Source organism: Lepisma saccharinum, chromosome 29 (assembly GCF_977018435.1).
Source record: "Lepisma saccharinum chromosome 29, izLepSacc3.1, whole genome shotgun sequence".
Lineage (NCBI taxonomy): Eukaryota > Metazoa > Arthropoda > Insecta > Zygentoma > Lepismatidae > Lepisma > Lepisma saccharinum.
In genome coordinates, this window is record NC_139257.1 from 43,837,220 (window position 1) to 43,953,256 (window position 116,037).

General features: G+C 39.3%; 1 protein-coding gene across 2 annotated transcripts; it reads right to left on the reverse strand.

Moving 5' to 3' along the window:
• Positions 1-4,170: 4,170 nt before the first annotated feature.
• LOC145981645 (uncharacterized) lies at positions 4,171-63,982 on the reverse strand. Of its 2 annotated transcripts, none has more exons than XM_083115040.1 (10): positions 63,953-63,982; positions 52,810-52,904; positions 48,928-49,062; positions 42,078-42,269; positions 40,289-40,439; positions 32,331-32,487; positions 20,822-20,967; positions 17,377-17,510; positions 13,219-13,335; positions 4,171-5,621 (listed from the first exon to the last, which is right to left on the reverse strand). In XM_083115040.1, the coding sequence occupies exons 4-10, from the start codon at positions 42,249-42,251 to the stop codon at positions 4,911-4,913; spliced, it is 1,590 nt and encodes a 529-aa protein (XP_082971166.1). In that variant the 5' UTR covers positions 42,252-42,269; positions 48,928-49,062; positions 52,810-52,904; positions 63,953-63,982; the 3' UTR covers positions 4,171-4,910. The 2 variants fall into 2 exon arrangements, with proteins under 2 accessions (XP_082971166.1, XP_082971165.1); XM_083115039.1 differs by lacking the exon at positions 63,953-63,982 and adding an exon at positions 54,696-55,230.
• Positions 63,983-116,037: the final 52,055 nt, after the last annotated feature.

The following is a 116,037-nucleotide window of genomic DNA, read 5'->3' on the forward strand; positions in this document are numbered from 1 at the left end:
CATTACTTGTTTCCTGGAAAAAAAAGTAGTAGCTAGTAATTTGATAAAGTAACTAGTTAACATACCCATCATAAATTATTCAGGCCTTGAGTTAATTTAAACTAATGACTAGGGCTCGGAAGTTGAAGACCTATAATTGATTGATTGATTTAGTTTATTTTACTTCGCGTTTTGTGCCTCTTGGCTAATTTGCGAAGATGGGGATGAGTGATGAAATTGATGAATGGACATTCACAAACAACCAAGCCCGACCAGGATTCGAACCCGGGACCCTTGGCATCGCAGCGCGATGTGCTAACCACTTGGCCACAGGGTCGGGCTTGAAGATCTATAAATTGCCAAAATAAGACCAATAAAAAAACCTAAAAATATATAAAAAAGGACCTAAAAACGAAAAAAAAGGACATATAAATGTGATCCAAATTAATTAATAACTTCAGTTTTAACCTCCCCACCCCCTCTCTCTGCGCGGCACCTTGAGATCTTTGCAGGCGTGTGCTGTCTGGTCGTATACACCGTGCTGAAAGCTTCAAAACAAGAGAAAGTTGCCACTTACACCTTCCAGATAAGTTATGGTTAAAGGACCTTGTACCGTATCTGCTTCGGTCGTCCAAAAATGTTTTTCTCTCATTTCAGGGATCGGTTCAAATATATTTCTTTCTCCCTTTTTTTATTTCTTTACTACAGAAAGGATGTTTAAGAGGTGATGAACTGATGATGATTCGAATTGAGAATGGGCAGTAAATACGTAGTCGAAAGAAGGTGAAGTTGCAAAAAAAGCCGTTAAGACCTAAAAAAAAAGGCTAAAAAAGTACCAATAAGCCAAAAACCACCGAAAAAGGCAAAAAAGGACAAATAAAACCCACCTTTTCTGGCCTACAATGACCCAATATTATGTTGGGCCGTGTCTTCGGACACTAGGGGAAAAAATGATTTTTCCTCAACTTCCGAGTCCTACTAATGACCTTCAAAGCTAGAATCAAAAGCTAATTATTTCAGGCCTCAATAGTATTTACTTAAAATTAAATCTAGTTAAAGTTACCATTAGTAGAGAAAAGTAAGCATTACTTCCAAATACTGATTTTCAATGGGATGCTTAAATGAATGAAGTTAGTATGTAACTTACTTCAAGCTTAGTTTTATTGTAACTTGTAGTAATCTATGACATAGCACCATTGTTTAAGTAGCTTTGTGATACCTGTTAGATAAGAAAATGTCACAGAAGTATGACTAATATATTATAGATGCTTATGTTTGTAGGTACATAGTAGAGCTCCTAATTTACACTCAAAGGTTTTGCATTTTCCTGCACAAGTGTGTACAATGAGCCTTCCTGATTCTGTAGCCAGAAGTCCCTCAAGAAACTAATCGAGATTCCACTGTGTGTGTGTGTGTATATGTACACCCGCCGCGAAATGACTTCGGACCTCATAACAAAAGCGCTCAAAATTACATCTTTAGTACAGGCCGGAGGCTAAGTCCCGAATCATTCAAGATATTTTCAGCCGAGTAGCCAATCGATATCTGCGCTCGGACGGCTGCCATCTGGAAAATAATCCGCCATATTTGGTATTTTTTGATTTGATATATTTCTGGAACGGTGTCTCCTATCATCATTCGGTTTTCTCACAAATGTTCCAAATAGTGTAAACTTTCATAATAAATCAATAAATCTATTTTTGAAAAATAAGAAATAGAAGTTTTTCAGAAAGTCTTAATTAATAATTCTCAAACCAAACAATGGCATTTTCTATTTTGTAAGATTACTTAGTGTTTGTTAGAAGTCTTTAGATGAGCTGAACCCCTATTTTCTCTAGATTTATAAATTTACCTCAAATAACATTTTAAGAGAAATACAATTTACAAACAAGTCAACATAATTGTTAAGACTTTCAACTCACAAAATGTTTTGTAGTTTTTCTGAAAAACTTCTATTTTTCACAAATACATTTATTGATTTATTATGAAAGTTTACACTATTTGGAACATTTCTGAGAAAACCGGATGTTGATAGGAGACACCGTTCCCAAAATATATCAAATCAAAAAATATCAAATATGGCGGATTATTTTCAAGATGGTGGCCTTCTGAGCGCAGATATCGATTGGCTACTCGACTGAAAATATCTTTAATGATAGAACAATTAATCCTACCAAGTCTCTTGCTTTTATCAACAAGTCAATGATTCGTTACCTAGCCTCCGGCCTGTGATAAAGATGTAACTTTTTGTGCTTTTGTTATGAGGTCCAAAGTGATTTTGCGGTGGATGTAATTTTAATAAATTATTCAATTGAAGAACCTGTCTTGCTGTATATCAGAACAAAAAAAAAAAAAATAGCATCTCACCGCCAGTATATTAACTATGGTACACTCCTCTTCACATAACAGGGTGTCTACCAAAATACCAAAATAACAAATCCAAAATTGTTGACCTTTTTCTTACCGTTTATTTAATCGCCCCCTACTTGTAGTTGGAAATTAAAAAAAAATGGATATTTTTATTCAATGAAAAACCTCTACCACCTGGTTAAGATGAAAACTGAAGCTGTTCTTTAACAAGATATTTAGACTTGCTTTAATTATTAATTTACTGGTAAGGTGCGGATTACTCACAATTAAATATAAACTTTAAGCTAAAAGATTAAAAAATCGGCAACTTACGTGTGTGAGTATGAGATATTTTTCGTACTACGTTTCGGAGGTTACACTACCTCCTTCTTCAGGTTGAAACGTTGTTATTCAGACACCTGACATGGTGCCTCGTCGTGAAAGTGAAGGTTAAGGATTTAGGTTAAAAAGTTGCTTGAAGGACACTTTCTAAAAAAGAGTATAAATTACACATCTAAAACCGCGCAATACTATAAAAACAAAGGAACATCCAAGGCTAAAGTCCGCGAACTGCCGACCAAAGCACAGGGTAGGCGAATGCACAGTGTCAGCCCGTACCTGGGGAAAAAGAACTTCCCCTCCTCAAACCTTCCAAACTGGGGCTCGGGAGTCACCAATCCAAGGAGAAGTCGACCTCCACCTCGGCGGCTTTCCTAACCTCAGGAGTAACATGGAAGCCCATTTCGTCCCTAAACACTGCGGCTTTATCCCATTTTTTAAAGAAATTAACCCAGCCGTCTTCTAAATTCCCATCGTCCCTATTAAGCTTATTCCAATTTTCCGCGCATATATAAGCAGCTTCATATACGTTCCTGTCCAATTTATTGTTAACCTCCCTAATAATTTCCCTTTTAGCAATCTTATGTCGGTTAACCAATATATGTTCAGACAATCCGGTTTTGGGTATGCCTTCCTTTACGTCCTTATCATGCTCTCCCCACCTGACTTGCATACTTCTCCCCGTTTGTCCCACATATTCCTTTCCGCATTCACACACTATCCTGTACACCCCTTTCCGCTCCTCAGGGTTATTGCGTCTATCCCCCCTCCCTTTCTTATATGATGTAAAGTGCTTTTCAATACTCCGGGGCGCTCTTACCCCACATTTTATTCCGTAACTCCTCACGGACTTTTCAATTTTCTCTGAGACCCCCTTAAAATACGGGATCCCCACGAAACATGTGCCTTTTTCACCGTTTTCTATCCCAGTTTTTTTACCATCTATGTCATATTGCGATGTTTCTTGCCTAACAATCCTTTTGGCTCTCCTAGCTACTTTTTCCAGGTCGCGGATAGTGTACCCATTCTTTACCCCCACTCTCCTTATCCATTCCCCTTCTTTCCGTTTCTCTTTCTCGTCATTGCACAATCTTTCGGCGCGAATGTAAAAGTTAAGAAAAACATTTAATTTAGTCCTATTCGAATGTTGGGATCTCTTATGGAGGTACAGCTCTCCAGCTAACGGTTTATGAAAGACCCCCGTAACGATCCGTTGTCCGGTTTTAGTAAGGCATAAGTCAAGAAAGTGGATCTTTCCGTTGACCATATCTTCCCTAGTAAACCCAATCCTGGGGTCCTGCTTCCCCAATTGGTCGAAAATGCTGTCAAGTTTGATTTCATCCCCTATGATGAGGATGTCATCTACATATCTCCCATAAGGGTCACATACATGCATGTAAGAAGGAGGTAGTGTAACCTCCGAAACGTAGTACGAAAAATATCTCATACTCACACACGTAAGTTGCCGATTTTTTAATCTTTTAGCTTAAAGTTTATATTTAATTATTAATGCATGTAAAAATTAATGCTTCAGACTTCATCCTGGACGGGAAATGGACACATTACTTTAATATTTAAAAAAACGAAAAACTTAATGTACAGAAGAACGTGAAGAAACAAAGTGAAAAAATCATAGTCATAGTTCAATACAGTTTTAGATTTTCAAATATTTAACTTTATCAAATCCCGGTACAGGTATACAACAATGTAAATTCACTATACTGTGAAAAATACCAAAAATTCTTGACCACAAAACATAATTTCTTGACTTTCTTGAACTACCTGTTGATTGCTTAGTTTTTTTGTTACATTCTTGTCTGGTAGACACCCTGCACAAGAGGTACATTTTACAAGGTTTGACAGTTGAAATATGTGCTACTTCATCTGAACAGAAGTGTACATTCACTCAGCATATCACCACTCATACAGTCTGACCATGTAGAAATCAAAAATCATAAACACAATACATTAAAAATGCTACAAAATGTGCAAAAAAAAAAAAAAAAAAATATTCATATACACATACAGCTAATAGAAAACAGCCTTACAGAAAGTGAACTTACATATTAAAGCTCATATGTATGTTGCAAAAGAACATACAAGTCTACAAGTTTTTACACGTTCATGGTGTTGGGTCACATACATGCATGTTTAAAGCGAGTCGGTTGGCGAAGATTTCACAAAATCTGATCTGGGATGAAAATGGAAGAAACCAACAGGATCCATTATTGTTCTATGCCTTACTAATTAGAAGAATAATCTAACAATCCGTTTGAAGAGTGGGAAAGAATTACCGAATTGTCCAAGCGTTTACTCAAACTTACTATTTCTCCTTCAATTCCCGAGTACGATAACTGTGGCTTGTCATTTGTTTTCATGTGATATTCTTCCAAAGAAGTTCTGGTAGGATGCATGCTATCACTGGAATTGCCATGCAAACAATTTTCCGAATCAAAATTATTTCTTGCACTGTCACTACCGGTTACGGAGGTGCCTGCACCTGGATCCAGATACGGTGACGAATCTGAATACTCGTTCACCTGAGGTACGTTAGAATCTAAACACAAACTACTGCGACCAGAATCATGGAATGACGCCACGCTCAAAGAGTCCATCATTTCACAGGCGTTCGAACTGTAAGTGATGACATTGTTGGAGCTTATCAATCCACTCTCGCCTATAGTATTGATTATATGTTCAAACTCGTTCATTGCCGGAAGTCCGTCCTCACTAGAAGCACAGGATATGACACTGCTCTGAACACTAGAGCTGTTCGCAGTAGGAGCTTTGTCTAGATCTCCTGAAGTGTCTGCAGTCAAGAGGAAACCCTGTCGAACTGAAAGATGAGAAGCATCTGGAGGAAGTAGAGAAATGGAATTTGCATCTTCTTCATTCCTGGAAGTAGTTTCTTTCATCTTCACTTCTTCTTGAGCAGCCAACTGAGTAAAATATTTCTGCAAAAGAATAATAATAAATAATAGTACGAAAACATTACATCTGAGCTGATATATTACAGGCACCTACCGACAACAATGCTTAACACTAACAATTTAAAGTTGTGTTCAAAATAATTAGAAATATTAAAGAATATTACATGATTGCTTTGTTAAATTTAGGAATATACAGGGTGAGTCACCTAAAATTACCACCGGGAATATTTCGTGAACAACAACAAATATTGAAAAACTGCTTTCACAGATATAGAGGTATGAGAGGGGCTCATGAAATTAGTGGACACAATACGTTAAACTACCTAGGGATATAAGATTTTTAACACACACTTAACTAGGAAACCCCATTTTATTTTTATTTCATTTGAAAGTACGGAAAAATTGAGCGGAAATTTCAATTTTGGAAATATGGTTCTTAGAAGTCTGCTGGGGGCTAGATCTGGAGAATAGGGGGTTAGAGAAGCACAGGAATTTGTCCAGAATTCATTGATTTGGAAAGCACGATGAGCAGGTGCGTTATCGTGGTGCAGGATTCAGTTCTTGTCTCACCAGAGTGCTAGTCATTTCTTCCACACTTTTTCACGTAACTGCTAAAGAACACTTGTGTCTTTATTGTGTCTACCGCTGGTGCACAATATCAGTACTATTGAAAAAAATAAAAAGCATAACATTGTCTTTGCATGCAACCGATCATCTTAGACTGATTGTCAGCCATATTTAAATTTACTATACCAGTTAAAAACAGCCTCCCTACATACAAACGTATACCAAAAAGTTATTTCCAACAGCTCATAAGTCTCCAAGACCAGTTTAAAATCAAAATTTTATGCACATGCATTTTTCCATTTTTTCATCCATTGTTCTGCACACACACAATAATCCGCCAACACCACTTCACACACCCACAATCAACGGCTGCAGCTCGCAACTAAACAAAGATAGAATCATGGCCGTTTCAGGATCCTTCAAGGACAAAAGCTTTTTCTTCCCTCACACACAACCCCCGCAAAACCTAACCAGTTAAGAGTGGCAGCTCCAGTCTAAGAACTTTCAATCACAACTCAATCACACCTCGTATGTGGGACGAACTAAACATCTTATACAAGTAAGGATTTTGGAACATTTTAGATATATACAGTTGAACCTGAGTTATACAGGGTCCGTTCTGAAAGTATCTGAACTGTCTGCAGCGCGGCGCGAGAATCGGTTGAGGGTTCGGGTAAGCTGCGTCAGGTGGCAGTGGGGACCTTAACCTTCAAAACAAGGCCTCGCTCAGTTGCCTGCGAGCAGTGGTTGAGGTGCAATTGCTCGTGTTGTGTACATGGAAAAAATGTCGCGTCGAGAATTTGCAGTTGGTGGATTTGGTGAAAATGGAGTGCACTTTGGAACAGCGCCACGCTGGAACGTGTGGACGGTGACGAAACGTTTCTGGACCGAGAGATAACCGGGGATGAAACCTGGCTATTCGAGTATGACCCCGAAAGCAAGAGACAAAGTTCAGAATGGCACACCCCCGCATCCCCTCGTCAAAAGAAGGCCCGGATGTTAAAATCAAAGGTGAAGACAATGCTCCTTGTCTTTTTCGACGCGAAGGGGGTTGTGCACAAAGAGTTTGTACCTGCTGGGACCACCGTGAATACAGCTTACTACAAAACAGTGCTTCAGCATCTCCGACAGAGGGTCCAGCATGTCCGGTCTGACATCGCCGACAGGTGGGTGCTTCACCACGATAACGCGCCGGCTCACACAGCACTGTTGGTAGGTGAGTTTTTGGCCAACGTACACGTGGCAACGCTGCCTCATACCCCTTACCACCCGGACTTGGCACTGGTGGACTTCTTTTTGTTTCCCAAGGTCAAAAGGGTGCTCAAGGGGAAGCGTTTTGCATCAATTGAAGAGGTTCACGCTGCCACGACCGCAGCATTAAAGAGGGTGTCAGTCAAGGACTTCCAGGACTGCTGTGAACAGTGGAAAAGTCGCTATACTCGCTGTATTGAGGCTGAAGGTACCCACATTGAAGAATATTGACAGCAGTTGTAATTGTCATCAATAAATTGTTTGCAAATAAATAAGTTTGGATACTTTCAGAACGGACCCTGTACGTATGTCAAGGTGAAGAGAAAATAAAACGTACAACTAAGAATTACTTACAAATGAGATTTAGATACCATGCCATATCATTATGAAAATACCGTAATTGTATCTATTTTGAGGAACAAGATACAGTATAATACAGGTTATTTCTGTCAAAGTGGTACACTAAAGAATCTAAAGTTTGGATCTTTAATACATTACATTTGCTGCTTTATTAGTTCTTTGTGGATTAGTATTCACTTCCGGTATAAATTTTACTGTCTGCTCAAGCGTGTAACTTTTCCCCTTTCTGTTCTCCATGGCCGACCAGTAGCACCTGAGAATGTTCACTCAAGGAACCGCTGTTCTGTTTTCATTATGGAACATGGCAAATGTCGGCTATCCGCATCTTTCTAACGTGTGTACTTTTGTATCACGATTACATACAAAAGAAAATGTGTCTCATCTGAACAACTGCTGTAAATCTTTCGATTTAATGCCGTCTCTTCCTGCCTTCTCTGTGGCACCGCCACGCCGTACTCATCATTCTTACAACTCGAGACCAACCGCTGCCATGCTATCCTATCTTATTTCATATTTTAAAATTGCCAATCACCTTCTGTTTTTGTAACCACAAGAAATTTATACTTTTGTAACTTGGTTACATCAACTGCATTTTATGAAAATTAGTATGTATAACACCAAATTACATATTAATGAATTATGTATAAATAAGGTTTAATTGACAAGTTTTTAAATTATATTTTGCAGGGACCTAGAGTAATTTACGTAAAAAAAAAAAAAATACGCAGAACTAAGTTAGATGAAAGCAAAGTAATATTCAGGTTACGCACGACATGTAATAGAAACCTACATCCCTGGAAGTGATAGAAATACAAAAACAAGGGAGTTTAAATTACAATAAAATAGTGCAAAACATCTCGTGATAAATGATGAAATTTTGACAGAAAAACATAAGAGCTGGCGAGAGTGACATTATGCATTTCATCAGCAGTAATCAATCGACTTGGAGCAAACTACGTACGTAATGCACAACACATATGTTTTTCTTTCAATTCCATTCAATCTGATGATGCAAATGAGAAGTTTGTGAAACTCATATACGAGGGTCATCCAGAAAATAAAGACCGTTTGGTTATACAAAATGAAAAACAATATTCATTGGAAAAAAAACAATTCTGTTACATACCTGAAGCTTCCTTCACTTCTCTACATTTAGACATTTGTTTTATCTGGGCACGAGCTTCAGAATTCCCATGTTATACTCTTCTGCCGCCAGTTCATTAAGCCAGGTGGTCACTGCATTCTCCAACTGTTCATCACTTCCAAAACGTTTACTGCCCAGAAACTCTTTCAGCTTAGGGAAAAGGTGGAAATCACTAGGATCAAGGTCCGGACTATAGGGTGTATGATCGAATTTTCCATCCGAATTGATCCAGCAATTCTTGAGTTGGATGAGCAGTGTGAGGATGGGCATTGTCGTGCAGAAGCACAATTCCTCCAGAAAGCATTCCACACCTCCTGTTTTGGATGGCTCACTGTAGTTTTCTTAGAGTCTCACAATAACGATTTGCATTGATCGTAGTGCCTTTTGGCGGAAATGCGCGAGCGGTCTTTTGTTTGAATGCAGTGACCACCTGGCTTAATGAACTGGCGGCAGAAAAGTATAACATGGAATTCTGAAGCTAGTGCCCAGATACGACAAATGTTTAAATGTAGGAGGTTATTATGTAGAGAAGTGAAGGAAGCATCAGGTATGTAACAGAATTATTTTTTTTCCAATAAATATTGTGTTTTCATTTTGTATAACCAAACGGTCTTTATTTTCTGGATGACCCTCGTATATTATATGAAATGGAAAAAGAAAAGATCCTAAGGTAATCCACAAAGTATTTACATTCATACAGCTGGGAAGAAATCTGGTAAAAAAGCTCGTGGAATGTCTATAGGAAGGTACGAGTCTTCCAACTCAAAGATGTTGAGACAGGAGTTTCTCAGGTAAATGTTCGGTCACTGCCGGGATGAACGCAATGCAATTGCGAAATACGAGAGGACAAAAAGGGCCAGCAGTGATCGGAAAAGGGATCAGATCACTTTGAGAGAGAGGAGAGCTGGAGGTTTTTAAAGAGAGGGGTTCAAAACTCTGCATGCCCGACCAGGGTAAGTTCTATCTTCCCTTGTGTGTCTGCCATTCTCGTACCTAGGTATATGGGTTCACAAGCATATTTCATTTCGTTTATTTAATCTGGTGAAGTGTGTACCTCTACGCAATCCTTTTGGGGGACATGTGCTAAGCGAGTGGCATACCTGAGGGCTACATTACGTGGTGGAGATGCACAGATGCACAGAGGTGAACTTGGGCTTGAAATTACCCTATCTTCAGGAGAAGATGCAGACTGACATCAGAAAGTACACACAAATTGCCTTGGCCATTGTTTGTAATAGTGTTCCCTCTACAAACACACCTATAGAAGTTGATCCTTATGAAAATATTGCATAATGACACTGCCCAAGAGAGGAAAACTGGCAGATCACCTATTCCTACATAAAAGTGCCAACGGTAACATCAGAAATGGTCACCTACTCCAGGAAATTAATTCTCGAGTGTGAACTATCTGAAGTACTCAAATTTTTGCTTAACAGAAGCCTAGATTCTGCCTCATCCAGCATTTCCTGTTCCATATACTACGAAGTCAATACAATAATCTGCCAAACAAAATAGACCCTTTTGACAATCTGGTACGTTTCAGAAGGCTGCTGTGTAAAAAATAAAAATAAATGGATAAGTCACTTTACTGCATGCAATTTTAATTTATGTATTTTCCTTGTTAGTACATTCCTTTATAAAATGGCTCAAGCTGTATTTAGAATATTTTGTTCAATGGAAAGTACAGGGGAAGACAGTTGATCTTCCAATAGCAGATCAACTCCACTCAGAAAATTAAATATAAATGGGTTAATTATCCCATTTGAAGAAAGATTAGATTCCTTAACAGGGTGGCCACTCTAAGAGCATGATACAATTCAAGTATAATTCCTGGTTTTCAAGTGGAACTTTGAAAAAATTCAGACACAAACAGATATTTTTTTCTATTTCAACTTAATGTACGAGGGCTATCCAGAAAGTAACTTACGTTTTGGAATAAATAAAACCCAAGTGAAGGGAAACTTTTTTTATTATATACATTTAAAAGTCAAACTCTTACACTATAACATCAACATAGTCTCCGTACAAATTGAGACACTTATCATAACGATGCACCTCACGCCTGCCTGCAGTTCCACGTTGTCGTTGAAGCACTGTGTTGAGAGCCAGATCTTCATGTGTGGATACAAGTGATATTCACTTGGTGCAAGATCCAAACTGTATGGTGGATGATCAAACACCTCCCATCCGAAACCATCCAAGAGTTCTCGAGTGCGATTGGCCGTGTGCGGGTGGGCGTTGTCATGAGAAAACAAAACCTTGGAACTCAACTTTCCCCGATGCTTGTTTCGAATCGCTCTTCCTAACTTTTTTAATGTTTCACAATCTCTCTCGAGAGGTTATTGATGAACCACATTTGAGGAAATCCACCAGAAGCACACCCTCCTTGTAACAAAAAATTAATTTTCGCCACCTGTTCATCAGTCACAATGCTCTGTCAGCCACTTCGCTCTACATCGTGAACATTAGTGCGGCCATTTTTAAACACATTGCACCACTGCCGCCTTCACTCATTACGTCGTTTCCGTACACCTCACAAAGTTGCCAATGAATTTCAATTGGTTAGCAAATCAATGACCGCACGTCACAACTTGTGGGATTTTCGATTGCAGCACACATTTTAAACATTCACACCGAACACAGCAGAAGCAACATGAACTGCATGCTACCACAGCTGGATGCGTACTGAGTGACTGGATGCTCCGACACAAAGATGGCGGCGTTAGCCTCGCCCCACTTCACCTAACGTAAGTTACTTTCTGGATAGCCCTCGTATTACCACCTCACCACCCACACTGTATATCCGATATAAAAGGGTCTGTGCGATTCCAATGTATCCAAAATTTTTAATTCAATTCAATTATACGGTATATTGATTGATTGATTGATTGATTTGTTGTTTTAAGTCCACTTTATGCACAGTAAGGCTAATCGGGACTGGACCTGCAGTTTAAAGTGGGATCCGAACAACTATATGCCTCCACCAGGGATCGAACCCGGGACACCTTGATTACAAGGCGACGATGCTACCACTGCGCCATCGGGGAGGCACTAATTATACAGTATACGAATTTAATATATTTAATTTAAGGTATGGAGTTTGCATTTTCCATTTCACATACTCAGACTCATAATACATCTACCAACAGAAGTCACAAATGTTAAGGAGTACATTAAAAAGGTAAAGTGCTCCCCTGTGCACAGCACCACTCCATGAAGGCGTATAGGGGGTGTGGGGGTAATACCCCACACTTTCTTGATCCGGTCATGAGTGGGGGTGATGTATGAAAAATGTTAATTGCGCAATAACTTCAAACTCAAATTTATAGAGAGAGAGAGAGAGAGAGAAGGCTCCCATTCCTTCTCCTCTCACTCTCTCTCTATTTCTATGTAGAGGGAAAGAAAGGGAGGTAGCAGAGAGAGAGAGAGAGAGAGAGAGAGAGAGAGAGGGGGGGAGGGGAAGAGAGAGGGAGAGGGAGAGAGAGAAAGAGAAGAGGGAGATAGAAGAGAGGGAGAGAGAGAGACATTAGAGAGATTGAGAGAGAGAAGAGAGAATGAGAGAGAGAGAGAGAGAGATAAAGAGAGAGTGAGAGAGAAGAGAGGAGGATGCAAAGAGTCTCATCCCTACCTCTTTCATTTCAGGAGAGGAAAGGGAAGGGGGAAGAAACGAGTAATCACCCTCTTCTTTTTCCTTCTCTCCTTCTCACTTTCTTTCCTTCTCTCTCCTTCTTTCTCCCTTATCTCTCTCTCTCTCTTTCATTGATTCCTCTTTCCCCACCCTCTCTGCCCCGCCTCTCTCTCTCTCTCTCTCTTAATTCTCTCTTCCCTCTCTCTTCCTTCTTTCCATTTCTTCTTCTTTTCCCTTTTCTCTAAAAAGAAGAGGAAGAAGAGAGAGAGGGGGGTACCCCCCTCTCTCTTTTCTCTCTTTCGAGAAAGAAAAGGGAAAAGAGAAGAGGAGAGAAGCGAAAAAGCAGAGGTGAAATCACTTTAAAGATATCTTATTTTGCAATAATCTTCAGTCTGTCAGATAGATTGTTCTGCAAAGGACACAAACAAAGTAAACAAAGTGAGAGAATTGTTTCATTTTCCATGCAGCTTTCTTTTCCTTCCTCGATAAAAATAAAATCCAAACTGTGAAACACTTGCCTCAGGACATTTATAAATATGTATAAATTCCGAAGCCAATAATTCATGTATAGTTCTCAGAATTCAATGAATTTCCAGTGAGTTGCCACCCTGTTTATGCTATTATAAATCACTGATGGACAATTATGAGAAATTCTTATGTATTGTGCTTACCAGCTGGACCTTCAATTGCTCCATGCATGATGGGACGTCGGCCATTGTAGAAGGAGGAGTGATGCTCAGGGAGGAAAACTGCGACAGAAGATCCGGGGTGAGAGCCAACAGCTTCTTCTGCAAAGCAAGAGACCAAACATCAGTACATTACACTACTTCCTACCTCAGATATACAGGGTGTGGCTGCATTCATAGCATAATTTAGTCAGTTATATATGGGAAAAAATATTTTTATGGGATGCCCTTAGTATTGGGTTGGTGCGAATGAAATGTCCGCTTTGACGTCTGGTGGGAAGCTCACCTCAACAGCACAGCACAGGGATTGACTGAGGTCACAGGTCTAATGTCAAAAACTCTGTATATGTCCAGCAAACAGACAGTCAGGAGGCAGTGTGTTGCCGAACAGGGTCGTCTGAAAGTGCACCATGGAGAACACCCAATTGCGAGTGATTTGTCTTTACGAATTCAAACTGGGACATTCTGCTCAGCAAGCCGCCAAAAACACTAACAATGCATTTGGGCCAGGAATGGTAAATGAACGCACCATTCGCCGCTGGTTTGTCAAATTTCGTTCCGGTGACACAGCATTGCAAAATGAACCCAGTGGCCATCGACCAACATCATGTTCGGATGAGCTCCTCGGGAACCCCGTGGAAGCGGACCCTCGGAAAAGTGTTCGTGCCATTGCAGACGAGTTAGGCATACAGCATACCACTGTCGTTCAGTGGCTCCGTGCGATCAGTAAAGTGAAAAACTTGGACTCATGGGTACCACATGATTTGACACCGGTCAACAAGACTCGCCGTCTGGAGGTGTGCAGTTCTCTGAGCGTAAGGAACAACCGGGATGGTTTCCTGCATCGGATTGTCACTTCAGATGAAAAATAGATCTGCTATGACAATCATAAACGATCACGACAATGGTTGGATCGTGATTAACGTCCAGGGCGGTTTCCGAAACCACCTCTCCACCCACGGAAGGTGTTGTTGCTGGTATGGTGGTCTATGGTGGGTGTGATCCATCATGTCTTTCTCAGGTGAGGTAAAACCATCAATGCAAATTGTTACAGTGCTGAACTCCATGAAATGCACCACAAACTTCTCCACGAGCATCCAGCAATGGTCCACAGACATGGTGTCCTCGTGTTGCACGACAATGCTCGCCCACATGTCGCACAAAGGACGGTGCAGGCTCTCCATGAGTTGCAATATGAAAGCCTTCCTCATCCAGCATATTCTCCCGACCTCTCTTCCATTGACTACCATCACTTCCGGCATCTCGATCACTTCCCGACAGGAAAGACCTTCGCTAATGATCGGGCGGTGCAACATGCCGTTGAGGAGATCTTTGCGTCACAGACTCCAGACTTCTTTCGCCATGGAATCCAATTGTTGGCTGGGCGATGACAAAAGTGTGTGGCTGCAGACGGCGACTATTTTGATTAACCAGGCATTGTAGTTTTGATTTTTTTGGCCTTTGGCACTGACGCACCTGGGCCGGACATTTCATTCGCACCAACCCAATATGTAATTGTGCAAAGCCAGTACAAAAGCCAGTACAAAAACCAAGTCCATTTCGGGTTCAAAAGTGGTAAATAAAATAAAATTTCGCTGTTATAGCAGTGAAAAAGAAGTATATAAAATGACATATTGGTTTTAAAATTGTGAATATAATCCCCAATTCGATTTAAAAACTGCACTTACTACACAAAATAAACAAATCCCTTCTAACAACACATTTATGTAATTACCAGAATATTAAGTTTATTCCTGTATAAAGATGCTCCATTTTTGCTTCTCAAATATTTAGAGCAATTTTCCATGAATTGCATAAATCACAGGATAATTCTGACTTGAGAAAGTGTCGAGTCGGTAAATAAACTATAAATTTCGTGGTTTAAGAGTCTATTTCGCATTTTGCAGTTCATTTTGCATTATTTCGTGACAAGACAGGGTAGGAAAATGCATATCACACCTTTCAGAAACATGAAAAATTAACATTACAATGTGTCATTTCACATTTCGTGTTTTCGTCAGAAACGAAACATGCATGCCTCTACTTATATCAGAAATGCAGCATTACAAATTCCTAGATAGAAAATTGTAACTGATTTTTTATAGCCTTTTAGGCTGACGTTGCATATATGGTACACTAATAAATATATTATAATAACTCCGATAAATCAAACCAGGGTTGAATTAACACATGGTTTCAAATAGGACAGTTTTGGCCAGGAAAAAAAATTTGGAGAACATGACGTGCTCAGAAAAAAATACTACTTTTTGTAGTGTAATAATCCCAGAACATATTATCCTATGTGTGAAGCATCGAAGCTACATGTTTCCGTACATATAATCATGTGTAATGTGTATCGGTGAGTGAGTAGCTCCTTGAGTCTACATATCTTTAACTAAAAATTTGGCCATTACATTCAAATGAATTACAAAAAATAAAAGTTTCGTGATGCTCTACATTCCATAAAAACCAATGCTATTTGAAGCGGCAACGAAGGTTTTTCACGTACAAAATGGTGGTCGCGAGGACTCGTATATGACATCAAGTTATGCCATCAAGGGACTCTACGGCTGAACCAATACCACTGCCAATACTCTCAGCACTTCCCACCAATGCCAGTACATACTTGAAAATCATAACAATTCAAAGTATAAATTATAATACATAAATATTCAATTGGAATTATATCCAAGTTTTGCTTTAAACTATTCATAATTGCTAGAGGCGAGCATATTTCATTTTTGACGAAAACACAAAATGTGAAATAACATTCTGTAATGTTCATTTTTCACATTTCTGTAAGGTGTGAGGTGTATTTTCCTACCCTGTTTTGTCACAAAATGATGCAAAATGAACTGCAAAATGTGAAATAGATTCAAACACGAAATTTAGAGTATATTCACTGGTGCAATCATTTCTGAAAATTAAATTATCCTTTCAGTTATGGAATTCAGGAGAAATTGATTAATTCCGCTGTAAATATTTGATTGTTGATTGATTGATTTGCTTTATTTTACTTCATTTTTGTGTCACTTTTGGCTAATTTACGAAGATGGAGATGAGTGATGATATGATGAAATTGATGAATGGACACTCCATTCCCAAGCCGGGATTTGAACCTGAGACCCCTGGTGTCGTAGCACGATGTGCTAACCAGTCTGCCACGAGGGCCCAGTTGTAAATATTTGAGAAGCAAAAACGGACTCATTTGAACAGGTATAAACTTAATTCTCTTGGTAAGTACATAAATGTGCTATTATAATCAAAATGTAATTTTATGTTCTGCTTTTTTTACTGCTATAACATCGAAATTTTATTTTATTTATTGCTTTTGAACGAGAAATTGACTGTTTTTCTCCTGATGGGTACAAATATGTTGTGGTTATACAGGCATCATCCTCCTTTTGTTGCCTGACACACGACCTATTCCTTGCAGAGGGTGTCAGCGTACTGCTGTGTTGAAGACAGGTCCAGTTGTCCGAGAACGGAAATGTGTTGCAATCGTGGACAAAGGATGTTGTTAGCGAGTTGCAGTACGTCATGTGATGGACAAATAAATGAAATTATAAGGAAAATTTTGATTTTTCTCAACATTGAACCAAAGTCTCTTCATCCGTAAACAGGAGACACAGTATTAAGAACAGGGTTTCTTGAAAATTATGAAGCACTATGACAAGTGCCTGAATGTCGCTGGTAACTGTATGGGAAAATAGTGTAATGCTGCATCTCTCTGCTCACGTCATGTTCTTTCTCCAGAACAATACTCTCTGCAGATGGCAGACTAGGAAAACTTTACTTCCGACTATCCCTCATAATACCACTGTTATAAATTTGCTTTATTTTACTTCACTTTTGTGCCAATTTTTGGATAATTTGGGAAGATGTGATGATATGATGAAATTGACACTCACAAATATCCATGCTCAGGCCAGGATTCGAACCCTGGACCCCTGGCATCGTATCACGATGTGCTAACCACTCTGCCATGGGGGTTGGCTAAAAGTAGTTGAATTCTAAGTAGGAAAGTATGGAAGTTTTACAGTAAGGAGGCAACACAATTTTAAGCTACCACATGTTCAAGTCTGACAACATTGACAATAGTTTTGTATCTTGTCAAACACTGAAAGGTCCTTCTCTCCTTACCTTCAAGCTCTGCCTCGCACACTTCTTATTCTTCTTGCTTGATCTTCTTCCTCTTCCTACAAATAGCAAATCCTCTTCCTCGCACTTTTTGCTGCATAACACCTGCCATCCTTCTTCTGGTTCTACTGGGGTGACTGTCAGAAAACACATGGAAAACAAATTGTGATTATATATTCCTTTGTCATATTCAATTTTATAATTTAAAACACTTCATAACATTCATAATATCCTTAATATTCTGAACTAATATATCCATTGAATAGGAATTCAAATTTAGAAAAAAGTTCTCAAAGACTTGAAGTTGCACCACTTGGTTGGTTTTTTAAAATTTAAATTGATTTATTTTTGTAAAAAAAACACTTAAAATTGCTTGTATGGTTTTTGGTACCATACATATGTGATTTTTATAGAAAGGCTTTTTCTGTTAAATGGCCCTCTTCCACTTAACCATTAATTACAGTGGTCATTGTTTTTCTTTACAATTAATTATATACAATTAAATGAAAAGAGATAAATCAACAAGCTTGTGTCATGCTATAATAAGTGCTTGAATGGGTCTGGCAACTATGTGGAAGAGTAGTGCAAGGTACGTAGTTTCTGTACTAAAATTTTTTTGTGCATATTATTTGTCGTTTGTTTTATACCAAAACATTCCTTTTTTTCTGGATGACCCTCAAAATACGAGGGCGGATCATTAAGTATCGCACAACAATTTTTTCCCACATGTTATTGTGGCTGGGATGTTGAAATTTTAGACGTATAGTTTGAAGTTCGTGCTAGAGACGTCATTTGTTCGATCAGGTATATCTTTTGTGGCAGAAGCGTGAACTACTTAGCAAAGATGGCGCGTATGTTATTGTCGTCAACATGTGAAGAGCAAAGAGCTGTAGTTCGTTTTTTGTGAGCGAAAGGACAAAAATCTAGTGTACGTCTCAGGGAAATGTTGGGCATGTATAGGGAAGACTGTTTGGACAGTAGCAACATCCCCAGGTGGTGCACATTCTTTGAAGGAGGTCGTGTCAACCTTGTTGACTCATCACGTTCCAGGCAACCAGTAACAGCTGCAACGGAACGGAATGTTACAGCCATTGAGCAGGCAATTTTCAACGACCAGCGGTTCCATCTGAGAACCTTGTCAGAGCGGTTCAACATTTCTTACGGTAATGCGATATTCCTAGGTGGCCAACGTTTCAATTCCGATGAAGATGTGCAATCCATTGTGTGCAGATGGCTGTATTCCCAAATGACGGAGTTCTATGAACAGGGTATACTGAAACTAGTGCCAAGATGGGAAAAATGTGTTGAAAGACTTGGTTCCTATTTTTACACCATTAAGCCTTGAAAAACTAAATATGCTGACCAAGGCAGTAATTTATTTTATTAAAAACATAAACTAAACGTAACGTTATTTTAGTTTGCAGCTGTTACTGGTTGCCTGGAACGTGATGAGCCTTGTCTCCATGAAATGAAAAACTCAATATGCTGACCAAGGCAGAAATTTATTTGATTTTAAAACAAACTAAACGTTACATTTCAACCTTCTAGCAAGGTCTTCTTCAGACTCTGTACCAAGTACAAATTTGTCTGAAGAAGACCTTGCTAGAAGGTTGAAACATTAGGTTTAGTTTATGTTTTAAAATTAAATAAATTTCTCCCTTTGCCAGCACATTGAGTTTTTGGCTCCTACGTCGAAAAGTAGCTAAAAGATGTGGTTTCATTGTGTATAATTTATGTTGTCTGACCTATTAAACTTCTTTTTTTAAAAAATGGTTGTAAAAAAGGTAAAGTGCTCCCCTGTGCTTAGCACCACGCCATGAAGGCGTATAGGGCATGTGGGGGTAACGCCCCACACTTACTTGATCCGGTCATGAGTGTGGGTGATGTGATCAGCATCACGCCCCTGACTGCCTTTATCCCCCCAGGGTTTCCCCCAGGTACCCATGTCATTCGACGCTGGGTGGGCACCGGGGCCGCTTCCAACGTTAGAAAAGTTCCCGGATTTGAACCGGCCGGGGATCGAACCTGGGACCTTTAGCATGGTAGTCATACTGCACGTGCAATACTTAATGATCCACTCTCGTATATACAAATCTGATTAAATAAGGCAACATACATAAGACAGAATACTTTTGTGGGCATATCTCACTCTTTCCTTTTGGAAATTTTAAGATAGAAGTAATGAATGACAGGAGACATATTACATGTCAAGTGTCATTTCACTACTGCTCACATCCGAGTACACACTATCCCCTCAAGCCTGCAAAATTGTAATGTGTAATGTACCCACTCTGAATTAAAAAATAAATATTTCTGTTAATCTTCATGTGAGGATGATTGATTGATTGAATTCACAATTTTAGGTCCGTCAGCACTTAGGCTATTTTGCACCTGTAACATGGTACAAGGTCCAGCTCCTTACCTTATATAAAATATAACTAGGGAGCGGAAGTTGATGAAATGTCATCTTTTTTTCTGACATTTCTAACACGATGCCCATTAAATATACACAATATTGCACTTCATCTAGAACCCAAAAAAGGTAATTTTAAAGGGCATTTTTTGCCAATTTTCAGGTTTTAGGTAATTTTCCCCTATTTTCTGCATTTTCCCGTCATTTTTCGCTATATTCGGTGTATTGTTTCGTCATATTTTGTCACTTCTTTCATTTTGGTAATATTCTTGAGTATTTTCACCAAGTTGAACATAGGCCTATATAGATCTCGCAAGATTGCAATTTACAAGCACAGATGCAGGAGATTAATGCATTTTACACCAATTCATTCAGTGTATACGACTTTTTCATTAAATTGTTTAAAAATTATTTGTTTGTTTCCATTGGACACCCTCGTTGTATATTTTGATTGAATGTGCTATCATTTGGTGCCTTTTTTTAAAAAAAAAAAACGAGATTGCATTTTGTTTAATTTCCTTTTCATTTCAATTTTTAACCTGAAACTCACAAATTTAATGGTCATTTTTTGCATTTTTTACGTCATTTTCCCCATTTTTTAGGACATTCTATAGGTCATATACCTATATTTTTTAGGTCATCAACTTCCGCGTCCTACTAATAACAATACTGTAATGTCGGAGACTAAAATATTCTGACTTCAGTTAAAAGCTGAGGCTGTAAAGGGACACTCAGCACAAACAAGGACAAAACACACTCAGTTCTACGAAGCTTTTCTGGCCGTAGGTCCAGTCGCCAGAGCCTCGTTAGTCTGCAAAATTCAGTCCAGGGTATACTACGTGGAAGTGAGGTTGACAATTGTGTGTACTATGTGAAAGGTTCACCTCTTACAGCCCAATGTGAGGATGAATGGTATGTTAAAATTGACAAAGAACGCCCATGCCGAGATTTGAACCTGGGACGCCTGGTGGGCATGTATGTTATAACCATTCTGTCACAGAGGCTGGCATGCAAGATTCAAATTTCTCCACTCACCTGGAGAACTTAGGCTTGAGCTTCCAGAAACAACGGAATTAGGAGTTGTAGGAGTCAACGCATCATACTTCTGCAAGTAGGAGATTAGAGCTGTGCACAAATTCTTTTCTTCCTGGTAGGGTTCAACACTCGCACGAATTTCCTCCCTGCAAAAATATTTAAAATCTGTTACTCATTATAACCATGGTAGAATAATTCAGGTATCATCTGACCAATAAAATTACATTTATTTTTCTTTTGCACAATTACAATCAAAATACAGCATAATTATGATAATAAACTGAGGTATTCCTGGTAAAAATCATGATTTTTTTTTATTTCTTATTTTGTAAATTTCACATCTGGTTCACATACTATGTGCCAATAATTATGTATGGAGCAGAGACTTGCACAATGACAGAGTGAGACAAAAGAAAGATGCAGGTAGTGGAGATAAAATTTTTAAGGAGTATATTGGGGAAGACTAGAAGGGATAGAATAAGGAATGAGGAGATCCGACACACGGTAGGTATGGTGAAGCTTCAGGACAGGATAGATGAGATGGTTCGGACACATGCAGAGGATGGATGCAGAAAGACTACCAGTAAAAGCTTACCATTCACAAGGAGTGGGAATAAGGTCAAGATGTCGGTGAAAAGAGCAGATAGGAGATTGTTAGGAGAAGAGGACAAAATTGGAACACCGTGGAAAGAGAGGAGTGGTGGAAGACCAGGTAAAAATGCCAACCCAGCCAGAGATAGGAAACAGTAAGGATGATGATGATGACATCTGGTTTTGCTGAAACTTCTGAATTGTTTGTAATTTTGTAATTTTTGGAAGACAAGTAAATATTTACTTTGACAGCTTCTACTTGGTTACCAATATGATGCTCAGCATTTAATTTTTGTGTTTGTAAAGGGTTTATATTGTATATTTATGCGATTTACACCTCGCACCTTCAAAACACACTCCTATACATTTTATTACTTTGTCCCCAGATTCGACAAAATTATAGTATCTGAAGTTCTGTGCAAATATAGCAGTAACTATTGGCAATACACAGGTACTTATTCAAATCATTATAACGCCAATTTCCATTTTCATATTGTAGAGATATGGAGACCATTAAACCGAGAAAACCTCGTCATGTTAATATTCACACTTGTTTATTTCCTGAACTTGTCCGACCAGCGAGTGATCCCAAGAATGCGCTAACTAGTAACTTCCGTAAAAACCAGGAACTGGAAAGGCAAACGCGTGGATCTAAACAGGATCTACCGCGTTTGAAAGGTTTAACAACCTTTCGACGCCTAGAATGATAAAAGCAAGCTCCTACTCGGAGCTAGCTCTCTTTTGATTCTGACACTCATCGACGCTACAGGGATAACTAGTCCAATTACTTTACAACACGTTACACTGCTAACTATGACGATGGAACACGGAGTTACCGCTGCCTAGCATGCTACAAGGTGCAAGGGATCGCTTGGCTTGGTGAACTGAGGGTCGCTGGATAGAACCTTGGAACTGTCACGATTCGGTCTGCGAGAAGCATTAGGACAAGACAACACACACATCTACCAGGTATGAACAAGCGTGAATAACCTTTTAAACCAACTTTCCATATCTCTACCCTCCTACGGAGCAGGTTCAGCCATCAAACATTATTAAGCTCTACCTAAATGTTTAAATGAAACTTCCCTGTGACCTCAGAGCCCAGGTAAAACGGGCTTACAACATGGTGGAGTTGCTTCAGGCCCTTTTTTGCAATTAAGTACCCTCCTGTACGAATTGCTTTACATTAAATTATTCTCTCCCCCCCTCCCTCCCACTTTGGGAGCATTTTTAAAGTAAATTTTTAGTAATTCCAATTCATACTCCCACAGTACGCTTAAGATGCGTCAGACCCAGTGACAATTTTGTGTATTACCCTATGGAAAACAACCCCTCTTTTTCTTTTATGCCGAGCCCCCCCTTTTTTCAACAAAAATCTAGTTCTTCTGCATAACATGTATTCAAGCATCATTCACACAGGAATGAGACCAGCGATATATTAATGACATAAATAACTGTATAACCATACTTTCATTTGTTCTTTGGTCAGCACGACGAACCTTCGTTTATGAATACGTCACAGATAGCGTTGCACGAACACCTAGATTCCTCCCTCGACCAAATCATAGAGTTAGCAACTGCAATCACGGCAAATCCAATAAAGTCACGACCTTTAACCCCAATTCCCTCCCCTCCACTAACACGGTTAAGGTCTGCTAATAGAAATTACCCTCAATTTGTCCTTGGACTACAAACACCCGACAAAAACCGACCCCAACCCTTAGCGAGTACCCCAGCTCCCGTTTCAACTTCCTCTAACACTGTTAATAGTTCTGGTAACGTAGCTGTACAAATTTCCACCACTAACATGGCCACCCCAATCCCAACTGCGTTGTACCCGGCACCATTTAGCGGAAATGACCCTAAGCACATTGTCTCATTTTTCCTCAGGTTTCAAAATGTAGCACACGCCGCAGGATGGTCGGAAGCTAAGCGTAAAGAGATGTTACCTTTATTTTTGACGGACACCGCTTTAACTTATTTTCATGACATACAGAAACGATCCAATTTTGTAGACTTGACATACACCCATATCAAAGACGAGCTAAGTACGCTATTTAAGGGATCATACCTGTCAGCAGATCCTGTACAGATAATACTCCAAAGAAAACAAGTGGTAACCGAACCCATTCACACCTACGTTATTGCTAAAAAGGCATTAGTCCAGCAATACTTCCCGAACGCCACTGAAGAACAAACTCTCTCTTATATCATCACGGGACTGCGAGCCAAATACATTGGCTGTTTAACCAACAAGCATTTTGCTAGAACAGAAGAATTAATTGCCCACCTACAGAATTTCGAACGCCAGCAGTCATTAATTAATTCCCGTATGTTGGAAGAGAAATTGGAAATTGATCAGGCAATCGCTCAGGCGAGCTTGCCCCAGACATTCATCCCGACACCACTTCACAGCTGTTCGCATGCACAGGTCTATTCCCCCCTCCCCAGTAATTTTCACAACCCGACTCAGCAGTTTGTGTCATACAACCAGTGTCCATCTCCTTTTCTCCCACCATCGACACATCAAGTCCAAAGTCTACAGTCCAATACCGCACCTGTAAATAATTCCCACACAGTGTATCAAGGAATGTATCATGTACCGAGTTCTGATAGTGCCCGCTCCGGGGCGCCACCATCCGTAGCCGCTGTGGAACACGCTCAAAGTGCTACCTCTGGTGATGAAATAAACAAACTCTCGTCACAAATGTCGAGCATGTCTCTCTTTTCGAACGAAGAGATGAACGCGAGTTCTCTTTTCAATCTTTGCTCAAATGTACTGGAATTTGCGAAAACGGCTAATCAAAACGCACATAACAGAGATTTCAACAAGGGGAATAATAAATCCTCTTCCTACAGAAATAATAATAATTCTAGAGCTAATCACAGAGGTAACTTTAGATCGAACTCTCGAGGCCAATTCAGAGGTCATAGTAACAAGAGGTTTCAACGTCGAGATCAGGCTAATCGCGACGATGCAAATACCTCAGCCTGTAAGTTCTGTGGTCGTTATAATCACGAGAGCGACAACTGTTTTTACAAGCCACAACGAGGCAGTGGTTTAAACTAAAATCGTCTTCGACTTGCAGGAACGAAATCGAAGATAATACCAGATTAGATAAAGTTCCTATAATTGAGAGAAATGGCCTATACTTTATTAATAGTAGCATACAAGGAAAACAGGTAGATTTACTTATTGACGTGGGTTCCCAAATCTCAATTTATCCTTCCCACCTTCTCCCTACTGAAAGAAAAACATACAAGGTACAATCCACAATCCAAGGTGTGTCCGGATCGAAACTGAGTGTGTCTGAAATTGTAGTTCTTCCTATCATAATTGGAAAGCGTAAATATTCGCACCCATTTAGAATAGTAGATTCAACTAACGTCCCTCCCCTTTTAGGAAATGACTTTTTACGAACGCAGAGGTGCGAAATGTCGTTGAAAGACAACACAATAACTCTTTGTCATTTAGGACGTACTCCAAATTATAGTATTTTAAGATCAAAGTACAAGACTCACCAGCTGTCGCATGACATATTTACCCAAATTGAGAATGTAAATGTGTATGAGGGAAAAGCTACCCTTTCAAACACAGTTCAGTTAAGTCCACGATCCAAGACTTATATCAATTTGAACATTACCACTACGACACCTAATACCCATAAGCCTGTACTTTTTACACCATCTGCTTCCCTTATGAGCCAGCATCCAGTAGTCCTTCCCAATGCTGCAGTAAACCCGCAGTCACCTGTCATTCACATACACAACCCTACGGAAACCACAATCACTTTGGAAAGTGACACAATAGTAGGCGAGATATCGACATGTGAAATTTTAACTGACGTTACTTCCGTTTCGGAACATAAAATTGAAGATGTTGCATTTTCATACTCTTGTAATGAAAATACTACAGTAAAGCAACAACTTAGTGAAAGTCAAAGGAAATTTGACCCCTCCCTCCTCACAGTTAACCCTGATATTCCCCGAGAAGAAAAAGAAAAAATCCTAAAGCTTGCATACACGTATGCAGATATTTTTCTCTGGCCAGGGGATAAATTGACTAAAACTAATGTTTTGGAATATGATATCAAACTGACAGATGACACCCCAGTGTATGCCAAAACCTACCCTATTCCTTTTCATTACCGAGAACCCATGAAACAGGAAGTTCAGAAATTACTAGACCAAGGTGTTATAGAGCGCTGTGAAGGGAGTCCCTATCGACACCCAGTCCTATTAGTTAAGAAACCCAATGGGACTTACCGTTTTATTTCTGATTTGAGAGCGCTTAATGACATAATAGCTCCGATTTCCTTGCAATCCCCAGACATAAAAACCATCATGACAGAGATGGCTGGAAAGAAATATTACTCAATTTTAGATATGTCCAGTGCATTTTTTCAGGTTGGATTAACAGAACGTTCTAAAGACATCACCGCCTTTTCTATTAACAATCTTGGTAGTTTTAGGTATGCTAGGTTATGCCAGGGATTGAAAACATCCCCCGGTGTAATGAATCGCGTAAGCGAACTTGCCCTTAGCGGAATAGACAGTTCAGAACTTTCTGTTTACACTGATGATATTATTATTTACAGTTCAAATCTCCCACACATGCTTAACATACTGGACAGAGTGTTTCAAAAGTTACGAACAGCATCCCTTAAATTATCACCCTCTAAGTGTAGGCTAGCTTTTACCGAAGTAAAAGTCCTTGGTAACTTGGTATCTCAAAAGGGAGTTAAGATTTCAGAACACATTCTTAAAGCTATTTTGGAATATCCCACCCCTACCACCAAACGCAATCTTCGTAGTTTTCTAGGACTTGTAAATTTCATTCGACGATTTGTGCAAGGTTTTGCAGGACCAACAGAATGTTTATTTAAGCTTCTTAAAAAGAATGTTAAGTTTCAATGGACTGATGAACACCAGAAAAGCTTCGAAACACTGAAAGAAATGATCACGTCCGCCCCTATCCTCCGCCCTTATGACCCTAAACGCCCCTCATATGTATACATTGATGCGAGCGGAATTGGGATTGGAGGAGCCTTGTTACAGCCTGATGAAGAAGGAAATTTACATCCATGTGCCTATTGTTCACGAGCCTTAACAGACACAGAGAAAAGAGCTGACACATTTTCACTCGAAATTGCAGGTGCATATTATGTATTGAAAACTTTCAAATTTTTTCTTATGAATCAACATTTTGTGGTTCTCACAGACAACAAAGCCTTATCCTATCTTCGTTCAACTAAACACCATAGTTCTATTTTAGGAAGAAGAGCCCTTTATTTTCAGAATTTTGATTTCGAAATAAGGCATGTCAGCGCTAGTAAAAATGAACTTGCGGATGCACTCTCCCGTGCAAGTTTACCGCTTGACAAGACTAATCATGACAAGAAAGATGATGATGATGATGATGACCTATTCTTTCATCAAGTATTTCATGCACAAGCAGCAGATTTTGATATTAGTTCAGAACAACGTAAAGACCCCTATTTCAGAGACATTATTGACGTATTAGAAAACAAAGATAAAGCTAGTGACCCTAAACTAGAAAAGCTTTCGTATTCTTATGTACTAAAAAATGGAGTCTTATACAGGACTAATAAAATCAAAACTGGTAATAGGGATAGACTTTGTATTCCTCATGCATTAAGAAATCAAGTTTTCGATCTTATTCATGCACACAAAATGAATGGAAGTCATCAAGGTGCACAAAAGACATATAATTTAATGCTTATGCGCTACTTTCTCCCCAATATGAAGAAATTTGTGTACGATAAGGTTAGACATTGCATCCCTTGTCAGATTTCAAAGAAACCATAAGGTTCTAAACCACATACCCTGCAAACATTTCAACCAGCCCAAATTCCTTTCCAACGAATTCATATTGACGTATGTGGTCCTTTAGTTTCTTCAAAAACGCACAAATACAAATATTTCCTATCAGTAGTCGATAGTTGTACAAGGTATGTAATTACAGCTCCTTTGGCTAATCACGATGCACAAAACATAGCAACAGCCCTAGTTGAGAAAGTCTTTTTAGTCCATGGCATCCCAGAGACGATCTATTTAGATCGTTCAACACCCAATTCAAGTTTACTCTTACGAGAGTTGGCTAATATTACAGGTGTACAACTAAAATATGTAGATACTTGTGCCCATTTCACGAATGGATTAGTTGAGAGTTCATTTAGTTACTTAAAGAAGGTTATGAGAGTCTTTGTGTTAGAAAAGAAAGCTTCGTGGTGTGACTATTTAGCTAGCGCAGCGTTCAGCCACAACGTTACAATCCATTCTGGATCCCTCCAGAGCCCGTATTTTACTTTATTTGGCTACAACCCAAGGATCTTAGCTGACGCAGTCCTTCCTTCGAACCCCGACAATGTTTCCCAGACGAACGCACAGACTTGAACTCCTGACCTCCATACGCAAGACAGCACACGACAACTTGAATAAGCGTTACGAACAGCAGAAAAGGTACATAGACAGCACTTCTAGGAAAATACAATACTCACCAGGACAACATGTATGGATTCTAGATGCCACTCCAACTCCAGGCGTGTCAAAAGCTTTTGCGTCCTCTTATAAGTACAAAGGAACTATTCTTCGCAAAGTTAATGAGAATTCCTACGAAGTAACTTACATCGACGGCAGAAATAAACAAAAGACTGACACTATTACTATTTCTAGACTCAAAGCCCGCTACGACTAGTGCCATGATAACCCCACTAACATTCATTAACACACCACTCCGTTGTCACTCGCTTTAGCCTCCTCGCTCCTTGTTGCGTACATTGCACATGCTAGCATACCATGATCCAGCATTTTCTCACGCTCATCGACCCCCCCCCCTCTTTCCACTTCCCGTCCTCGCACTTCATTTCTGCGTTAGAACGAACTCATTTTTATTTTTAATACAACATGGTCATTTTTATTTTTAACAAGATCAGGATTACAGAATGCTATCTCAATCGTCGGAACATTTATAATACATTTCTTGCCTAATAATTTTTTTTTTTTTACAGATATTTTAATGTTATTTTATAATTTGCGTTTAAACGCATAGTAATAGTCAGAACATATCACTTAGCTGATTTGACTAATAAGTACTTAGTGTGTTTATGATTCTAACTAGCAAATATTTTTTTTTCCCCCATTTGCTGGTACATATACGCTCAAATGAAGAAAAAGTACAAAGAAATAAAGAACGAATGAACTAAGATAGAACAAGATCAATGATCTAAAGAACAAATGAACTGCGTAGAACTTGCTTGAACATGTGGCTTATTGGCCATAGCAATTTTTTTTATTTACGCTCAGGTGTACCGCGAACTGCTTCTTTGAAAGCTGCAATGCACTAAATATGTTAATACAGCATATAATAAAAATAGGCAAATGTTCCCAATCTCTTCTTTAATTTTATAGTTCAAATATTGATAGCATACAACATGGTATAGCTCATATCCCATGAAATTAAAACCTACTCTATTTTTCAATGAACTTTTACACAAATATATTACTTACTCTTTTTCAATTCTTTTTCAATTTTTTTTTATTAGCAGCGAATCGAAGGCGCTTAAACCTTTGTCCACAATACACGTAAAATTCTTGCAATTGCTTTTATAAACGACATTTCACATATTACAGAAGGAAATGTCTCGTAATCACTTAGTTTGTTCTATTATCGCTGAATTCTCCTTTCTTTTCTCATTTCGTTCCCGGCTAAGCCGACTATTCTAACTCCCCCCCCCCCCCGGTTGCCCCCCGGCGAACTTTCCTTACAACATGGAATTATTCCACCTACTCCCCCCCCCCCCCGTTGCCCCGGCGAACTTTTCTTCAGGTAAACCTGTTAATCAAAAACAGGTCCCCTTAAAAACTCTACACCATACAAGTAATAACGCCCCTTCGCCGTCCCTACGATTAGATATTACCTCCCCTCCCCCCCCAAAAATAATTCACCAGTTTTAACTGAAAGTCCCTTTTCAATCGATTTTATAACCCGTCATCACTTATTGTAAATCTGCTCCACTACCTTTTGCTTTTTCCTAATTTTTCCCTTTTACCCTTGTTTCATTCTCATCGCCACGGATGCTCCTGGACCCATGACGACCACCGGCTTGTACCATCGAGCGACAGACCTAGGCTCATCGCAGAGACCAACGACGATCTTGTGGAGTTCCAGCACCAACAAGGACCCGTTCCCGTCTGGATCCCATGGCTGATTTTTCCATCTCCCGCGCCGCGACCCAGATGTGGAGCGCTTTACCCAGGACGTTTCTTGCCCCGAAGCGCCATCGCAAATTTGACTTCCAGACTCAACTTCGCTGACGTCACGGCGATCTACATCGACAGGCCCCGCCCACTCCGTGCGTAATGCCCGTGTTTACTGACGACACATGATACTTATTGTTATTTTTCATCGGCTAAAAGTGTTCCGGTGCGCAGCTACTTCAAGTACCATAAGGCACACGCAATTAATACAAACATATGTCATTTACAGTGCCAAAGTTAGTGCCCATGGGTACTACCCATATTGGATTAGAGATACGTCTCTTTCTTTTGTGTTTTTTTTTTATCATCGTCAGCTGCACAGCACGTCCAGCCTATGGCGGCATGCAGCTTACAGAGTTGCCATAGGTAACATACCTCAAGGCTCCGCCCAGCATCGTGTATGTTCCGCCGAGTGTACTTTGAACTCAGCAAACAGTGAATACAACCGCTTGCGGTTCCCGGCGTTTCTTCACACTGTGCTGACATGTGTTTTTTTTTTTATTATTATTATTGTGCTGTCATCACTCAATCAAAACTAGTTCAGTGTCACACTTATGTAATTATTTTTATCCATGCCTCAAGACTTAGTTATTGTGCTCGTACTTTTTTTTGAGTTTATAAGAGGCTATAACCTACAGTTTTCATTTTTTTTCTCTACGTGTTTTTATATTTTTTTTTCTCAATGGTGTTTGGTGCCACGATATGATATGACTCTTCTGGTGATTTTGATTTTTTTTTTATGGTGAAGCGATTCTTCTAGTGATTTACTGTATTGGTTTCTCCGAGTTTTGATATGTTAATAAATCATAATTTTTAAATATAACCTACTCCGGACGAGGTAGTCAACCATCACAGAGTGGTTCGATTATTTCAACAAGGGGAATGTAGAGATATGGAGACCATTAAACCGAGAAAACCTCGTCATGTTAATATTCACACTTGTTTATTTCCTGAACTTGTCCGACCAGCGAGTGATCCCAAGAATGCGCTAACTAGTAACTTCCGTAAAAACCAGGAACTGGAAAGGCAAACGCGTGGATCTAAACAGGATCTACCGCGTTTGAAAGGTTTAACAACCTTTCGACGCCTAGAATGATAAAAGCAAGCTCCTACTCGGAGCTAGCTCTCTTTTGATTCTGACACTCATCGACGCTACAGGGATAACTAGTCCAATTACTTTACAACACGTTACACTGCTAACTACGACGATGGAACACGGAGTTACCGCTGCCTAGCATGCTACAAGGCGCAAGGGATCGCTTGGCTTGGTGAACTGAGGGTCGCTGGATAGAACCTTGGAACTGTCACGATTCGGTCTGCGAGAAGCATTAGGACAAGACAACACACACATCTACCAGGTATGAACAAGCGTGAATAACCTTTTAAACCAACTTTCCATATCTCTACCCTCCTACGGAGCAGGTTCAGCCATCAAACATTATTAAGCTCTACCTAAATGTTTAAATGAAACTTCCCTGTGACCTCAGAGCCCAGGTAAAACGGGCTTACAACAATATACTGAGGTTTATTTGTTTATTTACCTAAAAAGTTAACACATGGCCGTTATTCTAAAAATTCCCCATAACTTGTACCCTGCACCCCGTCCCAAAGAGAGTGTGTAGACTCGTGTAGCCACAGACTTTAATGAGTAAAAAAAAACAACCCTTCAGTACCAAAAAAGGTGGCCGAAGGTATGTGTGCCTGTGTACCCGGTTTCCAACATAAAATGAACTATTGAAATACAGTAAAGCCTCGTTAATCTGGACTAATGGGCGGGATAAGTTGACCGGTTTAAAGAAAGTCCGGATTAACTGAAATAACCTAAAAGAACAGTAGAAAGTGCATTAAAACTCTGTTTATAGCAACAAACACGTTTATTACGGTGTATTTAAAGGGCATAGGCCTAAATACACTATACAATACAGTACAAAGTCTGTGGGAAACAGAATTTCATCAGTGGTTGACTGCCTTTTCTTTGGGAAGTTCTCTTGTTGATTTCTAGCCACATTTAAAACCTTGCATTCTGCTTTTTTTTTCCTTTTTTTTCTTGCATGTCCAGATTAAGCGAAGTCTGGCTTATCGGGATCCGGATTAACAAGGTTTTACTGTAATGTGATGACAGCAAGTGTGTGTATTACAAAGAAAGAAAGTAAGTTAGAGTCTCCGTCAGTTCATAGTAACAAAAAAGCTCTCCCATCCGTCCCTTAGAGAAAGACACCTCTTCACGTCGCCGTAATATGCCAAACATCTGAGCCCCACTCCTTCCTTCCTTTCCAATTTATAGGTCCCTAATGACCTAACCCGCTACTGGAAACGTCTCCTGGTTGGCTGTCCATAATACACCTGCCTATCCCAACGGCCACGAAATAATACATGTTTTAAATTACAACAGTTATTCAAAACGTTTTCATTACTGCCATTCACTGTGTCTGGAGTAAGCACTTACGATATTTTATACAATGCAACAGGGAAAGAATACTGCATGAAGTTTATGTTTGATGCATGCACTGGTATCAACAAATTTACCAATAAACAGAAATGCTTCTTTTTTTCCCAATGAAGCTTAAAATATGGGAAAATTATAACATTTTGGTGCAATCTGATCAATTCCTAATTTGTATTGTGGTGATACACTTACATTTCCTTCAGTCGTGCCACTTGTACAGCCTGTTTCACCTCCTCTTTTTTCTTCATCATTTCTTGTCTTCTCTCCTCCTTCAACTGAAGGAACAGCGACTGGGCTTTCTTGAAATCTCCAATGACCTGCCGCTTCTTCTCATACAGCTCATCTATCTCTGCGAACAAAATACAAAAGTGTATGTTACAAATAGATAATTCAGCTGGACACCTCTGAAGTAATTACCTGGTTTACACAAGATATAATGGATATTTGTTTCAGAGAAATTTGTAAGTTTTAAGGTGGAGAAACATTTTTGTTAGATTTTTGCAGTCAGAAAATGTGTTATCTCAATCCACCTTCTTGTTCCATGCCCACTACGAAAGAGTGAATAAAAAAGTGGTAAATAGCTGGAGAACGATAAAACTGCCGGAGGATGTACAATGTACCTTCATCCTTTGTGAGTATTGCACTTTCGCCCCGATGTAGTTGGCACATGCACATTAGTGTTACCAAACATGGCGGCAAGTAGTGTGTCTGTGGCTGTGGAGCAGTAGTGTATGATCAAATTCCTTGTGAAGGGGAACCTGAAGCCAACTGATATTTTGAGAAGATAGTAAGCACAGTGTGGGGAACAAACGATGTCACGGGCAAAGAACGTTAGTTGCTGATGAATGAACCACATGGACACATTTGTCTGACTGGGACATGCAAGGTGACCTTTATGTGAATTTTTTGGGAAAGGGTCATGATTAATGCCCAGTATTCCTACACATTGATGAAGGGTGGTGTAGGCAATGCAATTCACAACAAAATACTAGGGATCTTGTCTACAAATGCCGTTCTTTACCCTAGATATAGAATGTAATATTGAAAAAAAAAATCTAATTGTACAAAGAATTTTCACAGTTTGCATAATTTGGGTATTTTAGTCCATCCTCTTGTGAAAATATATTTTTAACGCTCTTCATTTCTAGCACTACTGACATTGATAAGATCAAATGAGAAAATATTACAGATCTTGCTGCTGCGTAAAACCTGGACAATTAAGCATCCGAAAGATGTCTTATTCAAGAGACCCCTCGGCCTCTAGGTAAAAATGGAATGCCCGATTCCAATACTCCAAATCACTGATATGCAAATTGGTAAACATCAAGTGAGTCTATAGCAATGCTGACATATCAGGTTGGATTTTATTTACCAATACTGGCCAGCATTTTGGTCTTTCCTGGGGCCTACAAAAAAAAAGTTATACAATACTGTCACAGAGTCAAAATATCCTGGAAAGTATGCAAAATTTGCATCAATAGTGTGTGGGAAAGCTGGATTTATGAAAGTGGTTATAATTGTAACGCAATACTTCTACACAAACATTAATCAATATTTTCAATAACATTTAATTATTACAATTCTCAAGTATCGGTGAGAATCTGTAGTAACTCAGCCCTAGAAAAAATAAATTGAAAAATAAAAATACCATATTTACATGTGTGCAATGCACATGCATGTATAATGGGCACCTGGTTTTTGATGGGGAAAAGTGACAAAAAATTATATCCCGTTCGTATATAATGCACAGTATAATCCAGGTTCAAGAAATGGCTTTCTAAGTTGTAGGTCGTAAAGCTGTTGCTATGCCGATCAAATGTGAATGACATCATGCGCGCCGACTACGTGGGTGCTCCGGGGCTCGAGCACCCACATAAATAATCTTGTGGGTGCGCCGCACCCACAAGATTTTTAGTTTGATAAAAACAAAATAAAATAAATATTTCTCACTTGCCATTATCAAAAAATAATAAGCAATTAAAACATTGAGATGGGACAGACTTTGATAAAGACAAGCTAACATTGGACAGGGACATGTTTCTAGATGTGTGCAGAACGAACAAAGAAAAAGTGGCCAACTTGTCAGACATTACAAATATTTGAAGTATAGAAAACAGTGGTCCCATGCGTGAAATGCTCACAGAATTTGTGAAGTTTGTACGGGTGATTTTAACTATACCTGTTACATCTTGTACCTCTGAGCGGTCATTTGCAGCACTTAGACGATTGAAAACGATTTTGCGGTCAACAATGACCCAAAAAACATTGAATGATTTGGCAATTTTGCATGTTCATAAAGAAATGACTAAAAATATTGACATTACCAAAATTGCAAACAAATTCATAAGTGCAAATGACGTAAAAAGGAATGTGTTTTATATTGAAAGTTAAAATGTCATTATTATTATTATTATTATTTGGTACATAAAGTTAGTCATTTTGTAGTATCTGTTCACAACAAAATCCTTGCATAGTTCTTTCTGCAATACAATTAAAATTATTTGCATTTATGAAGATTTTTCCATTTTAATTTGTATGAATGTGGTATTTTCTTTTAGTAACGTGTTGATAATATCATTGCCTCTTGCAATCATTGTGCATGTAAGTTGTTTAAAGTATACAATATTTGATAATTACAGATCTAATCGCCATTCATATGCACCCACAGAAATTTTGGAAAGTCGGCGCCCTTGAATGACATCCTACCTATTCAATGAGTCACCTGTTGCTATGTGGATCAAGAGGAGAATATCCTCTTGTGTAAACAATAAGTCATCAACCCATGCCACCTCCCCCCTCTCCCTCCACTGTGTATAGCATCCCAAAGCTTTCCCTCTTTAACCACCGTATTCATTCTGTAATAGTAGAAAGCGAGATCAAAATTATGTTATGGATTTGCAGTGCTCAGGAAGTTATTTTCTATTATTTCTTGCCCACCAAATACCGCTTATATGCATCCCGTGTGACTGGAGGTGCATGCTCGAATTCCACCAGAACGGCACTGCTTTTCTTGGTGTGTCAGAACATTACATTACAAAGTGAAAAATCGTGGGAAACGGCCTTTAAACTTTTATACATGGTTTTGCTCATTGCTTCTTTACTTTTTCTAAAAAACTTCAAAATATATACATTTTCCGTGACTAACGTAACATTTATGCGAGGCACATTCAGGACTTTCAAACTACTGTAGCAGTTAGCAGCACAAGATTTCTTCCATTAAGGCATTTGAACACTCCATATACGTCATATTATTTGGCCAGTAATAAATAGAGGCATGCAAATTTCGTTTTTGACGAACACACGAAATATGAAATAACATGCTGTAATGTTCATTTTTCATGTTTCTGAAAGGTCTGAGGTGCATTTTCTACCCTGTTTTGTCACGAAAAAATGCGAAATGTACTGCAAAATGCGAAATTGACTCTTAAACATGAAATTTACCGTTTATATACTGACGCGACACTTTCTGAAGTCTAAAGTATCCTACGAGTTATGCAATTCACAGAAAATTTATTAATTCTGCTGTAAATATTTGAGAAGCAAAAATGGACTCCTTTACACAGGAATAAACTTAATACTCTGGTAACTACATAAATGTGCTATTAGAAGGGATAAGTTTATTTTATGTAATAAGTGCAGTTTTTAAATCAAATTTAGGATTATATTCACAATTTTAAAACCAAAATGTCATTTTTTTGATGTGATTATTCACCGCTATAACACCGAAATTTTATTTTATTTACCGCTTTTGAACCCGAAATCGACTCTGTTTTTGTACCGAAATTTTGCCTTTTTATTTAACAAAAATATGTGCCTCTAGTAATACATTTTAATTATTATTTTCTTTTTCCTTATCTTTTCATCCAAACTACCCTAAAAATCAGAACGTTCCTCCATTTTGTGATGAGCTTATTTCAATCGCATTGCACATTAGTCGGTCGCCATCTTGAATGCATTAATTTAAGCTTTGCAATAATATATAACATGATAGGGTTCCGTAAACATGAAAAATCAATGCAAGTGCCAAAAAATCATGGAACGACCCTGTACGGTTTCATGTTGGCTGTCCGAATTATCCGTGCATAAAAAGCACCGGTTTTTTGAGGCAAAAATTTTGGAAAAAAGTGTGCATTATACATGAGTAAATATGGTAATTGATTGAATTATATTGTTTTACTTCGCTTTTCAGTCACTTTCGGTTGAATGATGAGGATGAATAATATGATTAAATTAATGAAGGCACATTCACAAAGAACACTCATGCCCAGGCTGGGATTCAAACCCGGGATCCCTTGTATCATAGCTGTACTGACCACTTAGTCATAGACAATAAGCGAAGGAAATGCATGAATAAAAATTTGATGATGGGGGAACAATTTTGCTACCCCAAACATGAATAAACATTTACCCACATACACCCACAATTTTCTCAATACCTGACAATTTTTTTCAAAAAAGGCCCGAAGTTATATTTTTTTGGGCTCTAAATTTACCTTTTACTTGCCCGCCCCCCCTCAAATCCTGACCCCTAGGGCCCAGGGTCTGGATCTGGTGAAAATGTTTATTCAGTTGCAGACTATGAACATGTCAGATTTGCCAAACTATCACCATTTTTATTGATAAACAAATATGGCCCCAAATAAAATATAACTTGTGGCGCAACAGCCTCATTCCCATATTGCGACCTTAAAGTAAAAAGGTTCTATCTTCCAAGTCGTAATACAAGGCACGTCCAGAAAGTAAGTTCCGTTTGGTAATAAAATTAAATTGTGTACAGATACAGAAAAGTTATTTATTGCACAAAATTCTACAACTCTTAAACTACTTTTCCACATAACTGCCGAAATTTTGCAGGCATTTGTCATAGCGTGGCACAAGTTTTTGTATACCTTCTTCATAGAAATTTGCCGCCTGTGTCTTCAACCAGTTGGAAACAGTTTCTTTCAGCTCGTCGTCATTGTTGAAGTGTTTGGTACCCAACGTGAGCAAAGTTTACGAAATTTCAGTTTGTCGGTAACAATTTCATGCATTAGTGATCGTGAAATTTGGGGAAATTCCATAATGAGAGCACTAATTGTAAACCTTCGGTTTTCCTGGATCTTGTCATCAATCGCGTGAACCAGTTCTTCTGTAACCAAAGATGGACGCCCACTTCGTTCTTCATCGTGCACATCACTACGTCCGTCATTGAACTGTCGGACCCATCTTCTCACCATTGAATCACTCATCGCATTTGGTCCGTAAACATCGCAAATTTGCCGATAAATTTCACTTGGTTTCACTTTCCTCGCATTCAGAAAACGAATCACAGATCTGATTTCACAAGCGGCGGGATTTTCAATCAACACCGACATTGTAAAGAAGCACAACAAAGCGTACGTGACTGACAGCGATCTCCAAATGGCTCACGTTTCTTCTCCTTGATACAGAGCGTCTACCGCGCATGTGCGGAACTGCGATCGCAGCGCTGCAGCGGAGATAAATTGAAACGGAACTTACTTTCTGGACGTGCCTTGTATTCTCAGGAGAGCTAGTTAAAGATTTGACTATGTGCACAGGGAAAACTAATTATTCCAACAAGTTGTGCCTCTGGCATTTGTATAGTGATTCCTCCCTCTCTAATACATACAGGAAAATTAATGAAAAAATATTACTAATGTTCAGGTTTTGCAACGACGAATTTGCAGTTACAACCTTTTTACTCCAAAAGTAACGTTTCAGATGAGAGTAAAAAGATTATCCCTTATATATTCAAACTTTCTGCAAAATAGAAAGGTGAGAAATTAGTTATATTCTAGTTATCCTATATTCTGCATGAACTATGTACATGTTAAAGTAAATAAGATGTAAAAGGTGCTCCAGAGTACAAATTAATACAAATTGTTTCATCCAATACTATAAACGTAAGAGTGTGAAGATTGGATTTTGAAATAATGTTTAATAGAAAGTATTGACATGTGAGTCAGTTGAAAAAAGTAGCCATATTGTAAATAGTGTTGCAGTATACAAGGGTCGTTCAAGGTTGACCGGGATTTTCGAACGTAAAAAATCGATGAATAGCCGGATCATGATGAAACGTGCGGGTGACGTAATGTATTCCTTCGCGAGTAACTAGCGCCCGGCATGACGTATTTCGCGCATGCGCAGCAGTTGCAGCGAACATGGCGGCAAGCAGTGTGTCTGTGGCTGTGGAGCAGCGGTGTGTAATCAAATTTCTCGTGAAGGAGAAAGTGAAACCAGCTGAGATTTTCAGACGATTGCACGCACAGTATGGTGAACAAACGATGTCACGGACGAGAGTGTACGAATGGTGTGAGCAGTTTCGCGAAGGATGGGATCTGGTGACAAATGAAGCGCATGGACACATTCTCCCGACTGCAGTCACACCAATGAATAAGGCACGTGTTGAGCAAATGATTCTTGAGAACCGGCGAGGAACAGTGCGGGATATTGCTGCCGAGGTGAATATCAGTGTCGGGAGTGTTGAGACAATCATTCACGACCACTTACGCTTCCGCAAAATCTGTGCAAGGTGGGTTCCCCGCCAGCTGACATTCGATCAGAAGTGGACACGCAGGACGGTCTGTGAACAGCTTCTAAATCGGTTTCGAGCAGAAGGTGATGAATTGTTGCAATCCATCATCATGTGTGATGAAACATGGTTGCACAATTCAACCCCAGAGACCAAAAGACGCAGCATGGAGTGGCGGCATAAAGGTTCCCCACCCCCCAAGAAAAGCAAAACGCAGCCGTCCGCTGGAAAGATCAAGGCAAGTGTCTTCTGGGACATGAAGGGCGTTATCCATGTGGATTTTCTGGACAAAGTGAGCACGATTAATGCCTAGTATTACTCCACATTGTTGAGTGGTGCTGTACGAAAGTCCATTCGCAAGAAAAAACCTGGGATGTTGTCTGGAAATGTCATTCTTCTCCATGACAATGCCTGCCCTCACACGGCCAATGTGACAACAACAACTCTGGCCGACATGCGTTGGGAAGTTCTGCCCCATCCCCCCTACAGTCCAGATTTTGCCACCAGTGATTATCATTTGTTTGCACCCCTTAAAGACCATCTAGGAGGGAAGAAATTCACGACAGACGAAGCACTGTGGAGCGATGTCCTCCAGTGGCTACGACAACAACCAAGTTCTTTCTACGCCAAAGGAATTCGGGAGCTGCCAGAACGATGGCAACGGTGCCTCGGCGCACACAGAGAATACTTTGAAAAACTGACATAGTTTGGTGTTTCTTCTGCTACCTATTTCCTCTGCAGAAATAAAAGTCCCGGTCAACCTTGAACGACCCTTGTATAATCCCAGTGGAAACACAAAACGTTCATTTTAACATAACATGCTACTGCATAACATTCTGATAAGAAAATGAAAAGTATTTGTACTCATTGAGAGTAGATATCGCTTATTGACAACAAGACTGTAAAGAAATGAAAAAAAAAGGTATCTTATATGTTTCTCTTCAGCACCCTAGCAGAGTAACGTTGTTCCACAGTCGGCATCCAATTCATCGTATAAGTGAGATCTGACACTTTTTCTTTACTTAATTGCTTCCTCTCTACGTTGGAGGTTCCAATAGATGGATACATAGGAGACGAACGTTGTGCCATTTGTCTGGTAGTCACAAAGACCGGAAACAAAGTAGATAGAAGTTTTTTACCCCAACTTAAAACCTCATTTGCAAATAGTACTTTTTTACCCTGTTGATTTCTTCGAAGCATGATCTTTATGGAGTACAAAGAATGCAAACCAATGGTCTGCTTAAGGTCACAAACTCATTTTCAACCTTTTTACTTTAAGGTCGCGATATGCCTCAACAGAGGTGGGACATCATTCAACTAGTTATGGGGTAACATGTGGTCAGCACGATGAACATCTGGTTGTTGCTGTAGTTTCCATGACTGGGTGACACTACACTACTCATTCATAGCTCCCCAATATCCTCATGATAATGGATGACCACTGGTCCCAAATCTTAAGGAAAAGAATTGCTACACTTCCCCTTCCCCGGAGACTCGAACCTGCGCACATCCTGTAGCCAGAGCCCGATCCCTGACATCACACAGCCATGGTGCACACGACAAAGACTGTTACACTCTAATCTTACCATTAAAAACGCAATACTCTAAAATAAATTACCTTTCTTATGGGTTTCCACCATTTCCTTATTATCTCTGATCGATCTCTGCAGACCCTCTTCCTGCGTGCGATATGCTGATGTCTCTCTCACTAAATTATCTCTCTCCTCCCTCAATTGTTGCTGCTTCTGTCGCAGTTGTTCAAGGTCTTCCTGAAATTAAATTGCAGGTGTCAAGTAAACATTTCTCATAACAGTATTAGGGATGACTGAAGTACTTTTATAATTCAGAGACAGATGACAGCACTGACATGCAACAAGCACTCACTTGTTCCTTGACATCTCTACTTTTGCTTGTTGTGATTTAACATGATATTATGTATAATCACGAAGAAGACGACTGAATATGTTCAACAGTCTGTTGTATATTGTAACAGAGTTAGTTTCAATTTTCCTCTGGTGTCATGTTGTACACATATTGTTGCATTATTAAATATAATTTGTATAAATACGGAGAAACTAGTTACTCACTTTATCTGCGAAACTGTTTTATCTTCTTCGTTCTATTAATTTCAGTGGCCACTGCCACCATCCTCGTTGGAACTTGCTGTACTGTTGCTTGGTGTGCGTCTTTTGTTTGTAGTTCTCTGGCTGCCGCTAGGTGCGCTGTTGTTAACTGTGTATCTGGGTCCGTGTCATCTGCTATTTCCGGGCGATAACTGTTGTAGTATGGGAATCCAAGTGGGGTGCGCTTGTCCGCTATCGATGTTTAGCTCGTGCGTTAAGTGCATTATGGCATGTGTTTCCTTGATTTTGGTGTCTACGAGCATGTGGGCAGTGTGTTTGACTTGAACCTTTTGAATTTTATCAGATCTGTCAATGAAAGAATCCAACGACACCTAACAGATGCGAAAAAGCCCAACCCACTACTGGCCTTGCTGAACATATCAAATACAATAGCCATAAAATTCAAAAGGTTCAAGTCAAACACACTGCCCACACGCTCGTAGACACCAAAATCAAGGAAACGCATGCCGTAAGCACTTCCCACATGAGCTGAACATTCATAGTAGACAAGCGCACCACACTTGGATTCCCCTGCTACAACAGTTATCACCCGGAAATAGCAGATGACACGGACCCAGATGCACAGTTAACAACAACGCACCTAGCGGCAGCCGGAGAACTACAAACAAAAGACGCACGTTAAGCAACAGTACAGCAAGTTCCAACGAGGATGGTGGCAGCGGCCACTGAACTTAAAAGAACGAAGAAGAAAAAACAGTTTCGCAGATAAAAGTGAGTACTAGTTTCTCCGTATTTATATACTACCGCATCTCTCTTTTCCCAATTATGAAAATTGTTTGTATTTTATGTAAAGGATATATTTTATTGTGTCTATATATGTTTAACTTTTACCTAAGCATTCTAATCACTCGGAATGTTTCATTCTGGCACTGTGAATACAGTACATGATTAGATAAAATTCTTTCCCAACTGAACTTTCATCAAGTCATTTGCACCCCCTAATCAGAGGGCCTGCGCACACCTACGACTGGAGCTACAGTTTAAAGTGGAATACAAACTGATATTGGCCTCTACTGGGTATTGAACCTGGGATCCTTGATTTCAAGGTGACGACGTTACCACTATATACCACTGGGAAGGCCCGAGTTTCTTGGAGAAGGATGAGATGTATATCAGAGTTTTCTGCATCAAGCCAGCTGGCTAAAGAAGAAGAACCATACTCCCCAAATTAGCTGTGTGTTGTGAACAAGTGGTAGAGGCCTGAGATGATTCCTAGAAACTCTACAAATTTATATTTCGCCTAGTATATGAGCATCACTTTACCTTAGTAACATTGTACTCCTGCACAGATTTTTTTGAGCGCTTCAAACGATCTATCTCGGCAACTAGTTTGCGTTCTTCACTAAGGCGAAACTGATGTCTTTGAAGTTGGGTTTCTAAGTTGCGGACAACTTCATCAATTTTTTGTTCACTCTGGTATTGCAACTTGCTCCTCATCTGAATTGTCAAGTCTCTCTGAAAGAGAAAAACATTTCATAAATATCTACAAAGATTTTAGTTGCGTAAAGAGGCAAAGCTCCCATGCTCACTGCATGCATCATCAACACACACAGGAACAATATTTTACTTTGACTAACATGAAAAATATACAATATCAGGTGTGCCGGTTAATAATTCTAAATTTCGTCGCTGGATGGCGCTGGAAGCAAGGGTTGGTGCACAGTCTCAACTGTAAAGTCGGTGTGTTGCCAGGACAGTACCTGTCAAAACGCCGTGGAAGCGCAACCGAGTGAGAGTGATCGTGATATTGGGTTTGTGTGGTAAACATGTCGACCTTCAAACCAAATAAGGAGCATGTGCGACAAGTCCTGCTTTTCTTGTTCAATCAAAAGAAAAACGCGAGTGAAAGCCATCGTATCCTTGTGGAAACGTACGGTGACAATGTCCTAACGCAAGACGCGTGTGTGCGTTGGTTCAGACGATTCAAAAGTGGTGATTTCGACTTGAAAGACAAAGATCGCCTGGGCCAGCCGAAAAAATTCCAAGATGCCGTATTGCAAGGACTGTTGGACGAAGACGATACGCAAACGCAACAACAACTGGCAGAGAAGTTAAATGTTGGTTCGACAAACCACATCTGATCGTCTTCAAGCCATGGGAAAGATCCAGATTGGGCGACAAGACACGGAAAAGTGATTTGGCAGCACGACAACGCCTCATCACACACAGCGAAAGGCATCACACACACCATTTCTGCACTTGGCTGGGAATTCTTGCCCCACCCACCCACCATACTCACCAGACTTAGCCCCTTCGGACTACCACTTGTTTTCATCGTTGTCTCACTCACTTTCCCAGCAACACTTCAACAAATTACGAAGATGTCGAACAATGACTTGCTGACTGGATCACCTCAAAATGTGAACGATTTTTCTGGTAGGGCATCCACAATTTGACTGACAGATGGGCACAATGTATAGATAGCGATAGCGCATACTTTGAATAAAGCATTTGTTACCTTTCTCACCAGATACACTTGTTTTCTTTCGGATCAATTAAGACTTATTAACCGGCACACCTGGTATTAAACATCTTCTAGGATTGATAAAATTTAATTCACAACATTAGTACTAAACTGAAATTTATTGAAAAGAAATGTACAAATTGTGATTCAAATCATTACGAAATTATTATTATTATTTACTGTGTCTAATTGCTATTGCTAGAGGCATGCATATTTCGTTTTTGACGATAACACGAAATGTGAAATAACACATGGTAATTCTAATTTTTCATGCTTCTGCAAGGTGTGAGGTACATTTCCCTACCCTATTTTGTCACGAAATTATGCGAAATGAACTGAAAAATGTGAAATAAGACTCTAACATGAAATTTAGTTTATTTACAGACGTGACACTTTCTGAAGTCAGAATTATCTTGTGAGTTATGCAATTCACGGAACATTGATTTATTCTGAAGCAAAATTGGACCCCTTTATACAGGAATAAACTTAATATTCTGGTAACAACATAAATGTGCTATTAGATGGGATGTTTATTTTGTGTAGTGAGGGCTGATTTTAAATCAAATTTGGGATTATATTCACATTTTTAAAACTAAAATATCATTTCATATACCGCTCTTTCACCGCTATAACAGCAAAATTTTATTTTATTTTCTGCTTTTGAACCTGAAATTGAGTCTGTTTTTGTACCGAAATTTTGCTTTTTATTTACCAAAAATATGTGCCTCTATTCATGGTTCAGTGAGAATTTAACTTAATTTCCAATATTTCCTGTGTGCCAAAAGCTATTCCATGTAGCTACTTCAGTTTAAAATTAAAACTAATTAGATTTAAAGAAAAAAAAAAAAGAATCAATTTCAATTCTTTACATGAAACAGCTTGCTTACAGCTAATAAAAGTACAGTAATATTTTAATTATAAATTAATTATATTCATCTCCAAACAAAACATTAACCTCTCATGAGAAGTAAACTTTAGACCTTAAGTATCATTCATTCAAAACGTTAATGTTTTGCACTTATTCATATTTGCCCTATTTTGTTCACCAAGCTAAAACATCTTCGTTTCCCCAATCCGAGAGAAAACCACTGCCATAAATCTAGGGGTGTAGTGCACACCGACAAAGGAGGGCCAGTTTGGAGATACCAATTGTCTTGTCACTCCCACCCCTAAAACAGGACAGGGAGAGGGTGGCACAGGTGGATGTTCTCTTACTCCCTTGAGGATTTTTCGAATGGCGAAAGATTAGGTTCAGTCCCTTTGTTTTTTTAACGTTCTTGTCTTCATCCCTCCATCACATGCATGCCACTGGCCAATGCAGTGACCACACCCAGAGGAGGCTGGCTGCTAGGGGTGGACAATATTGGAAATTTTATATTGCGATATATTGTCACAGAGGATACAATATTTTTTTCAGTATCATGATATCGGTGATATATATCCTCCACGATATAAATCGCCAAATATGGTGATGATATATCGCTAAAATATCATGACGATATATTGTCAGCACTATATATATTGCCAAATACAACCTTAGTGACAATGAAGTTCGACCAGTCACAAATATAGGAGTGCATTGTGAAAGAAGAACACATGCATATGCTGAACATATTTTATTCAGCAGGCTACATGGAACAAAGGAAAACATAAATTTCCGCTGCAACGCAGCAATGTATGGTGTTTAAACAAAATAAAACATTTTCGTCCATCTACACGTGACATTGAAGTTCGACCACTGTTAGAGGGGATCCTGTTTACCATGGTGTGACGCCGCCCCGTCGGCGAATAACTGTGGAAATGCGTCGAGGCATGCTGCGGACGAGTCGTTCAAGGTATTCCACATCGATGCGGTGCCATTCCTCCTGCAGGCAGGCGATAAGAGCAGCCACTGTCATGGGTCCCTTCTGTTGCACACGTCGATTAAGAACACACCACACATTCTCAATGGGCGAGAGGTCGGGACTCGATGGTGCCCATGGCAGAGTTCGCAATGGCGAGTCAACCATTCTCTTGTCAGCCGTGCTGTATGAGGCCTGGTATTGTCGTGTTGAAAGATGAGACGCCGCCTATGGAACAGGTGCCTTCGCACTGTGGGAAGATGCCGCTCCAGTATGCGTGTGCATTCACAATACCCTCGCAGACGTGTAGTGGGCCAATCCCAGATGCCATCATGCATCCCCATACCATCACTGACGCAGGTTTCTGTACCCGACGTGCATAACATTTTGCTTCATTCGGTTCCTCCCTTCGACAAATGACTGTTTTCCGTATTTTCCCGTACACAACATTGAAAATGGATTCGTCCGTCCACAAAACCCTGTTCCACTACCGAAATGTCCATCCCCGGTACATTCGGGCCCACCGTAGTCGATTGCCTTTGTTCAACATGGAAAGAAAGGGTTTACGTTTCGCCTTGTACACTCGGTAACCGCATCACTGTAGGTAACGGCGAATGGTTCTGGTTGACACTTCAATGTGAAAGCGTTCTCGAGTCCACAGTCGTAATTCGGCCACAGAAACATGATTGTTGGTCTGGATATAGCGCCTAAATATCCATAGGTCACGCACGCTCAGCAGGCGTTTTCGACCGGGGGCCTTACCTGGCTCTGTAGTACCCGTATTTTGGTGGTGTTTGATGATGCAGTGGACGGTTGACTTGGGTAAGTTCAGTTGGCGCCGTATTTCCCGTTCACTGAGTCCATCCCGTTGCAACTCCACCACTCTTCTCCTCACGGTGTTGTCAATAGGTTTGCCCCTGGCCATGGTGATGATGCACTGCGGTTCCTCGGTGCACAGCACGCGCTTATATACGGCGGACTCCCTTATCGTGTCCGTGACGTCATGCTTCCCTCAAATGCGCCACTATCTGGAATTTTCCGTATGGGTCTGGTGCCTGGTCGAAGTTCAATGTCACGCGTATAGTTCCCCGTTTTCGTTCTTTACGTGACCTTGGGTGCAACATGCTGGGATCACGATTCTTGCCTGCTCACACGCCTCCTCTTACACACATGCGTCACTTCTGCAGGTCACCCATTCCACCGCCTATCTCTCTGTGCATTTAATCACGTATTCCTTTCTGGTCGAACTTCATTGTCACCAAGGTTGTATCATGACGATATATCACCAAATGTCGTCACGATATATCGCTAACATGATACATTTCACCAAATATCATGACGAAATATCACCAACACAATATACAGGGTGTTTCCGTGACCATGTTACACACTTTCAGGGATGATGGAAGGGAACAAAAGCATCAATATGAGATAAGAAACCCCTGTCCAGAAACTCCTCTTTCAGAAATTACAAGGTATCCAAAACCATTCTGACATGAAAGGTATGCAATCCACAAACTTGTAAGGGAGCCCCACAAAAGAAAAAAGGGTGTGACCTTGAGAAACTAGCAGATAGGTTGTTTGTTTATGGACATACGAGCTAAGGAACCTCAGTCTGAAAATGTCCCAGTCAAGAGTTATAAATCAAAACAGTTTTTGGAAGGTAGAAGGTTCTTTGCAGTTCCTTTTTCCAGGATGCGAAACAGTGGCTCCGGTCCCACTTTACCTGTAGGTCCAGTCCCGATTAGCCCATCTGAGCATAAAATAGTCTCAACAAAACCAAAGTTCAACCAAAATTTGGGATGGTTATGGAAAAGAAAGAAAGATCTTCCTTTGTAACTTTAATAAGTAAATTACTATCTCCTACCATTACTACATCATACGTAACTAGCCAAGAGTAATGCATTTATACAGAGCGACCACAAGGAAAAAACCTTGGACGAAAAGTCCCCACGCAGCTTTCCCTTCTTCCGTTCAGCACGGGCCATAAGGAAGCATGGTTCACTCTCCCCCTCCACTCCTCGCAAGAGTGCGGTGCACAGGAGTTGCGGGTCTGCGCAAGTTTATTTACTTGTGGTTGCACTATAGCAGTTGTTCAAATTTGCATCCTCCAGTATCGATGCAGGCATGACATACCCTTCTCATCACTATGGTTTTGGCTTGTAACTTCTGAACAAGGCTCCTCTGGACAGGGGTTGCTTATCTCATATTGATGCATTTGTCGCCTTCCATCATTCCTGAAAGTTTGTAACATTTTCATGGAAACACCCTGTATATCGCCATAATATTGTGGCAATATATTGTCTATAGAGCGTCTCAACCTTAAAAGTCAGTATGGGTTAAATAGAGCACGGCGTTGCCAGATCAACAAACAGAGTCACATCAAGTCGAAGTTAATCGCTAATGATTGCGACAAATTTACTTCCTTAATATCGTATAGGAAATCACCAAAATCTATATGTATTTAATGCATTTTGGAAAAAAAAACTACAGTTACCTCAAGATTTGCATGTAAATGTTTATATTTCGACGTAACTATTTACCATTTTACATTTGCATTATATGTGTAATACACGACGCAACTATTGTTACTTCTTTCGTTGAATGTTGTATCCTTTACATAAACAGAATTAAATAAATGTAAAAACAAACATTAAGATACATTTTTTACGGAAAATAAAGAACACTGCACTTCCTACAAGCCGGGGCACCTGCCTGCAACTGAATTGTAACCTCGGTGGCGCGCAATGAATTTGATACGCATGACAGCCCGCATAAACAAACTACGATTATGGAATAAATAACGGTGCTGTGGAGTAACAATGCATTCTAAAAATAACTTCAAACAATGGTCAACACTTTTCTCGCTTGGTCTTCATGTGTATCGTGACAAACCGAAAAGTTTCTCGCTAACCAACTTTTTCGTGTTACGGTCTGATGATTTTTAAAAAATATCCAATATGTATATATATATAACTCTCCTCGTAAGCAAATTAATTCACTCAGGCGAAGAATATCATATCAACAAACATCATAGATCCCATAGAAAAAAACTGGCAAAGTTGTTCAAGCGATTTGATATTTATGGCTTTTGAAGTATTTACTAGAAAAAATTAAGCATTTTGCAAAATTGCATAATTATGAAAAATTCAGATCACATGAATTTATGACAGGTTATATAATGCGGATAATGATTTCACTGTTTGAAATTTTTGACTTTTACATTTTGTAAATTTTGTAACCTCTGGCAACGCAGCGATGGTAGAGAAGGACAGAGCTATTGGCAAAACTCATGTATTAGAGAGAGAGAGGGAAGTACTCCATTTACTTCCATACTGACTTTATAGGTTGAGACACTCTATAGTTGATATCGCCTTGATATTTTTTTTCAATATTGCGATATATCGCCCAACACTACTGGCTGCTGGTAGACGACAAGAAGGAAAAAGATGTGACAACGTCTTTGATTGTCAACTGTGGCACACTTCAGCAGGAAGAGGGGTGAGATAAGGATGCAAAATCATGACGAACAGAATATGTCATGAGCCAACTATGGTAGTGAAATATTCAAGAGGAAAAATAAACATGATAAAATTAAGCAAACACTAATATTCACCTTCAAGATTACTAAATAATAATGACAATCATTATGTCAACCTTGTGAGCATCTACAGTAGCTCAGTATCATTTTTACAAATTCAATTACTGTAAATGCTAAATTCTACTTTTAAAAACTGATATTTGAGTTCTATATTGACAAGATAAAACTGCTCTATTGCATATTTTTCTGGTAAATAGAATATCTTACTTTCGCATTAATTTGTTTGTTCAAAACCTCTAATTCATCATTTATGGATCGCCTTCGTTTATTGGCCGTTTCTTTGCTTTCACGAACAGTTTGAAGTCTGGAGTACGGGTTGTTTTCTCCACCAAGAAGCTGTTGCTGAAAGAGAATAGAATCTATCAAGTAAAATTAAATACTAATGCACAAAAAATAATTCTCAAACAGACTACAAACAAGCAACATAAAAACTTCAAGCAGGAATAATTGTGAAACACTATACAGTACTACTATTCACACAAAACATGTTCTTTCTCACTCTCCTGGTTTAGAAGTTCTTCGCAATTATTCATACTACAACTAAGCTTACCATATTTTTTTGGGTCCAACCCAGGACATATTGGCGATCAACTCGTTACTGCTGAATTTCATTTTTTTTACAAAAATAAATTGAATTACTTAAAAGCCTTAATATTTTATTGGAACATTAAACTATAAATTGTACAAGAAAAAATATTAACATTATTTTCTAAAATCAATGAATTAATTTTTAAATGTTTAATTTGAATAATACATTTTCTGATGTTTAGGAAGCCTCTCTGTTCTAGGTAGCATTATCTGCTAGTTGACTCAGTTGCACTTTTCACTAGACATGACTTTTTTCAGAAATGGCTTGTTTGTTTTAAATTCTGGTCATGAATATTCAATACCGGTAGCTATTTTCATGTCCAGATTCTGAAAACCCCGGACATTTTGCAATCCCAGACAGCACTAAAAAACCAGGACCGTCTGGGATAATCTCGGACGTATGGTAAGCCTAACAACAACACCCTAAACAATCAAGGGTGTCTGCAGGGAGTGGGGGGGGGGGCAAAGGTGGTGTGTGCCCCCCCCCCAATCCTGATATTTCTGAAAAGAATTAATGTAATTCGAATAGTGAAATTGTAGCGATATTTTACAACAAAAAATATGGTTTTTGAGACTTACAGCATCAATTATTATTGTTATTGAAGTAGGGTTACTTTTAAGCTTTCAGTCTAATATCTAACTATAAAAGAAAAGCTTTTTGTCGTACATGAATTAATATGTTACGAATACAGTTATGCAAATATGAATCATATACAGAATATGAAAATTATAAATGTATTTTTTAAAAAAATATGTAGCCTATAATAAGTAGTTGTAGTAGTAGTAGAAATAATGAAAATAAAAGTTTCTATGACTCTGGCCCCGAGAAAAAATCTTGCGGGAACCCTTGTACACAATGAAAATATTTTAACTGTTCACCTGACTTATAGAAGTAGGGTTAACTCTCCCAGTATTGATTTATTATTTCATTTATAGAAATAACATACTTCCATCTGTTGTTTAATACTTTTTGGATGACTTGAAAATACTGTGATTTTCTCAGTAGACTAGGATTTTTTGCAGTTTTCAGAAAATCATTAAAATATGATGCTAAGTGTGTTATTATTTATCTTCTTTTTCTGAGATCTACAAGACTTTTATTATACTTCGCTTTTCTTCTATTTTTGGCTAGTACTGAAGATGAGGATGAGTGATTATATGGTGAATGATGTAATACATGGAGGGACACTCACAAAGGACAAACAAGACTGGGATTGGAACTTGGAACCCTCAGTGTCGTAGCATGCTGCTATAAACACTCCGTCACAAGACATCTTCTTCCCACAGATATACATAATATGGTACTGATAGATGTACATTAGAATGTTAACAAGAACACAACTTGCTCATTGTTAGGATATAGTCTGTCTTGTTGATTGGAAATTTGTCTGCAATGGAGTGAATGGCAGAAACATGGATTGTGTAAAATATTGTTTGCGGTTAATAAAAAACACATGTAGAAACAACCAGCCATGGTACACTTCACTCTACATGGATTGATTGACTGATTTATTTGGTATATTTTACTTCACTTTTCTATCACTTTTGGCTAGTAATGAAAATGAGAATGTGATGATGTAACAAAATTGAAGAAGGGACAAAGAATACCCCCACTTGGGCTGTGATTCAAACTCGGGACCCCTGGAAATGTAGCGTGTGTCAGAGGCCATGAGTTTGCTAGCTTAAATAAAAACAAATAGCATGAGAACATTGCATTTTTTTTTGCCTCAGTTCTGATGTACACCTTGTAGATGATCAAGGCAGGAATTTAAATTAATTTGCTTCAATTTACTCATTTAAATCATTGATTGAGTTAGTGTTTTCTGCAGTGGCGTGCATACAAGGTAAGCTACCGAAGCACTGCTTCGGAATGCAATTCGAATTTTGCATAATTCTCAGGATACTTAGACTTCCCGAAAGTGTCGAGAGGAGCCTGTGAAAGACTAAAATGCCGCAAAGCAGTGGTGTGCGGTATTTTTATCAAGGCAAGCCAGACCCTTGATGTACTATTGTTTATTTAAAAATTATATATATTCAGTGCTTCGGCTATCTAAATGGTCACCACACGCTACTGGTTTCAAGTCCACTTTATGCACAGTAAGGCTAATTGGGACTGGACCTACAGTTTAAAGTGGGATCTGAACCATTATGTGCCTCCACCGGGTATCGAACCCGGGACCCCTTTACTAAGTGACCTAATAATCCTAAACCACTCATAAATGATCATCATCCATGGCCGTTTCCTGCCTCTGGCTGGGTCGGCATAGAAGTGAAGCCTCTCCATTTTTTCCTGGTCTTCCACCACTCCCCTGTTTCCACGGTGTTCCAATCTTGTCCTCTTCTCCTAACACTCTCCACTATCTGCTCTTTCCAACAACATCTTGGTCTGCCCTTGGTCTTATTCCCACTCCTTGTGCATGATAAGCTCTTACTGGTAGTCTTTCTGCATCCATCCTCTTCATGTGTCCCAACCATCTCGTCTGTGCCTGATCTATCCTGTCCTGAAGCTTCACCACCTCCACTCTGTCACGTCTCCTCATTCCTTATTCTATCCCTTCTAGTCTTCCCAATATACTCCTTAAAAATTTCATCTCCACTGCCTGCATCTTTCTTTTGTCTCTCTCTGTCATTGTCCAAGTCTCTGCTCCAAACATAATTATTGGCACATAGTATGTGAACCAGATGTGAAATTTACAAAATAAGAAATACCATGTTTCACGAAGGTTAAAAAAATCATGATTTTTACCAGGATTACCTCAGTTTATCATAATTATAATCATATTATAATAAATAATAATGCTGTATTTTGATTGTAATTGTGTAAAAGAAAAATAAATGTAATTTTATTGGTCAGATGTTAACCTGAATTTTTCTATCATGGTTATAATGAGTAATAGATTTTAAATATTTTTTCAGGAAAGAAATTTCTGCGAGTGTTGAACCATACCAGGAAGAAAAGAATTTGTGCACAGCTCTAATCTCCTACTTGCAGAAGTATGATGCGTTGACTACTACAACTCCTAATTCCGTTGTTTCTGGAAGCTCAAGCCAAGTTCTCCAGGTGTCTGTGGGATCTCCTCATTCCTTATTCTATCCCTTCTAGTCTTCCCAAATATACTCCTTAGAAATTTCATCTCCACTGCCTGCATCTTTCTTTTGTCTCTCCCTGTCATTGTCCAAGTTTCCGCTCTCAAAAAATATACTCCCTCTGTCCCATAATTATTGTCCCGTACACTTTTGTTTGGTGTCCGATAATAATTGTCCGATATGCAAACTGTGACATTGGTGTATACAGAAGAAAAAATGAAACACGGGAATGAGTCATACAATGTTATTACTCAATGATCAGTACAAATTGGCCGATCAAGTATCCAAAAGAACATAAATGAAAAGTTACCATTTTGGCATACCGGACTATAATTATGGGACAGAGGGAGTACATAGTAATTTTGTAAACATTTGCATCAGAAAGTTAACAGTAGCAAATAATGGAGCACTTACCACTTGTTGCTCTCGAATTTCAATCAATGCCTTCAAATTATTTACATCTTCTTCAAACCTGTGACGACTTGGAGCATGTGGCTTCTTAATCTGGACTGCAATGAAAAAGGAAGCATGTTTTAGAAAAATATAGTTTACACGTTTCCAACTCAATCAACACATGTTTGCCAAACAACTGTATTTATTTTCTTGTTCATTAAAGTGCAGTTAAGGCGAGTTGCCCACAGAAGTTAATATGACTATGGGCTCATAAGAGTCTAATCAACTTTAAACAATAAGTGTAATACATAAGAAATAGTGTCAATTCATAACAAATCATGCAGAAAAAGTAAAAATGGAATCCAGTACTTCAAATTTGCTACATTTGTTCCTCATGCAGTTCTTGCAAAAAATACAAATTTTAATAGCCTCTTTTTGGATAGTTGATTTAGGATCTGTTGGAAACTTGCATTTGTCGTTAAGAAAAAGTTAACTTGCAAATGTCATAAAATTTTGAGAAGAATTTGCTCTCCTAATAAGTACAACTGAAAAAGAAAGAAGTGCATTGTTTAGCAATGATTACAAGTTGGGAAATTTTGTATTTAAGAAATCGATAATTTGTCAATTTTACATATTTGCTAACATGTTCCAGTAATGTGAATCATTTATTGCGAATTATTTGTGTGGTAACGGTTACAAACATTTAACGATTTTTCACAAATACCCTCACAAATACCCCTTCACACCCCATGCACATGAAGTAGATGACAGTAGTAATCAGTATCCAGGATGATGGTAAATGAATGGCTACTCGAACACAATGAATCATATAGCAGTAAACGGAAGGGAAAAATCGCTCGCCAGAAAATGCACATTAACTAATCCTGAAGACTCTGAAATATGTGTTAACAGATATGATGAGAAATTGAACCATGGAAAAAATACCTGTGCACACTGATACATTCAGAATTAAACAATTGGAACCTGGGCCGGTAACCCTTTTCCTGGTACTCCAACAACACTTATTAAAATCATCCAGCAAATGGATGTCCGACCAACAATATAATTTTATATGTGACCTGTTTGTTGCTTTGGTTTGTCATTTAAGATCAAATAAATTATGGAGTGAATTTGCAATACTGGAAGTATCTCCAATTTGCTTTAAATTCGGCATACTCACTAATTTTGGCCTCCTAATTACGAATCTGCAGTTGAAATTTGGCGGCCACGTCCAGAAATTGCAAAATAAGACGAAATAAGTGGGTCCGTCAACGGAGTAAACACCCTTGATTTATGAAGAAAACAACTATTTTTTGCAATGATTGATTAGCGTTTCAAAACTATGTTTATGATGACCCTTAATTTTTACTATGCTTGCCTAACCTAACCTTACCGCGAATGGTTTGTGGGGCAAACATTTTTTCCACCTTATGCCATTTTCTCGTAACGAATAGTGAACTTCACTTGTTCACATCATCAAACATGGCTACCATAATAGTTTATCGACAATCGTAGCGTTAATAATAATAATAATTTTGCAATTTCTGGAAGTGACCGCCAATTTTTAACTGCAGATTCTTGATTACAAGGCCTAAATTAGTGAGTAGGCATAATTTCAAACCAATCGGAGATACTTCCGGTATTGTAAACTAGTACCAAAGTTATAATAAGAAACATCTCATATTGATAAGTTTGATTATTGTTTTGCATTAGCTTCTTTCGACATTTATATAAAATTCCTAAACTGGTGGGCATGCATAACTTACGTTTTATATGTTTATACTCACATCTATGTTTTACATATGTGAGTAACATACGAAATTTCTAATTAAACAGATTCGAACAATGGGGTCTTTCATGAAATGTCATGTGTATTCATACAATTAAGTACATACAGAGGTACTTACCTTTTGTTTCATTAACTGGAACACTTAAACTGTCCATGTCTGATTACCAAATAACCGTACTTCCTTTAGCAAAGTAGAAATAGATTTTAATTTATATTTTCATACATATTATTTTGTAACTAGGAACACATATCATTAGTATTTATAATATAAACAAACTTTTTATTCAAATTGACGAAAAATTCACCAATGCCAGAGTTCGAACATGTGTAGTGTATGTGTAATTGGATATAACGATGCATATATGACAATCACACATTTACGAAATTCTCGCCATTCCTTCATGACAGGTGATTATGGCCAAGACCTTCACCCGGTATTTTCACCTTGGTACACTGCACTTTTGTGGCATCTTCTATTGTACACCGTTAAGCAATATTTTTGTGTACATAAAGTTGCTTTGGTGCAACAAGTAATGCACCAAGATCATAACATTATTGAAATGAAAGATAAACACTACATTATCTTCTACATTTTCAATTAGATGCCTGCACCACAACACACAAACACCATGATATACCGTGCGAAAATACACATGATGATGGCGCCTGGCCGCACAGGATGAGTCAGGCAGGAGAGGGGGTGGGGGGCGGCATGATGGGATGTGGATGGCTCTTTCATCTGATGCCATAAACTTTATATCATTGCGCATTATGTAAATACAACTGGATACATTGATTGATTGATTAATTTGCTTTATTTTACTTCGCTTTTGGTGCCACTTTTGGCTAATTTGCGAAGATGGAAACGAGTGATGACATAATAAAATTAATGAATGACATTCACAAACATCATGCTATTGAAAGATTCGAACCCGGGGCCCCTGTGTTGTAGCGCGGTGTACAAACCACTCCGCTACGGGGACCGGCTTACAACTGGATTCGAAAAATTGAACAAAATAAAGCCGATTATTTATTTATTTATTATATTTCCTTTTGAAAAATTAGTTAAGTTTGAGAACAAAAAGTTTTCTTTCTGGCCTGGAGGTTGGCATGAAAAGAGTTTTCCTGCCCCGGCGCGATACAGAGACACCTAGCGACATATCAGTGAACTAGCAATTTTTCTCTGTTGTGTCCTAAACTAGAGGAAGAGCACAGGCCGGAGGGCAGAGGACCTCCCCCCCATGGTGGAAAGACTTGCCACCATGTTTCCCCCCTGTCTTCACCACCCCCTCCCCTTCGTGACCGCTGCGAAAGGGCACCGCCTGTTTCATTTCATTCTGGTTTCGGCTTCTTTCAAGATTTCTCCACTGGCAAAATATTCACTGCTGGCTCTGGCTGGCCACAGCAGACAGTCAGGACCTTCACAAATGAGATTTGGACTGAATAAATTTTGTTGATTACAGTGGCTGCTATAATTATGTAGAATTTCTCTTTGTGCGGTTGAGATTATAAATTGAGAGTAAAGAAGGAGGTAGAGATTATCAGTTGAAAGTAACGACGAATCAAGTAAGAATAACTAATTGAAAGTACGCTGTGTAAATGTATAGCATACCAGTGGCAGTGATAACAAGGCAGAGGCATACTAGTCGCCATTTACTTTCTTTTTTTTGTAGGGGGTTTCGTGTTGATACAAAATTTGTATCTAATAGTAATAAGCACAAACAATAGTAACAGTTATTATTTTAACTACTACGAACAGTGCTGATAATAATTTGAGATGGACGGGAGCGAGACTATTTCGAATTTAAAGGAAAAAGTCTCGGATATGTGGAATGACCTAGGGATAATCAGAAGAGGCGAAAGACAAACCAATGGAACAAAATGTACAACTACAGTAGTAGCAATGATGTAAGGTAACGAATAGGTAAACAATGAACTTACACTTTATGTATTACCCATCTTTTAAACAGCTCAAACGTATTTGAAACTTTCTACATGTTATCATTTTGTATCATTATGATAGGTGTTTCCCCTCGAACTAATATGTATTGTTGTTAAATTCATTTGTGCACAATTCTATACATACATAGCTATAATTATTTGTATTCTGTAAGACCTCTTATATATATGTTATACATACATATAAAACCAGACAAGATATGTTACATTCGAGGAACTGAGGCCAGATTGGACCTCGATATATTATTATTATAAATTCTTTATTAACTGGCGAAGTTCAGCCTGCGGCAGCTCATTATATATATGATAGGCTATATGATTATAAATTCCCGATCCATTTTTGTGAAACAGTAGAACAAAACTTTACCATTCTGTTTTGAATGCTGCAATGCTCTAGGCATATTCTGCAGTGTAGATGGAGCAATCATTGCAGAGGCATCACTAATACTGTTTTCGTAGTGAGAATAACACTTATAATAGTTCGTGCTAAGGAAAGAAATGTAGATACATATTTACAAATGAACTATCATGAGTGAATATATTTTACAGTATTTTTCAATAGCTGTTAACTCGACATAAATCTTCTTTACTGATTTGAGTTTTGTCAGTCATTCTTGATCATTCGGCTCGGCTGTTTCATTAATCTTCCATTATGGAAAACAACTTTTCACCAAGGCAAGTAAAACCAAAATTAATAAAATTTCTACAGCAAAATAGCTTATTCGAGGATACTCCTATGGGAGATATGAGAAAAATCAAGGATAGCCCACCTCGCGACATTTATTTTTCAATACGAGTTGCACTGCAATTCAATAAGTTCCATTCGAAGGCAGGACTTGCACACGCATCATCAAAAGAAAAGGGAGCAGAGCAGAACAAGAATATTGCCCTTCGCACCCTCTGAAGTCTTGAAACCTGTTTCCAAATTCATCACGTAGTATTTTTACTGTGGACAAATATTCCTGCCATTCATGGTATTCCTGAGAAGTTGAGAAGGACAAATTATAACTTTATTAAAAAAGTTTTAATATGACGGAAGACTGTAACTTTGCAAAATGACCTCCACTTCCTTCAAAATATCAGCCCTTGTGTCACGGGGAGGATTCATTCAAGTAGTTTTACTGTCATATCGAGATGAGAATCGCATCCACGAATGAAGGGAGCTAACCCAGCTAGCTCGCAGACGTTCGTAATTTCACATATTGTGAGCGAAAAGGCAACAACACGAACAATTTCTGCTTTCAATTGTTCGTTGACTAAGTTATCAATCCTCTCCTCAACTGTATTTCTGATTTTTTAATATTTTTTTTATTAGCGTTGCTTTTCTGCCACGTTTGGCTAATGGCGACGATGAGGATGAGTAATTGTATGATGAAATTGATGAAGAGACACATACAAAGAACACCCATGCTCAGGCCAGGATTCGAACCCGCAACCTCTGGTGTCGCAACGGGCTGTGCTAACCACTCCGCCACAGAGGTTGGCAAATTTATTTCGTGATATAGAAATACTTCTGAATGAATAAACTTTATCAGGGTACAAATTTTCTACGCTTTTCACTATTCACTTCACAACAAAAGTAAGCATTTCACTTGAAAAATCTACATTCCTCTTCTATAGTCCTTTTCTTACTCCCACGAAGTTTGGGCAGCCATATGGTTCCCTGAAACTTTTACAGAAACTGACTTTTCTTCCAGGTAAATCCTTGAAAATCAAGAAACAAACTCATAGGCGACAGAAAGTATGCACGCTGCCCTCCCCCAGCTGGCAAGATATTTTCGTACTTCAGAAGTAACATGTCCATCAGCTTGCTTAGTTGACACAACACCTACTCTATAATGGAGTGTATACATGTGTAGGGAAAATTGGTCAATGTGTTCAAGTTTGGATGAGTCTGGTCTTGTATCACGAGAAAAGAGAAAACGGGATAACTACAAACGTATAGATAATTTCAAGCATGAAGTGTTAAGTGGGGCCAAGGCGGGCCGCATTAACAGATGCTGGGGCCTACATGCGGCTCGCGGGCCGCGAGTTTGACTGGCCGAAATATCAGGAGAAAAGTTGTTAGAGTGCCACACACGTAAATTTGCCGTTGCGTAGAAACGAATTTTCGTTTCGTCTCCCTCTCTCTTAGCATCATGTGTTCTACCCTGCTCGAAAACCTTCGCTATTGTTGCCACATTGTCATTCCATTCCTGGACACACTCGCGCAAACATCATTGAAAACAATTGAATAGCTCTCCAGCTCGCGGTTCCCACCGTTCGGTAGGGACGCTAATGTGGCAATATAGCACGGCGTAGTGCTTGCTTCTTTTATGCAGTGCATGTTCATTGGCTAGCTAGTAACTAGTGTTGCCAACTGTAATAATGAAGCACTATTTCTGTCACGGAAGGGGAAAAGGCAGGTAAAGTGGCGGTGAGTTTTGTTGGATTGGAAGCACCATATTTTTATTTTATACTAAGTATTTGACCGGTTTGACGTTGTGTGCGTGTATTGCGTGTGTTTATGTAAAAGTGTGTGTTTGCTAATGAACGTTAAATTCCATAATGCCTCCAGTTCTGTCGAAGTTGAAATCAAAAACCTTGCATAGCCAAGCTCGGGAAATTCTAAGCAACGTGCACGAGTTCATGAAGGAGGAAGCCAGTCATGGTGTTAGCATCCCAATAAAGCATTTTGGCAAGAGAGCAGCGAACAGCAGCAACAAATTGTTCATATTTCATAATTTTGGAATTATTCAAAATAAATAAATTATGTGGTTCCAACATCATTTCAACTCTGGCTCCGGCACGTGTTCTTGTAGAAATTGCATAGAGGAGGCTGTCATTTTTGCTGCTTAATGCGATACATATTGTTTTCTGTGTTAAAATTGCCATGCTTTGATGGGTGACCAAGTTCATAGCAGGGCCGGCGGAAGGGGAGGGCGAACCGTCCCATCGCCCAGAGCGGCAAAATTTGAAGAGAAGAAAAAAATAAGCCTATTGAAAACTGTGATCGAGCGAGATATGTAACGGGGAATTTGGACTCCGTAGAAAAGTGACTGTACAGTCAATTTTCTACGCAGTCCAAATTCCCCGTTTTCGTGACGGGGAATTTGGACTCCGTAGAAAAATGACTGTACAGTCAATTTTCTACAGAGAAAAATGACTGCCCTTTTCAGTTCCCGTCAATTAAGCAGGGGGTAAAATATCCCCGTAGAAAAATGACTGCCTGTCAATTCCCACTTAAAAGAGGGAGTACAAATTCCCCGTAGAAAAGTGACTGCCCCCTTAAATCCTGCTTATATTAGGAGGGGGTATAATTTCCCCGTAGAAAAGTGACTGCCCCTTTAAATCCTGCTTATATTAGGAGGGGGTATAATTTCCCCGTAGAAAAGTGACTGCCCTATTAAATCCTGCTAATATGAGAAGGGGGTACAATTTCCCCGTAGAAAAGTGACTGCCCCCTTATATCCAGCTTATATTAGGAGGGGGTACAAATTCCCCGTAGAAAAGTGACTGCCCCCTTAAACCCTGCTTATATTAGGAGGGGGTACAATTTCCCCGTAGAAAAGTGACTGCCCCTTTAAATCCTGCTTATATTAGGAGGGGGTATAATTTCCCCGTAGAAAAGTGACTGCCCTATTAAATCCTGCTTATATTAGGAGGGGGTACAATTTCCCCGTAGAAAAGTGACTGCCCCCTTATATCCAGCTTATATTAGGAGGGGGTACAAATTCCCCGTAGAAAAGTGACTGCCCCCTTAAACCCTGCTTATATTAGGAGGGGGTACAATTTCCCCGTAGAAAAGTGACTGCCCCTTTAAATCCTGCTTATATTACGAGGGGGTATAATTTCCCCGTAGAAAAGTGACTGCCCTATTAAATCCTGCTAATATGAGAAGGGGGTACAATTTCCCCGGAGAAAATTGACTGCCCTATTAAATCCTGCTAATATGAGAAGGGGGTACAATTTCCCCGTAGAAAAGTGACTGCCCTATTAAATCCTGCTTATATTAGGAGGGGGGTATAATTTCCCCGTAGAAAAGTGACTGCCCCTTTAAATCCTGCTTATATTAGGAGGGGGTATAATTTCCCCGTAGAAAAGTGACTGCCCTATTAAATCCTGCTAATATGAGAAGGGGGTACAATTTCCCCGTAGAAAAGTGACTGCCCCCTTATATCCTGCTTATATTAGGAGGGGGTACATATTCCCCGTAGAAAAGTGACTGCCCCCTTAAATCCTGCTTATATTAGGAGGGGGTATAATTTCCCCGTAGAAAAGTGACTGCCCTATTAAATCCTGCTAATATGAGAAGGGGGTACAATTTCCCCGTAGAAAAGTGACTGCCCTATTAAATCCTGCTAATATGAGAAGGGGGTACAATTTCCCCGTAGAAAAGTGACTGCCCTATTAAATCCTGCTTATATTAGGAGGGGGTATAATTTCCCCGTAGAAAAGTGACTGCCCCCTTATATCCTGCTTATATTAGGAGGGGGTACATATTCCCCGTAGAAAAGTGACTGCCCCCTTAAATCCTGCTTATATTAGGAGGGGGTATAATTTCCCCGTAGAAAAGTGACTGCCCTATTAAATCCTGCTAATATGAGAAGGGCGTACTATTTCCCCGTAGAAAAGTGACTGCCCTATTAAATCCTGATAATATGAGAAGGGGGTACAATTTCCCCGTAGAAAAGTGACTGCCCCCTTATATCCAGCTTATATTAGGAGGGGGTACGAATTCCCCGTAGAAAAGTGACTGCCCTATTAAATCCTGCTTATATTAGGAGGGGGTATAATTTCCCCGTAGAAAAGTGACTGCCCCTTTAAATCCTGCTTACATTAGGAGGGGGTATAATTTCCCCGTAGAAAAGTGACTGCCCTATTAAATCCTGCTAATATGAGAAGGGGTACAATTTCCCCGTAGAAAAGTGACTGCCCTATTAAATCCTGCTTATATTAGGAGGGGGTATAATTTCCCCGTAGAAAAGTGACTGCCCCCTTATATCCTGCTTATATTAGGAGGGGGTACATATTCCCCGTAGAAAAGTGACTGCCCCCTTAAATCCTGCTTATATTAGGAGGGGGGTATAATTTCCCCGTAGAAAAGTGACTGCCCTATTAAATCCTGCTAATATGAGAAGGGGGTACAATTTCCCCGTAGAAAAGTGACTGCCCTATTAAATCCTGATAATATGAGAAGGGGGTACAATTTCCCCGTAGAAAAGTGACTGCCCCCTTATATCCAGCTTATATTAGGAGGGGGTACGAATTCCCCGTAGAAAAGTGACTGCCCCCTTAAATCCTGCTTATATTAGGAGGGGGTATAATTTCCCCGTAGAAAAGTGACTGCCCTATTAAATCCTGATAATATGAGAAGGGGGTACAATTTCCCCGTAGAAAAGTGACTGCCCCCTTATATCCAGCTTATATTAGGAGGGGGTACGAATTCCCCGTAGAAAAGTGACTGCCCCCTTAAATCCTGCTTATATTAGGAGGGGGTATAATTTCCCCGTAGAAAAGTGACTGCCCCTTTAAATCCTGCTTATATTAGGAGGGGGTACAATTTCCCCGTAGAAAAGTGACTGCCCCCTTATATCTTGCTTATATTAGGAGGGGGTACGAATTCCCCGTAGAAAAGTGACTGCCCCCTTAAATCCTGCTTATATTAGGAGGGGGTATAATTTCCCCGTAGAAAAGTGACTGCCACTTTAAATCCTGCTTATATTAGGAGGGGGTACAATTTCCCCGTAGAAAAGTGACTGCCCCCTTAAATCCTGCTTATATTAGGAGGGGGTACGAATTCCCCGTAGAAAAGTTACTGCCCCCTTAAATCCTGCTTATATTAGGAGGGGGTATAATTTCCCCGTAGAAAAGTGACTGCCCCTTTAAATCCTGCTTATATTAGGAGGGGGTACAATTTCCCCGTAGAAAAGTGACTGCCCCCTTAAATCCTGCTTATATTAGGAGGGGGTACGAATTCCCCGTAGAAAAGTGACTGCCCCCTTAAATCCTGCTTATATTAGGAGGCGGTATAATTTCCCCGTAGAAAAGTGACTGCCCTATTAAATCCTGCTTATATTAGGAGGGGCGTACAATTTCCCCGTAGAAAAGTGACTGCCCCCTTAAATCCTGCTTATATTAGGAGGGGGTACGAATTCCCCGTAGAAAAGTGACTGCCCCCTTAAATCCTGCTTATATTAGGAGGGGGTATAATTTCCCCGTAGAGAAGTGACTTCCCCTTTAAATCCTGCTTATATTAGGAGGGGGTATAATTTCCCCGTAGAAAAGTGACTGCCCCTTTAAATCCTGCTTATATTAGGAGGGGGTATAATTTCCCCGTAGAAAAGTGACTGCCCCCTTAAATCCTGCTTATATTAGGAGGGGGTATAATTTCCCCGTAGAAAATTGACTGCCCCTTTAAATCCTGCTTATATTAGGAGGGGGTATAATTTCCCCGTAGAAAAGTGACTGCCCCCTTAAATCCTGCTTATATTAGGAGGGGGTATAATTTCACCGTAGAAAATTGACTGCCCCATTAAATCCTGCTAATATTAGAAGGGGGTTCAATTTCCCCGTAGAAAAGTGACTGCCCCTTTTATCTTTAATATATATGGAGGGGGTACAAATTTCCCCCTAGAAAAGTTACTGTTCTAATAATTAGTTCTTACATGAGAAATTGCATACAAAATGCTACGGAGAAAAGTTGCTGCTTACTTAATTTACTTCACAAAACAGTAGGGAAATTAGATGTACTATATTGTCGTATAAAGCCTTTATAACTCTGGTATCTGGCTCATCATTGACTTAATTATTACGTACAACTTTCTCATTTGAATGTTCATCAAAACATTTGAATGAGTCTACCATTTGAGTAGGGTGATAAAGGTGTCCTGGGTTCAATACCCGGTGGAGGCACATAGTAATTCGGATCCAACTTTAAACTGTGGGTCCATTCTTGATTAGACTTAGTGTGCATAAATTAAAACGCTAACTCAATCAATCCATCAATCAAGACATTTGAATTGCATTTTCTTGAAACATTTTGGACAACAAATTTGTACACAATGTGTGTGTGTACTGTCACAAATAAATAGGTTTCTCATCATAAAAATACTTCTTATATAATCTATGCATAACTAACAAAAAGTAAACACTTTGTCCCTTGTGGTAATTATATTTATATGAAAAGCACGACGAGAGCCCGTAGAAGCGATATTTTAACATGGAAATATTTTATAACTTGTAAAATATAATTGAAAGTGGTTGCTTCCACATATCCGTAGTAACTCTCGAATTTAAAAATTACATTGATGCATTTTATGATAGAATCTTTGATCAATTTTTAAAATAATCGAATACACACGTTATTCGTGTCATGAGGTTGATAAATCATAATTTTGTTACACAGAAACATATATTACATATAAACATACTTACACACACCAACATATTTATGTACACACTAATCATATTTTCATAGGAACAAATAACAAGATACATCTACACACAGACTATAGTTTTAATTGTAACATTTTGATCAGAATCAATACGATTCAGAAACACCAGCAGTACACAAGTCAAATAAAACAATTATTTTAACTTCAAAAAAATTGAACAAAAAAATAATATACAATGCATATACCATGAGAATTATGATTTATCATTTTTCACTAAATATGTATTTCAATAATGCTGTAGTGCATTTTAATATAATATGTGATGTATTTCAATTTATACAAAAACTTTATCAAATACAGACATTTATAATTTCGTTGTGGTTTGCAACTAACCTATTACATATTATTCTACATATTATTCACCATGTTTAACACATGAAGGAGTCAGTGGATGATATTCTTAAGCCACATGTTTGATTTTTATGTTGTTGTTGTTGTTGAACATACCATCATGCACAATAAGCAACCCACTGTCCAAAAAGTGCGAGACATTGTCATTTTTCTTTTCGAATGGCAGTATAATATGTACATCACTGAAGTTTTTGGCTCTCCAACCAGGTGGTCATCTGTGTAGTGATATAGTCATAAGCCACACTTTCCCGCTACGTAGGCTGTACATGCACCGTTAGAAAACATGGATTTTGGAGACAATAATGAAGGAAGTGACGAGTCACATCTTTTTGATAGTAATAGTGGAAATTTCTGGCACCCGTCAGCTAGCATTTCAGTGTGGAACTCATCCTTCTGTACGTGTAATTATGAAATAGAGTTGTGGTTATGTTCGCTGTGGCTTGTGACTATCCGTTGAAAGTTTATATGCTGCATAAAACATTGATTACTACAATCCTCTGATCACATTAACTAAATATAAAGTATATTTTCTTTCAAGCTAGTAAATATCTATGTCAAACGTGATTAATTAAGGCAGACGTCCCATTAACTTGAGCCGACCAGCTGAAGCATTGCCACAAAAATCCACACTTTCAAGGAAAAGGCAGCTGAATCGCCCACGATAGAACAGAGAGAAAGCAAAATGGAGACGTAATAGCGGATGCCAATAAGTACCCGATAAAACAAAGAGTACGGGACATGCTGTTAGTTTAAGACATTCCTTCGCTTGTTCCAAGAAATGTACGACAAAATGCTGAGAGAGTATGTAATATCTGCATTCATCTTGAGACCTGGGTGATTTTAATGAACAGAGTGCTAAGCTTATGGCTGCCTGGAAATGATGCCAAAGAAAAGCAAGTGTCACAGAAAGATGGAGAACAAACAATCAACAAGATCAGTAAACTTTTCGTATTATCTACAAGTTCATGACCTTAAACTTTTCAATCCGTAAAGAGGTTATTTTGACTGTCCATGATTTGCAGAACTATGCGCAAGAGATAAATTTTCAACACCCAATGAAGGAAACTTTAACAATACCAAAACAGAAAGAGAGGGATATACTTGTTAATCATGGACATAAATTCCCCGAAAAAGCTGTACATGATTTATTAATGCCATCTCAAAATACACGTGTAATTCAGAACTGTCCCCAGAGGAAATAGCTACCAGAAAAAAGAGCAAGGAATTACATTGAAAAGGCTGACTTTGGGCTAAAGTGAATCATGGATTTAACCACTTCGCCAAAGGAAAATCCACACCATAGCAATAGATATGCAGAACGCATTTCCAAATCCAAAATCAAGTGCTCATTCTGCATTTTACGAAAGAACACTTTGGACATACAACTACGGCATACATGACTGTGGATTGACTGTCGTAGAACTGCCTTGAAAGAAGTTTGCAACAAGCTAGTTCCATGTGTAATGTTTGTAAGTTACTTGTATATATCGTGCATCATTCTACACATGATACATAAACAACTTGTAAAGAATGCATGGTACCAACGTGCTCATCTTTCGAGAAAATTAATGTAGCCCTTACTGTACCTCCCTATCATATCGCACAGCTTTTCTGTAGAATATAGTCATAAGATAAATTCGAGGTTTTCTCCAAGTTATTAGGTTAGAAACTACAGGAAGACATGGGCATTCAGGTTTACTGATTTTATGCATCATTAATAACATATTAAGGTTTACATTCACCTCAATCCCGTGTCCATAAATTACGATGCTGATTTAGCATTAAAATCACCCAGGTCTCAAGATGAATGCAGATATTACATACTCTCTCAGCATTTTGTCGTACATTTCTTGGAACAAGCGAAGGAATGTCTTAAACTAACAGCATGTCCCGTACTCTTTGTTTTATCGGGTACTTATTGGCATCCGCTATTACGTCTCCATTTTGCTTTCTCTCTGTTCTATCGTGGGCGATTCAGCTGCCTTTTCCTTGAAAGTGTGGATTTTTGTGGCAATGCTTCAGCTGGTCGGCTCAAGTTAATGGGACGTCTGCCTTAATTAATCACGTTTGACATAGATATTTACTAGCTTGAAAGAAAATATACTTTATATTTAGTTAATGTGATCAGAGGATTGTAGTAATCAATGTTTTATGCAGCATATAAACTTTCAACGGATAGTCACAAGCCACAGCGAACATAACCACAACTCTATTTCATAATTACACGTACAGAAGGATGAGTTCCACACTGAAATGCTAGCTGACGGGTGCCAGAAATTTCCACTATTACTATCAAAAAGATGTGACTCGTCACTTCCTTCATTATTGTCTCCAAAATCCATGTTTTCTAACGGTGCATGTACAGCCTACGTAGCGGGAAAGTGTGGCTTATGACTATATCACTACACAGATGACCACCTGGTTGGAGAGCCAAAAACTTCAGTGATGTACATATTATACTGCCATTCGAAAAGAAAAATGACAATGTCTCGCACTTTTTGGACAGTGGGTTGCTTATTGTGCATGATGGTATGTTCAACAACAACAACAACATAAAAATCAAACATGTGGCTTAAGAATATCATCCACTGACTCCTTCATGTGTTAAACATGGTGAATAATATGTAGAATAATATGTAATAGGTTAGTTGCAAACCACAACGAAATTATAAATGTCTGTATGTAACGAGTGCACTCCCGGTCCCCGAAATGACGTGTCAATCATACCCCGGCACGGGACGAAACGTCGTTATGTGTACGGGAAACCGGTCGTGACTCACGGTCCAGTTATCAAGTTCGGTACTGAGACGGTCGTTTATTGTCATACTATTGCGAGGCGGAGATTAATACCTTGAAATGTTACACTGTTTTGTTTACCTTTGATATGTAGATTCGAACATTCATAACACACTAATAGCATAATATCCGGTACCTGAAAAACGCCAAATAACAACACTGACGAACGGTAAAAAAGTGAATATATATTGTAACAACAAAAAAATATTGCAATCAGCAACTGTTTACAAATCCTCCTCACTCTCACAACATTCACTCTATCTCTCTTTCACACACATGAGGTATTTTTACATGTGAAGTATGGATACAAATCATGGATCTCATTAACATATCATTCCTTTTAACTTTTAAACCTTTATGTGAATTTAGGGCATTTGTCTGCCAGCTCCTGTGCTCTTTTAAATTAACTTAAGTGCCAGCCCTCGGAAAGCGGTTAACTAAGACAATTGGGTCGGCGTGGTTAAATCTTTCGTTCGAATGAACGTGTGCATCGAGTCGTAAGCTCGACTTTATACTAGTTTCCCGGACGGGGGTATTACACATCAGCCTCTCTCGTCCAATGAGAACAACTACTCAATTACATAGTGATGCAAAACTTAATTGGCTCCAGCTGCCGGAATACACTAATCAATCGTCGGCGCGAGCAAAAATTACCTTAAAAACCACCATGCAACAAATAAATACTATTTCACGCACACGACCTTGCGATAAAAACAACTACGCTTTCCACAATTAAAAAAAAGGACTCATCAGTCAAGTATTGACAAATTAAATGGCGCGACGGGGCGGTTGGTTACACAAAAAATGGAGCACACCTTTTGACAATTTACACTAAACATTAAAGAAATGAAATGGAGCTTGTAACGCTGAATGCAGACAATTAAATTAGAATTTCTGAACATGAAATAACCCTTTTTTACAACAATACCAAAAAATTATCAAACACGGAAATTAGGCTCGGGTTTTCCTGAGTAACTTTGCAAATAAGTGAGGCTTCGGCGTTAACTGTACGGTGTTGATACTAACGACGCACGTTTACATGTACATGAGACCCTCTGAAGTATACTGTACCAGACTCTGCTACATGGCGTGGTCATTCATCTCTCCTGGACGCGGGACTTGCACACGGTTCCTTTGTGGCGAAATTGTCCTCCGAGGTCGATCGCGACGAAGAATAATTGCGACGATCTGGTGTACTTGCACCTCCTCAGAACTTCGGACGTTCCTCTTGTCACTAGCGTCGGATGTACGTGGTCACGCGCCCGTTCGGAATCTCTCTGGTGACTGGCTTCGATTCGGCGTCGTTCTGGAAGCGTCGTTCTGGAGTCGTCCTTCAATCTCTCCCTCTGGCTTCGATCGGCGTCGTTCTGGAGTCGTCCTTCAATCTCTCTCTCGGGCTTCGATCGGCGTCGTTCTGAAAACGTCCTTCGGGCTTTGGGCAGTGTTTGGCTTTGGCGTCGTCTGGCTGGCTTCTGCGTCGTTGCAGGCGTCAGGGGGAGCGACGGCTCCCTTCTCTATCTTCTCTAGCCCTCCATCATTATGTAGTCCACGCTTGGCAAAAACAAATCACCGCGTAATCTTCACCAAAATAAGGCGCACACTGGTAACTCCCTATCTGCAAGTCGCTCACAGTACGAAAGGAAACAAAGTTCACGGACACAAAGCAACGATCACGCGAGAGTGTAGCGCGGAGATGCTCTCTCTATGAAATCCGGGTAAAAACTGTCTCTGGGATGGTAGCACCGCGTATTTAAAAGAGATTCAAATTCGTCCGTTGGGAATGACGCTAAGGTGGCTTCGCTTCTCTTTCTGAGGGGTGGAAAATGACCTCTCTCCATTGTCTTGAAACGCGGTCAAGTGCGCGTCGTCGATCCTTGCAAGCTTGAGCTCCAGCTGGTTTTTCCTGGTCATCCGTGAACATGGGCTCGACCGCCCGCTGACTTGAAGCCCGGTCTCGACGAAAATATTCCTTTCGTATCTCCGTGTCGGTGCAAATATGTCATGTCCTAAGCCGAAAAGACAGTTCCGCTGTCACTCAAGAAAAACCCGTCCCCAACTTCCGACGTATGGCTCGGATACAAATTTATCCACAAAATAAAGAACCTCACACTTTTATATTTGAACATAAATGAATCAATAAACAAAAATAATTTTTATCGAACTGCGTTTTACATGTCACTAGATAGCGTGACATGTATTTGATAAAGTTTTTGTATAAATTGAAATACATCTCATATTATATTAAAAGGCACTACAGCATTATTGAAATACATATTTAGTGAAAAGTGATAAATCATAATTCTCATGGTATATGCATTGTATATTATTTTTTTGTTCAATTTTTTTGAAGTTAAAACAATTGTTTTATTTGACTTGTGTACTCCTGGTGTTTCTGAATCGTATTGATTCTGATCAAAATGTTACAATTAAAACTATAGTCTGTGTGTAAATGTATCTTGTTATTTGTTCCTATGAAAATATGATTAGTGTGTACATAAATATGTTGGTGTGTGTAAGTATGTTTATATGTAATATATGTTTCTGTGTAACAAAATTACGATTTATCAACCTCATAACACGAATAACGTGTGTATTCGATTATTTTAAAAATTGATCAAAGATTCTATCATAAAATGCATCAATGTAATTTTTAAATTCGAGAGCTACTACGGATATGTGGAAGCAACCACTTTCAATTATATTTTACAAGTTATAAAATATTTCCATGTTAAAATATCGCTTCTACGGGCTCTCGTCGTGCTTTTCAAATAAATATAATTACCACAAGGGACAAAGTGTTTTACTTTTTGTTAGTTATGCATAGATTATATAAGAAGTATTTTTATGATGAGAAACCTATTTATTTGTGACAGTACACACACACATTGTGTACAAATTTGTTGTCCAAAATGTTTCAAGAAAATGCAATTCAAATGTCTTGATTGATGGATTGATTGAGTTAGCGTTTTAATTTATGCACACTAAGTCTAATCAAGAATGGACCCACAGTTTAAAGTTGGATCCGAATTACTATGTGCCTCCACCGGGTATTGAACCCAGGACACCTTTATCACCCTACTCAAATGGTAGACTCATTCAAATGTTTTGATGAACATTCAAATGAGAAAGTTGTACGTAATAATTAAGTCAATGATGAGCCAGATACCAGAGTTATAAAGGCTTTATACGACAATATAGTACATCTAATTTCCCTACTGTCTTGTGAAGTAAATTAAGTAAGAAGCAACTTTACTCCGTAGCATTTTGTATGCAATTTCTCATGTAAGAACTAATTATTAGAACAGTAACTTTTCTAGGGGGAAATTTGTACCCCTCCATATATATTAAAGATAAAAGGGGCAGTCACTTTTCTACGGGGAAATTGAACCCCCTTCTAATATTAGCAGGATTTAATGGGGCAGTCACTTTTCTACGGGGAAATTATACCCCTCCTAATATAAGCAGGATTTAAGGGGGCAGTCACTTTTCTACGGGGAAATTATACCCCCTCCTAATATAAGCAGGATTTAAAGGGGCAGTCACTTTTCTACGGGGAATTTGTACCCCCTCCTAATATAAGCAGGATATAAGGGGGCAGTCACTTTTCTACGGGGAAATTGCAACCCCTTCTCATATTAGCAGGATTTAATAAGGCAGTCACTTTTCTACGGGGAAATTATACCCCCTCCTAATATAAGCAGGATTTAAGGGGGCAGTCACTTTTCTACGGGGAATATGTACCCCCTCCTAATATAAGCAGGGTTTAAGGGGGCAGTCACTTCTCTACGGGGAAATTGTACCCCCTTCTCATATTAGCAGGATTTAATAGGGCAGTCACTTTTCTACGGGGAAATTATACCCCCTCCTAATATAAGCAGGATTTAAAGGGGCAGTCACTTTTCTACGGGGAATTTGTACCCCCTCCTAATATAAGCTGGATATAAGGGGGCAGCCACTTTTCTACGGGGAAATTGTACCCCCTTCTCATATTAGCAGCATTTAATAGGGCAGTCACTTTTCTACGGGGAAATTATACCCCCTCCTAATATAAGCAGTATATAAGGGGGCAGACACTTTTCTACGGGGAAATTGTACCCCCTTCTCATATTAGCAGGATTTAATAGGGCAGTCACTTTTCTACGGGGAAATTATACCCCTCCTAATATAAGCAGGATTTAAGGGGGCAGTCACTTTTCTACGGGGAAATTATACCCCCTCCTAATATAAGCAGGATTTAAGGGGGCAGTCACTTTTCTACGGGGAATTTGTACCCCCTCCTAATATAAGCAGGATATAAGAGGGCAGTCACTTTTCTACGGGGAAATTGCAACCCCTTCTCATATTAGCAGGATTTAATAAGGCAGTCACTTTTCTACGGGGAAATTATACCCCCTCCTAATATAAGCAGGATTTAAGGGGGCAGTCACTTTTCTACGGGGAATATGTACCCCCTCCTAATATAAGCAGGGTTTAAGGGGGCAGTCACTTCTCTACGGGGAAATTGTACCCCCTTCTCATATTAGCAGGATTTAATAGGGCGGTCACTTTTCTACGGGGAAATTATACCCCCTCCTAATATAAGCAGGATTTAAAGGGGCAGTCACTTTTCTACGGGGAATTTGTACCCCCTCCTAATATAAGCTGGATATAAGGGGGCAGTCACTTTTCTACGGGGAAATTGTACCCCCTTCTCATATTAGCAGCATTTAATAGGGCAGTCACTTTTCTACGGGGAAATTATACCCCCTCCTAATATAAGCAGGATATAAGGGGGCAGTCACTTTTCTACGGGGAAATTGTACCCCCTTCTCATATTAGCAGGATTTAATAGGGCAGTCACTTTTCTACGGGGAAATTATACCCCCTCCTAATATAAGCAGGATTTTAACGGGCAGTCACTTTTCTACGGGGAAATTATACCCCCTCCTAATATAAGCAGGATTTGAGGGGGCAGTCACTTTTCTACGGGGAAATTGTACCCCCTCCTAATATAAGCAGGATATAAGGGGGCAGTCACTTTTCTACGGGGAAATTGTACCCCCTTCTCATATTAGCAGGATTTAATAGGGCAGTCACTTTTCTACGGGGAAATTATACCCCCTCGTAATATAAGCAGGATTTAAAGGGGCAGTCACTTTTCTACGGGGAAATTATACCCCCTCCTAATATAAGCAGGATTTAAAGGGGCAGTCACTTTTCTACGGGGAAATTATACCCCCTGCTAATATAAACAGGAATAAAGGGGGCAGTCAATTTTCTACGGGGAATTTGTACCCCCTCCTAATATAAGCAGGATATAAGGGGGCAGTCACTTTTCTACGGGGAAATTGTACCCCTTCTAATATTAGCAGGATTTAATAGGGCAGTCACTTTTCTACGGGAAAATAGTACCCCATTCTCATATTAGCAGGATTTAATAGGGCAGTCACTTTTCTACGGGGAAATTTTACCCCCTCCTAATATAAGCAGGATTTAAGGGGCAGTCACTTTTCTACGGGGAATTTGTACCCCCTCCTAATATAAGCAGGATATAAGGGGGCAGTCACTTTTCTACGGGGAAATTGTACCCCCTTCTAATATTAGCAGGATTTATTAGGGCAGTCACTTCTCTACGGGGAAATTGTACCCCCTCCTAATATAAGCAGGATATAAGGGGGCAGTCACTTTTCTACGGAGAAATTGTACCCCCTCCTAATATAAGCAGTATTTAAGGGGGCAGTCACTTTTCTACGGGGAATTTGTACCCCTTCTCATATTAGCAGGATTTAATAGGGCAGTCACTTTTCTACGGGGAATTTGTACCCCCTCCTAATATAAGCAGGATATAAGGGGGCAGTCACTTTTCTACGGGGAAATTGTACCCCCTTCTAATATTAGCAGGATTTAATAGGGCAGTCACTTTTCTACGGGAAAATAGTACCCCATTCTCATATTAGCAGGATTTAATAGGGCAGTCACTTTTCTACGGGGAAATTTTACCCCCTCCTAATATAAGCAGGATTTAAGGGGCAGTCACTTTTCTACGGGGAATTTGTACCCCCTCCTAATATAAGCAGGATATAAGGGGGCAGTCACTTTTCTACGGGGAAATTGTACCCCCTCCTAATATAAGCAGGATTTAAAGGGGCAGTCACTTTTCTACGGGGAAATTATACCCCCTCCTAATATAAGCAGGATTTAATTGGGCAGTCACTTTTCTACGGGGAATTTGTACCCCCTCTTTTAAGTGGGAATTGACAGGCAGTCATTTTTCTACGGGGATATTTTACCCCCTGCTTAATTGACGGGAACTGAAAAGGGCAGTCATTTTTCTCTGTAGAAAATTGACTGTGCAGTCATTTTTCTACGGATTCCAAATTCCCCGTCACGAAAACGGGGAATTTGGACTGCGTAGAAAATTGACTGTACAGTCACTTTTCTACGGAGTCCGAATTCCCCGTTACACCGGCCCTGGTTCATAACAAAAGAAAAAGCCGCGCAGCTTATCGTCTAGTGGCAGTATATGTACTTGTTATTGTTGTGGAAGCCGGCATCCTTTGTAAATGTACAACAAAGGCAACCGACTGTCGCCGATCTCAGAGAGGAAATAATAATACTGCTTCAGGAGGAGTGTTATGGTGCAATTGTAGCGGTTTAACACGTTGGCATGTTATTATCTGCCGTTGCAGTTCCATACCAGTGTATACGGGTTTTGGGAGTGAAAAGTTAGAACGCCACCAGTGCATTAATGCAATGAAAAATAATATATATATTTTTTTATTTTGTTTGAAATCACTCAAATAAGGAATCGTATGAAGAAGTCTTCTTTGCAGCATTTTTGGTAATTTTACTTATGTGTTAGTTCATATTTTGCGAATTTTTAGTCCATATGTATGTAGCTACATACATAGTCACTTGTTAGTACATATTAATCCTAGTCCTGGTATAATGCATGACGTTTAAAACTCAACGTTAGATAGACCTGAATTCTCTAATTTTATTGTTGTACGTAACAGCTGTGCATCGGCGCACCGCAGCGATTTTTCTATCTGCTCCATTAGCAACACTGCTTATTTAGTTCTGTCGCGCATTGCACGGCAGAATTATCTGCGCTGGACTTTTTTTCTCTACGCTTCTTCCAGGAGACTCGAACCTGCGCGCGTCCCGTAGCTGGAGAGCCCAAAGCATGACGCCTTAGACCGGTCGGTCACGATGCAGGACAGCAGGCCCGTAGGCAGAATTTTATTTTTTGGGGGGGATGCTCATCCCTTATCAGCAGCTGCCATCTAAGGGCGAAAAAGTGAGGGAACCTCTGAAGATGAGTTTTTGTTTCCTAATTTTAATTTGGCAAAGGGGAGCTCTCTCACTGCACCAAGCGCCGTCAACCCTATGCCGGTCGTTTGAGTATCTTGAGTTTGAGTTTCTGTAAGTCTTCTTTATGTATAGATAGGCTAATCGGGACTGGACCTACATTTATAGTGGGATTGAACTATTGGGCGTCCACCAGGTACCAAACTCGGGACCTTTTGACATTACGAGGGTCATCTTTACCATTACGCTATAGGGGAGGCAAAAATATCTGAAACTAAGAAGACATTTTGAATGGACATGTAGAATGTAGGAGGCAGGGTTCGCGCTGAAGAGGAAGAAGACGGAATTCTCCCTCCCCTTTCCTAACCTGTACATCTCTAATGTAATTCTCAATCAAGCCAGGAGTCTTGTCCTTCTACATTTTATGTCACTTTTGTTATTGTTAATGAAGAATTCAAATTAATAATTTGTCTTTAAATCTCAAGTTAGCAAGTCAGCCAAAATTATGTTTTTATACTAAATTTTAGATTAATTGAAGATTTGCAAGGAAACAGTAGACCTTTTCATGATCCTTCCACTCCAAAAACAAATGTTTTGTAAGAGTCACATCAAGTTTATGTTTGGAAATAGTGAAGTTCTAGGAACCACACACACACACACATATGTAAGCAACAACGATAGTAGGCTATTGTAATTTGGATAGGATGTGATTTGTGAGCGGAACAAGCATGGGAATTTAACGAAGTTCCTTTGCGAATCATCAATTATGTGTGTGTGTGTGTGTACACGTATTTCCTACCTGCACCGTTGACTCACAAAGTACTACATGTGAGGTAAAACTATCGAAATGTAAAAAGAGGAAGCGCTACCACCCTCCCCGCCTTTTCTACATTTTATTCAAATCGAACACCAGGCACGTATCGAGATATATATATTTCGGAGGGGCGTCCTAACGTAATGTCTCAAAATAATAATATTAATAATGGTAAATTAAAATAAGTATAATTATATTAAAATAATTAATCTATTTTTATTACATTAATAGATAAGAAGGCGATATAACAACAGTGATACAGTATAACATCACGTATTCATTATCTAGCTTACGTGTAGTTAAGGTCGGCAAAATTTGTAAATAAATAGAAACTGCCCTGGCAAGGAAATTAATGTCAAATAGATAAAGAATATAATATTTATTGAGTATGAAAAAAATGATGTTAGATCCAGTTGAGGAAAGTAAAATTCCTGGTAATATTTTGCATGTTATTATAAGTAGTAATAATTCTTGCATAAATCTTCTTTGGTACTGTCATTCAAAGTCGTATTGCTTTCCAATATTTTTGCGGAAATAAACAAATTGCGACTAAAGAACAACCTTATTTTCATTACTTAATTGAAGTTATTTTATGATCTCATTATTTAATTTTTGTACTTGGTAAGTCTTTCGGGGGGAGGTTGGGACTCCTGGACCCCCCTGAATACGTTCTTCGCGGTAGGGATCGAGATAAAGTTACTGTGTCACTGGTTCCAATTCACGGTAAATATGGTCTGCTTCTCTACACTCAAACATACACAAACTCATGGCCTTCCTGCTTTCTTGGTTTCTTGCCTGGGAAAGAGGCAATAAATCAAGCTGTGACAGCTACGGGACCTTCTGATGAGGGGACGGAACCCAGCTGTGCAGAGGATTCAAACACCCGCGCGAAAAAGCCCTCCCTTCAGCCTGGGGCAATTTTCGAACAGAGACATCTAGTGGCCAAGTGGCGAACTATGATGAATGAAATTCGGCTGAAGCGGACGTATCTTTCGCCGTCGATAATACATGACATTTTTAAACAATCATTTTGGGCCGTGCAAGTGACTTTTGAAAGAAAAGCCCTCCCTGGCTTAGTCATAAAAGGATTGAGCATTACGTTAGTATGCATCATAATGGCCATTTTCGTTGGTGCTACCCACAAATCCTATAACCATTCTGTGCTTATTTACGTATTTCCTTATGGGAAATTGAAAAAAAATAATGGTATTTGTGCACATTTATCGAACTGAAATTGCATAAATGTGTCATGTACTTAAAGTTTCATAAAGTAAGTTCACATCCATTGCGTGTTTTCCGGCAAATTTTTGTCCTAAAACGTTATATTCAACAAAATGCAAAAAAGCCCATGTTAAATTTAAGCGCTTTCCACGGCGACCTTCGCCAAACTCCACCTCCCTCTTAAGGATATGTATACAGGTGATGGGTACCTCCCAGTCATAGGCGTGCGCACGGGGGAGCAAGGCGGGCAATTGTCCCCCTTAATCATGGACGTCCGCAATTTTTTTCCAGGGGTTTTACGAGGTACATTGCCCCCATTATAGTGTTACCCTCTCATTAAAGACCACTTGAGTTTGAAATTATCACGTTCGTGCATCCCCATTATAATAATTAATGTAAATGACTGTGACTGAAATCAAATTATATGTGTGAAATCATGGGCGATTCCTCCATGTAGGAAGTGAGGAACTTCCTACAGTTCATTTTTACTTATTTCCAGTTCTCTACTTTTTAGGAGTTTAATGCGTGTTATAAAATTATGAACGCAATGTACGTACAATTGCCTAGGTTAGCTACTGTCAAAAGTTGACTGCACTCTTCTCGCTCGCCCCAGTAGCAGTCCAAAGACGATGGACACGGGATTTTCTGCCGCTCGTTGAGGAACCGCGGCGGTCTTCCTACATACAGATGGGTGTGGGGGGGGGGGTGGAAGGGGCAGTGCAAGGGAGTGGGAAAAGGTTACGAATACGAAGATCGGCGAGAATCGAGGAATTAGCAAGACTTTCCTCAATCAGCGATGCCAACCCCAACAAAATGTTACTAAACCAAACACAATTTGATCTTTGTTGGCACTTAGCACCTTTTCTAGCATAATCTGCAAACGCCTATACCTGGTTGAGGGAAATCGAAACCATAAGAATATGTTTTCAGGAAATAAAAATAAAATTATGTCCAAATCTTATTTCTACTTCACCAGCGGACATGTTTCAAACGAAAGGGAGTATGCCGATCCAGCGGAAAGCTTTTATACAACCATGTCACAATCCATCCTCTATCTTTTCTTCATCCTGCCCGATTTAGTTCGTCAGGAGATTTTAGGGTAGGAAATCGGTAGAAAGTTTTCTCAGACCCTTTTAAGTTCGATGTTGAACCCATGTCGTTTGTTTCACCATTTTAAACATTTCTTTTGGAGGGGGTTACACTATTACATAACTGTTAAAAATAAGTAACGCAAGTTCAAAACTCTAGAAAAGCAGATGCTAAATTACAATTATCCGAAAAAAGTAAATAATTAATAATAAATCCTAGCACAATTTGGAAGCATTTATCATAATTTCGAAGTTTAAGCAACACTTTTTATTATCGTCAATCCACACGACAGGGAGGGGAAGACAATATAAATTCTTGCAAAATCTGAAATATCGTCAATGTTATTTTCGTCGATTTTTATAGGTTCACATTTAAATATGTCGTAGTTCAAAGTGAGGAGCAAGGGCCCCTTGCCACGCCTTCAGCATGGGCCTGCAGCTAACATTCTAAATGAAATGGCTATACAAGAAAAACGTGTCAATGTAATTGAACCCATTTTTCAAACCTTCCTCGGTTTGCCATAACTTCTTCCTACACTCCGAAAAAGCCACGAGTCGTCACTGTGTGAAATATATACTTTTAGGTTGACATTCATTTTCCAGGAGGTGTAGCCATCCATGCCTACCCTCCTTCCGGACGTCCATACACACACACTAGAAATTTAGTGCAGAAGCATCTTATCGCCGTTATTAAACGATATTATACGGTTAACGAAAATTAAGTATTTTCAAGCAGATGAAAGTTCCAAGAAACGATACGGGGAGGGGGTCCATTATTTCTTATAAAATTGAACTCTTCCGCTACATTATCTAGCAAATATTTTTTTATTAACACACTCACATGCTTTATTCTTCAATTATGCTGCCTGTTTGATTGATTGATTTGCTTCATTTTACTTCGCATCTTGTGCCACTTTTGGCTAATTTGCGAAGATGGGGATGAGTGATGATATGACGAAACTGATGAATGGACACTCACAAACATCCATGCCCAGGCTGGGATTCGAACCCGGGACCCCTGGCGTCGTAGCGCTAACGACTCCGCCACGGGGACCGGCTAAGCTATCTCTATGTTGCTGCATTTACTATGTGTGTGCGTAATACGCCTAAAATTACACTAAGGATATTTTCGGTGAGTCCGGGCACATACAATATACGCCCCATTTTCGTGCCCATCAATACAGTAAAACAGTGAGATAGAATGAGGTTTTTCTTTCCCGACTGAATTTCCAAGGTTCTTGCCGCCCCTGATCAGAGGGCCTGCGCACGCCTGTGCCCCGGGAGGGTACTGTACGTGTACATAATAATCGTTTGTGAGTCTATTTTTATTTTCAAACCTCAAGAAAATTGCATAATGTGACAATACTTTAACACAAATAAATGCAGGGGTGCTCATCCCCCCAAAATCATGACATACGCCCCCCTCCAAATCATGTCACAATCCCCATAAAGTGCTTAATTACGACAGTGTGTCTACTAAATGTAGCTTTTTCTTAGCTTGTACAGAGCATTCCCTGACATTCGCTACGAGACTCGGCTCCAAGCGGCCTGGCGTCAGCGCTTGTCTTTTCCCTAATCAAAATAGTTCATCACAATCCCCACCAAAATATTTTGGATGAATACGTAATAATTTATGTTTATTTGAATACAACGATTGTATGAAAAATGCGCTCACAAGGGAGGTTATCTAAGTATCCCCCTCCGATTTCCATGAAACTTGGCAGGTGTATAAAGGGGCCCAAAGGAAGAAATACGTGTTTTTGTGTTTCAGCTAAAAAAAACTGATTTAGGGGGCAACCCCCCCCCCCCCCGCTCAAATGTCAAGATGAGGAGAAATTGAAGTGGGGATCTGACCCCGAAACCACGTAAATATGGCATAGGAAGAAACAGGGGGCATAGGGCCCCTCTATACACCTGCCAAATTTCATGGAACTCGGAGGAGGACACAGGGGTCATATCCCCACGTCAATTTGTCCTCATCTTGACATTTGAAGCGGGTTTTGCCCCCTAAAACAGTTTTTTAGCCGAAGCAAAAAAACACGCATTTCTTCCTTTGGGCCCCTCTATACACCTGCAAAGTTTCATGAAAATCGGAGGGGGACACAGGGGTCAAATGCCCACTTCAATTTGTCCTCATTTTGACATTTGAAGGGGGTTTGCCCCCTAAAACAGTTTTTTAGCTGAAACAAAAAACATGCATTTCTTCCTTTGAGCCCCTTTATACACCTGCCAAGTTCCATGGAAATCGGAGGGCGACACAGGGGTCCTCACTTCAATTTGTTCTCATCTTGACATTTGGGGGGGGGGGGGTTGCCCCCTCAACAGTTGTTTAGCCGAAACAAAAAAAACACGTATTTCTTCCTTTGGGCCCCTCTATACACCTGCCAAGTTTCATTGAAATCGGAGGGGGACACTTAGATAACCTCCCTTGTCAGTGAAAATTTCGCTCAAATGGATTGTTGCGAAATTTGCGCTCGGCTTCCTGGAGGAAAGAAGAGCACCTGCGTATGACTCACCGTTGAGAGCGATGCACCTCTTTGCCACCAACTCTTTATCTCACGCTTTTTCCTTCATTCTTCTTCCTTCTTCTGTCCTCTTTCTCTCTTGTCCTTTCCACTCTTTCTAACACCTTCCATTCTTTGTTTATCTTCAGTCCCCCATTCCAACTTGCGTCCACAAGCCCACCTGTGGGTACCCGTGCCACAAAATACTTTATTTTCTTCGTGTAATGGATTAAATATGGGGCATTTAAGGTATATTTTTTTCACATATATTTTAGGAAAATATATAAATGTTGAATTTTATATTATTTGAAGGGGAAGAATCCCCCCACAAAAAATCTCGATGCTAATCCCCCCCTGTAGACACCCGTGAAGAAATGAAGAGCTCTCTCTACATTTCTCTACATTCTTTATTCAGTTTATAGAGTGCTTCTCACAGTCGAGTTGTCCGCGGATCGGCAGCCAGCTTTCCAGGAGGTGAGAGAGAGAGTCTGCCAGCATTTAGACCCACAACTTTGCGCTGACTTTGGCACTTCTAGCTTGAAACAATACCATTGACTCTTAATTGAATCATTACAACCCAGAAGTACCCATGACTGTTCGTACATAGTTTATTTCTCGAGTGTTATCAGGGATATACTGTTGCAATTTGAAAACGTGGCATTTCGTCGTTTGTGTGTGTGACATTAGCTTGTTCGATTGTATCCCATCTCAAGAAACTTGACAATTTATTCTAATCTGACGGAAAAGGATGTACGTACTTCCATTCCGACTTAACTTTAAAAAATTATTGCTGTTTCCTTGTTACGAATCAAAAAATGTAGGTTTGAGGACTATGTTGATTTGACATTGAATGACCCTCAAGTGCTTTTTCTCGAATATCCTACAAATAGAAACACACAGTGGTGGCGCTGTGGGGGGGGGGGGCGTGGGAGAAGTTACCTCCCCCCAAGTTTTGCCAGTTTTTCTGTTTTCTGTCTTTGTAAACCTGGTTTTGGGACCCAATCGCCATCACTGGAAACACAAATATGTTTATTGCAAATTTTCAAATTATATATCAAAATATCTATGTGCGTTTGAATAGTTTCTCGAAAATTTTGCTATTTTACAGTTTATTTGAACGTAATGAATGCTGCTGAAGTTATTCTGAAGATATGAATAAAATAAAATTATTGTACACCATTCATTATAAGTTGAAGACTAAAATTGGTAAACGCTGTAAGTGCCAAAATAATTCAAACATCGTTTTCCACGCTAAACTGTGAAATGTGCCATGCTATATAATGTGGTAAACGTGAAATGTGGCTGGTAGCCCTGTGTGTAGTTCAAAGGGCGTATAAAGAGGTCACTAGTGTGAACGTTCTTACGGGCTGATGTGCGGAACGATGTGATTTCCCAACACTCGCTTTTGCACTTACAACGTTTACCACTTTTAGTCCTCAGTTATATTTTCAAAATGATTTCAGATGTTACAATGATTTGATCAACCGTTGATGCGATTATTAGATTAATGCAAAATATTTATTAAAGCAATGGGAGGGGTTTGGACCCGTTAAACCCTCCCCTTATATACGGCCGTGTTCCAAGCTCTTTCCTCATCCTCATGTACGTAAACTTTTACAAAATTATCTTGCATGCGGAACACGGACCGTAAGTTGTTATTATACAGCAATTACATACGAACTATGATAAATCTTTACGAATTTAGAGTAAGTTTCGAATGCAGAATACCATCCTATCTATACCGTCTTTTTTCAAATCGTAATTTCAAAAATGAAGGTAGATTATGCACTTTCCAATGTTATATAAAATTTAAAATGTTCTTGAAATTCGCTCCCGCTTGGAACTTCTGTTTATTGTGCAGTGGGATCCATGAGTATTACCGTGCAAATTGTCCATCACCATGTTCGTGCACCTTATTTGACCCAATAAGAGCTTCAAGATTAAAATAAAACTCAAAACAAGCTGTTGACAATTTCTGCACCAGCACACATAATAATCCATCGCTTAAAAACACATAGGATGTAAAAGAAGAATTAATGAGTATTACCGTGCAAATTGTCCATGACTATTTTAATTAATTTTTCTCTTACATCCTATATGTTTTTAAGCGATGGATTATTATGTGTGGTGGTACAGAAATTGTCAACAGCTTGTTTTGAGTTTTATTTTAATCTTGAAGCTCTTATTGGGTTAAATAAAGTGCACGAGCATGGTGATGGACAATTTGCACGGTAATACTCATAGATCCCACTGTACAGCCAATGGCAAAGGTAATAGTAAGCAAACGGTTTATCGCTATTTTCATTATATTTTTTCACATCTTGTGTTGTTTATAGGAATGGAATTACGTTGATTCGAAGCAGATTGTAATCTCTACTTATTCACGTTTTGATTTCAATTCATTATCGTTGTGGTGTGGAAAACAAACGGAATAAAAATAGTGATTGAATTCGCCTGCTGTTTATTTTGTTGTAGGGTGTACAGTGGGATCCATGAGTATTACCGTGCAAATTGTCCATCACCATGTTCGTGGACTTTATTTGACCCAATAAGAGCTTCAAGAATTAAAAGAAAACTCAAAACAAACTGTTGACAACTTCTGCACGAGCATACATAAAAATCCATCACTTAAAAACAGACAGGATGTAAGAGAAAAATTAATGAAAATAGTCATGGACAATTTGCACGGTAATACTCATGGATTCCACTGTACGATGTACGTTTCGCGAGCTGTTTTGAAACAAGTTCTGAGCACAAGAAAATGCAAAACGTAAATTCTCGATCTGCCGCGCCTGTTAATAAACGACGTACGCGCAACTGTCCTTTTGCAGTAGCGACAATGGTGGCTCCGAATGAGGTGAAGGGTTAAAGTTCCACGGGCCAGGAACCGGAGCGGAGACTGTCTTTATGGCAATGACCCTGTGTTGCCGCGTTTACCTGTGAAGGAACTCACGGTCAAACAGCCAATTAAGCCCATCGATTTTGCAACAGCCGACAACGTTATAATTCCCCCTCCACAAGGCAGCCAGTAGGGAAACAGGATTTCGTCAAAATAAAATAGTTACACATACGTATTAAATAATGGGGTTTCTAACAAAAATACACTAAAACCATTTTCTAATATGTAATTGATTGATTTCATTGATTTGGTGTTTTAAGTCCACTTTATGCACAGTAAGGCTAATCGGGAGTGAACCTACAGTTTAAAGTGCGGTCCGAACCACCGGTATCGAACCCGGGACATCTTGATTACAAGGCAACGACGCCGTATTATTAATGCAAGTCACGATAACATGAGGTTGTCGACTGTCTAGAATGTCCGTTAGTATCTTCACGACCACTGTACCAAATATCACAGCACTTATCACATTCATAGAAATGCTGCATGTAAAAGAATCAGACATTGCAACGAAAATTCCATGTATTTCCATTATAAGCAGACGAATACTACGTTCCGTTGCCGACGCCAGCGCCTCTAGCGGATCATAATGCAGAGGAACCTCCAGGGAGCTCAGAACCACGTAGATACCTATTCAGGACGCTGTAACAAAAGCAAGAAAGAGATCCAGAAGAGAGAGAGGAGAGAAAGAAAGGAGAAGCGAGGCAGAGAGTGTGAAAGAAAGCAGAGAGAAAGGAAAAGAGAAGCGAGGGAAGTAAGTTGAAAGAAAAACCGGGAGAAAAAGAGAAGGAAGAAGAGTAGCAAAAGATCGATAGAGAGGAAGAATAAAGAAAACCTGACAGAAAATGTGAGTGAAAACAAAAGTAAATGGTTAAGAAGGGAGGAAGATCAGAAGTTAGAAAGAAGATACAAGAATAAAGAGACAAAATAGTTACAAATGAAAGGGAGGGTGGAAAAAGAAGTAGGCTAGAGTGCCACACACGTAAATTTGCCGTTGCGTAGAAACGAATTTTCGTTTCGTCTCCCTCTCTCTTAGCATCACGTGTTCTACCCTGCTCGAAAACCTTCGCTATTGTTGCCATATTGTCATTCCATTCCTGGACACACTCGCGCAAACTTCATTGAAAACAATTGAACAGCGCTCCAGCTCGCGGTTCCCACCGGTCGGCAGGGACGGCAATGTGGCAATATAGCACGGCGTAGTCGTTGCTTCTTTTATGCAGTGCATGTTCATTGGCTAGCTAGTAACTAGTGTTGCCAACTGTAATAATGAAGCACTATTTCTGTCACGGAAGGGTAAAGCAGGTAAAGTGGCGGTGAGTTTTGTTGGATTGGAAGCACCATATTTTTATTTTATACTAAGTATTTGACCGGTTTGACGTTGTGTGCGTGTATTGCGTGTGTGTATGTAAAAGTGTGTGTTTGCTAATGAACGTTAAATTCCATAATGCCTCCAGTTCTGTCGAAGTTGAAATCAAAAACCTTGCATAGCCAAGCTCGGGAAATTCTAAGCAATTCAACTCTGGCTCCGGCAGGTGTTCTTGTAGAAATTGCATAGAGGAGGCTGTCATTTTTGCTGCTTAATGCGATACATACTGTTTTCTGTGTTAAAATTGCCATGCTTTGATGGGTGACCAAGTTCATAGCAGGGCCGGCGGAAGGGGAGGGCGAACCGAGCGGCAAAATTTGAAGAGAAGAAAAAAATAAGCCTATTGAAAACTGTGATCGAGCGAGATATTCTTTTGCGCTGAATAGTATTGAAATAGCATAAGAAGTCTCATTATTTATTTTATATTTTGATGTTTTAGTTAGGAATATATTGATTTTCAATTTTCCGTTGCTGCGTAATGACCGGGGGGGGGGGGTCGAAATAGAGCGGCATCTGCCGCCACCTCCCAGGGAGGCAAAATGACTAGCGCCGGCCCTGGTTCATAACAAAAGAAAAAGCCGCGCAGCTTATCGTCTAGTGGCAGTATATGTACTTGTTATTGTTGTCGAATCCGGCATCCTTTGTAAATGTACAACAAAGGCAACCGACTGTCGCAGATCTCAGAGAGGAAATAATAATACTGTTTGAGGAGGAGTGTTATGGTGCAATTGTAGCGGTTTAACACGTTGGCATGTTATTATCTGCCGTTGCAGTTCCATACCAGTGTATACGGGTTTTGGGAGTGAAAAGTTAGAACGCCACCAGTGCATTAATGCAATGAAAAATAATATATATATATTTTTTATTTTGTTTGAAATCACTCAAATAAGGAATCGTATGAAGAAGTCTTCTTTGCAGCATTTTTGGTAATTTTACTTATGTGTTAGTTCATATTTTGCGAATTTTTAGTCCATATGTATGTAGCTACATACATAGTCACTTGTTAGTACATATTAATCCTAGTCCTGGTATAATGCATGACGTTTAAAACTCAACGTTAGATAGACCTGAATTCTGTAATTTTATTGTTGTACGTAACAGCTGTGCATCGGCGCACCGCAGCGATTTTTCTATCTGCTCCATTAGCAACACTGCTTCTTTAGTTCTGTCGCGCATTGCACGGCAGAATTATCTGCGCTGGACTCTACACATGTTTTCTTATTCGAAGGGAGAAGAGGTTGGGGGGGGGGGGGGTTTCATGACTTTATCATGAACACAAACTATCTAACCTCAAGTCATGAGTACCAGAGCCTTCCTTGCCAGAAAAAAAAGCACTATCTGTCTCTCTCTCTCTCTCTTTCTTTGTCAAAACACAACTGTAGGCGATCACCCATCATCGCTCGTAGGATGTGGGTCACGAAATCCGGTGAAATAGCACAGCACTCAGAAGCAATTCGCTCACACAGATGCTGTTTGTCCGTGATTTTCACACTGTGCACCTTTATCTTTAGGAAGCCCCAAGCTTGTTGATTTTTTCGGGCTTGAATATATCTTCCCTCCCCATAATAGCTTCCTCCACCAATGCTGATGTGCTTGGTCGTCCTGTTCGGGACGCATCGTCATATGCCTATGGTGTATAATTGTGTGTATGTGTACGCAGTGGCGAAGCGTAGAGTTCCTAGCAGGGTAGGCACAGAAGTGCGATAATTTCCATTAGTTGCTTAAATCTGTAAAAAGGAAGGGAGGGGGCTATGCTATGTCATGGAGAGTGGTTCAATGTCTCTCCAGGCCGCTTCTTTACTTGCCAGTGGCGTGACGTTTTCAAAAGTGTTGTTACCGGCCATCAGTACGATAATTATGTCTTAGACGTTCTCCTCCCGCCCATCAGATGTCATCGATCTATATTTTTGTTCATTTCGTTTGTTTTTTATTTGTTTGTATTTTTTCAACCCCTGATTTATGCACACACCTCCTACCAATCATGGGACATCGCGAAAATCCAACGAATAGTGCTCGAGCCCTGTTGTCGATTCTTCATCCCTTTTTTCTAAATTTATTTATTTATTTTGCAATCGAGGTGAAAAGGGCTAGAAGAACCCCATAATTTTCGGGTCAGTCTGACGTTTGTGCCGTGAGCAGACGACAGAATTCCGGACTTTCAGCGACTGTCAGTTTGGTACGTTCTACTGCTGCCAACTTAGTTTTTTTTTAGCAAGACTTCGTCGCACCGAGGAAAACACCATTGTTATATGTTGTCTAACTAAAGGAATGGTTGTAGTTAATTCCAGTCGCGGCTTTCAAGTTAAATGAATTTCTGACACCTCTATGTGCAAGTAAACATAATTTAAATTTTGAATATTTTCGTCTCATTTGCTAATCGTGACGATGAGAATGTATGGAATATGAATTAAAGATGATCAGGAAACATTGACATGACCACAATTATGTCACCTGGCTTTGTAACGTGTTAGGATGACCACCACGGGGCTTTCAAGAAAAAAAAACATAAGTAAAGGTGACCTCTCTCATTCAGTGTGTATACTTCGCATCCTAGTTTGTTCTACCCCTTGTGTTAGTAGACACCTTTACGTGATAATAGAACATAGGATCCTTGATTGGGACCCGGCAACACGACAGGTTACTATGTAACATATAAACAGGTTATAATAAATGTAGTTGCTTGAGAGAATAGAATCCCAATTTTAGGCTCAATTTAGCTCTTTTCTGCCAATCCAATGTGACAACACTGGCCTGTTCCGCCAGACCTGAAACAGACATGGCCCGCGCAATAACCCCATAACACTCTTTGTCCTAAACCCAAAAAAGTCTTCCCTTGCATTGTACTCTCATTGACCGCCCTTTTCTCTTGATATCCCTTCAGGGTAAACGAAACTGCCTACCTCTTCGCTTGTGTCGGCTGCATAAAAAAATGTCTGCTTGTAATATTTACTCAACGACAGTGTTAACGCATTAAATAACGTTATAACAACTTTGAATTTTTTAAAAATATTTTGCTGTCACATGCCACTGCTACTTGCAAAGGAAAATAGAGTTGAAAACATTTTAGAAATGAATGATATAAGAAGGAAACATGAAAGACCAAAAGTGGGTCCTAGCTTACTGATGATTACATCTTCACTCAATTAAGCACTCGATTGTTCTTGTTGTTCTTGCATTTCAGTCCAGCAATTTTTGCATAAATCTGATCGGTGCACACGACACGAATCAAAAACAAAGCTCTACCATCACGAACCTCGCGCTCCGAGCCAAGCTCCCTTCTAGCATCCTGAGCAGAAGGCAAGTTTTTACAGAAGGGGGACGAGCGAGGGAATCCCCGCTCACGATAAAAATAAATTATTCTATTCCCAGTGAAAGTAAAACTACTTTGTAAATATAAGGCGTAACTATCATTTTAATTTACGTAATTTGGTATGAAGACTTACTTCACAAATATAAGTTCTTTCGACTTTCTGTTTACGCTACGGTGTTGGGTGAATCGACAAGACCATCAGCACTCTGACCAGAAAACGAAGTCAGAACTACAGTACTCCGTAATTTTCAATTTCACTTACACTTGCCGATGAAAGGAAGGAAAACCTAAGTTCCGTACAAAATATGGTAGAATGTACAATGAAATAGAAGTCTCTCTGCACGAACACAGGCTAATGTTTATAAAAAATGCTGGTACACCACAAATTTCCAACCCTGGCGGAAATGCAGTGTTGCTGATATTCTGTTCGTCTTAGTGGGTAACACCGCGAGGCCGGCCTCAGGAGCACTTTATAAGCATACGTACAGTACTCGTAAGATTAGGCTTCCCGCATATACGACCGTACGACGGAATGTAAAGAGAAGAGGCCCCAGCAAATGTGCCTCACTCCGTGGAAAGTTCGTATACTGGACAGGGTTAGAATTTTTTTCTTATTATCATAAATGAAAATTCCAAACTTTTCCATTGCATTACACATGTCTTGACGAAATAAGTAAATACACCTTTAAAAGAGTAATGGCGTGGGTAGGCCCGGCCTCCTGGCCTCATAGGACGCTTCGCCACTGTGTGTACGTACATATATGTATGCATGTATATGTGTGTTGATTGATTGATTGAGTTCGTGTTTTAAGTCCTCTTTATGCACATTAAGGCTAATCGGGACTGGACGTACAGTGTAAAATGGGATCTGAACCACCATGTGCCTCCACCGGGTATCAAACCCGGGACCCCATGATTACGAGACGACAACGCTACCACTGCGCCATCGGGGAGGCCCTCTTGTAATATCTAAGCACTATGTATCTAATCTAATTTTCTCTATTACCCCATCTTCCTCCTGCTCATGGACGTCCGCAGATTTTTTTCCAGGGAGGGGCGAGCAAGGTAATTTTTTTCCAGGGGGGCAAAGGACACATATTTTCCTCCAAAATAGTGATGCCCCCTCAAAAAACACTGTTTGTCTGAATTATCAAGTTTCTTCAACGAATTTATAATAATCAACATAACTTACTGTGATTGAAATGAAATTATGTGTAAATTATATAATTTTTAGGTACACATTCATTTTCCAGGGGGGGCATGGCCACCCTTGCCCCCCCCTTCCGGACGCCCATGCTCCTGCTAGCCCTTTACCACCAGCGGCCGCTGATCGTGACCCGACTCTCCCGTAGACGCCATTTTGAAAGAAAAGGTATCAGTCAATCAGTTTAGAGCCAAAATGAAGCAGCCACCCACGTACTACTGAAAGTAGTTCGGCACTTTACCGAAGGTGGCAGGACTGCGCACATGATACGCTTCGATATATATGGGGTTTTCGATAACTGAGGTCTCTTGCTACATACGCGCTTTGACTGTGACATATAAAGATGTGGAGTATATGACTCGTCTCCTAGGATTCTTCGTTGGGATCTGATCCTTACAGACGTATTGTTTACCAAGCGGCTGGCAAGAAGAAAAGAGAAACGTTTATGACCAACGCCGAGCAGGCACCAGAGACCGACGAGGGAAGGTGACACTTACACCAAAGGAAAGAGAAGCTGCCAAACTCAGATCAGAGCAAAGAGGCCGGGAATTTGAAGAGAGACTTCGAAAGAAGTGGGCGCAGGAAGATATTGAAGAACAGAGGCAGAAATCATTAGAACTAGCAAGACAAGCAGCAGAAGAGATGAAGATAGGAAACAACACCAAACCTCAACCCAAGGAAGAACCGCTCCAATCGAGAAGCAAGCCAAGAAAAGGGAATACCCCTGCAACTCATCTAATGAAGAAGAAAACATTGACGACCCATTTATTCGTCCCGAAAAGCCAGTACGTGCTAGACCACCACCGACTGTCAAACCGATAGACACATCAAACACATACCAAACGTTCTCAGATCATGATGAAGAGACAATGCACAGACTGACCGCTAAGATGCCAGCAGTCTACATCTACAATGCAGAAAGAAGCCATCAATTCATCACTTCAGTGATAATAGATGACCAACAAGCCAAGATCCGAATACTACATGATGGAATGAAGATCCAAGCTAACACAAGACCAGCTTACAACAAGCTCATCAATCACGACAAAGAACGCTCACTCAGCTACGCCACTGACAAACCTCGGCGAGAAATGCCGGTTAAAGTAGTACTCAGACAACTGCCAATCGACTTGTCAACTGAGGAAATACAGACAGAGCTATCAGCGCAACACTACCGAGTACAACAGGTTCAACAGGCGAAGAAACGGGACCCCAAGACCTTCATCAAGAGACCGATGCCACTGTACCTAGTTTCACTGAGCAAAAGCGAGACAACACGAAACATCTTCAATCAAGATCATCTCATGAACTACGAGATGAATGTGGTGCCATACCGGTCCCCAGGAATACTACAATGCCATAGATGTCAGATGATAGGGCATTCCCAGAGCCAATGCATGGCTCAGCCAAGATGCGTGAAATGTGCAGATAATCATCTCACGGCAGAATGCCAAAAGAAAGATCGAAGACTCCCTGCAAAATGCTGTAATTGTGGAGGAGACCATCCGGCAACTATAGGGGCTGTAAAATGTTCCTATCAGTACATCAGATGAAATACTATCGTACAGACACTCATTGAGTTCGCCACAGAAGCATTCTAAACAGACAATCAAAAACAACTCAGACGCAACACAAATTGTCATAGCAAAAACGGCCCTTTTAGAACCACAATTTCAGTCGGCCCTTCTTAGGACCACAACTTACAGTTCACAATCGAACTGCCAACGCAGACCGAACCTCGAGCGACAGTTGCAGGGGTAACAGAAGCCAATCATCGCACTACGCCAATACCACAACCTTAGCAGATGGAAGTCAAGGAAAGTGCACTTCAACAAGAAACATCAAGAACATTCAACGATCAACGACTCCTCTTGTATTTGTCATGGCATTGCTAACATACAGTATGTAACATTCTTATTCGTACACACGGATTTTCAAGGAAAATGCTTCAATATCTTAAAAGAAATACACTATTTTGAAATTGTTTCTTTACAATTCAATAACTAATATCATTAGGAACATAAAACCTTACCGGAATTCTGTATAACCAATGACAATAATAAATTAAATTAAACTGAAAGAGAAACATACCATTTTTTGTACAACTTTTCTATTCGTACACTTAATAATATAAAAGAAAAAAGTAAATTCAGAGCAAATTGACTGACAGTTCTAATACTTTGATGCGTATCATTTGACTTCAATTACTGCTTGACACCTGTTCTTCATAGAATTAACCAGTTTCCGACGTGTTTCAGAGCTTATTTTATTCCACTCGGCTTGCACAACAGTTTTCAACTCTTGTTTGGACTTGACGCCTGCCTTATGGACTCGCCTCTTCAAAATTGTCCATAAATGCTCAATGGGATTTAAGTTTGGACTTTGAGCTGGTGTTTGTAGTAGTTTGGGCACATTTCATATGAGCCAATTCATGTTAACTCGCGCCTTATGCTTACTGTCATTTTCTTGTTGGAATCTGTAGATAGGCGGCATGTCCATCGTTTGGGCACTCTGCTTTCCATTGTTCTTCAATATGTCCAAATAGACATATGCATCCATGATACCATCAATAAACTGGATGGTACCAACACCTTTGGACGACATTCAGCCCCAAATTATTAATGACCCACCACCGTGCTTAACTGTTGGAAATGTGTTAATGTGATCATTGTCTTTATTTGATTTTCTCCAGACCCTATTTATCCCATCTGACCCGTATATATTAATCTTGGACTCGTCTGACCATATGACACTATCCCAAAATTCCTGGTCCTTGTGGATGTGCTCTTTCGCGAATCGAATGAAAGTCTATTCCTGCGATTCACCTTATTTACGTACGACCTCTTTCGTGGTATTCTTCCATGATATCCATTCTTCCACTTGGCACGTCGGACAGTTTGATCGGACATCATCTTTTCAGCAACATTTTCTACTAACGGTCGTAATTGAGGAACACTTAGTCGGGGTTTTTCTCGCACTCTCTTTAAAATAAAGCTTTCATCACGTTTATTCAACCGTCTCTCTTTTGGTTTTCTCGGCACATTCTGTGTTGAATCATCCTCTCTAAATTTGTTTACTACGTATGTATTGAACTGTGGAGTGTGATTTATTGACTGTTTTTCCAATTTTTCTTAACGATTAACCTCTAAGGGCCAAATTTATAATAACATCCTTCAGATCGAAACTAAGTTCCTTCACCTTGCCCATTTCGAACACGCTGATAGATAGACGATAGACCTACTACAATACCTACGGCAGCATTCTGCTTAATGGGGAGCGCGCCTGCATGTTCAAACTTGTTACGAAGTTGCAAACTGCACGAAATCGCCCGAATAGCGGTGGCGCTGTATACGAGGACGATTGAAACTCTTGCCTGTACGAATAACAAAGTTGCATGAAACAGCGTGTTTATCTCTTTTCACACAAATTATATGCTCTGTTTATACACTTTGAACATACATTTTTATTAACATTTGTTAGTGAAACCTTCCTTAATATTAATTTCCAGGTACATATGAAAATGATTATATTTACTAGTATATATGACATTTTTTCCTCAGAAATTCTATGTGTACGAATAACAATGTTACATACTGTACATTTCTCATCTCATGCTGCTTTAAATGCAAACGAGGATAATTACACAGGGTAGAATCCGTGGCTTAGCACTGTTTGGTGAAAGTTAGGTTTATAAAATAAATATAATGTAAACAAGCAGCGACTTCGGAATATTATTATGAATGAAGGACACTAAATGTTTATTAATATATAACAAGTTCAAATTGACACGTATTTATGACTTTCACAAATATGGAAGTTAAAAATTGAAATTAATTTTTCTTTTATTAATCTTCCTTGAAAAGAACACGACAGGAAGAGAAGTTGTGGTAAAATGTGCAAAGACTATGCATTGACCTTTACATAATTCTCTGCACTCCGGAAGTTGCTGCTTATTAATTTCAAGGAAAAATTAGCATTTATATTTGCATAAGAAATCCATTAGGAAATAATGATGTGGAATTTAGCCTCTTGACGCCTTCTGTACGGTAATGGCATATGTTTTCACGCGTGAGACATACTTTACGTGGAATGAATATTTATTTTGCGATGAAATAACACAACATGTTCATTCATAGCACTATTATGTATATGCAAGCATGTGATATTTTCTTGCAATTTCAATATTCTTTATTTGGCTGTCCTGTGTGCACACGTATCGTGTTTTCATGTATGTTAGAATGGTACAGTGGGATCCATGAGTATTACCGTGAAAATTGTCCATCACCATGTTCGTGCACTTTATTTGACCCAATAAGTTTCAAGAATTAAAAGAAAACTCAAAACAAACTGTTGACAACTTCTGCATACATAATAATCGTTAGCTTAAACACATAGGATGTAAGAGAAAAATTAATTAAATTAGTCATGGACATGAAAGTGTGGGGCGTTACCCCCACACCCCCTATACGCCTTCATGGCGTGGTGCTATGCACAGGGGCAGGCACGTATCCAGGAATGCCTTTCGGGGGGGGCTCAACACCATTTTTTAAGGGGTATAGTAAGAACCTCACAATTGTATGTTTAAGACCAGTCGTGGCAATTGGGTTCCATAACGGGGGGGGGGGGGACAGAGGGTGGTGCAAGGAAAATTTACTTTCTCTTGGTAGACAAGGCTTAACATTAAGAGGCCAAAATATTAAGGCAAAAAAATGGGGAGCAACTATCCCTTAAGTCGTCGCCACTGTAAGGCTGTCATTTTAATGAGAACGTGAAATCGGAACATTTTTTACCACTCGACTCCTCTGTTTCCATGCATTAACAGTATGTGCCGGAACCATCTCAGTACGTGTGTTTATCCATTTCTTCTCATCAGGCATAAAAACATCTATGGTGTCTTTGAGTGTTTTTACGAAGCTGGTACACACGCACGGGATGGACAATCCACTCGACAACGCGAGATTCAAATTGTGGGCTGCGAACTGGACGCAGACAGCTCTCGAATATGTATCTCTGATTCGAGCCTGAACACCACTAACGTGTCTTGTACTCCCATGTTTGCAGCTCTTATAAAAGCCGATACCTACCAAATTGTTTAGATTCAGGCCTTAGCACTCACAAATGTCCAAAAATGCCTGTCACAGCTTCCGCTGTCTTGTCATATATCGGCACAAAACAAAGGAAGTCTTCTCGAATACAGCTGGATCACGAAAAATTAATGTACAATGAAAACCCTTCCGTTCCCAACACATCTAATGTTTCGTTTCCCAGTATGATCAAATGCTTATTCATTTATCTCCAGTGACGTGCCCAAGGGAGGGTTGGTGAGGTCATAACCCCATTTTACCCAGTATTCCTTTTTTTTAAAAAAAAAAAGAAGAAGAAGAAGAAGAACGTCAAAGACAGGAAAAAAATGGCAAAATCAGGACTGACCACCAAAAATAGTATGCGTAACCCCTCTCCCTTCCGAAAATCCTGGGCAAGCCACTATTTATCTCGGACACATTTTATAAAATCAACTCACCAGAAGTTTTTATCATTCCGTATTGGAGATTGAAGTAAGATGCGTCCTTCCTGCAGGTTTGGATATGATCCTTTAGGGTGCTGTCGTCTGCCTGCCTTCACACCTAACCTTAACAAGGCCCTAATTTTCCATGCTTGTGACTTGGATTTTCAAGACTTATAAAGGTTTCAGACCGAAGGGACACGCGATACATGTCGATTGGAATGGGCCAATCAACAGCAACGTTTCACACCGTAGCGACACAAAAGGCCGCACAAACCTAATCTTCAGGCGACACGGTGTGAAATCTCCCTTATTAGGCCACTGTCATTGTCACCTCGAAGTAGTAGCTCTTGTTGAACACAAAGGTAAAGGTAAAGTGCTCCCCTGTGCATAGCACCACGCCATGAAGGCGTATAGGGGGTATGGGGGTAACGCCCCACACTTTCTTGATCCCGGTCGTGAGTGGGGGTGATGTGATCAGCATCACGCCCCTGATCGCCTTTACCCCCCAGGGTTTCCCCCCCAGGTACCCATGTTATTCGACGCTGGGTGGGCGCCGGGGCCGCTTCCATCGTTAGAACACAGAAGAAAAAATTTCTCCTCAACCGGTGGGAATGCCCCTCAGTTTTCTTCTCTCTCCTATATTTTCTGTGTTTGTTCACTATACAGGCAACACCTCACGATTTGATATACACAGAATATGTACTATGTAGAAATTTTAACGAAAAATCGGTTGAAGTCTAGGATGGCTAGGTGGCTCAGTTGGTAGAGCCACGATTCGGGTCCTGGTAGAGCCTGCAATTTCCGCCTAAAATGTCTACATATGCAACATCTTCTTGCTTTCTCTTCTCGACATTCATAAAATTTTCGGCTGTCTCTTTATGGTAGTTAAGTGTTTGAATGTATTTTGAACCCAGTAGGCTTAAACAGTACTTTTTTTATATCATGAAATTCTCGGACTGCATATACGAAATTTAGTTCTGGCAAAACTAAATCATCACTCAAAACTTTGATTTTCAGTTGACCTATGCAGCTTATTTCTGTTTTAATAAACCACTCCAATATCCGGTACTGCTGAAATATTCACTTTAGAGAGAGAGAGAGAGAGAGAGAGGCCTTGATCTCTTCGACCCTCGACCCGAACTAGCACTGCACTGAGGCCCCAGAAGTTCTACTGTCGTCAATGTCTTGATTTTCGAATCACTATATCTTATAAAGCAAACAGAGGACGCTGACTGATCACTAATTGACTGTATGAATTGTCACACTTACCTCTGAAATACATAGTGTCAAGTCTCTACATAGTGCTCAAGTGCGCTGCGACAACACCGAAAGTGCAAGAAAAGTTTACGTGTAATATTATCAACAACAGGGTTATAGAACTTTCTCTGTCTTACCTCGATAATTGTCTATCTCCTTAAATCATCGTCACATTATTCAAAAAGCCAAAAATCTAATTTTATATAGTGAAAAATAAAAAAAAATCTTGGGGGGCTCGAGCCACGTCAACCCAGCCTTGGATACGTGCTATTAACAATAACAGGGTTATAGAACATTCTCCGTCTTGTATCGATAATTATTTCTCCCAAATTATCATCACATTATTCAGGAAGCCAAAATCCTAATTTTATCTAGTGTAAACAGAAACATTTCCTGTCGGCTCTAGCCTCCTGATTCCCACCTTGGATACGTGCTATTGACAATAGTAGGGTTATAGAACACTCTCCGTCTTGTCTCGATAATTACTTCTCTCAGATTTATAAATTTATTATCTTCACATTATTCAAGACGCCAAAAATCTAATTTTACCTAGTGTAAATTTCCTGAGGGGGGCTCGAGCCACCTCATCCCCACCTTGGATACGTGCTATTAACAATAACAGGGGTATAAAACATTCTCAGCCTTGCATCGATAATTATTTCTCTCCTTAAATTATTTTCACATTATTCAAGAAGTCAAAAACCTAATTTTATCTAACGTAAACTGAAAAATTTCCTGGGAAAAGGGTCGAGCCCCTGTGCCCCATCTTGGATACGTGCTATTGCCAATAACAGGGTTACTGAACATTATCCGTCTTGCCTCGATAATTATTTATCTCCTTAAATTATTGTCACATTATTTTATTTCACACCACAAGAAACCAAAAACCTCATTTTATCTAGTGTAAACCTAAAACTTTCGGGGGGGGCTCGAGCCCCCTAAGCCCCCCCTCTGGATACGTGCCTGCACAGGGGAACACTTTACCTTTACCTTTTTTTAGTCATGGACAATTTGCACTCATGGATCCCACTGTACAAGCACAATGCCTCCAGTTAGTAGGATGGAAGGAAATAAACAAGATAAATTCATAGATTGATTAAGTTGGTGTATTAGTCCACTTTATGCACAGTAAGGCTAATCGGGACTGGACCTACAGTTTAAAGTGGGATCCGAACCACTTGTACCTCCACCGGGTATCTCCGAATCATGCTACAGTGTAGGAACATTTTTCCAGCTCCAACTGTTGTCTAGGATTACTGCTGTAGGAGTTGGAGTCCTGTCCAATGCTGGTCATGTTCCACATTTGATTTCACAACATTGTCAATTGGAGCTACGTAGAGACCCAGGATTTGCTGTATTATTGTTGCTATGATAAGACCTTTCAAATGACATATTCTTCGACCCGACCTGCTATTTGAAAAAAATTGAGTCGACCCCAGCCTACCCCCTTGTGGGGGGCCCGGGTAGGGAATGGTTGGCATCAAAACGTTTCCCCCTGAACATCATGGAATACGTGTTCCGCCATCTCTTCCTATTTACAGCCGTTCTCACAATACCCAGGGTGGGGTGAGACTTTGTGGACACCCTGTATATAAATTCATAGAAGTTGTAATGGTAGGGATATAAATTGTTCCAATAAATACTCCGTGCAGAGCAGTATTTGAATGATAGTGTTTTTCCTGCACCATGTTTCTTCTTGTATTAAGAGTCATTATTCATTAAACACGTCAAAGCACGTGCCCACCAGCAAATCAAGACCATTACATAGGCGTGTGCATGGAGGGTGACAGGGGTGCCTGGGAACCTCCTAATGTGTTCTCACAAAATCAAAATAAATGTAGACACTACCATTAAAGTAATTAAAATAATATCCCTGTTTAAAAAAGTAAGGAATTTCGTTTCATTTGAAGTGCAATAGTTCCAATCGCCAAGTATCATTTGTAATCGTAATGTCTTATAAGAAAAGTGATTCTACCATTGAAAAAATAACAAGAAGATCTGGACGAAGAATCTAGTACAGTGGGATCCATGAGTATTTATGTGCAAATTGTCCATGACTATTTTCATTAATTTTTCTCTTCCATCCTATGTGTTTTTAAGCGATGGATTTTTATGTATGCTGGTGCAGAAGTTGTCAACAGCTTGTTTTGAGTTTTCTCTTAATTCTTGAAGTTCTTATTGGGTCAAATAAAGTGCACGAATATGGTAAAGGTAAAGTGTTCCCCTGTGCTTAGCACCACGCCATGAAGGCGTATAAGGGGTGTGGGGGTAACGCACGAATATGGTGATGGACAATTTGCACGGTCATATTCATGGATCCCACTTACGATTTCAAGAGCCACATAGAAGAAACGGGATTGTTCCATTAGAACAGCAATCAATCACTGGAAAACTACAGCAACTACGTTATCTGTTCCTTGGAGCGGTGTCGTGTCGTTTGCGCCGAGGCTTCTTATCGGTTCATTTGCACCTCGACATATGTCAAGACCTTCCTTGGTGGGTCTTCCCACAATCGGGAGTGTCATTACCGCCGCGCGCACGTGTGTTTATGGGAACATGGTGCATAGTGCATGAAATCAAACAAACAAACGTGTGTTTATGACGTTACACAGCTGTGTTTACACTGAAATGTTAAACCTATCCAGAGAGTCAAATATGACTTTTCTTTGCTTATTTCAAAAGACGTTACACAGGATTACTTGTATCAATTTTATTCCACAACACAAAATACATAAATCAGCCTATTAACTATTAATCATTTATACACTACATAAAATCGTTAAGAAAACATTGTAAATACAGTATTCTTAAAATATTGCAAGCATTCTACAAGTACGCTTTGGAAGCAACATAAATGTGCCAGTCTATTACACTTATTTATTATACACTACATAAAATCGTCAAAAATATTATAAATACAGTGTTATGTTTTGCAAACATTACATAAGTAATAGCTACGTATATATAAACACAATATTTCGATACACTTGCACAACAATAATACAAACGTTATTTGAATTCTTGTAGGTATGCAAATGCTCGAAGGCATCCTCGAAGATCGCCCGACCTTCTGTACTTCGAAAGAACATACTCAACACGTTTGTCCATTTCGATGTATTGATATTTTCTTCTCTTCCCAGCCAATAGACCCAATTCTGCCATCTCAATTGCAGACGAGTTTCTCTTTGTTTCCGCCTTTAAGGCTTCAAGCAGCACGTATACATTGGGTTGCCTTTTCCCGATGACTTTGTTAAGCTTTGAATGCCATGACTCAACGGCATTATTTGTCCTGTGTCTTTGGTTGCAACAGTTCCACACAGATATTGGAATATGTTCATTCTCCAACCACTGTTCCACGAAGTAGTCATTAAACAACTGGACATTTTGATCGAGTGGAGAACTGTCCATGATGAGTAGGAATCCCTCTTCTACTTCTGATTCAGGGATCAGAGACAGAGCGGCACTTATTTTGATGTGCATTCTAACAGCTTCGTCCTTCTTGTACATGTCAACGAGCCCTAGTCGTTGAACGTTTCTCCAAATTGCTTGTTTAAAGTGGAAATTGCATCCAGAAATGTGTGACAGTGGGAACACGTTTCTTAACACCTTAAGTACTGCACTTTCAAAGTCTAGCTTGATCACTTTTGGATTAATCTCAGGACAGTAGTTCTTAATGAACGAAAAGAATCTTTGACAAGTTCTTTCGGTTTTGTCCGGAAGTAAAGCATAAACTACTGGTGCTACGTTAGTAGCAGTATTCGTACTGCCGATGTCGATATGGAGGGTATACAGCTGATAAAACTGTTTGGAGCAGACGCTAAAAGTGCCATCTAAAAATACGGTTTCTGAAGTTGCCAAAACATCTTTGGATTTGACACTAGCAAAAACTAACAACCGCTTTCCATTTTCCGTGTCGTCAAGGTACAGAAATGGAGAACCGTCATTAAAATACTTCAAAGATTCTGGTAAAGTGAGATGATCTGCATTTGGTGCATCTTGTTGAACACCTAAAATCGATCTCCTTATTCTGTTCAGGGTACACTTCTGTCTGTCGTAAACAGGAACATTACTAACAATATCCAAACCTCGGTCTAGACATTCATCCATTTCTTGTCGGAATATTTGCCAAACAGGCGTTAACACTTCTTCAAGAACTCTCTTCTTGCAATTCGTGAGTTTCTTCTTAATTTCAAGCCCAGCATGGTCTGGCACACATGTATGTTCCGGGATGCGCACAATTCTTCCATCTTTGACGATTAACACACCTCGACATTTAGGGTTATCATTTTCCTTAACGCACACCTGAAAGAAGAATAACATTGCAACATTAGGTCTCAATAATTTTATGATGAGATGTAACACACGTTTTCTAATAGGTATAAAAGTTTACATGTGGAAATTTGCTTACCCAAATTACATTGGGGAACAAATTAAAACTTTTTGTTTTGCCGCTGGATGAAAATAGGTGATCTTTAATAAATCGGGTGCGCTGATTTAAAAAATCATAACAAAAATGCTGTATCACGTACCATTTCTGGCGGAAACAATTTTGAAAAATTTTCACCGCACATTAAAAGAAGGGTAAAATATTGCATATTGCTCCAAACCTTAATGTGATAGTGTGAATATTAGTAATACATTGGGTTCATAGAATACCAAATATGATTGCAAATGATGTAGTTATGACATGCACTAAAATTTGCAGTTGCAGTAAAATAGTAAACATTAAAGTAAACAGTAAAAGTAACACACCTTCAAAACGTATTTCTGTATGATTTCCGCTTGTAGCAGGCGTGTTGAACATCTGATACTGTGTTCCAGCAGTAATCCGCTAGTAATCTGGGAGACCATCTGCCTTTATAACGTTTTTCCATTTCTGCGATTTGTTGGTGAAAGAGCTCGCCCTGCTCGTCACTCACTGTACCCAGATTAGAGGGGGAAAAGTCTAAATGGGAACACAGAAAGTGTATCTTGAGAGACATATTGCATCCCATTTTTTTGTATGTTGCCAGCATACGTTCTACAAGTTTAGAGTAATTGTGAGCCCTATGGTTGCCAAGAAAATTGCGACACACACCCTTGAACGCGCCCCATGCTGCTTTCTCACATTCACTTAACAGTTCTTCAAAATTGGGATCGTTCATTACCTCCCGGATTTGATGGCCAACAAAATATCCTTTCTTTTATTTTAACATCGCTTACACCAGGAAATTTGCTTCGTAAGTACTCAAACCCTTTTCCTTCTTTGTTCATGGTCTTCACAAAGTTCTTCATTAACCCCAACTTGATGTGTAGTGGGGGGGAGTAACGCATTGTTGGCGTCGACAAGAGGTTTGTGAGAGACACCTTTTTTCTCCAGGTGTGTAACACTCTCTTGGAGGCCAGTGTTTAGTTTTGTAATGCATGTCCTTTGCTCTGCTGTCCCATAGACAGAGGAAACAACAGAATTTCGTGAAGCCTGATTGCATCCCCAAATGAATTCCCAGTACCTTCAGATCAGCACAGATTTTCCACTGGTGTTTGTCGTAGCTAACACTTGTGAGAATCAAAGCAATGTTTTCATATGTTTCCTTCATTTCACTCGCATGAGCAACTGGCACTGAAGGTTTCTCATTTCCATTATGCAGAAGGACCGCCTTCAAGCTAGTTTTTGACGCATCGATGAACAACCTCCATTCGTCTGATTTATAGTTTTCTCCTAACTCCTGCATTAATCCAGTGACATTGTTGCAGTATACAAGGGACCCTTTCATAGAAAGAAAGGAAGAAAATTTTAGTTGACGTTTTCTGAATGTAATACTTGTCCCTGGTTCCAGCAGGTTCCACCCTTGCAGTCTTGAACCCAGCAGTTCCACTTCTTTCTTTGTAAGGTTCAAATCACGTACTAAATCATTTAATTCTCGCTGGTTGATAAGATGCGGTGTCTTCCGTGACTCTTTAAAGTGAGGATCATGTCCGAGAGAAGATATCGGTTCATCTGAGGAAGTTTCTGTTTCCTCTTCCAAAGACCATTCCAATGGTGGCTTTGGAACAGGTAATGTCTCACCATGTTGCACTGGTCTTATCGCAGAAGGTAAATTTGGGTACTGTAGGATAATTTTGGATTTTCTTGAGAATCCCGTTACATTAGTTAAACAAAAGTAACAAGTAACGTGATCTCGAGGTTCGCGCCGTACCATGGGAACAGCGAAGGGCATAGATAGATGGGTACCATGTAACCACCCTCGTAAATATCGCGAGCATCTACTGCAACAGACATGAGGAGCCCACCCTTGATCTTACGCTCCGATTTTGCATCCGGAATAGAACTCGTAAGCTTTCTTCACTATTGGTGTAATTGAGTTTCGTTGGGATGTTGTCGTGAACTCACCGCACACATAGCAGAACAGATTGGGTGAATTTACACAGTTACGAGGCATCACTGCACTATTTTCAAATACCACACAAAACAATCGCGATGAAGCACACAACTTAACACACAACCTACACTTCCAGCGAACAGAACGCAACTAATAAAGACACAGTACAATAAGTCACCTTGCCTCTTTAACAAAGACTTTTCTCTACTCTTATCTTATCGGGTAACAAAATAAACAACAATGTTTGCCCTTTTGTTGTCGTTACAATGCTTTCTTCATATTACGCAGGAAAAACAGCCACACGTGTTCTCTTGAAGAATCCTTGTATATCATATGGCGAAAAAAGCTTTGTCACATTTACTTCAATTTCGCGTTTTTTTCAAAAACTAGACGTGGTGGAGAAAAAATAACATCATTTTCGTGTTCAGCAAGTCAAAAAACATAGAAATAGGTTGTTTTCCGGTCGCGGCAAATTTCATTGTTCCTCAGTGTTATCGAACCATCCTTGTTCTCCCTCTTCTTCCTATACTGCTGGCCTTCGTAAATAAGGGACGGCTTTCCACGCTTTGTTTCTATCATGTCCATATTCTCAGCCATCTTGTCTCTCTCCAGTCTCAGTTTTACATAAATACTAATTTCCCAATGTAGATCCCTCATATATACTTTCATCTTACATTCATTTACCAATCACCTTCCTTTTCAATCGAAGATAAACACAGCTACAGCTGGGCAACGTCATAGACACACGTGCGCGCGGCGGTAATGACACTCCCGATTGTGGGAAAACCCACCAAGGAAGGTCTTGACATATATCGCGGCGCAAATGAACCGATAAGAAGCCTCGGCGCAAATGACTCGGCGCAAACGACACGGACTCCTTGGAGCATCCATGAAAGGAAGGAACGAACGTGTAAAGGAAATCACGAAAGAAGTAACAAGTTTATGGCAAAATAAATTACATTTCCCAATCTCATCAATTCAAGTCGAAGAAGCAAAACAGAATAAGGTGCTGAACACCTATACGATGAATGTGTAAAACGATAATCAATTGAATGAAGTTTTTGACATCATATTACTGGGGGCAAGGACAGTTTTGGCAGACAAGGCATTGCATTATTTCTTTAGACAACAAAGTCAGAATATTAGTCCTTCCATCATTGATCGCTGCATTAACATTTGCTCCAGCTTCTATCAACGTCCTGACTTCATTTACCTCGGGGCGTTCTGAAATTAAAGATATAGAAGGAAACATCAACTTCTAATCTTAGCATTATTGATAAAAATAGGAGCTGCTCCATTAACTGAAATTTTGCTCCAATCCGGAATTAAATACTACAGAAAATATTTTTTATAGGAATGTTCCTCAATGTTAGGACAACTCAAATCTAAAATGCCAAATGATGGAAGCTTGGACGAATCATTCTACATACGAGGGTTGGTCAATAACAATTAATAATTAATTATCAATTATTATTATTATTGTTGTTGAGAGACTAGGTTTAGATACGTGCCTGGATGGAGAGTCACCAAAAGAAGATGAAGCTGTACAAAAATCAAAATAAAATACCACGTTTTTCTCTAATTTCACTGTGTGTTCGAAAGAAGAAATACTGAAATAGGGTAAACCCACAGGCATGCTGGATAATATCCTTCACATTGAGTGGATGTGCCCGCCTCTTTGTTTGCAAAATTCCTATGTGTAAAATTTTAAAATCGTAAATAAAAGAAATAGTTCGAATTCAAAATATGAGGAAATAAGGACGTAGAAATGTTCTAACACAGAATTTATGAAAATTTTCATCACACACTTAATATGTATTTTCTTGAAAAATAAACTAATATTGAAAGTTATATATTTCGGTCCCCCATAAATAGTAACCCAAACGAAGTTTTTTTGTGGGGGTGCTGTCCCCCGGTTTTGGCGCTCATGTAGGCACGTGCATTTTATGTGGAACGCAGATAAATAGAGGAGGACTTTGGTAATATTTTTGTAGGGTAACTCAAAATTTGTAGATCCGATACTGCATGTAGTTCAATGCGTGTTAAAACGTTGACCATTTAACCCTGATTAAAAGCGAGTCGTAAAATAAAATATGGAAATATGGGTATCTCCTAGCCTTGGCCGTCTTTTGTGTAGGAGCCAAAAAGAACATTCTTAAATTCTTAGCGTTTCTTAATGAGCTTCCGGTCTCGATAGCTTTCCCTTCGATCAAATATAACAGCGGAATTTTCTTTCATGCAAATTACATGCTGTGAGGGACGTTTTCTACCTATGCGTCTAAATAATTAACAATAGCACAACGCACCCGCGTAATAAAACTGGGTCAGTATATAAATGACATTCTTATTGTTCGGAGTTTCAGTCTGAAATAGTCTCACTTTGTTGTTAGTGCACGTCGGTTTTCTTGAGTGACAGCCATGAAGGTTCGGTGAGTAGCTTTTTTGTTTATAAATAATAGTAATACCAACTTACATTACATAATTCATATTTTTAGAAAGATGTTATTAGAATATCTTACAAGCAGTGTTTGTTTCTATGTGTTTTTGTGTTTAATTATGCGTAAATAAGTAAGTGTATTATTATTACAGATTTGTGTGATCTGGCCAGGATCACATCCTAATTAGATTAGTTATTCTGAACTGAAGAGAGTTCTGTATTCTTTGATTTCTTCCATGGTTCTCAAGAGTTCAAAAGAGCCACTTGGCCCCCCAAATTTTCAGGTTTATTAAAATGTACAAGTTTTTGGCACTTTTGTTAACCTTCTGAGACCTGAAGAAAATGGTATTGTAGAGTAATTCTTGTAATTTCGCACATGTAGCAGTTATTTAACAAATTATCCTGAACATTTTTTTTATGGAATCGAAGGCTTTCCGATTCAGATCCCCCCAAGTTAAGTCCCAAGTTCGATTCTGCCCCTCCCCCGAAGTTAGTTAGGCTCCAAGTTCGATTCTGCTCCCAAAAGTAAAGCCCCTATCACACGGAATAGTAGTAGGAATGCTCTAGTTGGCGCTGAACTAACTTTCTAGGTAGCAATCATGGCCGCCTGGGTGACTGCTTGACTGGTTTGGAGGAATAGGACATGTTCTAATTGCTACTTGCTTTCCTCGACTGGATTCTGTGGAACAGCCAATCAGCGCAAAGTTTCGCCATGTGACGCTAATCTGTGTGTGTGCAAAGGAGCGATTTTGTCTGTGGTTTCCGAGTGTTACTCCAGCAATGTATAACGTATATAGCATGAAAGGCACGTCGAGTTACACCATCTATGCTGAGTGCACGGTGTGTACATGCACGCGTCAATTGTGAGAAAATAATTATTACTTTCTTTCACTTCAGATCCAAGAAATGTAATATAAGCTTGATATCGTGTAAAATAAATACTTCTCCTATATGAAGAAATTAGAATGTAGAAATGCTCATTAATGACGTCGCAGAGCAAGCTGTCCTTTTTCCCACAATTGACGCATGCGTAGCATGAACCGCATGCGTTCAGGAGACACCTCTGTTTGACGCAATGATGTTCTTTTCATGTTTACAAGCGTTTCGATACATTCAGAGGACTATGAAGTCAATAAACTTCACACTAGAGGTCAGAAGCTACCAGAAATGCAAAGAGAGCACACAACTCCCTGCTGCCATCTAGTGCAGAAATGTTTAAACTTCAAGTACAGTGTACTTTACCGTGCACCTTAGGAGGTTAATTAATACAAATCAATTAGGCTTGATAGTTATACTTGTACTTGTATTACTCCCTTGTACTTTTATTGTGCGTATATTGTTGTTGGTGTTGATCTGTTAATGATCTCTTAAAAGAGAGAGAGAGAGTATTCAACACTCATAACAAAGGGCAGAGTCATAGAAACTTTCATCATCATCATCATCATCATCATCATAATTATTTATTGCTATTATTATTATTATTATTATTATTATTACTACTACTACTTGTATGTCTTTTTTTTAAATTGCATACATTTGTAATTCCTATAGTCTACTATATACAATTTGCATAACTGTATACTGACAAAAAGCTGTTTTTCTATAATCAGTGATAAAATACAGTAGACTGTAAGTTTAAATGTAAGCCTACTTCAAATAATAATAATAATAACTCACGACCGGATCAAGAAAGTGTGGGGCGTTACCCCCACACCCCCTATACGCCTTCATGGCGTGGTGCTAAGCACAGGGGAGCACTTTACTTTTTTTTTTATCTTACGGCCTGCAAGTCACAGAAAACAAAATTTTTGTTATAAAATATTACTGCAATTTCACCATTCGAATTATATTCAATCTTTCCAGAAATCTCAGGGGAGAAAGTGCCCCCTGCCCCTCCGTGCAGGCGCCCTTGCTCATAACCACACTACTTTCTGTGTATTTTTTAATATTATCCTTCGAATTGAAGTCAAAACGAATTGCTTACTTTTGTTGTTACAACAAAAATTCTTCCCTTCCGGAATATTTGTGGGGGTGATTTTTGAGGCCAATATTGTTTGTGGGGGTGAAATCCCCCCTGCCCCCTCCAAGATTTCGCACCCTGGTTCTCCCTTTAGTGGAGCCAAAGTTTATCGTCGTATAGTGGGACCACAAAGAAAATAACCTGCGCAGAACCCGTGCCCTGTGCATCGTATTCGCGGGTCAAGGGCAGAGTGGAGAACGCTTCCTTATGGCCCGAGTTGAACGGATGGAGGGGAAGATGCGCGAAGGCTCTTGGCAGAAGGTTCTTTGTTTTGGTCGCTCTATAACGAAGGATGTGCACGGCAATGAGTGTCTGTCACAGTGTAGAGTGTTCAGATGGTGTATGAGCAAGAGTGTGCCTGGATTTGATGCGGCGCATGCGCTTGGAGGCGACTCCCATCTACAGCCCCGACCTGTTGCTCTGGGACTACCACATATGGGGCCACTAAAAAAAAGCTCTACAGAGCGGCTGGTTCGATAACGATTATGAGGTCCGGCACGCCGTTGAAGACTGGTTCCGCAGCCAATCACGGTCGCTCAGGGTATGAACTGAAAATGTGACTATGTGTAGCGGATATGTAGTCGGCGTATCACTACTACTTTCCTGTATGTTCATGTCTTACAACCAATAAACCATGCTGGTAGAAAAACAACAGTCTCACTTTCATTTGGGAGACCCTTATACAGGGTCCGCCAACTAAACCAGGACGGTTTCAAAATACAAATAAAAACAAAACTCTTTCATGAAACGAAGTCAATTTAATACATATTGTGCTACACCTCAAAGCATTTTAGGAAAATAACATGAGAGGCAGTTTCATTAAATTTCTTGACAAGGACGCAGTGGCGGTGATTGAGTCCCAAAACCGGAGGGCAAGGACAATATGTTTCCCCTTGTAGATAAGATTTAGCATAGTGCGGGGGGAAAAGTGGTGAAAACTGGGGGCAACTGTAAGGACGTCACTGCAAGGATGGTTCATTTTTTCAATGACCCCTCCAGCCCATCCCCACCAAGGCCTATGACGCACTCCCCCCAAAAGGTAGAACACCCGCGCGCCCCTTTATGCCGAATTATTTACTCAAAATATTTTGGTCAGACAAAATTTGGGCAACAATATAATACAGATATTTTTAAGAAATAGCTATATGTTTACTTCAGGTATTGTTTACAATATAGATATTTACATGTATATTGTATATTACGTTGACATTAATAGAAATAACATTTTACATAAGTGATAATAATTTCTGACGTTGCAAAGTTGTTGCATTCCTCATTTTGCATCACTTTTAAAATATCAGACTCACAGAATGGAATTAACCACTCATCAGCCATATACAAACGCAGTCAGTTTTTAATTTTTGTGTGAAATATAGAATTGGTAGCTAAACTATGAAATTTTGTCCCCCCAAAAAAGTCCCATACCGCAGGGGCGTCATGAATACCCCCTGTGGGCACCCCTGCCTCAAGAAGAAACCCGAACTCGTTTGGTGTTGTCTGGCTTCATTGCTAATGCCGTCTGCTTGAAGTTCCTTACCCACAGTGAATTGGAACATGCAGATTACTGTGAATGTTAAAGTGCCGACGGAAGAGGCATGCTGTATTGCCACCACACATTCACATTCATTATGAAAAATGTCTGAACCACAAAAGCACTTTGTTGTGCTCCATGTTGACATGCTTTGAGCACGCTCTGCTTTGAGATAACGAACAGCTGAATGTCGTTACCTCAAGCAACTTCCGTGGATTTAAAAACCTCCAGATTCAATTGACTCACCTCACAGGTGTGCTATTAAAAAAATGAACTGTCCTTGTCAAGACATTGCATGAAACTGCCTCGCATGTTATTTTCCTAAAATGCTTTGAGATGTAGTACAACATGTATTAAACTGACTTCGTTGGATGAAAGAGTTTTCTTTTTATTTGTAATTAAAAACGTTTTTCAAGCGAACGGACAGGAATAAATAAAAATAAGATTTCATTAAGGAAAATAATGTTTTCTTTAATTTGTCCCCGTCAGCCATTCCTGATTAACAGTTGAAAGTGCAAGGTTCAAGAGAGACATAGACATTGCACAACAGTAAAAGTCGATATCGATGCAAGAGCTATGGATTGCTTAATGGCGTGAATATTTAGAATCGAATTTGCACAAGAATAAAGAAGTATATAAAAGTGATTCAAGGAAATTGATCATTCTTCTTAAAATGTTACAATTTTGCTGCGATGTGATTACCTCAAGTCTTTCAGCTGAATTTTCTGATGTTTTCAGCCTTGAAATCAGTTCAAATTCCACTGAATCTTGTGGATTCAGTTTCTGCTGACACAAGTTGACTATAAAGAAACTGTGCCACCATCTTTGACAGCATTTATGATTCCTATTTCCGAATCCTGGATGATAAGACATGGATGTATAATTGTGTTGGATCCTTCGTTTAATTCATCGCATCAGCATTCATCTTCATCACCGAAATTAACCTAAAGAGATATATTAAAGGTGCGCAAACTAAAAATTCAAATTCAAAATACTGAAAACAAATGTTGTCAAATCATTGCTTCAAATTTATGTAGCCTAGCGAATATAGAATTCCCCTATAACATTAGATGATTGTGAAAATACTGATTATGTGTAGACATTCATGATTTAGGCTGGTATACAGTGTGCGAAATCCTGGCCTCAAAAATACCCACCACCAAAAATATACGGGGGGAGTTTTTGTTACAATAAACAAAAGATAAGCAATTACATTTTATTTTAAACTGTACTAAGAATAATATCTAAAACATACACAAATTAGTGTAGTTGTGAGTGTTCAATGCATTTTCTCACTCAAGAGACCATTAACAAATCTACATCAATACGCACAATAAAAGTAAAACAATAATAACGTAAAAAGTAAAGGTAAAGTGCTCCCCTGTGCATAGCACTACGCCATGAAGGCGTATAGGGGGTGTGGGGGTAAGGCCCCACACTTTCTTGATCCTGTCGTGAGTGGGGTTGATGTGATCAGCATCACGCCCCTGACAGCCTTTACCCCCCCAGGGTTTCCCCCAGGTACCCATGTTATTCGACGCTGGGTGGGGCCGCTTCCAACGTTAGAAAAGTTCCCGGATAATAACAATAATAACGATAATAAAAATTGATTTATATTAACGTAAAGCAAAAACTAAATAAAAACTTACACATAATAAAACCTATTCACCTATTTCATAATTTATTAACATCTTTAACCAGTTAGTAAAGGAAGTAGTTTGCTACTTTATAATATCTGATATATACAAAAGTAACAAATTTCTTTCTTTTTGTGTAATTAATAATAATAATAATAATATATTTTTAATTTAGTAATTAATTTTTACTTTTAATAACATTATAAATATGTATATTGTATAATTTCTATATATGTTTGTGGGGAGGGGGTTGTTGATTAAGATATTTCTCCCCCACCAGTCTTAAATGATTTCGCACCCTGCGTGCAGTGGCGTGCCCAAGGGGGGTTGGTGGGGGTTATAACCCACCTTTGGGCCAGTATTCCTAAAGAAAGAACGTTAAATGCAGGGATAGATGGCAAAATGAGGACTGACTACAAAAAACGTGTACATAACCCCTCCCTTTCGAAAATCCCGGATACGCCACTGCCTGGGTGGTATATGTGAGTTTCATGTGACGTCATCGTGCGTACAGCGGCCATGTTTGTGGCCAATTTTATTTGTCGTTTGCAAGGAAATTTACAGTATATAGCGTTCGTTACATCTGTACAAACTGCGCTTTTCTTTCAAATCACGAACATCTGTGTTAGTATCCCCACCCCCGGCTTGAATTCCGTATGCTTAAAAGAACTGGCCTCAATAACGGCTGCTTGAAGCCACAATTCAAGTTTGTGGCGTACGTGAAACACAACCATGTTATTCGTCACATATTTTTCTAACAGATAATGAGGGAAATTTGTGCCATAATTATTGTACATTTGGATTCGATTTCATTACACCAAATTGTATCTTTCTAGCATTTATAGACAAATGAGTTTAAGTATATTTTTAAAATTTTAATGTTACCGACATTTTACCTGCAAAATATACTACTTGTGTTGATGATAGATTGCTAAAATGTTGATTTGGGGGGGGGGGGTCCGTTGAGAGACAGACGAGCAGAGCGATAGAGATATTAAATATCCGTTGAGACACTTGGTGTCTCCACGAAATTTTACCTTTGTACCTATTTGTACTTACCGAGTAATCATTCGATTGTTAACATGTATAGACAATTGAGTTTTGGAGAAAATTATGAACTACAGCACTGGATAGGATGTGATAAGAGGAACATGTAACTTGTACTTAGAAGTTATAATAACATGCACAATAGAATTTTCAAGCACTTTTCTTACACGTCAATAATTCATATACCAAATCTTCTATATGTGTGTATATGTGTGTGTTTGTTTGTTCCGGGATAACTCTCGAAGGCCTGGAGCGATTTCAACCAAACTTGGTACACGTATGACTTACAATCTGGAAAGAAATACTGTGGGGGTAAGACACCCCTAGCACCCCTAGGGGTGGAAATAGGAGGGAGTGAGATGTAAACATAATCGAAAACGACCGATATTAGTGTGGAATCCGTAGTTGTCGAGGTCGCTAAGATGAAGTGACACTCCCAATGCCGTTCATTTTGCACTATAGTTAATTATATTCCTGTCTAATAGAAGATTGGGATAAATAAATACCTGGGCAACGCCGGGCAATATAGTGATAAAGTTAAACTTTAAAAATGGGGATGTTATGTTATTTAGTCATGGGAATACTGTATCTGATGCTCCTAATATTAATGATACCAGAACCAGTCAATTTCTATTACGTGTAGAACATGAGACTGCCTCGAATACATTTTATTATTGGGGAGTGAAAATAATTAAAATTTTCTTTGTATAATAAATTAAAACAAGTTATTAAATTTCCCCTATAGTACTAAAGCATTCAAGGAAGTTGACAAGGACACTCATGTTTTAAAGTCGTCAATAACAATATCCTTGATACAAATATTTGAAAGTTTTGTTAGGTTTTCTATGGGATTTTTTTTCACCTTGACTCTTTCCGTGATATTTATTTTACTAAAACTAAAAAGAATCCTTAGTTTATTTACTCTCCTTGAACCCTTCGTTCATGATTTCACTTTTACTTTTAATGTTCCTCTACCGCACGAAGTTTGTAGAGTATAAACATTTTTAGAACAATTGAGAGTGCGTTTCATTAACATAGTAACCAAGTTGGTCATCGTTCAAAGCATAAGTCATATTTGTTCCTTTACAATTTGTCTTGTACAAGAGAGTATTCACTTATATGCCACATGTTCTTTCCCCATAATGTTATTTAAGGCTCTTTACTCTTTGTTTGTTTCTATTGCTAATATAACGTAGTGATAGGTAAATATTAAGTATAGAAATAAACAGAAGTTTTAGAGAGGAAGCCAACTGTAAAATAGAATTTAACGCATAGTAGTTCTCAATATACTGGGTGGCCAGAATTAAAGTTACCCAATTCAGTAACCTGTTTGAGGCATCGTAGAACTCTGAAATTTGGTGAATCCACTATGCAAACCATTGGGAAGAGGATGGCGATAAAAAATAGTTTAATTTTCCGCCACCAGGTTGGAATGTGGCGCTGTGCTTCCATGATGGGTTGTAATAATGACGTAAACTGCTCCAATTGGTTATGGATTTGCCTTTACCTTGCAATCTTGCAATAAACTAGAGATTATTTTCTCGCAACTTTCAGCCACTAACAAATGTCTTTCTAATTAATAACTCAGCTAAATCACTTAACGTGAGTGCTGAACAAAAGTTCGGAAGTGATCACCATGCCGCTAAATAAGAAAGAACGTGCATTGCTGGTGAAGTTGTTTTATCAGAACGGTAGTAATATTGCTGGCACGCATATTGAACATTTCAACCTGGTGGCGGAAAATTGAACTTTTTTTTATGGTTACATCTGCATCAACTGCACGTTTGCTTTAAATCACGAATATCTGTGTTGGTATCTCCCGCCCGCCCTATTGAATTCCGTATGCTTACAAGAACTGGCCTCCATCACGGCCGCTCGAAGCCACAATGCAACAGTTTGTGTCGGAGGTGAAACAAAACTATATTAATTAACGGAAAACAAATGCTGACAGTTTCAAGGTTACTTTTTAAGGTAACTGAGTTAAAGTTACATCATTCAAGAAGTAAATCAGTGAACCTACAGTTTAATAAATAAGTGAACTAAGAAAATTCAAAGTAATCCAGTTTTCCATACGAAAAGATAAAGAAAAGTAACTAAAAGGAAGTCTTGATTTCCTTACTTGTTATTCAAAGTTATATATTACAATTACCGTTACTTGTTAACTGCGTTAAAAGTAAATCATTAGACCTACTTCCAAAGTAGTTGATATTTATTTATACATACTCCCCATAACATAGCTATTGCTCCACTTACAACGGGGGTTTACAAGTAAATAAATTTACATATCGTATACATAAACATAAATGTGAACATATACAAACACATAAAACCATAATTGATATCAATGTCTATTTTCAGTTGTATGATACATACGAAAATTATATTTAGCATTAATAAAATAGTTTAAAATATAAAAGTGTTAAAGCACAAATGTTTAGACAAAACTAATTAAAAATAAATTGTTTAATAACAAATACATAATTTTTATAAGATAACAAAATCGATGTTAACATTATTTTGTATTAGTACATTATGAGCTTTACATATTTGAACCATTACTGAATTTTGATGGACAATATTTTTAGAATTAACCAAAGAAAATGTCAAATAAGAACGAAGCGTTCTAGGTTTAATTGTGAATCTTATCAACTGAAGACAATATCACCTCCCGCACCTGACACACACACAAGATAGAGTAACCGTGGAAAACTAAACTTAATTTTCATCTCTACCATGAATGTATTCGCTCGCTCTTTGTGATTTAGCAAATATATTAACATTTACAGTACAAAGTTTTCATTTACAATGGCATTTTCAAATTTGATTGGGATAATATATCCATCTCATTAAACATTTTTGACTAATGATAGTAATGTACAGTCACGGACACATCTTGGTTGTAACAACACCATTTACTTTCAATTAAATCATTACAACCCAGAAGTGTCCGCGACTGTACAATATGGTTCTTGAGTTCGTTTTCTTGGCCATGTTTTTTCTTGGGCTATTCTTTCCGAACTCCTCGGGGATGAAACCCTCCATCCTTCAGGTTACTTCAGGCGATCTTTCTACAAGCGTTTTCCCTTCAAGTGTTCTTCAATTCTCAATACATGATTGGACCACTGAAGTATTTTTGTTGACCCACTGTCCACTCGGAAAGCGGACATGACTTCACAGAACGTCGTACTAATCGTTAAACCACAGATATTTGATAGCAAGGACAGATCTGCAAAAATCAGGAATTGTGGGGATCAAGATAAGCTTTATTATACTTAATTTCCACTATAAAATTTCTTGTGATAATATGCTTTTATCAGTTAAACATTTTGCACGTTCAAATTGCCATGTGCTTGAGATATGGGTTGTAGAGGAGAAGGTCTAAATATGGGCGAAGGTTTAAATATGTGTTTTGGAGTTATCAGCGCTCCCGGGTGCTGCAGGCTGGCAGAGGCTATTGGAACTGGTTCTCTGTTTGTTCGGCTGAGGAGCAGACGACACGAGAGTATCGGCAACAGTGTGCGAGCGACGTCTGCTGTTAGACCGCGAAGTGCTCTTTTTAAGGCCTCCTGAGTATAGCGGTCCGGTAAAGGTTCGCTTCGATCACGCTCAGCTCGCACTTCGGTCACTATCAGGTGGCAAGAATATTTGAGTGGAGCGTGAGGGGGCGGAGCTTGACTTTGCCGAAGCTTTATCGCTCAACCCACGGTTCGGCAGCAGTCTTCAGCCCCGTTGCAGAGGATACGTAACCCAGTTTTGTGCGACATTAAATCTTTTACGTAAAATCTTTAACAGAATTGCAGATCTACAAAGTCCCTGTAACAACAACGCTTCAATGTCTTCCAAAAATTGAAAGAAAGGAAGGGGAAGTCGATTTTTTAGCGGCAAAATTTTGATGAAAGGTGGACAAACATCAACGAAACTCTTCAATAATGCTATAAATAAAATGTGATATTACGATCTTCCCGAAACGATTAGATACGATCGAAGCCTGTCCATATATTGTTTCATGTGACTTCGTATCAGTTGTCCACGTGCAGTGCTGTGCGAATGTTTGTGTACGTACTTCGAGTGGCGTAGTTTCAACGTCGGTACCTTGTAATCAAGGAGTCCCAGGTTCGATACTTGGTGGAGTCTCACAGTGGATCGGATCCTACTTTCATCTGTATATTCAGTACCGATTAGCCTATCTGTGCATAAATTGGATTTAAAACAAAAGAAAACTCAAGTGTATGTACTTCGGTTGCAGCTTGCTCTTTTCTCATGCAGTGCAATAGCTCAACATCGAGAGCATTTCAGAGGTTGCGAAAATTGCAAACGTGAGACGGGGTTTGGCATCAATTAGGTGAGTTACGATTGCGTTTCATTCTAAGTTTATATTTAGTACATATGCGTATTTTTATTATAGTTATAACTTTTAACTTAACCACTAACCTAACTACTTGATCATTTATATTAAAAGACGTACATAAATTAAGAATATTTGAAGATAAAATCCTTAGAAAAATATTTGGAGCTAAAAGGGATGGAGTGGAGATAGTTACATAATTTAGAACTTCATAATTTGTATTCCTGTCCAGATATTATTAGAATTGTTTAATCTAGAAGACTCAGGTGGGCAGGGCATGTGGCACGAATGGGAGAGGAAAGAAGGATTCTTGTTGGGAAACCTGATGGTAAGAGATCTGTGGGAAATCCAAAACGAAGATGGAGAGATAACGTTGAGATGGACCTAAAGGAAATCGGTAGGGATGGAAAAGATTGGATTGATCTTGCCCAGGATAGGGACCAGGAGCGCCGACTTGTCAAAATTATTGGGGGGGTCCTCTGATCACTGAAATAAATTAATGAATGACTCACTCACTTCCGTTTTGAAGTTTTGGCCTCAGTGTTCGCAATCTCGTAAAGGCTCATGAATTCCTCAAAAATATTAAAATTTTCATTTACAGTTCGAATGCAAAATGTCAATTGTTCACGGATGTATATGTCACAAGTTTCCTCAACCATAATAGCAAAATATTTCCGACTTTTAACATCTGCTACCACGGAGCGCAAAACAGATCTCCATAATATATCAGTGATCTCGTTCTGAATGTCATGTTAGAGCCATTTGTAGCCCGAACGTCCCATCCACTCTCCTAGTTCATGCACATCTTCTTTTGAAACTCTTTTTAGTAAAAATGTTAACAATACTCATAATTATATACTTAGTATATAGTAATAAGTCGTGTGTTTTGCTGTCTGTGGTCATAGCCCCCCAAAGTTGATGGTGTAGAACATTTCAAATGTGTATTTAAAGTTAAGTTCATGTGGCACAATTCAGAGTAAACTTTACAAGAGAAGCAAAATAATACATTAGATTCACTTAAGCAAAATTATTTGGGGGGCTCTGCCCCCACATCGATAACATTGGTGGGGGGGCTCGAGC

What these genes read in the sequence shown, in the direction of transcription:
- LOC145981645 (XM_083115039.1), bottom strand. Translation starts at nt 54,732, where the DNA reads ATGGACAGTTTAAGTGTTCCAGTTAATGAAACAAAAG. An exon ending in GTGCGAGGCAGAGCTTGAAG is followed by an intron (nt 13,336 to 17,376) that starts GTAAGGAGAGAA and finishes CTTGCTTTGCAG; the next exon opens with AAGAAGCTGTTGGCTCTCAC. An exon ending in AGCAATTGAAGGTCCAGCTG is followed by an intron (nt 5,622 to 13,218) that starts GTAAGCACAATA and finishes ATTCTTTTGCAG; the next exon opens with AAATATTTTACTCAGTTGGC.